Source organism: Dama dama, chromosome 4 (genome assembly GCF_033118175.1).
Source record: "Dama dama isolate Ldn47 chromosome 4, ASM3311817v1, whole genome shotgun sequence".
In the NCBI taxonomy this organism is placed as follows: Eukaryota; Metazoa; Chordata; class Mammalia; order Artiodactyla; family Cervidae; genus Dama; species Dama dama.
This window is the reverse complement of record NC_083684.1, coordinates 58826735-58945562: the sequence shown is the minus strand read 5'-3', so window position 1 is coordinate 58945562 and position 118828 is coordinate 58826735. Positions and strand designations below refer to the sequence as shown.

General features: G+C 53.0%; 8 protein-coding genes and 1 non-coding gene across 27 annotated transcripts; 6 read left to right on the top strand and 3 right to left on the bottom strand.

The window, feature by feature from the left end:
• The first annotated feature begins 712 nt into the window (after positions 1-712).
• DMPK (DM1 protein kinase) lies at positions 713-10536 on the top strand. 9 transcript variants are annotated; one of them, XM_061139633.1, is made up of 15 exons: positions 716-1045; positions 3154-3245; positions 3492-3575; positions 3666-3761; positions 4049-4197; positions 4326-4419; positions 4720-4926; positions 5008-5256; positions 6001-6086; positions 7401-7497; positions 8294-8451; positions 8546-8643; positions 8803-8849; positions 9168-9253; positions 9591-10533. In XM_061139633.1, the coding sequence occupies exons 1-15, from the start codon at positions 886-888 to the stop codon at positions 9748-9750; spliced, it is 1863 nt and encodes a 620-aa protein (XP_060995616.1). In that variant the 5' UTR covers positions 716-885; the 3' UTR covers positions 9751-10533. The 9 variants fall into 9 exon arrangements, with proteins under 9 accessions (XP_060995622.1, XP_060995616.1, XP_060995618.1 ...); XM_061139635.1 differs by having other exon boundaries at positions 9164-9253; XM_061139632.1 differs by having other exon boundaries at positions 718-1045; positions 5008-5271; positions 9591-10516.
• Positions 10537-11314: 778 nt separating this feature from the next.
• SIX5 (SIX homeobox 5) lies at positions 11315-15449 on the top strand. Its single transcript, XM_061139629.1, has 3 exons — positions 11315-12199; positions 13149-13945; positions 14203-15449. The coding sequence occupies exons 1-3, from the start codon at positions 11385-11387 to the stop codon at positions 14820-14822; spliced, it is 2232 nt and encodes a 743-aa protein (XP_060995612.1). The 5' UTR covers positions 11315-11384; the 3' UTR covers positions 14823-15449.
• Positions 15450-16069: 620 nt separating this feature from the next.
• MEIOSIN (meiosis initiator) lies at positions 16070-34839 on the bottom strand. Its single transcript, XM_061140574.1, has 13 exons — positions 34720-34839; positions 29582-29672; positions 25520-25631; positions 24128-24262; positions 22836-23081; positions 21583-21691; positions 20628-20728; positions 19753-19908; positions 19264-19334; positions 18168-18332; positions 17835-18076; positions 16843-16932; positions 16070-16238 (listed from the first exon to the last, which is right to left on the bottom strand). The coding sequence occupies exons 1-13, from the start codon at positions 34788-34790 to the stop codon at positions 16070-16072; spliced, it is 1758 nt and encodes a 585-aa protein (XP_060996557.1). The 5' UTR covers positions 34791-34839.
• A 3221-nt stretch (positions 34840-38060) lies between these two features.
• FBXO46 (F-box protein 46) lies at positions 38061-52789 on the top strand. 6 transcript variants are annotated; one of them, XM_061139625.1, is made up of 4 exons: positions 38073-38132; positions 38794-38965; positions 40612-40810; positions 50247-52789. In XM_061139625.1, exon 4 carries the CDS (start codon positions 50324-50326, stop codon positions 52139-52141), a length of 1818 nt encoding a protein of 605 aa, XP_060995608.1. In that variant the 5' UTR covers positions 38073-38132; positions 38794-38965; positions 40612-40810; positions 50247-50323; the 3' UTR covers positions 52142-52789. The 6 variants fall into 6 exon arrangements, with proteins under 6 accessions (XP_060995603.1, XP_060995606.1, XP_060995608.1 ...); XM_061139621.1 differs by having other exon boundaries at positions 39607-40810; XM_061139622.1 differs by having other exon boundaries at positions 38091-38132; positions 38797-38965; positions 39607-40810.
• A 543-nt stretch (positions 52790-53332) lies between these two features.
• QPCTL (glutaminyl-peptide cyclotransferase like) lies at positions 53333-62502 on the bottom strand. 2 transcript variants are annotated; one of them, XM_061139627.1, is made up of 7 exons: positions 62229-62502; positions 61589-61732; positions 60554-60835; positions 58793-58945; positions 58593-58692; positions 57948-58064; positions 53333-55041 (listed from the first exon to the last, which is right to left on the bottom strand). In XM_061139627.1, exons 1-7 carry the CDS (start codon positions 62436-62438, stop codon positions 55037-55039), a joined length of 1011 nt encoding a protein of 336 aa, XP_060995610.1. In that variant the 5' UTR covers positions 62439-62502; the 3' UTR covers positions 53333-55036. The 2 variants fall into 2 exon arrangements, with proteins under 2 accessions (XP_060995610.1, XP_060995609.1); XM_061139626.1 differs by lacking the exon at positions 53333-55041 and adding an exon at positions 56736-57502 and having other exon boundaries at positions 62229-62501.
• A 602-nt stretch (positions 62503-63104) lies between these two features.
• On the top strand, positions 63105-67608 carry SNRPD2 (small nuclear ribonucleoprotein D2 polypeptide). Its single transcript, XM_061139628.1, has 3 exons — positions 63105-63257; positions 64637-64816; positions 67344-67608. Coding segments are annotated over exons 1-3 (357 nt in total). The 5' UTR covers positions 63105-63255; the 3' UTR covers positions 67519-67608.
• A 3664-nt stretch (positions 67609-71272) lies between these two features.
• Positions 71273-79632, bottom strand: GIPR (gastric inhibitory polypeptide receptor). The gene is made up of 13 exons (XM_061140573.1): positions 79561-79632; positions 79037-79136; positions 78453-78560; positions 77682-77785; positions 76714-76817; positions 76384-76528; positions 74674-74833; positions 74402-74462; positions 74000-74069; positions 73787-73875; positions 73570-73708; positions 71572-71613; positions 71273-71479 (listed from the first exon to the last, which is right to left on the bottom strand). Exons 1-13 carry the CDS (start codon positions 79630-79632, stop codon positions 71273-71275), a joined length of 1401 nt encoding a protein of 466 aa, XP_060996556.1.
• On the top strand, positions 72339-72410 carry TRNAC-GCA (transfer RNA cysteine (anticodon GCA)). Its single transcript has one exon. It is a non-coding gene; the product is annotated as a tRNA-Cys (tRNA).
• A 9920-nt stretch (positions 79633-89552) lies between the features above and the next one.
• On the top strand, positions 89553-114125 carry EML2 (EMAP like 2). 5 transcript variants are annotated; one of them, XM_061139615.1, is made up of 22 exons: positions 89553-89724; positions 92354-92572; positions 92665-92788; positions 92973-93077; positions 95137-95165; positions 95367-95496; positions 99513-99662; positions 100412-100481; positions 100595-100705; positions 101977-102072; positions 102984-103118; positions 103900-103999; positions 104739-104893; positions 105217-105342; positions 107508-107639; positions 110275-110342; positions 110614-110702; positions 110940-111037; positions 111576-111663; positions 112102-112197; positions 113276-113406; positions 113710-114125. In XM_061139615.1, the coding sequence occupies exons 1-22, from the start codon at positions 89553-89555 to the stop codon at positions 113833-113835; spliced, it is 2550 nt and encodes an 849-aa protein (XP_060995598.1). In that variant the 3' UTR covers positions 113836-114125. The 5 variants fall into 5 exon arrangements, 4 of the variants coding, with proteins under 4 accessions (XP_060995598.1, XP_060995597.1, XP_060995599.1 ...); XM_061139614.1 differs by having other exon boundaries at positions 92970-93077; XR_009692476.1 differs by lacking the exon at positions 113710-114125 and adding an exon at positions 109188-109294 and having other exon boundaries at positions 89626-89724; positions 92970-93077; positions 95364-95496.
• The last annotated feature ends 4703 nt before the right edge of the window (positions 114126-118828 follow it).

Sequence of the window (118828 nt, the reverse complement as noted above, 5' to 3'; positions counted from 1 at the left end):
GTTTCCTCTGAGAGGCCTGTCCACCCTGGAAAGAGCAACAAAAATCCCTCCTGGCGGCTCTCTGGAGCTACAGGGAGTGGTGTCTTCGCGCTCCGCCCTCCACCCCCCGAAATGTTTCTGTTTCTAATCCGAGCCTGGGCAGGAATGTGGCTGTGCAGCCAGGCTCCAGGGAGCTATTCTGGGGCTCCTCTGGCTCCCCCCGGCTTTGGCCAGTGGGTCACCCCTGGTCCTGGCTGCTGAGGGCCTCCGTTCCCGATTCTCTCACCACCCCTTCCCCACCTCCTGCCAAAAAAAAAAAAAAAAAAAAGTCAGTGTAAAACAGAGGGCCTGAGGGCTAAATTTAAACCGTCCCAAAGTCTGAATCCTTGGCTGAGTCACCCGTAAAGCTGCCCTGGCCTCCTGCCTCCCCTTCCCAGGCCTCACCCCTTTTTCTCCCCTCCCAGCTCCAGAGCTTGGGAGGAGTGTTACCAGATCACTCTGAACCTCAATTGGTCCCCTCCGGGGAATGGGAGGGCTCATCTCTGGCATGGGTCACACCTGTGCTGGGCCTTTTTGGTGGGGGGCGGGGAGAGTTGGAGGGTTGAGATTCTCCACCGCCTACCACCTCACGTTGGAGCTTTCCAAGGGGCCCGGGGAGGCGGGAGTAGGGGGGGCCCTGGTTTGTGAGGGGTTAAGGCCGGGAGGCTGGAGGGGGCCGGCCCGAGGGGTGGGGAGAAAGGGAGGAGGCCCTCGCAGCTAGCGGAGAGAAGTGGCCAGAGAGGCCCAGGGGACAGCCAGGGACAGGCAGACATGCGGCCGGGGCCTCCACAGGGCCCTTCGGGCCCCACGACGGGAGGACCCTGAGCCCCGGGCCCGGGGAGGGGGCCATGGTGCTGCCTGCCCGACATGTCAGCCGAGGTGCGGCTGAGGCGGCTCCAGCAGCTGGTGCTGGACCCCGGCTTCCTGGGGCTGGAGCCCCTGCTCGACCTTCTCCTGGGCGTCCACCAGGAGCTGGGCGCCTCCGACCTGGCCCAGGACAAGTATGTGGCCGACTTCTTGGAGTGGGGTGAGTGCCCACCTGCCTGCAGGAGCTTCTCCCACCCCCACCCCTACCCATGTTTGGGGAATGGGGGTAGGGCAGAGGGAGGAGGTGGGTCTGGGCTGGTTGCTGGGGGCAGGATGGACATGGGGCGAGCCTTCCATTCAGGAGCCCAGAATTTGGGATGATGTGCGCCTCCCCCTGTGCCCCACTGGGCAAGGCAGAGGGGTCAGCAGAGCCCAGGGTAGCCATGACTCAGAACCAAGACTTGGGAGCCATGGTCAGCTGGGCTGGGTGCTGCCTCTTGTGGTCCCCCTGCACACCCTCCCCGAGTCTAGGCCAAGAGACTTGTTGGGGAGCCCTGTCTCCTAGGAAACTACCCCCCACACCACCAAAATGGGCTCTGTGGCCCTCCACCCTGCCGGAGTGCAGGGGGGAGCGGGAGGGACAGAACAGGGCAGCTGCCAGGGGCGCGGCCGATGGGCAGGTGTTCGGCGCCAGCCTCTCCAGCTGTCCCAACAGGTGCCCAGGCCCTAGGAGGGCGCAGTGACTCAGGCCCCAGGGAGAACCAACTTTGCAGACAGGCATCGCCCAGCACCCCCTGGTTGGAGAAGGAACAACCAGGGTTCTTCTGGGAGGGCCCACTTTCTCTGCAGGTTCCATGCTGCATGCCCCCCCCCCCACCCCAAAGTCCCTTCTGGCTGAGTGTTCCCCTGGAGACAGGTCCGCAGGGAGGATGGTTCAGCCTCAGCCTCCTGCTTTGTCTGCCCTCGGCCCTTCCTGGCCTGGGCTCTGGTGCACTCAGGTTTCTGTCTCTCTAACATCTGCCATTCTGGCCCTCAGTAGCCTGCTCCTGGGGCCCTGTGTGTCCCTGTCCCCATCCCTGTGTCCTCTCTGCCTTCTGCTCCCTCTTGTGTCCATCTCTTTCTGACCCAGGCCTTGCTTCTCTCCTTCCCATTTTGCAGATGGGAGGGTGGAGGCCAAGTGCTTGACCACTTGACCTCTGGGAGAACCTTCTCCCCACATCCCCCCAGCCCTTAGTAACTCTCTCAGCCCCCTTCTTGCTGCAGGATAAACTGAGACCTGAGGCGGGACAGAAATCAGCACTCCTGTAAGGAGCGCTCCTTTTGTGGCCCGGGCAGCATCCTGCGGCCCCTCCCCTGCCAGGCCGCTGGGGCGGGGGAGGGGGCCTGGGTTCCCGCTGCCTTAAAAGGGCTCAATGTCTTGGCTGTCTCCTCCCTCCCCCGTCCTGGGCCCTGGCTGCTGCTTCCCGGCCAGCCCACTCTCCCCGAACCCCAAACCCTCTCCATAACCCACAGTATCTTCCTTCATCCTTACCCATTGCCCTCTCCCTCCTGCCTAGGAGGCTCCCAGCTTCTTCCAAGCCTCCCTCTCCCCCTGCCCCTGAGTCTTCTGCCTCCACCCTTTGCCCTCTCCCTCCCAGACTGCCCTCTGCACATTGCTGGCTCTAGGACCTTGGGCAGAGGACTTCACTGGTCTTGAATCTTGGTTCCCCATCTGTAGATAAAGAGAGATAGTAAAACCTCCTTCTGGAGTTGAGAACACAGGACGCACTTGACCACGTCTGCAGCACTGGTGCCCAGGCTGCAGGTCCACGGCTTCGTCTCCCTCTCCTGTTCCTTCTCCTGGCCCCAAGCCTGAACTCGGGATTTCCCAAAGTGTGGGCCACAAGCCACCTGCATCTGAGCCTAAGGTGCTGGATTAAATTGCAGGCTCTGGGCCATAACGCAAGATGGACTGAAGGAGAGAGTGCCCTGGGGGTGGGCCAGGTCACCAGGAGTAGGGACCGTTGCCCCAGGAGCTCTATGAACTGGGCCTGTTTCTTCTCCCTCTGTTCATCACAGCGTCCTTTCAGCAAACTTGTTACCTCAACCCGTTCATCCTGCATCCTGGAGAGCCCTCTGGCCTAATGTTCTGTCCCAGAAAGGGGTTCGCAGACATCATACCTCTCTCCATAGGAGGGTAGTTTAGGGCCCCCCCAAACCTCACAAAACGTTTATGTGAAGACGGAGGCAGACAGCCCTAAGGGGAGAGGCAAGGACAGGGGACCGAGGGTGGGACTGCCTCGTCTCCAACGTCAGTCCCTGTGATTCTGGTTCCCTCCACGCCTCCAGTGGAGCCCATCGCGGCGAGGCTTAAGGAGGTCCGACTGCAAAGGGAGGACTTCGAGATTTTGAAGGTGATCGGACGCGGGGCGTTCAGCGAGGTGAGCCTGGGGGGCAGCCGGGGCTGGGACCTGCCGTTTCCTACAGTGGGCGGGGGACCTAGGAATTCAGAGACAGGCCTGAGAAAGTGATGAATGACTGAGTTTAGAGCCTAAGGCGGGGCTTGAGGCTAATGGGCGTGGCTTGTGGGCGGGGCCACGTCTGGGCAGGGTTACGGGCGGAGGCCTATCCCGGCGAGCCCGGGTGTCTCCAGTTCACCTCCGCCCGGTTACCCTGTTTGGACTCAGGTGGCGGTGGTGAAGATGAAGCAGACGGGCCAGGTGTACGCTATGAAGATCATGAATAAGTGGGACATGCTGAAGAGAGGCGAGGTGAGGGCCGGGCTGGGTGGGCAGGGTACTGAGAATCCCCCCTTGCGTCCCCCGCCTCCCCCGCCCGCTTCAGCTCCGGGTGTCCCGTAGGTGTCGTGCTTCCGCGAAGAGAGGGACGTGTTGGTGAACGGGGACCAGCGTTGGATCACGCAGCTGCACTTCGCCTTCCAGGACGAGAATTACCTGGTGAGCCCCTGACCGGGCGACTGTGGGCTCCATACTCTGGACATCGGAGAAGGTCTTTGGGTTTTTCTCCCTGACACTCTTGGTGGGGAGTGAATTTCTATCTAGTGACAACCTAGGGGAACGAGGATTGAGGGTAGGGGTGTCTATTTTGGCCTGGGAGATGTCTTGTGGCCGCGACTGCGGGGTCTCTGCCCAGGGATGGGGCGTCTCTGGGAGTCTTTGTCCCGGGATGTCAGAGATCGGTGCCCAGGCGGGGTACCGACTCCCCATAACACGCCCCCTCCCAGTACCTTGTCATGGAGTACTACGTGGGCGGGGACCTGCTAACGCTGCTGAGCAAGTTTGGGGAGCGGATCCCGGCCGAGATGGCGCGCTTCTACCTGGCCGAGATTGTCATGGCCATAGACTCGGTGCACCGGCTGGGCTACGTGCACAGGTGGGCGCTGCCGGGGCCGAGGGGCGCGGGAATTGGAGAGCCTTGATCCTTAAGAGGGTGGGGCCTGGTGAGACGACGGGAGAGAGGCTCATGTATCCCCCTTCCCTTTCCTTCTTCCCTCCGTGCAGGGACATCAAACCGGACAACATCCTGCTGGACCGCTGCGGCCATATCCGCCTGGCCGACTTCGGCTCCTGCCTCAAGTTGCGGTCGGATGGAACGGTGAGCCGTGCGCCTGTCCTGGGGTAGCTCCGGCGACCAATAACGGGTGGGGTCGGGGTAGAGGGAGGAACCGGAGGTGCAGGGTGTGGGGGCGGGCCTGAGGCGTGCAGGCCGAGCCAGCGTGAGGGCAGGACCAGATCTGGAGGGGAGAGAGGAGACCCAGGCCTAAGCCTGCCTGTGGGAGCTCAGTGTTAAAACAGGCAGAAGGGGGGGGCTAAGCTGCAGGGTCGAGGTCAGGAGGAGGTGGAGTCAGAGGTAGGAGGGGCGGGGCCAAGCTCAGCTGTGGTCCTGTTGGCTCAGGTGCGGTCGCTGGTGGCTGTGGGCACTCCGGACTACTTGTCTCCCGAGATCCTGCAGGCGGTGGGCGGCGGGCCGGGGACTGGCAGCTACGGGCCCGAGTGTGACTGGTGGGCGCTGGGCGTGTTCGCCTATGAAATGTTCTACGGGCAGACGCCCTTCTACGCCGACTCAACGGCCGAGACCTACGGCAAGATCGTGCACTACAGGGTGAGCGCCGCCCGGAGAGCCCGTGACCTCTCCGCGAAGGCGCCCGGGTAACAGCCCCTCTTCCCTGCCCCTTCTGAGCAGGAGCACCTCTGTCTCCCGCTGGCCGACACAGGAGTCCCCGAGGAGGCTCGCGACCTCATCCAGCAGCTGCTGTGTCCCCCGGAGGTGCGCCTGGGCCGGAACGGAGCAGGGGATTTCCGGAAGCATCCTTTCTTCTTTGGCCTTGAATGGGACAGCCTCCGAGACAGCGTTCCCCCTTTCACGCCAGATTTCGAGGGTGCCACGGACACGTGCAACTTCGATATGGTGGAGGACGGGCTCACTGCCATGGTGAGCGGGGGCGGGGTAGGTACCTGCGATCCCAGCTCTGCAGAAGGTACCCCGCACCTCCGCCATAACACTGAGGTTAGGAGAGTACCCTCCTCCTGGGGTCCTGAAATCACTGCTTCCCCAGAGCCCCTGCTCTTCGGGGGCCGAGTACTGGGAAGCCAGCAGTGACCTAGACTCACAGTCCAGTGGGAGACACAGACTTGTCCCTGACAGTGACGCCCCAGAGAGATCAGGGCTGAGACGGGCGGGGAGGTGTAGGGGGCTCGCCTCCTAATGCAGCATGAAAGGTCCTGGAGGGCTTCCTCCAGGAGGAAGGGGAGTCCCCTCCCTTTCCTGGAGGAGGGGGCTATGTGACCTGAGACCTGGAAGGATGAGAGGTAAGAAAGCACCATAGAGGAACCTCCCTCCCTCCCTTCCTCAGGGCTTCTCTCCCTTAGCTGTTGGTACACGCTCCCCCAGGCTTGCTCTGTCTGACTGCCCTTGTGCTGGGCACTGCTGGGGACACTCATGGACCAAATCAGCCCTGGTCCCTGCCCTCTACTCACAGTCTAGAGAAGATATACCTTTACTGTGGCAAGTGCCCTGAAGGAAGCAGCAGGATGTAATAAAATGATGTAGAGTCCACTTTAGATAGACCCGGGCTAGGGTGTGGGGGTGGTGGGCACTTAAGCCAACACTGGGAATGGGTGAGGGGCCAGCCCTGACAGCTGCTGCTTACCTCACATCTGTGTTTCTCTTGCCTAGGAGACGCTGTCGGACATGCAGGAAGGCATGCCGCTGGGTGTCCACCTACCTTTCGTGGGCTACTCCTACTCCTGCATGGCCCTCAGGTAAGCGCGGCTCCTGTGCAGCCTGAGAGGAGTGGATGGGGGAGGAGGGAAGGCCCTTCCCCCCCAGAGGCCCCGGGGGGCTGCTCCAGGTTATCACATTCTGCCCTGATGGCACCCAGGAGACTTGTAGGGTCAATCTTGGAACCTTACTGTCTTGGGAAGTAAGGACTTTTAGGAGCCCACAGTTGCAAGACCTTAAATTCTCAGACCACGAGAACTTTGAAATTTAGATTCAGTTGTTAAACCTCAGAGTCACAGGCTTGGTCTTGCAGAATCTTCTCACTTTCCACTTTTCAATGTCTAGTGTACAGTCATAGGACCTCACAGTCTTAGAAAATAAGGAGTTTAGAATTGTTAAGTCAGTCTTAAAAGAACACAGACTCACTGAATTACATAACCACAAAGCCTTTTTAAAACATTGATTCTGCAAATAATACATTTGCCTATCACAAGTATATCAGAAAATACAAAGCCCGCCAGCAGCAGCGGTCCCTGGCTCACACACACACACCTCCTTAACAACTGTGGGAACATGCTGTATTCTAACCCGTTCTGTTATTGGACAACGTACTGCAAATGCCATTTCTTATCACGAACAAACTACCACACAATCCTGACCTGCTGGGGAGTGCTCTCCCCACTGGACCGGCAGGACTTAGTCAACCAGCCTTTCTGTCCTGACCCAAGCTGGATGAACAGCCACGAATTGGTCTCGGCACAAGGTCTTTATCCTTGTCCAGGGTCATTGGGTCCTTGAGGCACAGTTCCGTAAGAGGGACTGCTGGGTTGGAGGGAACATCACTTTTATTGCAATTTCATATTCCTTGGGAGGACCTTCCTCCCAGCACCTGGGTTTGAGGGGGTGGGCTGCTGTCTACTGTCAGTCTTGGGATCCCACACCCAGTCTGAAGACCACCTCTTTGGAGGTTGCCAGAGCTGGGCAGTGTGCCCCTCACTTCCTTGGTCCCTAAGGAGAGGGGCCTGAGAAGGGCACACGGAGTGGAAGGGCAGATCCTAGAACACGGCTGTCTTGACCCCAGGTTCCCAAAGAAGGGAAACTCAACTTCCAGGGGCCTAAGGCCATGCCAGGGGCTGGCCTTTTCCTAACAACAGGAGGACCTGTACCCCCCACCCCCAGCCTGGCAATTTGCCCCCTTTACTCTGCTTCTCCCCCTTCTCAAACCACGGAGACTTCGGGTCTGGCTGCCCCAGGGCACAGGCTAGGGTGTCCTGGCTCTAAACCCAGGGGATCAGCAGCCTCTGGGGTGAGGCCTTGGCTCACCCTCCCACCCCTCGGCGTCCTCCTCTCCCCAGGGACGATGAGACCCCGGGCTCCACACCCATGGAACTGGAGGCCGAGCCATTGCCTGAGCCCAGCCTGGAACCCACAGTGCCCCCACCAGAGGGAGCGGTGAGTCCCTGGAGGAGAGTCAGTGAGGGGTGAGAAGGGGAGGCCTTCAGGGATACAGTGTGCCGTGGAGTGCTGGGCCTCCTGGGAACTTCCTCGATAGAAAGAGACGGAAGACAAAGTAGAGACAAGGCTACTTCAGTCAGACGTGACCCTCACAAAGAAATTAGAACAGAAAAAAAAAAAAAAAAGAAATTAGAACAGGTCACTGAGTTCTAATTTCTAATGCATAGAGGGGGACTCTCAAGGGAGGGGAAGCCCTGGAGAAGGAGAAGGACCACCCATGGGAGGAAAAGCAAAGAGAACCTTAAGAGTGAGGGCTCTGAGGTGGGAACCAGCTGATTGCTCTTAAATGTAAAAGGAGGGTAGTAAGGCGTTACTGGTCCAGGAGAAAGGATGGTGAAGAATGAGTAGTGGGGTGGCTGAGGCCAGCGGAGGCACACCAGACAGGGCCTTTCAGTGTGGTGTGCCTCCTCCTGAGGGCTCTGAGGGGCTGGAGAAAATCTGTGCAGAGGAGGGACCTGGTCAAGTTGGGCAGTGTTGTAGGAACAGCCCTTTGGTTTTGGTGTGGATGGTGGATGGGAGGAGACCAGATTAAAGGCTGGAGATGAATAGGACTGGGCTGCTATTAGCCCTCCAAAGGAGCGAGTCTGGATCACTGTGGAGCCGTGGAGATTCCAGAAAGATCTAGGGGGTGCAGGAATAGAGGTCAAGGGAGGATCCCAGTCCTGCAATCTATGCTCAAGTCTTGAATGCTCCCGAGGCCTCTGGTCGCCCTAAGCCCCGTTTCCATACCCAGGTTGAAGCGGCAGTTCCGGAGACCATTCCGGAGGCGGTGGCAGAGCCGGAGGTGACGCTGCGGGAGCTCCAGGAGGCCCTGGAGGAGGAGGTGCTGACCCGGCAGAGCCTGAGCCAGGAGCTAGCGGCCATCCATAAGGCCAACCAGAACTTCGCCAGGTCGGGGTCGGGGTCGGGGCCCGGGGGAAGTCACCAACTTTAGCAGCCTCTCTCACCAGAGCCTCAAGGGCTCACGGTCCATACCTCTCCGCAGTCAACTCCGTGAGGCCCAGGCTCGGAACCGCGACCTGGAGGCGCACGTCCGGCAGCTGCAGGAGCGGATGGAATTGCTTCAGGCAGGGGGAGCCGCAGGCGAGTCCCTCACCCGCCCCCTTCCCTGAGGCGCCCGGGGAGGTGGGCCCGCGGCAGGTGTACACACCTGGGGGAGGGCGAGGGGCCAGGCTGGGGCACGCCGCGCCACCGCCCTCCTCGTCCCTCCACGCGCCCTACGCCTCTCTCTTCTCCTTCCAGCTGTCACGGGGGTCCCCAGTCCCCGGGCTACGGATCCACCTTCCCATGTAAGACCCCTCTTTTTCCCCTGCGTCAAGCCTGCTGCCCCTCTTTGCTGCCCCTGTCTCTGTCACCATGTACCCCCGTCCAGATTTAGGGCTTCCCTCTCTGTGGTTGCAGTCAGATAGCCTCCATCCACCCCACATCGACCAGATCTCCCTCGGTTTAGGCCTCTCACCATATCCCCATTTGGGATATACAATTCGGGGTCTCCCTAGATAACCCCTCCGACCTCGACTCCCCTCGCTGTCTCTCGCCCCACGCCGAGGGCGGCCGGGCTGAGCTGGGCTCAGATCGGGTCACCTGTCCCTTCTCTCTCCAGCTAGATGGCCCCCCGGCCGTGGCTCTGGGCCAATGCCCGCTGGTGGGGCCAGGCCCCATGCACCGCCGCCACCTGCTGCTCCCTGCCAGGGTACGTCCGGCTGCTCACGCCCGCCCGCCGCGCGCCCCCGCCCAGCTCCACGTACCCCAAGTCGCCTCTGCTTAGCAACGCCTCTGCGGGGCTGGGCCAGCGGTGGGGAGGGGAGGATTCTCGGGCAGTCAATCAACACAGGTCTCTAGGAAGCAGCCAATAATGAGTTCGGACAAGACTTCGGTTTGCGAGCCGGCCAACCAGAGCTACCCGCGCTGTGAGGGGGGCGGGGCGGCTGCCGGGGGGTTGTGGACCTCCCAGGCGTAGGCGGGGCAAGTCCCGGGAGCTAATCAGAGGCTCGTGTCGCTGGGTGCTGACCCTCGCCCTCTCCTTGCAGGTCCCTAGGCCTGACCTATCGGAGGCGCGTTCCTTGCTCCTGTTCGCCGCTGCTCTGGCTGTTGCCGCCGCCCTGGGCTGCATTGGGTTGGTGGCCTGCGCCGGCCATCTCGCCGCAATCTGACCCCGCCCGGGAGCCGCCTTCTCCTCCTGAACCCTAGAACCCGAGCCTATCCTACACTCGGGCTCTGCTGGAGGGTTGGGTTACCGAGGCAGGGCCCAGAAGCCCCTCCCATCGCTTCCCAGTTCACAACACTCCGAGCGTGGGTCTCCGCCCCAGCTTCAGCCCCGTGATCCGGGCCCGCCCCCTGGCGGCCGGGGAGGGAGGAGCCGGGGCTGCGGCTCCAGGGAGGCTTGTAGCGGGGAGTGCTGCTGCTGCTGCTGCTGCTGGGGGGTCAGGATCGCAGACCTCTTCCGCCTGCCTAGCTGAGGCCCCCGACGTGGATGGGCAAGCTGCGACCTAGAGAAGGCAGCAGGGCCAGGGCTCATCTGTTTCTCACCCTCCAGGCACCCCCACCCACTCTGGCTCGCAAACCACAAATCCTCCTTGTGCATGAGGCCCCGCCCCCTCAGGAAGGCTCTCTTTCCGCAGCGAAAGTCTAGCGCGAGCTCCGCCTGCTTTCTTGGGAATCTTTTTGTTTTTGACAGCCCCGCTTTTTCGGGGATTCTCGCGCCCTCCTCACGTGCGCTGCTCTCGGAGTCCAGCCGGCTCCGTCCGCCTCGGCAGTTTGGGTATTTATTGACCTTTTCTCTGACCCGCTGACAGGCTCCAGGACCCCAGCACCCTAATCCACGTTTTGGATGCACTGAGACCCCGACATTCCTCGATATTTATTGTCTTTCCCCACCTAGGACCCCCACCCCCGATCCTCGCGAATAAAAGGTCCTCCCGTCTGCCCAAAATTCTGAAATTCCTTGGGGTCCGCAGCTTGGGTCGAGGGCAAGAGGCTGCTCAGCAGGCCAATCGGAAGGCGAGCGGAGGCGGCCAATGGCCTGGCAGGAAGCTAGCGGGAGGCGAAACGGACGAATCGGGTGGGGGTAGGGCTGGGGGGCGTGGCCCAGGCACCCGGCCAATAGGAGAAGACGAGCAGGCCCCTCGGAGGCACCGCCCATTGTCCAGCTGTGGCCCAGCTGTGCCATTCGACCGCGTGGAAGAGGCGGGCTGGACTGGCAGCTAGCGCAGCCATCCTCCTACCATTGCGCCTGCGCGGGACACGCGCATCCGTTCCAGAGACTTAGGCTCGAGAAAAGTTGCTGCAAACTTTCCAGCCCGTTTCCCCCGCCCCTTCTGCCAACCAGACCCGCCCCCCTGCGGAGCCGGGAATTCCGAGGGGCGGAGCGTGGGCCGAGATGGGGAGTGAGGGGGGCCTTCGGAGGACCCTGGAGACGGAGGTGTGCAGAAGCTTAGTCTCGGGGCAGAGGTGGCTTCGCGCCCTTAACCCTCCCGGACGGCCCGTTACCTTCTCCGTTGTCCCGATGGGGAAACTGAGGCCCTGAGCCAGAGGCACACGCGGGGGGACGCAAAAAGCGCGGCCTGAGGCGGAGGGAAAACAAAGGGAGAATCACGGACAAGACGGGGAGGGGGACGGGCACACACACAGACACTGGGACAGAGACCCTAGTAGAGAGCTGGGCCTGGCATCGGTGTTGAGGAGGGGAGACGCGGGTCGGCGGGAGAAGATCGGGAAGCACGAAGTGGGGGGTGGGGTGGGGAGGGGAGACGGGCGGGGGAGGGGGCTGGGGAAAGCCCGAGGGAGGAGGAGAAGGAGGGAGGAACTTCCCAAAGTTGCAAAACATGGCTACCTTGCCTGCGGATCCGAGCGCGGGGCCGGCGGCCGGGGGGGAGGCAGTGGTAGCGGCGGCGGCGGCGACCGAAGAGGAGGAGGAGGAAGCGCGCCAGCTCCTGCAGACTTTGCAGGCTGCCGAGGGTGAGGCGGCGGCGGCGGCCGGGGCCGGGGCGGGCGAAACGGCGGTGAAAGTGGAGGGCCCTGGATCCCCAGGCGTTCCCGGGTCGCCCCCCGAGGCCGCTGCCGAGCCGCCCACGGGGCTCCGCTTCTCGCCGGAGCAGGTGGCGTGCGTGTGCGAGGCGCTGCTACAGGCAGGCCACGCCGGCCGCTTGAGCCGCTTCCTGGGCGCACTGCCCCCGGCCGAGCGCCTACGTGGCAGCGATCCTGTGCTGCGCGCTCGGGCCCTGGTGGCTTTCCAGCGAGGCGAGTACGCCGAGCTCTACCGGCTGCTCGAGAGCCGCCCCTTCCCCGCCGCCCACCACGCCTTCCTTCAGGACCTCTACCTGCGCGCGCGCTACCACGAGGCCGAGCGGGCCCGCGGCCGCGCGCTGGGCGCGGTGGACAAGTACCGTCTGCGCAAGAAATTCCCGCTGCCCAAGACCATCTGGGACGGCGAGGAGACCGTCTATTGCTTCAAGGAGCGCTCCCGCGCCGCGCTGAAGGCCTGCTATCGCGGCAACCGCTACCCCACGCCGGACGAGAAGCGCCGCCTGGCCACGCTCACCGGCCTCTCGCTCACGCAAGTCAGCAACTGGTTCAAGAACCGACGACAGCGCGACCGGACCGGGGGCGGCGGCGGCGGCGGCGGCGCGCCCTGCAAGAGGTGAGGGGCCCGGGGCGGCGCCAGTCTGGCTTTCCCTGGGACGTACCCACCTCTCCCAGACCCGTTGTCCTCGGACACCCCCCGCTCACACCCTCAGGCGCCCGCCGAGCGCGAGGAATCCTCGTGGATTAACTAGGCACTCGCCCGGCCCTCCACCCTGACACCGCTGCTCCTCTCGCAGAGGCTGGGGAGACCGCCTCCCTCTACTCCACAAGCTCCGTCCCGGATCCCATCCGCGCCCGCGGCTAGTCTTGGGGGCGGCAGTGAGAAAAAGGGGCTGCGAGAAAGGAGAGGCCTTTGTCCTCGCTCCCGGGCGTAGGGGCTTCTTTAGGCCCCTTCGCGGCCAGTCCCTCCCTGACCGCGGCTGTCTCATCGTCTCTCCCGCCCCCCCAGGGCCCAAACAGCGTGGTCCGTCGTCTGTCTTTGTTGTGAAACGTGAACCTTCCCCAGCTCCGGTTTCCCTGTAACCCAAGCCCTTCCCCTCCCACCCTGCGCGCCGGCCTCTCGCTCCTTCTCCGACGCCCGGGGGGAGGGGAAGGGGGGGTTGGGCACCGGGAACTAAGCTGGCGACTCCCTCCTTAACGTCTCCAGAGCCCCTCGGCTGTTTTCAGGCCGACTCTGGAGACTTCGGGCAGCCCGGTTACTCAGCCTCCCGGACCCTAAAGCTGAGGAGTTGGGAGAGGAGGGCCCCTCTAACCCTCAGCGTTCAGCTTGAACCTTTGGGCAGTGGTGTCAGGACCGGGCTTGCAGAGGCTCCTCCCTGGGGTCTCAGAGAGGAGGTTTCATTAACTCCCTGAAATTGCCCACAAAATTTTGGGCTGGGGAACATGGGAAGGCAATGGGCGGCTTGTGCTTCCTCTGAGCACTTTGCCTCCAGCTCTCAGCAGGAATGGGGCTGGCCTGCGGGGAAACACATGAGTCCACCACTCAAAATCCTCTCTCTGGCCAGCGAGTCTGATGGAAACCCCACGACGGAGGATGAGTCCAGCCGCAGTCCTGAGGACCTGGAGAGAGGGGCGGCTCCGGCGGCTGCCGAGGGCCCAGCGCCAGGCTCCATATTCCTGGCCGGGGCCGCCCCTCCCGCACCGTGCCCTGCCTCCTCCTCCATCCTGGTGAACGGGAGCTTCCTGGCTGCCGGCAGCTCTCCAGCAGTGCTCCTCAACGGGAGCCCCGTCATCATCAACAGCCTCGCACTGGGCGAGGCCTCTGGCCTGGGCCCCCTGCTGCTCACCGGGGGTGCCCCTGCTCCGCAGCCCAGCCCCCAAGGGGCCAACGAGGGCAAGACCTCCCTGGTCCTGGACCCTCAGACTGGGGAGGTTCGTCTGGAGGAGGCTCAGCCTGAAGCCCTGGAGACCAAGGGGGCTCAGGTGACTGCTTCAGGGCCGCCTGGAGAGGAGGTCCCGGCACCTCTGCCCCAAGTGGTGCCTGGCCCCCCTCCAGCAGCCACCTTTCCGCTGCCCCCAGGACCAGTGACTTCCATGGCTGCTCCCCAAGTGGTGCCACTTTCCCCGCCCCCTGGCTACCCTGCTGGCCTGGGCCCCACCTCCCCACTGCTGAACCTGCCCCAGGTGGTGCCCACCTCACAGGTGGTGACGCTGCCCCAGGCTGTAGGGCCGCTGCAGCTGTTGGCAGCTGGGCCAGGCAGCCCAGTGAAGGTGGCCGGTGCCTCAGGCCCTGCCAACGTGCACCTGATAAACTCCGGCGTGGGCGTGACTGCGCTGCAGCTGCCTTCGGCCACTACCCCAGGTAACCCCTTCTGGTGGCTGGGTGGGGGGTGCACTTATTTGGGGGAGGGGGTTGCTGCTGGTGGGCTTCCTGGGGCCGCAGTGGGGGGAGGGGAGCTCTTCCCTGGCGGGTCCCAGACCCTCCTGAGGCTCAGGCCAGGAAGACTTAGCCTTACTCTGACCCTGAAGGGGCTCCTTTTGCCTCTGGTTAATCTCCCTGCCTGCCCTCCAGCAGCTTCATTCTCACCTGGGCGCCTTTCCTCCCTCCTCTCCCTACAGGAAACTTCCTGCTGGCCAACCCCGTGTCCGGCAGCCCCATTGTAACAGGTGTGGCCGTGCAGCAGGGCAAGATCATCCTCACCGCCACTTTCCCCACCAGCATGCTGGTCTCCCAGGTCCTGCCGCCCGCCCCCAGCCTGGCCCTGCCCCTGAAGCCGGACACAGCCATCTCAGTGCCTGAAGGAGCCCTCCCAGTGGCCACCAGCCCCGCTCTTCCGGAGGCCCACGCCTTAGGCGCACTTCCTGCGCAGCAGCCACCCCAGCTGCCCCCCGCCGCTGCCGCCCCCGCCGCCCCCAGCCTACCCTTCTCCCCAGACTCCTCTGGCCTCCTACCCGGCTTCCCGGCGCCCCCGCCCGAGGGGCTGCTGCTGTCGCCCGCGGCCGTGCCCATCTGGCCAGCCGGGCTGGAACTGAGCACTGGCACTGAGGGGCTGCTGGAGGAAGAGAAAGGGCTGGGGACACAGGCCCCCCATACCGTGCTGAGGCTGCCAGACCCTGACCCCGAGGGGCTGCTCCTGGGGGCCACCGCGGGGGGCGAGGTGGACGAGGGGCTGGAAGCTGAGACCAAGGTCCTGACGCAGCTACAGTCAGTGCCTGTGGAAGAGCCCTTAGAACTGTGACCCGCCGGCCCCCAGGCCTCCCCTGACAATGGTGCTCGAAATCCAGGCCGGGAGGAGGGACCCTCTCATAACACAGCGGCTGCCGTCTACCTACACACACTACACCCTCCCCGGCTGCTCAACCTCTCCGTGCCCTGGAGGGTCCACTCCTCGGGCAGGATGCTGCCTCTGTTACAGCCCTCTCCTTGGTCTATATGGGGAGATTTGGGGGTCCTGACTCAGGGGCTCTGCCCCCCCTCGACCTGGTACTAGCCGTGAGCTGAAAGCCCTGCCGAACGACTGAATTTCCCCCGCCCCCCACCCCCAGCCCTCTCCCTATCACTCCCTGAAACACTATTAATAGCTCCACTGACGGCCAGCGTTCTCAGAACTGCTTGGAATTCAAGGGTGGAGGACAGGCAGTCCTGTGCCGAGACTCCTGGACCCTCCCAGCTGGGCCCTGCCTGCCCACAGGTGTGGGGGGCGTGGGCCAGGGTCCTCGGTTAGCACCTCCTGGACTAGAGCCCCAGGTACCTTGTCCAGCCCCAGACCAAAGATCCCTGTGTCTAGTTTGTATCCTAAATCTTTATTTTTCTAGGACGTGTTATGCCTTCATTTCCATTAAAATAAACAGACAACTAGAACCTCCGGGGGTGTGGGTTACCTTCCAACAACTTGCCCAAGGAAAAGCTAAAGGACAGACAGCGCGCCTTGAGTTTCTGGCTTTGTGATCCATGCTCCCTGAGAGGGGACAGGCCTGGAGGTCACACTGGAGGAGCTGTTTGGGAATGTGTCTGCGGAGAACAGAGCTGAAGAAGAGGGCCCAGGGCAGGTGGCCTTGTCTCTTGCTGGTAACAGTTTTATTTCATTGAAAATAATAAATAATCTATAAATAGAATAGGGTAGGAGGAGGAAAGTGAGGTGAGATTGAACAGGGTGGAAAGCATTAGATTCTGGGCTGGGCAGTGGACAGGCAGAGGGAAACTTCACCTCCCTGCATTTCATTCGGGTGGGAGGGGGGCTCCTTTCACCCTCTCTCTGGCTTCTCTGATTCGCTCGTCCAGGGTAGAAGGGGGCTGTGAGAGGCTTGCCAACCTCGGGGCAGAAGTTCAGACTGCCCCATACAAGGCAAACACAAAGCATCGGGATCAATAAAGAACGCCACCTGCCAACCTGGGGAGACCTGCACTAGCGGGGGCGAGGCCCAGGAAACCATCACAGGCTCCTGGTTTCAACAGCAGCAGGGCCCAAGGGAGGGCGCGGCACCCTCACTCTTGCTGAGGAGACTCCGGAGAGACTGGGTCTGGGGAGCCTCGGGCCTTCTCAGCCAACAGCTGGTAGAAGGGTTTGGGGGTCTCCCAGTCCTCGTCCTCGCTGCTGGAGCTGTCCTGCTTCACGATCCGGTTGTGCTGGCGGCTGAACCTGCGCGCCTTGGTGCTGGGGGAGAGGTGGCAGGATGGGTGGGTTTCCTCCGTCTCACCTCCGTCCCACCCCCAGTGCTCTGGGCTCAGTAGTGACCAGGGTCTGGGCTGGGGACGGCCAGGGCTTTATTCGGCTCCACCAGCAAAGTGCTGGCTCTTTGGAGACCTGTTAAGATCTGTGCATGCGCTTGTTTTTCCAGAGAGGGGCAACTGAGGACTGGACAGGTGGCAGGAATTTGAAGTTGGTGGAGAATAGGGGTTTCAGGAGGGAGGGGGCGTTGAGATGGGGAGAGGAGAAGGCGGCCAAGCTACAGGGAGTTAAGACGCAGTTTCCTGCTCTGAGAAACTCTGAAGCAGAAAGTGCAAAGTAAGTTTAGGGCCAAGGGGATCCAAATTAAGAATTCAGCTATTTCCCCTTCTAAGTTCCAGGTAGGGGTAGAGCACCCTTCTGCTTCTGTCCCCCAACTCTTCCATAAAATTTGGTGACACCCAGATCTCCCGCCCGAGGAAACTCCCACCCTGCTTCCAACATCACAAAGCTCAAGGCTCTGATGATTTTCAGAGGAGCAGGGAGGGCCCTAGTGTCCACCACCCACACCTTCTGGGCAGGGGCTTCTCACCAGTATGGTTTTCGCTCCTGCAGGGTCATCACCCGCCAGAGTTGAGCCAGCTCCTTGGTGGCGGCCGTGGATGCGGTCCCAGGGCAGGCTCTGTGGCAGGAGTGGGGAGGAGGTGAGGAGGTGCCTGCAGCCCTGCCTGGCTTGGGCAAAGGCCAACCACACGAGGGGCCCTGGCCTTCCCATAGCCTCATCTTTCCCATCTGAGAACTCAGATCTTCCCGTGTTGCCCAGAAAGGCTTCCCTTTCATGCCCCCTGGAACAGAGGTGACAGAGGAGGGATCTCGACTAAAGGGTGGCTGGAGAGGGGCACCCCCCCCTCGACTAAAGGGTGGCTGGAGAGGGGCACCCCCCCCCACCCCCCCGTGTCCCGGGATCTGCATCTGCCGCTCTGATAGGAGCACCAGCTCTTCTCCCCTGAGGCTTGAGGGACCTCCCCCACCCCCGCCCCCAGCTGCAGGCTGGCGATGATTGTTCAGGTTTGGGCGCTTGACAGATCCCATCAAGTTCAGCCCCAAGGACTTCTGCTTGAAATCTTAGAAATGAGGCACTGTCTTCCCACAGGGTTGCTGGGGTGGGAGACAGGACATGAGCCTGAAGCTCCTAGGTAGGGGTGAGCCTGCTCCCAACCTGGCCCAGCAGGGATGGAGCTCAAAGCCGAGAGGAATACGGAGTCCAGAAAGGGGTGAAGATCCAAGAGCATCACGGGAGTCCCAGGACCAGCCACGGCTGAAGGTGGAGCCTCTTTTTCAGATTATAGTAATTAATTAATTATATTAATTAGTTATGTCAATTATATAAGTTAATATTTGCCAATTAATTTCCTTTTTTTCATAAGTCTGAGGCGAGTTTCACTGCTTCCGATGCACGGGGCCAGGGGAGGCGGGGGCGAGTGTGGCGGGCGAGCGTGTCAGCAGCAGCGGGTGGTCTAGCCCTGGGAGTGGGTGGACAGTGAAGCAGGGCCCCTGTCAGGGCAGAAGAGGACGCCCACCCACCGAATGTACTGCTTCCGGTTCATCCTGCAGAACATGATGAAGCCGTTGACACACTTCTTCTTCATCTGGGGAGTGCCAGGGGCTTTCTTGCTCCCCTTGGACTTGGAGGGACGCCGGCTGGCCCGGCCCTTCCTGGCCTTCCTCCCGGCCGTGGGCAGGGGTGAGACCCGCCGGGTAGGGGTCCACGTGTAGTCCCCATCGTCGCTGGAGGACTGCAGGCCCTCAAGGTCACCCTGAGTGTCCTGCAGGGGGCATAGAGAGGTGAGGGGGGCATAGGTGAGGGCGGGCAGGAGACCTGGACTGACCCAGCCGATGGCTCTCCGTCTCCCTCACCTGCTGCTGCCTCCACACCGAGTCTGTGTCCGTGTCCTCCGAGCCGGCGCTGGATGGCACCTTGCTGTTTTCACTCAGTGAGAGGTAGCAGTGGTCCAGCGAGACCGAGGACTGGCACAGGTCTTGGGAGTTGGAGGGGTCTTTGGGGACCTCAGGGGGCGTGTCCTGGGACATGAAGGAGAAAGATAGGAAGAGATGGACAGAGGGGGGCAGTGGTGTCCCTTCACGGCCCCCACTCGCGGCTCTCCTGGGATGTCACACAAGCATCGGAAACAGCTCAGGTTCAAAACAGCCTCGTCCAGACACCGCCTCAGAAGTTCAAGCAAAGGTTCCCCAGTTCCCACAGTGGATCAGGGAAGAGGTGGACTGGGGGCTTCTGTCTCCTATTCTGGGGCTCTCCCTCACAATTCCCCTGTGAGGGAGCTGGCACACCCTAGGCAAGTTTTAACTCCTCTGAGTGTGTTTCATCCACGATGGTGTCACCACACATCCCCTGCCAGGCCAGGCCAGTGTTTATAAAAGCTCTGCTAACGGTGTCTCTCTTTGTTTCTGCGGTGAAATCAGCTACTTGTTGAGGCAGGGGCCACCTTCCCACACATGGAGGGAGAACCATCTGGGGACCAGAGCCAGGCTGCTCCTCTTGTCAGCCAGAGGTTGAGCTGCTGGAGCAGACGGTGCTCCGGAGGTCAATTCTGGGGCCTGGGAGGGGAGGCTCTTTCGCACCGAGGATCCCAGAGGTCACCTGCTGTTTTCAGTTTCCTCATTGGTTAAATGGTGTCACAAGAGAGCCTGCCCCATAGAGCAGTCATAAGATTATGTGGGGTCTTTTCTGGGCACCTGGCAGCTTTTAGATTTATTCTTTACAGGGGGTTCATTCCAAGGGCCCAGCACAGAGCAGGGCGCCTGGTGGCCAGCAGGTAGGTTAGGGCACAGATGGGTGGGTGAGTCTCTGGAAGGACCAGGAGAAGCATGATGGACAGACAGCTGAGTTGAGGGGTCGGGGGTGACTGAAAGGTCAAGAGGACGGATGAGTGAATCAAACTGGTGGGAAGAAGGATGGACGGGTGTGTGGACAGGTGTGCTGGCAGACACCTACCTTCTGAGGTTCCTCAAAGATGCAGGCAGAAGGTGAAGATGCAGGATCTAACAGTATTTCCTCAAAGAGAGCTGTCAGGGACAGAGAGGGAGACCAGAAAGGTGGCTGGGACAGAAGCGCCTCTCTCGGGACACCAGGCCGCTGTCCTGCCGTCCCCATAGCTGGAGGGCCTTTCTCTGGCTGTGACCTTTGGGCTCTTCTGCCCAAGTCCAAGTCCAGCTCCTGTGGGGGACCTCCAGCCTGGGCAGAGTGAGTAGGTCCCTACTGTAGGGTCCCGGAGCCTCCCCTGCACCAGGCTGGCCTGGAGCAACTCCTCACCAGGCTGTGGGCTCCAGGGATGGGATGGGATTTGTCCTGGGAGGATTCACCCCCGGGTATCCAGTGCTGCCCAGCAAGTGCCCATCAAGTGGGCTACACACTTGGTGGGCATCACTGCGGGTTTTTTCTTTCTCAGTGAACCAAACCTCAGGTCCAGCCCTGGGTGCTCACCTTGGGTCAGGTACTCACTGCCGTCCTCCAGGATCTGTTCGGGTAGCAGTTTCCCTGGGGAGCTGAAGAGGGAGGGGCTGAGCCCTAGGATCTCCTTCAGGGGGTCTGTCTCGATCTCATTGGTAATCTGGGGAGGCCCCAGGGCCAGTGGGCTCTCTGAAAAGGAAATGTCAGGCTTGAGGGTGTGTCAGGTGTTGTCATCTCCTGGAACAGAGCAGCTGGCTTTGAGGAGATGGTGCCCCACACTGGGGAAAGGTGACTCTGTCAGTTCTTCATTGTGAGTGCTTAGAAGAGGAAATTAAGAGGCGCAGTGCCTGGATTCATGTTGTTGGTGGTGGTGGTGGTTTAGTCGCTAAGTCGTGTCCGACTCTTTGTGACCCCATGGACTGTAGCCTGCCAGGCTCCTCTGTCCATGGGATTTTCCAGGCAAGAATACTGGAACAGGTTGCCCATTCCCTTCTCAAGGGGAATCTTCCCAACCCAGGGATCAAACCCGCCTCTCCTGCTTGGCAGGCCATGTTCTTTCCCACTGAGTCACCAGGGAAGCCCGGAATTATGTTAGAGATGGCATATATAAATATAAATATATACATATATATATATGTATATGATGTGCCAGATCCAACAGACTGATATGAGCTAGCTGGAGCTCTGTATTAAGATTCTGAAGTAGTTTCTGGGATCAAGAGAAAAAGTTAGGATTGATTAGCAACATCTGCCATGGCAACCGATGGCTGGGGACAGCGAGTGCCCTGTGTCCGTGCTTAGCGCATCCATCCCTCTCCCACTGCCCCCTTCCCCGGACATCCTCAGAAAGAAGGTACCAAGAAGGCCCCACACCCACCTACAAGGGGGAGAGACAGAGCTTCAGTCACCTTGGGGGCTGCCCTCTGCAGTCCAGGCAGGAAGCCAAGGGTCGGCATTTGGAGACTGCTTGCCCACCTCCTCGCCAGAATCATAGGACACCAGCTTCTCCCTGCAAAAGGTGGAATTCAAGAGGCAGACCTGGGGCCCTGGCTGGAAATACTGTGGCACACAGAGCAAGCCCTTGCCCTCCGGGTGTCTCAGTGTTGCCCACTGGGGTAAGACGGGGATGGCTCTGTGCCCGCCACTGGGGAGCGCCGGGGGCAGAGACCTTGGTCAGCTGAGGTGCCCGCCCTTAGGGAGCTTCAGGGCTTGTGACGAGAGGCCAGCTGTCATCAGAGCTGATGACACAGGGGGCAGAGCTGGGAGAGGGGTTTGAGGAGGAAGAGAGAAGGTGGGCAGGGCAGGACAGAGAAACATGCTGAGCTAGAAGGATAGGTAGAAGGATGGGTAGTTCCTTCCAGGTGGACGAGGGGAACAGGCTTCCTGGAAGAGGGAACCAAGGATGAGAAGCCCAGGGGGACACGGGTGGGCCTCCTTCCAAAGTGGTGAATAATTAGTGGTAAGGATAAGATTCACAGGGGAGGGGCTGGCAAGGTGAGCTGGGGCAAGAGAGGATCTCAAATGCAAATTAAGATATCTGTGCTCTACCCAATAAGACGGAGCAGCCTAAAGCCAAAACCCAACATGACCAAAGACTCTGCGTTAAAAAAGCCACGCGGGTGACTGGTGTTGACAGGCTAGAAGGGTAGGACAGGAGGCCAGGGAGGGGCTGCGGCCCTTATCAGCACACAAGAAGCAGGGCTTTCCTTTGGACTCCCAATGCCTGGTGCAAAGCTAGGCCCTCAGAGGTGGTCACCCCGGATACAAGCAGAGGGTGGAAATTGACCCTATTTCTCCCCAGGCCTTAGCCATTCCCCTGGAACATGTCAGCTCCCCAACTCATATCCCCTGAGCTTCCCTTACCTGGGACCAGGCGGGGTCTTGTTGAGAAAATGGATCGTCTCGACCCCTTGCTGGGCCTCAAAAGCAGGATAAGACCCCAAATCCCGAGTATCATCTTTTACACAGCAGCCTACGGGGGCAAGTTGGGATGGTCACTCCTGTGACAGGGCCTGATGCCAGGGCTCACAGGGACACAGATGGAGAGGTGCCGGGGTCTCCCACAGCCTCTGCCTCCCCCCACTCCAGCCAAAACCTCAGGCTGGGGGCGGGGACTCTGAGTGAGGTTTGAAAGTGAAGGTGTTAGTTGCTCAGTTGTGTCCGACTCTTTGTGACCCCACGGACTGTAGCCTGCAAGGCTCCTCTGTCTATGGGATTCTCCAGGCAGGAATACTGGAGTGGGTTGCCATTCCCTCCTCCAGAGGATCTTCCCAATCCAGGGATCAAACTTGGGTCTCCTGCATTGCAGGCAGATTCTTTACCATCTGAGCCACAGGGTACCCTGAATCACCCCCAGGTTTCTGGAATCCTACATCTCTATTAGAAGCTCTAAGGAAGATAAAATATTTAAGTTCAGTAATGATGATGAAGATGATGGTAGCAAACAAGTGTATAGTACTTACCATGGCAGCATAGTTTTAATCACTTTACATACTACTCAGCACCCCTTTGCCAAAGGATATGGTTATTATAATACCCAGTTACAGTTCAGTAAACGAAGGCACTGAGCTCTAAAGAAACTTGCCCAAGGTCACAAGATTAGCAGATGATCTGGGACACCCACCACTCATGGGTGACCCCAGGAAGTGAGCGTATGGGATCACCGGGCGGTCACTAGCACCATGCCCGTGGCCTGGCCCAGAGGATAGGCTCTGGGAGGAAGGGCTGAATGAATGGGCAGAGGAAGAGGATGACCCGAGGCCTCGCCTTCCAGTCGTGCCCGTGTCTGCTGGGGGTGTCACACCTTTGCAAGCTGGCTCGCAGGAGCATTTGTCTGGCTGCTTCAAGGGAAAGGAGGCTCAGGAGGAGGCCCGACTCTTGCCCCCAGTTCTGTGAACTGCAGCCCTCACATGAGGGCTGCACTGATCCTGCCCCCCGCCTTACACCCACAGCCGAGCCTGAAGGGAAAAGGAAACTGGGAAAGAGGCCAAGAGACAGCACCTCTCTTGTCCACGGTCCAATCCCCGGCTTCTAGGACTTTTTCCAGGACGCCAGGGGGTGCCTGATCAGTGGTGTGTAAACGACTGGCTAAGTTAGTGGAGAGGAAAGAGACCAACTTGAGATGTCACAGTGGACGCTGTTCTCAGCCACATCCAGCCATGTCAGCTGGTGTCTTCCTCCCTTCCTGTCACCTTGAGATGAGGATGCCTCAGCCCTGGGGAGACTGCAGGAGTCCAAGCATCTTGGAGGGGTGGTGGTCCCCACCACGTTTCCTCCTTTCTGGTCTGGAGATGGGGTCTCCAGCTTCTCAGGCTTCTCCAGGGCCAGACAGCGACGAGGGTTCTGGGCCCGGGTCTGGCGTTCTGGGAGAGGAGAGAGATGGCATCAGACAGGGCTGGTGGGGGCAGGGGGACTGTCTCCAGAAGGTGGTTGGGGTTGGGGTGGAGACACTCTGCTCTGGCCCCAACGACCTGCTTCAAAGCTTTGCCTGGCTGGGTCACTCAGTCCTTCTCAGGTAAGCCCAGATCCTCAAATAAAGACCATCTAGTCCGATACCCCCTTCCTCTGCCCAGATGTTAGAATCACTTTGAGAATTCTGAAAAATACTGATGCCCAGGTTCCACCCAGATCACTGAAGCCCAGCGTTCAGGTGGGAGGCACAGGCAGGGGCATTTTTTAAAGCATCCCAGTGATTCAGATGTGCAGCCAGGGCTGGAAATCATTGATTAGGTCCGACTCCTCCCACCCTTTTTTTAAAGCTAGGTCATGTGGCATGCAGGATCTTAGTTCCTCAACCAGGGATTGAACCAGTGCCCCCTGAATTGAAAGTGTGGAATCTTAACCTCTAGAACACCAGGGAAGTCCCCCAACTCCCTTTTTAAAGACATGGAAAATGGGGCTCAAAAAGGGGAAGAGACAGGTAGTGAGTTAGTAGCAAGGCTGAGGTGGGACTTGGGACCCTCACCTCCCACACAGGGTCCTTCCATCACCCATGCACCCTGCTGCCCTGGCCCAGGGATGGATGATAGGACAGAGGGATGATAAATGCTGACAGCAGATTCCATTTGCTGGGCACTGGCTACATGCCCCGCCACTTAAGCACTCGAGTGGTGTGCACATGGGCTCCTCATCCTGAAGACCACCCTGTGGCAGGCACTCCAATATCCAGACCAGGAAACAGAGGCTCAGAGGATGAGTGACCCGCCCCCCCCCCTCCCCCGCCGCCGCCAGCCCAGGCCTCAGAGCTAGGAAGAGGAGGGCACGAGGAGTTGAACCGAGTCATGTCTGAATCTAGAGCCTGGTCCAGGCTCAGGATTGCTGACTGGGCCTCCCTGGAGTGGTGACGGCCCTGGAGAAGGAGCCCCGTTCCTGTGGGACTCCTGTTTCCTATTCCACTGCAGGCTTGTACCTGACACTCGGGTTGGCTTTTTCTTCCGAGGTTTCCGGCATGCTCCCCAAAGACGGGACTTCTGAGAATGCGGGGAGCTGGACGGGGTGGAGAGTCTCTGCTTTGCGGAGCCTGCAGCAGGGTTCCAACCCAGCCCTGCAGAGGATGGAGAAGGAGGCAGGTCAGATGGCCTCACCCTTGTCCAGCCTGAGTCCTGCCTCTGGACAATGCTTCCCACTGGACAGGGGGAGGGAGGCTGCTGCAGTCCCCAGATGGACTTTGTAAAAGTGGAAACTGAGGTCCTGGGAGGAGATGGGACTTGTCTGAGGTTTCACAGCCAGGTGGCAGAAGTATAGGTGAAAACTCAAGTGTCTGCAGGTCCATTCCGGGCCTCAGCCCAGACAGAAGACTGACTCAATGCTTCCCAAATGCTTACCCATCTTCCCCTCCCAAACCAGTTCCTCTCCCTACCTCCTCAAGATGGTGGGGGCTCCAGCATCCACCCCAGGTGGCCCGCGGCCTCTGCTCCAGGCCTCTCAATTCTTCCTTGTGAACATCTCCCAAAGTGACCCTCTTCAGCCCACACTCTCAGCCATGGTGCTACATTTGCTTGTGGTCTCCTGCCTAGGTCCCTCCCAGAAGTGTCTCCACTGGTCTCCCTGACTCCAGTTTCTTACTTAATGACCAGTCCCCCACACTAGATGTCAGGGACCTCTTCCTAAACAGCCACTCTGATGGTGGTTTCCTCTGGCTTAAAGTTCTTCAGTCATTTTCATCCTATCTCCCTCCCGAGCCAGGCTCTCGAGGCCCTTCAGAATCTCATCTCTGCCTCATTTCCTACCCTTCTTGCCAGGGTATTTCTCACACCAGTAACAACAACACCCAGCATATACAATGTAGAACGACTGGCATGTTCCAGGCACTGTGTGACAACACTCCTTGCGTGTATTAACTCATTTAATTCTCACAACAAACAGAAAGGAAGTACTCTTACTGGTCCATTTTGCAGATGAGGGAACTGAGGCTCAGAGCAGTCTAGGTCATGAGACACATGTGTCTGAGTCTGGACCTGGCTCCGGAGTCTGTGCACGTCATCTGGGTGCTGCACGGCCCCTCCAGTCACACCTGAAGGCTTGCCTGTTCCCAGACCTTCCATTTGTGTCTTCTTGTGCCTGTGGGCTCCTGCTCACATTGTTTCTTGTTTGCCTGGCATGGTGCCCCCCTGTCCTTGAAGGCCCGCTCCAAGGGCCCTCCCCCCACAGGCTTCCCAAGACGCCCTCCTCTGGGGTCACAGCACCTTGGACACACGCCAGGCTGTGAGATCCGGGGAGGATGGGAACCATCTAGGTCACTTCAGCATCCCCGACAGCCTGGACATAGCAGGCACGGGGAACGTCGGCTGCGCTTACTTACCCCCGAGGCCGCCTTGCCCATGGGTGGTGTGGAGTTGGAGCGAGGCCTTGGCCACATTGATGCAGCTCTGTAGGTAATGAATGTACTGCAGGACGTGCAAGAGAACCTCCTTCTGCTCCCAAAAGAAAGACGGGATTGAGTGGGCTCGAGAACACGTGAGGCTGCTGGGGACCAGGGACAGTCAGGCTCCAGGACCCCTGGGGCCCCACCCCAGCAATCCACCCGCCATGGGCAGAGACGTTCCTATTGTGCTCTTCAGTCCTCACCGTGGCCCAGGGAGCCAACGGTTACAGCTATGAAGACAAGCCCAGGGCGCTGAAGGGATCACTGGGTTACAGAGAGGGCGTGGCCAAACTGGGGTGTGAAGCCAGGCCTGCCTGCCTCCTGGTGAGGTTTTGGGGGCACAGGCTGCTGTGCCCCTTCTCCTCCCTGGCTTCTCTTTCGTTGAGCCTCGGCACAGCGTTCCCTGCCTTCCAGAAGCTTTCCTGACCTTCTGACCCCACATCTAGACTGTTCAGATGTCCCTCCTCAGCACTCCTGTGACACCCTGGGCCTGTTTCCACCAAGGCACTTGCCACACTGTTTTATAATTATCTGTTGATGTGTCATTCTCTCCCATTGACCTTGAACCCGTTGAGAGTAAGAGCATGTAGCTGATGGATTTCTGGATTCTGAGCACACAGAACGGAGAGGTGATGGAGCCAGTTATCACTGAAGGAATGACTCTTCCCCCATAGCAGCAGCGGGCATCCCCCATCCAGCCACTAAGTCGAGGCTGAGTTGACATGAGAGATACTAAGCTAAAAAAGATACCAGCCACTAAGCCACAAGGAGGGTGAACTACACAAACTTTTTTTGCCTTCACAGAACTTACAATACAGGGAGGGCCTCAGACCTTAATAAACTCATAATTCATATAAAATTATTGACTGTGTGATAAACATTAGGAATTAAAGAGCATGATACAATTAGACTTGGGTGTCCAAAAAGGCCTCTCTGAAGTGGCAGCATTGAAACTGAATAGTGGGGACTTCCCTGGCGGTCCAGTTGTTAAACCTCTGTGCTTCCAGTGCAGGGGGCTTGAGTTCAATCCCTGGTTGGGGAACTAAGACCCTATATGCCATGTGGTGTGGCCAAAAAATTAAAAACATTGAAATTTTAAAAAATAAACCGAAGGGTGTAAGGAGTTAGCCTGGTAAGGAGGTGAGGAAAGAATACCTATAACTATTTTTTTTGGATTGAAATAGATCCCTAGAATAACAACAAAACTGTCAACAGGAATGTTCCAAACCCCAAATCAGGAAACATGGTCTCGGGAGTGGGGGATAAATTGAGAGACTGGGATTGACATATACACACTACTATATATAAAATAGATAACTAACAAGGGAGCTTAGCACAAGGAACTCTGCTTAATACTCTGTAATGACCTATATGGGAAAAGAATGTAAAAAAGAGTGGATACATGTATATGTATATGTATGACTGATTCACTTTGCTGTAAGCAGAAACCAACACAACATTGTAAATCAACTATACTCCAATAAAAATTAATTTAAAAAGAGGAAGCATGGTCTCAAGAGGGACATGCATGAAACTTTTCCATAAAACATAATATAGATAGTCACTAAACATATTTAATCTGATCCATAAAATAATAGTCGTTCAGTAGTGTCTGACTCTTTTCAAGTCCATGGATTGTAGCCCGCCAGGCTCCTTTGCCCATGGAATTCTCCAGGCAAGAATATTGGAGTGGGTAGCCATTTCCTTCTCTAGGGCATCTTCCTGACCAAGGGATTGAACACAGGTCTCTTGCACTGCAGGTGGATTCTTTACCGTCTGAGCCACCAGGGAACCTGATACGCAGAGGGAGTTATAATTTACTTAAGGATTAATGGCTACTGATGCTTGGCTTCCCAGGTGGCTCAGTGGTAAAGAATCCACCTGCCAATTCAGGTTCAATCCCTGGATCAGGAAAATTCCCTGGAGAAGGAAATGGCAACCCACTCCAGTATTCTTGCCTGAGGGAAATCTCAGGAACAGAGGAGCTTGGCAGGCTATAGTCCACGGGATCGAAAAGAGTCAGACACTACTTAGCAACCGAGCACACATACCACACAATGTGACACAGTCCAAAGACTATTAGCTTAGGTCCTGGCTCCAACCTACCACTCACTGGCTGTGCACTGGGAGCAGGTCATTTTACCTCCTTAGAGCCTCAGTTTTCTCATCTGTGCAATGGGCACAAGGATATTCATTCAGGCTCAGAAGAGTATCATTAGGACGAAATAAACTTGAATGTGTGAAATTGCCCAGCATAGAGCCTGATACATTCGTTGACTAACAAATGCTTAGTTGATGACTGAGACTGAGGACTGACTGGGATGAAGGTCATATGTACAGTAGGAGGCCCAGGACTTAATTTAAGGGAGGATAAAAATGGGAAAGGAGTGGGATCCTTAAGACAGCTGAGAGAATTCCCTGGTGGTCCAGTGGTTAGGACTTTGTGCTTTCACTGCTGAGGACCCAGGTTCAGTCCCTGGATAGGGAACTAAGATCTGGAAAACTGCACAGTGCAGCCACGAAAAGAGGGGGGACAGTGGGCTGAGACCTGGGGAGGATTCTACCAAGGGGATGTGGTCCTCTGGTCGTGATGGAATGCTGCTGCCTGTGCCCTGACTTGACTGTCATTCCTCCAGCGCAGGGACTGTGTCTCAGCCATCTCCATCCTCCCTGCCAAGAACTTATTATAGAGCCCATGCACACCAAATTCTCCAGTGGGCAAGAGGGCAAAATTTCTCAGCTATTTTTGAGCACTGTGGTGGTCTGTATAATGCTTCCCCCAAAGGTGTCCATGGCCTGGTCCCCGGAACCTGTGCATGTGTTGCCTTATATGACAAAGGGGCCTTTGCAGATGTGATTAAGGATCTTGAGATAGGGAGATGATTCTTGATTTTGGCTTATCTGAGTGTGCCCAGTGCAATCACAAGCATCCTTATAAGCAGGAGGCAGGAGGGCCAAAGGCAGAGAGGGCAAACTGCTGACCAAAGCAGAGATAGAGGAGAGACCAGAAGCTGTTATGCTGCTGGCTTTGAAAAGGACATGAACCAAGGACCATAAGTGGCCTCTAGAAACTGGCAAGGCTTCCCCAGTGGCTCAGGGGTAAAGAACTTGCCTGCAACACAAGAGAGTCAGGAGACTTGGGTTTGATCCCTGGGTAGGAAAGATCCCTTGGAGGAGGGCATGGCAACCCACTCCAATATTCTTGCCTGGAGAATCCCATGGACAGAGGAACCTGGAGGGTTACAGTCCATGAGGTTGTAAAGAGTCGGATACGACTGAAGTGACTGAGCTTGCACAAGTGCAGAAATTGGCAAAAGGGGAGGAAACAGATGCTCTCCTGGAACCTCTGAGAAGAATCGAACTCAGAAATCATCCCAATGAAGTCACAAAAGAAGGCTTTCAGAAAGGGAACCAACATTTATTCAGGCCCTGTAATGGCTGTCGGGTAGTTTTGGTCTCACAATATCTCTGAGTAGGAGTAGTTATTTTTCCTTGATTTATAGCTAAATCTGAGGCTTGAAAGGCTGATAATCTGAGTAAGCTGCCCAGAGTTCTGCAGGTGTGGAGCTGGAGGGCTCAGATCCAGACTGTCTGACTCCCAGGGAGATGACCTTGACCTGATGCCTTGCCTATTTTTTTCCTCTCTCCTGCCTCCCCCCCCCCTTTTTTTTTTTGTCGCCATGCCACTTGGCATGTGGGATCTTCCCTAACCAGGGATCAAACCCATGCCCCCTGCATTGGGAACTCAGAGTCTCAACCACTGGACCACCAGGGAGGTCCCTCCCCCTGCCTCCTTTGCAGGAAAGAATTCCTCAGACTTCTGGTCATGAGATCACAGACTCCCGGAAATGCCCACTCAGAGCAGGACCCTTGCCATCTCAGTGCTGTCACTGGGTTTGTGTGTCTGTCTAGGTTTCCCAGGACAAGGGAGGTCAGCCCGATTGCTGATATGTTCAAATCTGCCTCCCAAATCCACCTCCTCTCCTTCAGCCCCTTTACCTTGGTGAGCTTCTTGGTACCAGTCTTCAGGGTCACGGGCAGCAGCAATGCCAGCTCTTGCAGTTTGCTGGTGTGGTTTTTCCTCTGCTTCCTGTTTTGGGACAAGAACAGGTTTTGGTTAGGACATCCAAAATGGAATTTGGTATCTGACACCAGTCCCCAATCCACCTGTCTCAGTATTCCCCATCTCAGAGAAGCTTAGTTCCCCGACCAGGGACTGAACTCATGCCTCTTGCAGTGGAAGCATACAGTTTTAGCCAGTGGACCCCCAGGGAACTCCCAGTCACCAAATTTTGCCCATTTCTCCTCCAATCCCTTCTCTCCATCCCCTCACCCCTACCCTAGTCTGTGTGTTGACATCCTCATAGTTCTCCCAGCCTCCCATCTGGCCTCCTCCAATCCATACTCTCTATGAGAGTCAGGGGGATCATTCTTTCTTCTTCTTTTTAATATTTATTTTGCAGCACCGGGTCTTAGTGGCAGCACGTGGGATATTCAATCTCTCATTGAGGCACTTGGGATCTAGTTCCCTGACCAAGGATGGAACCTGGGCCCCTGGCATTGGGAGCACAGAATTTTAGCTACTGGACCACCAGGGAAGTCCCTGGAGTGATCTTTCTGAAACACAAATATGTCTGTGGTTTTCCCATCTGTGCAAAAGGAATGAGGATATTCTTTCAGGTGCAGAGGGTTATCCGTAAGACTGAATACCTTAGTTACCTAAGAAGTACTTCAAACCTCTCAATGCCATCCCATTATTAAAATCAAGTCTAAACCCTTGACATGGCTTATAATGCCAGCCCTGCCCCCCACAGGTTGGCCCACCTGACCATTCTGGTCTCATCTCTTACTTCCTTTCGTTCTCTCCCATCAACAGCCCCCAACTCCACAGGACAGGTGAGGTACCTCTGCTAAGGGCCCCCTGACCCTGAGCTCATGCATTTCTCTGATCCCTGCACTAGACTGAGAGCTGACTCAGGGGCACCTAGAACAGGGTCTGGAACATTGCGGGAACTCAGTGCCTATTTGCTAAATGAACAGATAAATAAGGGCGTGAAAGAAGTTAACTCCTGAGCAGATGCAGAACTTTCAGGATCTAATCCCTGAATCCATAATTCATAATATATCCATGTACACACACCTGTACCTCTTTCTCCTGACATATGGAGACACAAAGATGTTGGCGTCTCTCTCCCAAATTATACACTTCTGGCACTACTTCTGCTACTTGTTTGGGAAAGCCCGAACACCTCGTCTCCACCAATCCTTATCTCATTTTCCTTCAGGGCCTGATTCAATTGCCACCCACCCTAGGAAGCCTCCCCTGTCTTTCTCCCTGACTGAAAGCAGGATCAAGCCAAACATACTCCATTGATTACACATGTATCTCTGATTCCTACTCAGACCCATAAACTGATACCCGCTCTTTTATTTTTGGTCATGCTGTGTGGCATGCAGGATCTTAGTTCCCTGACCAGGGATCAAACCCATGCCCCTGCATTGGGAGTGAAGTGTCTTAACCACTGGACTGCCAGAGAAGTCCCTCGATACATACTCTTTGCCAGGTCCTGTGCTGGACACTGTGGAAAGGGAGAGAAATTGATTCACTGTCCTCGAGGACATGAGGGACCAGTGTGGGAGACACTCTTTATCTCCCCAACCAAACTCTGAAGTTGAAAGAATCATTCTCACTCATTCATTCAGCAATTGCTTATTGAGCCCTTAACTGTGTGCCAGGAAGTGTGGTTGGTGACAGGGATAAAAGTCTAGAAAACAACAACTCTTTCTAGAGCCCACAGTACAGTCAGGGATCCATTCATCAAATTGTTCCACAAACAACATAAAATAGCAACTAGGAGCAGAACCAGCTATATAATTTGCTGAGGATAAGAAGGGTTTCCTCGTGGTCCAGTAGCTAAGACTCCAAGCTTGCAATGCAGGGGGCCCCATTTCCATCCCTTGTCAGGGAACCGAGATCCCACATGCCCCAATTAAAAAGATCCTGGGTGCTGCAACTAAGACTCAACACAGCCAAATTATATATATATATATATATATATATATAAAATACATATAAATGTGTATATTTATGTATATATATATAATACATATAAATATAATTTTTTTTATTTGGAGGGAGAAAAAGGGTAACTAGGAATTGCAAAATATAGGTCTCTCCTGGGCAGTAGTCCTGAATAGGTGTGACCCTGGGCTGTGCTCACAGGGGCCTCTGGGAATCAGGCAATCCCTCCCAAGGGGGCTTCTTTCCTTGCTGGATGGTTCTGGTTTCAGACAAGTCTTCCTCACAGTCTCTATGATTTTCACTCACTAATCCCAGCTCTGCCCTCTGATTCTGTGGGGAACAGGTCAGCTCCAGCCACACAGGTCTTTTTCTATTTCTCTCAACTGCCAAGTTTATTTCTGCCTGCAGGGCCTTTCCCATCCCCACCACCTGGAATGTTCCTTTGCCCTGATTTTTCACATGGCTGATTTCTTGCCATTCAGCCTTTAGCTTAAATGTAACAACCTCAGAGAGGCCTTTCCTGACTACCTGATCTAAACAGGCACATTCTTTGTCACATCCCCACATCATTTATCGGCATCCAAAATCTTTCTTTCTTTTTTCCTTTCTTCTTTTCTTTTCTTCTTTCTTCCTTATAAATATAAACACAAGAGCGGGCATTTTTGTCCCTTTTATTTATTGCTATATCCTGGACTGACTGATCCATTAGGCACAGGTAAGCACAGTGCTTGAGGCTGGTGATAATTTTAGGGGCTCATGAAGTGTTTTCTTTTGAAGTCAGAAGAGAAAAAAATTAATATAATTCAACTTGGATTACATTCATCTTTATACCAATGCTGTCATAGAGGACAATTTTTAATGTGTTTTTAATGAAGGAATGAGCCCAAGAAAGCAAAATTGCCTATGGCCCACAAAAGCCATATATGGCCTTGGTTATATTCCTAGCTCCTGGAATAATACCTGGCTCTTAGTAGGTGCTCAACAAAAAAACTGTTGAATTAAAGAATGCTATCCTGTCTTATGATTGCCTTTCAGTCTTTGAAGTGGCAAATGACTCTAATTCTTGAGTTTCCTTCTCCCTGAGCTAATCAGCCTAAACACTCACTGTTCCTTTATTTTATAGGAGCTGGAAGGAGCTTTAATCAAGAGCCAGTCCAGGGGACTTCCCTGCTGGTAAAGACTTTGCCTTCCAGTGCAGGAGATGCAGGTTCAATCCCTGGTCAGGGAGCTAAGATCCCACATGTCTTGTGGCCAAAAAACCAAACATAAAACAGAAATAGTATTGTAACAAATTCAATAAAGACTTTAAAAGTGATCCACATCAAAAAAATCTTAAAAAAAAAAAGCCAGTTCAAATTTCTCATATCAGCTGTGTGAAAACCAAGGCCGAGACCCTAATTTGCTTAACATGTGCAAGAATTTAAGAGCCACTCCAAAATGAGGGAAAGCAAGGGGCAGTCCCAAGAAGTAGTATAACAGTTGGTTATAAACTTCAGCTTTTGAAGCAAACAGATCTGGTTGAAATCCCAGCTCTGCCACTTGCTGTGTGATTTCGAACAAGTGCTTTCATCTCTCCAAACCTGTTTATAATTCATTTATAAAATGGAGCTGGCTGGAAAGTGTGATCTGTCCAGGCATTTAGCACCAAGGGCGTGCTCATGAAAGGTTTGTTCAAGATAGAAGGTAGACAGTCATTTGTTGGAACGATTTAGGTATAAGGGATGTTGGAGAATGGGGTGGAGGTATTGTATTGGATGACTATGGTTGATAAAACTGTCATTTTTGGTTGACCAACATCCAATCCCCCTGTTTTCTGGTAATAATTTCCTTTGGGGAATGATCCCTCCCCAACTCTCAGTCCATGTGGTTCACAGAATCTGAACCCAACCTCCCCTTCCACTCTTGGCTCTGATGTTGTCTGGGTTGGCTCACCATTTGTGAGGGCAAGAGACCTTTCAGTCACTCCAGGTCCACATCCTGCCAACCTGACAAGTCTGGCATAGATTATCTTTCCAGGATCCACTGATTCTGATTAGCTAAGTCTGGGTTACTACCCAAATCCTGAACCAATTACTTGACTTCTCCGTTCCATTAGGGAGCACTGAAGCAAGGTCTAATCAAGAAGTCAAGGGATTGGTTGAGGATTTGGGTAGTAACCCAGGCTTGACCAATCAGAGTCAATGGATCCTGGGGAGAAAATCTCTGCCAGGCTTGTCAGGTTGGCAGAACGTGGACCTGGAAGGGCTTAGGAGCCATCTTGCCCTCACAAATGGAGAGCCAACCCAGACAACAGCAGAGCCAAGACAGGCAGATTTCCGGGCATATCATTTAACCCCTCACTTGGAACCAGCCTAGCCTGATGCCCCAGAATTTTTTGTTTAAAGGATCCAATAAATCCCCATTTATGCCTTAGCCAGTTTTAGCTAAGTTTCTGTTAATTGCAATTGAGTCTTTATTAATACAATGACTCCACATCTAAAAAGGGAGGAAAGGGAGGAAAGAGAATGCACTGTTGGTGACCTCTGGAATTCCAGGAGGAATAGGCAAGCAGGAGAGAAATTCTTCATTGTCTTCATGTACTCCTTCTGAGCACAGTTCCTAAGCAGATAACCTAAACAAAGCGGATGCTGATTTTTGGAGTTAATAAATGAAGAGATAGGTAGATGAAAAGTCATTAGGGAAGAAAGTAAGGGATAAGATGAACTTTGGCTCTCTTCTTTATCCAGATGTTGGAGGAAGGGAGAAATCTGATCCAACCCTCATCTGCTGGGAAAACCTCTCTATAAGATTCCTGACACTTGGTAGGGGCTTGACGGCAAAATAAATACGTGAATAAAAGAAAGGAAGGAAGGGCATTTTAAAAAATCAGAATGTCAAAACCTGCAAGGATTAGAGATGATCTTTGCCAACTACTTCAGAGTTCTCTCATCTTGAAATGGCAATAATATTTGCACCTACTTCCTCCTAGAGTTGTTGTCAGGATTAACAGGTATACAAACAAAAAGCTTAGCAAAAAGTCTGGCAAACTAGTAAATGCTCAGTAAACACTATGGTTATTATCACTCTACCAGAGTGGCCAGAGCTGCAAGGGAGGTGGGCCAGGGGGAGCCCTTACCTCTCACTGGGACTCAGGGAGTTGGTTCTGGGCTGTTCAGGAGAACACACGTGTTTGCTGGAATCCCACATCTGCAAAGAGGGGAAAAGAAAGAATTATTAGTGACCTCTGGGATTCCAAGAGGAATGCACAGCATGATAGGCCACCTCATTTCCCGCCATGGTGCTCCTTTGAGCACTCAAGAGATCCCCAAAAAAGTCCTGAGTCCCCATAAACACAGGCCAATAGAACAAATGAAAATGTCCAAAGTCTAAACTGAAGTCCATGAATCTCAAATTGCAAATTTGGGCTTGTAAATCATGATCCAGACCTAAAATTAAAAGCAGATTTCCAAACTTTGACTTCAGAGCTTTAGTCTTAATAATGAGATGTCAGACTCTGCAGTGGAGAGCAGACCTGAAAACTGTGACTTAAGATATTTAAACTATGATATTAAGACAGCAACCGTATGACTTTAAACGCCCAAAATGAGGACCTAGAGCCTAAAAAGGAAACTTTCCTAAATCTAAAAGCCTTAAACTCTAATACTGAGGTATTCTAGACCCCTAAACTATCAACTTCTGATCTCCAAATATGAGCCCAATACTAGTATTAAGAACACAGACCAGAAACCTTAATATTGGGAACCCAAACTCTAAATAAAGTAAGAAACCTGAGCTCCCCAAAGCAAACCTCAACCCCCCAAATTTACCTCAGATCTGAAAAGGAAGACCTCTAGACCCTCAAACTGTCTCTTCAGACCCTCAAACTGTGCCCCCAAGCCTAAACTGAGATCTCACATGTGAGTTCTATCTAAAACCCAAACTCTAAAACTGCAGCCCCATACTCAATCTGGGGGACTCCAGGCCTTAACAGTTCTCAAAGTTCCAAACTGGGACTCCAGACCCTAAATCTCACACCTCATACTCTATATTAAGATTCTAGACCCTAAATCTATACTGAGACTTCAGTTCTCCAAAATTAGACCTCAGGCCCCTAAATTATACTCTAGGCTTCTAGATTCCCACATTAGTATCTCTGATTCCAACAGGAAAGTTTCGTCACAAAACCCAAGATTTTTGTTTTTCCCAAAAATTGTTCTATCCAGACACAAATCCCAAGACTACAGGTCCTAATCGGTGACCCCCAAGTCCCCAGTACTATTCAGAGACTTCATATGTCAAACTCGAGCCTGGATCCCCAAACCTGGGCCCTGCCTCAAATCCAAACTCTGGCTCTGCTGCCCAGGTCCCGCCTCGAATACAGCCTGGGCACCCAAGGCACACCCGCTCCCCCGCCCCCCGAAACTCCCAGAGGGTTGCCACAGCCAGGAAGTGCCATTCCTGAGTGAAGCCCAGGCTCCAGTCTGACCGGCAAGCCCCCGAACTATTCCCCATGACCTCCGGGATCCGCCTCGAGAGACCCCCCTTCTGGTTTTGCGCCAGCCCCAAACTTGTAAGCTCGATCGGACAGTGTCTCGCGCTGGTCCCCGGAGGCTGGTCGCGTGCTGGAGCCTCACGCCGGCCTCGGCCGCCACGTTCCGAGCCCAGGCGTGAGGTGGGCGGAATCCCCTTTGGCGTGAGGTTCCTGCTTGAAGCCTGAGAAGAAAAGCAAAAGTGAGCGTTTGAGGCCAGGCTACGCCCCCACCAGTTCCTGTCAAGGTGTGCTGGGTGCCAGACTGGAGAGGAAACGGCAGGGTACAAGGGCCGTGCGCACGCGCGCCTGGGGAAGGTCCCAGTCTTCCAGCACAGCGCGAGCCTGGCTTCGCGCCTCCTGTCAGTCTTTGCTCGTGCGCGCCAAAACGCCGACCAATCAGGGCTCGCCCAGTCCCCGCCTTTTCGGCAGGCCACGCCCCTCACGGCCACGCCCCTCGTCCACCTCAGAGGTCCGAGGCCAAAGGAGCCAAGCGAGGAGGCGGGGTCTCCCCAACTGCCAACTATCAGGAAGCAAGGGAAATCTGACTAATCTTCCTTCCCCCGTCTGGTGTCCGGTTTCCAACTTTTCCCTTTAGCACAGGGTTAATGTGGACCTACTGTGTGCCAAGCCCCATGCTAGAAGTTGAGGATTTAGCCAGTCTCCCTAGTGCAGTCGGGAAGGCTCACAAACTGTGAGAATCTAGTGAGGTAGAGGCTGCGTTAAAGGGTGATAAATTGAGAAAAGATTCAAAGAAGAGGGCCACTGGAATCAGGCCTTAATAGCAGTTCCTCTCATGGAGTTATGTTTCTTAATATAGCAAACCCTGCATTTTAGAAAGTTCAGTCTCACAACCTATGAGAAGGATGGACAGGAAAATACTGCTTAAGGGGAGGCGATCTAGCAACCTAAAGGAGCGTAGAGGCCCTGGTGTCCAGCACATTTCAGTTTAAATCACTTTATGGCTGTGTTGCCATGGAGAAAATTCTCAATCTATTTCTGCCTTAGCTTTTATAAATTTGGGATAATGCTTGGGTTCTCTGCAGAGTGTCTGGCACATATTTGCGCTTAGTTGCTCAGTTGTCTCCGACTCTTTGCAATCCCAAGGACTGTAGCCTGCCAGGCTCCTCGGTCCATGGGGATTCTCCAGGCAAGAATACTGGAATGGGTTGCCATGCCCTTCTCCAGGGGATCTTCCCAACCCAGGGATGACCCAGGTCTCCTGCATTGCAGGCAGATTCCTTACTGTCTGAGCCGCCAGGGAAGCCCAAGAATACTGGAGTGGGTAGACTATCCCTTCTCCGGGGGATCTTCCTGACCCAGGAATCGAATCGGGATCTCCTGCATTGCAGGCAAATTCAATAGGCATATAATTAGCATGCAATAAATAGCTACTCAACACTTATTTACATTGTTCTGGGTGCTTGAACAAGATACACAAAGGTGCCTGTCTTTGTGAATCCTCTATTATAACTATAATTTGTACAAATTTCTAGTATATGGATCTTTCCTCCCTCCTAAGGTTTAAGGCTAACTTCCTTATTTGTAAATTAGTTGTAAGAAAACGAGGGGTAAAAATAGATGGGAAAGTGTTTTAAAAAATACAAGGCACTGTTAATTATCATGTTAATCAGTTTAAGGAAATCGGTAAACTTGCTCTTTCCACCCCTCACAAACGCCCCTTTACAATTTTCTCAGTTTCTTTCCCAAGGGCCCCGGGCCAAAATGGAGGAGGCTGGACTGCATCTCCCAGCGCGCCTGGCAGGGGCGCTCTAGGCGCCTGCGCTGTCAGGCTCCCTCTCTGCCTCCTGGGAGTTGGAGTCATTCTTTTCCTCAGCCCGCCCAGTTTGCTACCTTCCCCACCTCCGCGCCTAACCGTGCTGCCTTCTGGGAGATGTAGTCCGGGGCCGCTCGGACTCCAATTCCCAGCGGGCTTCGGGGCGGGAACCCGGAAGGGGAGGCTGGAGAGGAGCGAGTGGGGGAAACCCGCGTAGCCGAGGGAGCTGCAGCGCGGGGTGATGGTGAGAACCTCGAGCCGGGGCCGGGGGCGCTTGAGAACCCGTGCGGGAATTCGGGACCCGGTAGCGAGAGGGAAGAGGCAGGGGCTGAAGAAGGGGCTGGAAGAGAGGAGATCGCTTGGGGGAGGGGATTGGGAAACGGGAGCCGGAGGGAATTGTAGAATGGGGGCTGGGGATGGGTCTTGAAGGTGGGGAGAGACTCGAGCTTTGGGATTGATTGTAAGGAAGCTCAGAGTTGGGGAAAGGAGTCCCGAGTTAGAGAAGGGAGTTGGCGTCCAGGCAGAGGCCCAGAAGGGGGCAATTTCGAGGGGTTTAGCCGGGAGGATGTGGAAAGTCATGGGAGTCAGTGCTAGATGAATGAGAGGGTCTGGAGGCTCCGAGGGAGAGGCCAGTTCTGAAAGCGGTGGGTTGGAGCCTCTGGATCGGATTGGGGGCAGGAGGGCAAGCTGAGATGGTGGAAGAGAGAAATCAGTGGTAGAGTGGTGTGTAGGTTAGGATCCAGGACTGTGGGTAGGGTCGGGAGCAAGAGATTAGGGATCTGCCTGTAGCGATAGTTTGCTTAGTCCAGCCAGAAACTCCCGATAAACTGGACAGCCACACAACTATAGGGTTATATGGCCAGAAAAGGCCATAGAGACGACTTCTGCACTCTTTATTTCTCCAGTAGGATTTGGAAAAGTTGGTGGTTTATGTGTATGGGCAGCATTCAGATCTTTTCTTCACTCCTTTATGATCTGGGCAAGTGTCCTCTCTCTGAAACTCAGTGCCCTTATCTATTGTGGGAACAACATGCCACTAAGAGAGGAGTCTTCATAAGATCGTCCTTCTGGCTCAGAGTAAGTCCTTAGTCTCAGAGCAGTTGGTGGGAAGTTCCCCACCCCAGGAATGTGACTTGGTCACAGGTGCTAATGGATTCCCTCCTTTTCAGTGCATCCCCAGGGGCGTTTTCTCAAAACCTGGCACTGATCTGGGCACACCCCAGGTCAGAAACATGCGGGGGCAGGGAGAGGGTTTCCCCACAGCCATTCCAATTCCAGCTAACACTTATTGTTTAGGAAGTGCCTGGCCTTGTACTTAGCTATTTGTATGTGCTAACTCCTTTAATTCTGACAACACCCCTAAGTTGTAGGTGCTGTTATATTAGCTCTGTTCTACAGAAAGGAACCAGAGGCACAGAGAGGTTCAGCAACTTTCCCAAGGTCATCCAGCATTAAATGGTAGACTCAGGATTCCAACCTAGGCCTCCTGACTTAGAATATGTGCTCCTGTACTGAGGTACAATGTCATGAGTAGGGCAGAGTGAGAACTGAAGGCATCTTCAGGTTTTTTTTTTTTTTAAAGATTTGTTTATTTGTTTACTTCTGACTGTGCTGGGTCTTCATTGCTGCCCACGGGCTTTCTCTAGTTTCGGTGAGCAGAGGCTACTTTCTAGTTATGGTGCCTGGGCTTCTCATCACAGTGGCTTCTCTTGTTGCAGAGCATGGGCTATGAGGTGCACCACCTTCAGTAGTTGTGGCGCACAGGCTTAGTTGCTCCACCACATGTGGGATCTTCCTGGAGCAGGGATCGAACCCGTGCCCTTGCATCAGAAGACCAGAGTCTTAACAACTGGACCACAAGGGAAGTCCGAAGCAGTCTTCAGTTCAAATTTTAATTCTGCCGCTTACCTTCTCCGTGACCTTGGGCAAGTCTTTTGGTCTCTCCTCAATTATAAAATGGGGTCAGTAACCCTAGGAAGGTTAGAGAGTTCAGGGAGGTCAGCATATAAAGTGCTTGGATCAGTGCTTGATGCCTGTGTGTTGTCATTTTTTTGAACGGGAAACGCAGACCTGAGAAAGCGCAGTAGAGAAAGACCCGTGAGGGAGATGCCAGCCAACTTGCCTTTCCTTTCTCTCCTAGGTTGCTCCTGTGTCCTGACTCTTCTAGTTCCCCACCCTCTGTCCCTAGGCGCCTAAGCCCAGGCCTGACTCCCTGAGGGGGTGCTCAGAAACTCAATCTGTCCCCATTCCCATTCCTAGCCCCAGCCAAATATAAATAATTCACTCACCAATGCCCAGCCTGGCCCAATTCCAGGTATTTCAGTGAATAGGAGATATTTCTAATAACTGGTTTTTTTTCCCTCCCAACCTTTTGGTCACTGGGACCTCGCAACTTTGTATGTAAGTCATTTTAAAACAGTTTGGTTCATTTGTTGTAGGCTTCCGGAGTGTATCCCCTAAATTGTCTGGCTTTAATAGGAAAGCTTATGGTTAAAAGCATCAGCGTCTGGTAGGCCCACATTCCCATCCCCACCTCTGCTGCTGTGTGTCCTTGGCCAAGTTGTTTGCCTACTCTGGGCCTTTGTTTTCTCATATGTAAAATGGGCCACATTCCAACCATGACACTCTTGTCAGCAGTTTATGAGATCTCGTGTATAATATGCCTAGTGCATATTAAGTTCTTCGTAAGTGTGACATATTTTGATTAATTTTATTCTTTCCAGAACAATTTATTGAGCATGTGCTCCAGAACCATAACACCAAGATTTGACTCCTGGCTCCATTACCCACCAGCTCTGTGACTTTGGGCAAGGCACTTAACCCCCCAGGACCTGAGTTTCCTGTTCTGGAAAATGGAGGTTCATCCCTTGAATCATCCACCATGTTGATAGAGCACCTACTATTTGGCGGCACCTGTCCCAGGTACAGACTGCCACCCTGCCCTTGGGGCGCTTGCGGCTGTCACAACACTGGGGCAGTTTTGCATCTCTGGTGGCATCTGTGCTCCTTTTTCTGGTGTGGGTTACTCTACTCCTGATTCATTTTCAGCCCCTCATGCCAGTTTTGCCTGTTTGTCATTCAGTTCAGTTCAGTTCAGTCACTGCTCATTGGTGTCCGACTCTGTGCAACCCCATGGACTGCAGCACACCAGGCTTCCCTGTCCATCACCAACTCCCGGAGCTTGCTCAAACTCATGTGCATCAAGTCGGTGATGCCGTCCAACCATCTCATCCTCTGTCGTCCCCTTCTCCTCCTGCCTTCAATCTTTCCCAGCTTGCTTGGATTTTTAACGTTTTGTTTCCAGGTCGCAGTGAATGATCTGGAACCCCATTGATTTAGGGAAAAGTTGCCAGCCTCTCCTCCTTGTACCCATTTGTCACATCTGGGCGCCCCCTGGTGATGCAGTGCTTCCCCCTGCCTCCTTCCTTTATTTGTTGGCCTTCGAAAATGTGTCTGCTTTCCGAGTTACTTTGCCTTTTCCTCAAATCTTAAATGTGTTTCCAACCTGGGTTTATCTGAAGCTTTGTTGTTGTTCAGTCGCTTAGTCATGTTGGACTCTTTGTTACTGCATGAACTGCTTACTCATGCAGAATGATATATATATATATATATATATATATATATTTTTTTCTTTACTATTGATAGTGGTATATTGCTAGCAACTCTGGTAAAGCTGCATTATTCCTAAAAGCACAAGTTTTCTTTTCTTTTTTAAAATATTTATTTATTTATTTGGTGGTGTCAGGCCCCAGTGGTGGCACATGGGCTCCAGAGCACACGGGGTCAGTATCTGAGGCACTCGGGCTTAGTTGCCCTGTGACTTGTAGGATCTTAGTTCCCCGACCAAAGATCGAACCTGAGTCCCCCTGCATAAGAAGGGGGATTTTTAACCACGGGACTACCAGGGAAGTCCCCAGGTTTTCTAAAAGATTTGGCTTGTCACCTGCTCCTGACCCCTCAGTTAAGATTATAACCCCACCTTACACTCTTGAGCCCTTTCACTTACTGTATTTGTTTTCCTGTAGCACTGTGAAATTTACCCTGTCTCCAATCCATGAGGACAAGGATTTCTGTCTCCTGTGTCTTGCATGTCCCCGATGCCCAGAACAGTGTCTGACACATAGTAACTGCTCTGTAAATGCTGTTTAATTACTAGGGGAAACCCAGTACCAGACAGTAACAAAGTAATGGCCATGTTTTGATTATTGTGGGGGGATAAGACCGGTTTAATTTCAGAATGTAAAATAAACAGGGAAGAAGTCTTTGACTCCATCAAGTGGTTGTCAGACTCTTGAGTGGTCCCCACCCCCCTTTTTTTTTTTTCCATGTTGATGAGATCTTAGTTCCCCAACCAGGGATCAAACCCCTGCCTTCTGCAGTGGAAGCTCAGAATCTTAACCACTGGACCGCCAGGGAATTCCCTGTCTTACCTTTTCTTGCTTTCCTTTTATTTTTTTAAAACCTTGTTTTTATGTGAACTGTTTTTTAAGACTTTATTGATTTTATTACTATATTGTTTCTGCTTTATGTTTTGATTTTTTGGCCCCCAGGCACATGGAATCTTAGCTCCTCAATCAGGCATATAATCCTCACCCCCTGCATTGTAAGAAGTCGTTAACTACTGGCTGCCGGGGAAGTCCATGTCTCACCTTTTCTTAATAATCCTGGTCCCTTCATATTGAACCTCTCCTTGGTGCCTCGCTGGCACTGAGCGCTCTACTGAGTTGATCTCAATGAATCAGCAGCCAACCCATGGGTGGGTACTGTTACTGTCTGTATTTTACGGTGGGGGAAACTGAGGCACAGAGGGATAAGGACCCTGCCTGTAGTCACAGCCTAAAAGTGAGAAAGCTGGGGTACTCCGAGGCCCTGCCTGGATTCTGTCGGCGGCCTGGATCTCAAGATGCTGAGGATTTGTATGATTCTGACCAGCTATTAGAAAGGAAAACTTGAGGAGGAGAGAGACCAGCAGACCCTGAGTCCAAAAAAACCAATAAAAGGGCATGGATGGATCAGGATTGTGGACACAGTTGTAGGGGGTGACAGGGTGGAGAGAGAGGAGGATTAAAGGAATAGACCAGGAGCAGTGCCGTGAGGGTCCTGCCACTGATGCCTGTTGTAGTAATGGGCAAGTGCACTCCCTGGGCACTGCTCTGCGCCCAGCCCTGTCCTGGCATGACCCTGACCTCTCCAACTTGCAAGATTGTAGTTCCCTGACCAGAGACTGAACCCAAGTCCTTGGCAGTGAAAGCACAGAGTTGTAACCACTGGACTGCCAGGGAATTCCTGTTTGCAGCTTCTTAAGTCCAAGGCTTAGCTTATTAATTAGCAGCCTTTTTCCTTTCTCTGTGCATTTATGGAAGCCGATTCTCCCTTAACCTGCTACACAGCTATCCTCGGAGCCCCCTTTATCGTCATCTGGGGAGTCCTTCCTTTTGTCTTTCTTCTGAACTAGATCTTATCTCCTTGATCTGATAGCTTCCTTTTTCTTGGTTTACTCCTTTACTTCTGTGAAGCAAATCCTTTAGCAGCTTCCCGGGAAAGGGTTTCTGTGCCTGTTCTGTTTGTTCATTGGTTTTGTTTTGCCAACTTGTACCTCTCATGGAAGGATTTTAAACAGGGGACTTCTGTGGTCTGATTGGTGTTTAGGAAGATCTGTCTGGCTACCATGAAAAGGATGGAGCCAGAAGAACTAAACCAGGCCAGGGAGCCAAGTGCGGAGGCTGGAGCATCTGTGCCTTTGGGGAGAGATTCCAGCTTTCCAGAAACCCAGAGGATGGAGGGGAGGGAGAGAGGCCCTGACCCAGGTCATTGTCACTCAGCCGGGACAGATGACAGGTGCGGCCAGAGGAGGCCTCAGGAGGAAGAGACTCTGTGTGGCTTAGGAGGGCACCAACATGGCTCTTGGAGGAGGTGGCCTCCTGCCTTGGTCCTGGGAGCAGGATTTCCACTGCTGGACTTGGCTGGACCAGCTCATTTTTCACAAGAGGTCCCCAGTAGCATCTGTGCAGAAGGCAGACAGTAAGGCAGTGTTAGGAGTTTGTTCTGACCAATAAGTGCTGCTCACCTGCGATGTGCCTGGGTGGAGATTCTCCGTACGATCCCCCAGAGATCTTGTTGATGTGTACTTTCTGATTTAGCAGGTGTAGGGGAGAGCCCAAGATTACATTTCTAATACACTTCCAGCTGCAGCTTCTGCTCTGAGGACCACACTCCTAATAGCCAACCACTTGGTTCTATTCTGAAAGCTGGGGATGCAGAGGTGGGGAAGAAAAAACTAGACAAAAAATACCAGTCTGGGGGAGTTTTCATTTTAGTGAGGGGAGCTGACAATAAAATTTATATAAAGTTTATAGTATAGTAGATAGTAATGTGTGCTAAGGAGAAAAATAAATCAGGGAGAGTGTGTATAAATCAGGGAGAGTCTGTGGCGGGGACTGCAGTTTTCAATCAAGATGTTCTCAGGAACAACAAGATCCTACTGTATAGCACAGGGAACTGTATTCAATGTCCTACCGTAAACCATTATGGAAAAGAATGTGTATCTATGTATAACTGGATCACCTTGCTGTATAGTAGAAACTAACATGACATTGTAAATCAACTATACGTGCTAAGTCACTTCAGTCGTGTCCTACTCTTGGTGACCCTATGGACTGTACCCTGCCAGGCTCCTCTGTCCATGAGATTCTCCAGGCAAGAATACTGGAGTGGGATGCCATGCCCTCCTCCAGGGGATCTTCCCGAACCAGGGATTGAACTGGAGTCTCCTGAATCTCCTGCGTCTCCTGCATTGGCAGGCGGGTCCTTTACCACTAGCACCACCTGGGAAGCCCCAATCGACACTACTTCAGTAAAATAAATTTAAAAAGAAAGGTCTCATGAAGGTGATCTGAGGAGTGGGGTGAGCCCTCTGGATACCTGGGGAAGAATATTCCAGGCAGAGGGAACAGAGAGTGCAAAGGCTTTGCAGACAGAACAAGATGATCCAGGAAAATTGCTCCGTATACTCCATGAAGGAGCTGCTTGCGCTCTGGAGTCAGCCAGACTCTGATTCAAAGCTTGGCCACAAAGCTGTGTCCAACAGCAATTACTTAGCCATTCTATGCCCCCACTTTCTAGCATCTGAAATGAGATTAAAAAGTAAAATGATGTGAGAATTAAATGAGTTAATATTTATAAAGCACTCAGAACAAAGCCTGGCTCACGGTGAGAGCTCCAGTGTTAACTGCTGTTGTGATCATCATTTCCTCTGTAATATATTCATCTTGGCCTTGACTGTTTCTTTGGATGCCTGCCCCCTTTCCCATGAGCTCTTTCTGGTGATGTCAGTGTCATCTCTGTATCTCCAGCACCCAACCCAGGGCCAGCACACAGGAGGACCTCAGAATGTCAGATGAGGGACATAAAGCTAGATTCTCTCATTGGGGGCATTCCAGCAAGAGTGGTGATTGTGTGGTTCAGGTCCTTACTGATTTTTGTCTTTTCAACTACTCTCTTACGGAGAGATACATTTTCCCACTACACTGGTGGACTTGCCAAGCGGTCATTCTGTTGCTTTTTGCCTTGTCTGTTTTGAGGCCGTAGTATTAGGAGCATGTATGTTGAGAACTTTTGTATATAATGGGTCAGTTTGTTTTGTCACATTCTTTGTCCCTAATCATCCCTTTTTGCTTTTTTCAGTTGTTAACTGTTTTTCTTAATCAGCACTGTCACTTCTCTACTTGACTTTTTTAAAAAAATTTATTTATTTATTTATTTTTGGCTGTGCTGGGTCTTTGTTGCTCCATGGGCTTTTCTCTAATTTCAGCATGCGGGAGCTACTCTCTAGCTGTGGTGCACGTGCTTCTCATTGCAGTGGCTTCTCTTGTTGCAGAGCGCAGCCCTGTAAGGCACATGGGCTTCAGTAGTTGCAGCACATGGGCTCAGTAGTGATGGCTTCCGGGCTCTAGAGCACAGGCTCTATAGTTGTGGCACACGTGGGCTTAGTTGTTCCACAGCATGTGGGGTCTTCCCAGATCAGGGATCGAACCCATGTCTTCTGAATTGGCAGGCAGATTCTTTACCACTGAGCCATCGGGGAAGCCTCTCTATTTGATTCTTGGTTCTTATTTGCCTGGTCAGTCTTTTTCCATCTTTTGATTTTCAGTCTTTCTGGCTCCAGATGTTTTTCAATAAGTGGATCTTCACGGAGCATTGCCTTAGGGTATGGCCTTGTATGGAGCTCGGTGTTTGGGAAGTTAGAGAATTCTGCCCTAGTAACCTCTGACACAGATAGAATATTTGGGTGTGAAACAGAGTTTACACTGCCAGGCCTCCAGGAGTTTGAGACATGGAGCCTTAGGGCAGGAAACTTTGATCCATTCTGTCCCGTGCTGGGCAGTGTTGCTGGGGTCACCATGATGACCATGATAACTCTGACCTTTCCTCCCACGGGTTCACTATTCAGTGGAGCAGACAGATCCATCCCTCGATAGTGACAGTGGACAGGGCTATGTTTGGGGAACCCAGAGGACCATTCTGGGCAGGTGGAAGGTTTCCAGGAAGGGAGCTCAGGGAAGGCCTCCCGGTTAAAGATACAGGCCCATGAAAGTTACATTTGAGCTAAGACACAAATGATAGAAGGGATAGAGCCATGTGGAGACCTGGGGGGGAAGCATGCCAATCAGAGGGAACATAGAAGGAAAGGGCTTGGTGACTCTGAGGAATATCCAGCAAGGAGCCCAGTGTGGGACCCCAGGGGTGGAGCCTGACCCAGCCTTACGGGGTTAGCTTCCTGGAGGAGAGGATGGCTGAGCTGAAACCCCAGAGAATATATAATTAAATAATAGAGCACAGCAATCTAAAATCAAATTCCCTGGGTTCCCATCCCTGCTCTAAGTCCCACCAGTTATGTGTGACCTTGAGCTAGTTAGGCAGCCTGACCTGTCTCAGTTTCTTCATCTATACCGTGGAGATAACCACTCCTCCTGAGGATCAGAGAAGGCCTCAGAATTCTAACTATTCTGTAGGCCAGAGTAGGTGCTTACCTGGGTCCACTGGGGGTGTGGGAAAGTGGGGAAGGATGAGGCTGGAGTTGTAGAGTATCTGGGCTTTTCCCCAAGGGCACTGGGGAGTCATGGTAGGTTCTGAGCAGGGTAGGGACAAGGTCAGGTTTATATTTTGAGAATATCCTTCTGGCTCTAATGTGCAGGATGGCTGGTAGCAGACAGGGTGGTGGGAATGTACAGATGCCTGCAGTGGAGTGTCTCTTGAGCCGGCCTGGCACTGAAAGGATCTAGGCCAGTGCTGTTCAATAGAAACAAAGTGAATCTTACATGTAATTTAAAATCTTCTAGTAGCCACATTTAAAAAGTCAAAAGAAAGAGATGAAGTCAATTTTTAAACGTCTCAACTCATTTATATCCTAAATAGTCTCATTTTAACAGGTAGTCAATATTAACAAAATTATTAAGGTATTTCATATTATTTTCTTGTACTGTTTTTGGCGCCTGGTTGGAAGGGCTGGCCTGAGAGGTCCTTTTGGCCACACGGCCTGAGCCTTGAATGCCAGGCCCAGAGGCTTAGACTTAGTGCCGACGGAGCCACCATCGCAGGATTCTGCCCATTTGTTTTTCAGGGTGAGGTGATCCTGCTGCTGCTCCGTTTCCCCCGCGGGAAATCTCTCCCTCCAGGTTTCCCTACCAGAGCTAGGCACTATCAGTCTTTCTGGCCCCTTCCCTTCCTCCTGACCTGAAGTCTCAATCACTGAGCTGCATGGCCCTTTAGATCTCAGCTGTCAATCAGGGCTCCTGTTTAGAGGAAACGTCGTAATAAACCTTTCCTTGATTGTCATGGCCTGGGTCCTGGCCTTGTTCTTCCGTTTAGCAGGAAGTTAGGAATTGTTCTACACTCTCTTGCACTTGACTGTTTCCACACCCCGTTCGTCACCTCTCGCCTACTCCACCCTCTTTCGAAGTTGGGCCCCTTCGCCAAGGCCTGCCTTATATGGGCATGGCTCCGAATGGCCGCCGCTCATTGGCTGGGGGCATCACGCGCACGTCTGTCAACAAAGGGGCGGTGGGAAACCAGGTTGGTGCCGGGCTGGCGCGACAGCTGGAGGGAAGGAGCGAGGGGGCGGGCCCTCTTCTCTTGCGCACGCGTGGGTGCCTCCTCCTCCCTGCAGGGGGCGGGGCGCTGGGGGGGGCGTGTCTAGATTGCGAGAGTAGCCTTTAGCGGTTGGCGAATTCCAGGGAAGCTATAATGGGAAGGAGTGGGGGCATTTTTCGTGAATATGGGGATACTTTGGGGTTCCCTTGAGTTTAGGTGGCGCCTTGGGATTTGAGTTTGGGTTCTGATGTAGGGTGGAAGGTTCGAATGTATTGTAGGGAATCGCCCATGTGGTTTGGGGTGTTTGGTGGGTATAGGATTTGGGGAGCCACGGAGAGACTTAGAAGCAGAGAGTCCCATGTCTGGACCCAGAATGCATGCACTTTCGGCTCTCCCGACTTGCTCCCTGTCTGGCTCCGGACAGGGATTTAACCTTTCTGCCCCTTATCTGGACTCAGGGACGAATAACACCCCCCGCTTCCTAGGGAGGAGGGAGGATTAGCAAGAATTGTTAAAACAGTACCCAGTAAGCTGCCAGCGAGCGTGCCATAAGCCCATGTCTGCGTATTAACATTTTGTGAGGTTTCTTTGGGAGTATTTTGGAGGTTCTTTTGACTTTGAGAAATAAATGGTTTGGTATTAGTTTTATGTGTGTTTTAGTTAGTTTTGTGGTCGGTGGGCCTTCTGTGGGATTAGGTAATGCATGTGGAGGTTTAGAGAGAGTTTGAAATATAGTATTTCAGAAAACTGGTCTTTTGGGTCATCTGTGAGGTTGGGAAATTACTGTGTGTTGGAGTTCTTGGTAGGCTTAGGATATGTGTGGGTCTACATTGAGATTGAGGCTTTCTGAGCTGGAGGGGATATTTTTAGGTTTGGAAGTTTAAAGTAAGATTTTGAGAGGGTCTGGATATTTTGGGTCAGGATATATTTGCATCTATAGAGAATGAGTGGCTTTTGCTGTGGTAGTTTCTATTCCTGGACATTTTATTTATTTATAATTTTGTTTATTTACTTTTGGCTGTGCTGGGTCATCGTCACTGCGCAGGCCCTTCTCCAGTTGCAGCAAGCAGGGGCCACTCTTGCTGCAGTGCGCAGGCTTCTCATTGTGGTGGCCTCTCTTGTTGCACAGCACAGGTAGATTCTAGATTCTTTGCCATCGAGCACCAAGGAAACCCTGTTCTGGATATTTTAGATGTGTTGGTTGTTGGTAAACTTAGCCATCTATAGGTTTTAGGGGCTGTGTGGTTTTGTTTTTTTTTTTTTAAAGCAAGAAACAGATTTCAGCCGGGGCTGTGTTAGGAGTAGTAGGTGGGATTGGGAATTATGGGGGGCAAGGATTCTTAGGATTAAGACTCTGGTGTCTGTGAGTGCTTGGAGGTGCTTGCAAGCTGTCTAGATCTTAAAGCTATAGGGCCATGAAATAAATGGTGATTTAGTGGTGTCTGTGGTATTGCCTGAATTTAGAGGAACCATATATACTGCAGAGGTCAGCAAACTTTTTCCATAAAGGGCCAGATAATGAGTATTTTAGGCTTTGCAAGCCATATGTTCTCTGTCACCTCTACTCAACTCTGCCGTGGTAGCATAAAAGTATTCGTGAACAAAGGAACATGTTTCAATAAAATTTTATTTGCAGAGACAGGCAATGGGCTGGATTTGGCCCATGGCTCAAAATAGTACAACCAGGAGTCAGCAAACTACTTTCACTGGTCTGTAAGCATGTGGAAGTTTCGACATTTGAAGGGTGTCTTGATTTCAAGATATCTGGAGGGAGATGGCCCAGGGAAAGACTGAGGATTTGAGACTGTTAGTTCTGCAGTAGAACATAGTTGGGTCAGGCTCATTAGCAAGACTGCCTCCAGTTTAGGTCATGCACACAAAGTCATTGCAAAATAAAACGGTCACTATTACAAGCTCTAAATTGAGAAATCGGGAAACCAAGTTTGAGGGCCTGGTTTTGCAATATATAAACCTTCCCCACTCTGAGCCTCAAACTCAGCAAGTTGGGAGCAACTTGAAGAAACTAGACTAGAAAGACCTCATGCCAGGGGTCTATGTTTCTGCTTAAAGGAATTACCTGCACAGGCTTGGTGCAAGTGTATGCATTTTTCTGGGTGAGGATCCGCAGCTGTAATAGATCCCCAAAGAGAACAGGATCTGAGTGGTCTAGCCCGGCCTGTCTCCTCAGGTCTGGAGAGGTTGAGGTCAGAGAGGAACTAACAGGGCGAGCTGTTCCCCAGCTCCCCCACCCTCTCTTCCGTGTCTCCAGGTGACCTGTGGAGCCCCCCACCGCCATCCAGGCCCTGCGATGTGGTAAACCCCCGCCTGTCTGCCACGATTCCCAGAATGGACCGAGGTGGCCTCCTGCCCTTCCAGCTCTGGTGCCCCCGGCCCTTTGGCACCTACTCCCAGAACCAGCCACGCCCACCTTCTGCAGCCCTCAAGCCCTCAGCCTGCTCTGAGCCCGGCGCTGGGGCGGAGCCAGAACATGGCCCTGCCCACTCTGAGAACACGCCCCCCGTCTTGGCCTCCGAGGCTCCTGCCTCCCAGCCTGCCCCACTCCTTTCCGCAGCCGCCGCTGGCGACGAGGGTCGAGTCCTGCTGGACACGTGGTATGTGATCAAGCCGGGGAATACAAAGGAGAAGGTGGCCTTCTTTGTGGCCCACCAGTGTGGTGGGGGCAGTCGGGCCAGCTCCATGAAGGTCAAGGGGCACTGGGGCAGTGACAGCTCCAAGGCCAAGAGGAGGAGGCGCTGTCTTGAGTCTACGAAGGCTCCGCCCGACCCAGGGGGACAGGACGGGCCCCCTGCCGCGGAGGGGGCCCCAACCTCTACCGGCGAGGATGTGGACCTGCTCTCTGTGGCCGAGATGGTGGCCCTGGTGGAACAGCGGGCCGCCCTGGCCCTGCAGAGCTACCCGCGCCCCAGCACCCCAGCGCCTGTGGTCTTCGTGTCGGCTGAGCAGGGTGGGCCTGGCAAAGGGCTGGGATCCGAACGAAGGTCTGGCGGCGGGGACTGCAGCCGTGTAGCCGAGGCGGTGGCCCACTTTGAGGCCCAGCGGGACAACCCTCCGGCCAAGGGCCTCCGCAAGGAGGAGCGGCCTGGACCAGGTCCCGGGGAGGTGCGCATCGCCTTCCGGATCTCCAACGGCCGAGAGTCCCGAGCACCAGATGGCAGCTTACCCAACGGGAGTGGGGGCCGGCCGGGTTGCGCCTACCCTGGCAGCCCGGGTCCCGGAGCCCGGGCCAAGGACAAGATCACCTGCGACCTGTACCAGCTTATCAGCCCGTCTCGGGACGCCCTCCCCAGCAACGTGGAGTTCCTGCTGGCTAGGGCAGACGAAGCCAGTGAGGGTGAGACCCCCGCCCCCGCCAGGCCCGAGGACACTCCCCCGGCGCCCCCGCCACCCCCTGCCCGGGACTGCGGAGCGTCAGGCTTCCACGTGGATGTGGTGGTTACTGGGGTGGTGGACGAGTGCATCTTCTTTGGCAAGGACAGCACCAAAAACGTGAAAGAGGAGACAGTGTGCCTGACTGTCAGTCCCGAGGAACCACCCCCGCCCGGCCAGCTCTTTTTCCTCCAGTCCCGGGGGCCAGACGGGCCCCCCGAGCCTCCGCCAGCCGACTCACCGGCCACGGCGCCAGGCCCGGACGATGCCGAGGGGACGCCTGACACCTCCCTGTGCCGCCTGTACCGGCATGTGTCCCACGACTTCCTGGAGATCCGTTTCAAGATCCAGCGGTTGTTGGAGCCGCGGCAGTACATGCTGGTGCTCCCAGAGCACGTGCTGGTCAAGATCTTCAGCTTCCTGCCCACGCGGGCCCTGGCGGCTCTCAAGTGCACCTGCCACCACTTTAAGGGCATCATTGAGGCATTCGGCGTGCGGGCCACAGACTCGCGCTGGAGCCGCGACCCACTCTACCGCGATGACCCTTGTAAGCAGTGCCGCAAGAGATACGAGAAGGGCGATGTGTCGCTCTGCCGCTGGCACCCCAAGCCCTACCACCACGACCTGCCTTACGGACGTTCCTACTGGATGTGCTGCCGCCGAGCCGATCGCGAGACGCCCGGCTGCCGCCTGGGTCTGCATGATAACAACTGGGTGCTGCCCTGCAATGGGCCAGGCACTGGTGGGGGCCGGGCCGGCCGCGAGGAGGGGAGGTGAAGCCGGGGGAGGGGGTGGGGAAGAGCCCACCACGCCCACCCCCACCCCCTCCCCCTGGGAGCCGAGGGTCAGGACTGGGTCACCAGCCCCTACCCCCAGCCCAGGCAGCATGGATCCCCCTCGAGAACTAAGATGGGGTTCACGGGGGTGACCAAGAAAGCTCTCTGATTGACCCCACCTGGTTTTCTACTCTTCAGACCCTCAAGTTGGGTGTTTTTTTTTAATCAGCATCTCAATTTCCTCTCCATTCAGCCCCAATGCCCTCCCTGCCACTCTCCATACCCCAGGGACCCACTAGCAGGGAGCAGACGGCAGCTAATTTTGGTACTACTTAAGGGTTCCCCCATTCTGGCCCCCTTGCATTCCCTCCCCCAGTTCTTTCTTTCTGAAGTTGTTCTTTTCCCTCCAAGAGGCTGCAGCACCTAGCGTTGGTACCCTTCCTAACCTACTACACCAGGGTTCACCTCCTCTTTAGGAATTGGGGGCCATCAGATCACATTTTGGCACTTTTCATGGCCACCTGCCATTTCTAGACATTTTCCCCATTAAAACAATAAAAATCAGTTTTCTCCGTAGCCTCAAGCTATCAGTCTATCTAGGTCCCCAAGAGGAAAACAAAAGTTGAAGTATAAAAATTCTCTTCCAATATTTAAGCTATTGCCATGACTCCATCCCACCTCCACCCCCACAAAAAAAGCTGTGAAACCCTTTGCCTCGCTCTGGACAGCGTGGGGGGTGGGGGCTGGTGGGCAGGGACTAAGGGTTTCAACTTCTGTTTTTTTTCCTTCCACTCTGGGTACTCGTTTGGGTGTTAGAGGTCTCTCCATCCCCCAGCCTCATATTTTTTTAAAGAATCCTTTAGTGAACCAAGACCTTGACTTTCAGGCAGTTTGATCTGGAGTACTTTTTTTGTTCTGTTTGGGTTTTTGTTGTTGTTGTTTTTTAATTTGGTTTTGTTTTTTCATCCTTGTGGTTCTGGAAAGCTTCTAACGTGTGGCATCTGACCAATTTTGAATTGGTCCTTTCTATAAAATCAATATTTATAAGGCTGGGCCCAGACTGGTTTGTGTGTTGTTAAGGGAAGCTGTTTGGAAGAGAAGGAAGTCATGGGCCAGTTCGTGGTGAGATGGAAAAAACTGAAAGAATCCTTAGCCATTTCCCTTGGACTGAGATGATTTTTGACTCTTCATCTGTGTCCATTTGAATTAAAAAATCTCAAAATAGTATCAATAGAAACTCAAACAGGGTAGCTTTTATTTCTTTAGAAACGCAGTGTTGGGCAGGTATGGTGGCCCTGAAGTCATTGGTGGCCCAGACTCCTCCTAGCCCACTATTCCATTATTCTTTGCCTCTGGCCCTTAGCCTCATGGTCCAACATGGCTGCTACAACTCCAGCCATTACCATTTTGTGGGGAAGGGAGTCTCCTTCCTCTCAAATACTACACCATGCTTCTATGCACAGCTCACTGATCAGAACTTTAGCCACATGGAAGGACTGCAGGGGAGACTGGGAAATGCAGACGCTTAGCCAGATGCATTATGCCCAACCAGAAACTCATAAAGATCCCTGTAATAAAAGTTTTAAGATATTCAGATAATTATTAACTAACAGAAGAGGGGGAAATGGATATTGAGCAGTGGCTAACAGTCTCTGACATTCTTATCAAGGAATCAATTTCCAGAGATGAGGATATGTCAGAATGGTTATTTAATATTTTAGAATCAAAGAGACCTGGATTTATAACTTGGCTTGGTTTTGTGGAATTTTGGATTCCTATAAAGAGAAGGCCGGGTTATTTGGACTCTCCTGCTGAAAACAGGAAGTAAAATCTGAAAAGCCTCAAATAATCAATAAAACACAATTATGGATATACTAAGCCAAAAATTTAAGGAAAATGTCCATAGGGGTCCTAAAACCACTTTTGCTCTGAGGGCATTTGCCGTTGTAAACAACCCTGGGTTTCCAATTTGTAGCCTTATTGGGACAGGTGAGCAGAAGTCAAAGCCTGCCTGAGGTGAAGAATGTAATAGGAGCTGGGATCCCACCAAACTACAAGCTCAGGTAAGGCTGACACAGAACACTGCAGAGAAGGTGTTTTAAATGCTGAAGAAAACACAAAATTAAAGGAAGGGGCGGGGGGGATTGAGCCCTGAGGATCTGTGGCCACAGGCTGGCCCTTGGCTTGGGTTTGCAGCCTGTTTTTCATCACCTGTTGTGATCCAGGGTACTGAGATGTCTAGCAGAAACAAACAAAAAAAATCCTCTGGTGGGAGGAGCTGACACCTACAATCCCCACCAACAGTTTTTTAGACAATGAGCAGTAAGAGTCAAATAACCAAACACACATGGAAATAAAGAAGCAGAAACAAGAAGCAACAGTGGCCACAGAGCAAAAACAGACCCACAAAGGCTGCAGGTGGTGGAACCATCAGTCACAGATTAGAAGAAAAAAAAGAGCTTGGAAATACATGCAGGGAACCCAGACCTGAATAATGGCCTAGCCAGAATGAAAGGAAAAAACCCACAAAGGTATACAGTAACCAAAAGTAAAAAGTCAATGACTAGGCTAAACAAATTAGACACAATGAAAAAGTTATTCAGCTAGAGCAAGGTCTGAAAAAGTGGCACAGGGACCAAAAAGAAAAAAAATGTAAAGTTATAGAGGATAGAGGAAGTCTAGCACATTTAACTGGCATCCTAGAATCAGAAGAGAAAATGAAATGGTGCAATGATAGTATGTAAAAACAATGATTGCAAATTCCAGACTGATAAAAAGATGGGTACACACAGTGAATCATAGGCAGGATAAATAAATAGAAACAAATACCTAGACACATGCAATGAACATGTCCAGCTGTGATCTTCAGCAACTGATTTCTCTGAAACTCAGATTCTTAATCTGAAAAAGGAGAATGTTGGACAGCTCCTCAGAAGGCTGATACACTGGAGTGCTCACCGGTTGTGCCCATCAGAGACCCCTCTTGGGACCTTCATAGTGTGAAGCTGGGGGAGGCTGCCTTTCAGGGATGGATGGGAGCTGGGGAAAGCATTATCTTGTCAAGCATCAGCAGCCTCATCCTGTAAAAGGGGCTCATGATCCTGACCCCAGATTCAAGTGGAAAGCCCCGCCCAGTGTGTGGGTGTAGTGCACTCAGCAAGATGACTTACAGGGAGGCCTGGAGACCGAGGATGGAACTGAACACACTGCTTACTCTTAACACTGAGGGGATCTTTCACCTACCTCTGAGATGGCTGTGATGATAAGGAGACATGTTGCAGTTTTAAGTGCTTGGCATCATGAAATGAACAAACAGGAACTCTCTGATTTGAGACCCTCTTACTACCCTAGTTGCTGATATCTGTCAATTTCCTTTTTTGACTTCTGTCAATTCCACTTCTAAGGGGCTGTTAGTCCCTGCCCTTCTGAATCTCACTGTAACTTGCAGCCAGATAAAAGCCTCAGGAGGAGCTACTTTTTTGGTCAACCATCTGTTGGACCACACAAGTGATTTTTAGAAAGAGGTAGGACACGGGCTTAGGAGCACAGCTGTGGGTGAGACTGAACTCTGTAAACAACAGTTTGTAATTCTCAGCCCCAGCCACCTCATTTGCAAAATGAGAACCAAAATTGTCCCTCAACCCACAGGTCCTCTTGAGTCAGCCTTGAGTTGTCTTGGAAAGCCAATGTTCACCTTCACTCTTTTAAGGTTTTTTTGATGTGAACCATTTTTAAAGTCTTTATTGAATTTCTCACAATACTATTTCTGTTTTGGTTTGTTGGTCATGAGGCATGTGGGATCTTCAACTAGGGACTGAAACTGTGCCTCCTGCATTGGAAGCTGAAGTCCCAACCACTGGACCACCAGGGAGGTCCCCACCTTCACTCTCTAACCCTCTACCCTGGCCTGGCCTCCCTGCAGCCTACCAAGTCTCCATCAAAGTCACAAAATCAGCAGGCACAGGGCTGAGCATCAGACTCCCTGCCTAAGTGCTCACCTAGGTTTTCTTTGGAGCAGGTTTGCTAAGCAGCTAGAATGCACCAAACTTATAGCCTTAAGAACAGCATGCCCCAAAGTGCTCATCGTGAAGATTCCCCAGGTGCTTTTAGAGTCCCAGCCTCTGAATCCACTTTTTTTTTTTTTTTTTGGCTGTTGGCTTCGCTGCACAGCTTATGGGATCTTAGTTCCCTGACCAGGGGTCAAACCCAGGCCCCAGCAGTGACAGCACCAAGGCCTAACCGCTGGACTGCCACGGAATTCCCCGCATTTTTCAAAAAGCACCCCAGTTGCATCTGAAAATTAGATAGGGCTAGGAAATAATTCCTTGGGCCAGAGTTTGCAGTTACACATGACATCTCTCATTCCTGTACTCACAGCCAAAAGGGAAAGGATGGTTTGGTGTAACTGTTTTATAGAGAGTTTTAGATCTGACCCATTTCTACCATAAGCACTTTCAAACAATCAAAACCCAATGTTTCCCAATGTATCTGCTGAGGTACCCAGATTCTGTGAGGTGCTTCCCAATAAAGGGGTTCCATGGTGAAATACTTGGGGGAAACAGTGCATTCTTACTCTGGATGAAAACTGCACACCATGAAATGAAGAAATTCATTTAATACTGTCTCACCCTGCTTTGGTCCCCTTTTTCATGCAACACCTATGTATACTAGTTGTGCAGAATATGTTTTGCAGAAACACTGGTTTATCGCCCACTGGAGGTGGCAGAATCTGGAGTTCCCAAGGATTGGCTTCTACCTCCTCTGTCCCTGCTTATGGGCAGATCCTCAGTGGGCCCCACATGCCACGTCCCTGTGGGAGTTAGGTTTGGCCTGGTGCAGTAGCAAGGCTGCCATTCTGGAGAATGAACTGCCACGAAAACAAGCCACAGAGAATTCATTTGGTCGAAGGTATTGCTGGTCCGGATGCCAGTCCATGGTCTGCTGATTAAAACTGAGAACGGCACTCAGTCCCTGTAGATGTACAGCCCGAGTGTTTCCTCAGGGCAGGGGCCGGGCTCATTCCTTTGGCTCTCACCCCACGGTGATCTCTCTCGCTTCCACGTCTTTGAAGAGTGGCAGCTTGAGATCAAGAAAGAGCGTCTTCCAGTCAGAGCACAAACAGAGCCAAAGGGGTTAAAAAGGACAAGCCAGCACACCCCAGGAGGGCCTTGGCATGTCTCCTGCTGGGCGTTTCTCAGGGAGTCCTCCTGGGCAGGCTAGAGCCCCAGGTATTCAGCCAGGAACACGGCCAGGATGCGGCTCAGGTTGTGTACCGTGGGTGGGTGCAGGTTGGCCTCAGAGTCATTAGACGTGTGCCAGACAGAGGGGAAGGGCGTGGCGATGAGGTGGAGCACGGGAACTCCTGCAGGGCAAAGAGGAGGCACAGGCCCGTGTCTGGCCCCTGGCTGACCCAGGAGCCCAGGCCCACGCCTGGGCAAGTCTGCCTTCTCTGCCCCCACCCCCCAATTGTGCCACTTGAAGAACTCTGAACAATTCTGAGGGTATGTGTTCATTAAAAAAAAACACATCCAATATATTCATAACACAAATCAGAAAAACTCAAAACTTCATAGCTTATGAAAAGACTAGAAGATCTGAACACTCACTAGTGCCAGGCACTGGTCCAAGTTCTTTACATTCAATCCCCTCAGCAACTCTTGAGATGGGGGGCTGTTAATTATCTCCATTTTACAGATGAGGGAATTGAGACACAAAGAGGTTAAGCAATTTGCCACCAATCCCCAAATCTAGGAAAGGGGCCAGGTCCTATCTGTGGCCCCCTGCCCCCCAATTCCCACAGCAGGTACCTCGGCGGAGGAAGGGGATGTGGTCATCTTCCACAGAGACAGGGGGCTCCCCGGTCTGGAAGTACATCACTTCCCAAGGATGAGACTGCAGTAGGTTCAGTCGGTGCAGGCGCTTCTCTGGATGTGGTAGGGATTGGAAAGCAGAAGGTCAGCCCCTCAAGGGTCAAAGATTCCCCTGCTCACAGATCAGAGGAGGGTGGGAGGCCTGGGGGTAAAGCACTGATCATGCCAGTAAGGATGAATGTTAGTTCATCATTCTGGGGTAATGTTAGTTACCCCAGACTACAGGCTATGTTCCCGGTCTCATTTAATCCCTTCAAGTCTAAGGAGACAGACACCCCCATTATTAGCATCATGCCCATTTGATAGATGGGAAACTGAGGCTCAGAGAGAGGAGGTCACTTTCCCAAGCTCACACAGCTGGTAAGAAGGAAAGCCAGAATCTGAACCCAGGGCTCTCTGACCCTAGAATCTCTGTCTGTAATCACTTCATTTGACTGCTGTGGGATCTTTTGTGTTTCTGCCCCAGAGCTTTAGGGAGAGGCTAGGGAGGTGGAGGGGAGGCTGGATGGCCCCTCAGAGGCCAGGTGCCTGGTTCTCTCTCCAGCATCCCAGACAGGTGTCTGCCTATACCTTCACCCTTACCAATGCTCCTGAGCCGATGGAACCAGCGGGCCGTGCGAGGGAAGTGACTGTAGAAGGTCGGGTTGGGGGCTCCCAGGAGATCAAGAAGCATAAAGAGGTCCTAGGGAGAGAAGCCAGGACTGAGCAGCCTGGCGGGATGCTGCCAACCTCATGCCCCCCTCCTCCCACCTCACCAGCACCCAGGAGGGCCCTAGTCTTACAATAGCCTGGATCCTGGTGGAGCCCGGGCCGTGGGGTGTAGACTCCATGAGCTGGGCCAGGTGCCGGGAGCCATAAAGTGAGTCCTTGGGTCCCCACTCCTTCAGTGCCTCTTCGCCATCCAGGAAGAGCAGCTGCAAGGTCACTGGGGCTGCCTGTGGGGGCCAGTGGTCAGGGCCAGCTCAGTGCCAGCCCCCCACCTCAACTCACCCACATTTCCTGCCTGTTTGTACAGCTGACTAGGGCAAACAGTCTCCTCACTTGTAGAACCTGCTAGCCAAGAGTACAGTCTGCCTGGATTTAAATCCTGGCTGGGTTGCTCAGTAGCCAAGCAGTAGTGGGTCAGTTACTAAGTTCTCAAAGCATCGACTTCCTTAGGTAGAAATGGGGTGAGTACCACTTCTCATAGTGTAGGATTTGAACCCGGTCCTAAGACAGCGCAGGTTTCCCTGGTGGCTCAGTGCTAAAGAATCCACTTGCTAATGCAGGAGATGTGGGAAATGTTTGATCCCTGGGCTGGGAAGATCCCCTGGAGAAGGAAATGACAACTCACTCCAGTATTCTTGCCTGAAAAACCCCATGGACAAGGAAGCCTGGCTGGCTACAGTCCATGGGGTTGGGAGGAGTAGGACACAACTTAGCCGCTGAACAACAATAAAACAGGCTAGGGCAGTGCCTGATGCATAGTAACTAAATAAGGATTAACTCTGTAAGAGCTATTCCTCAAGTTCATTTGGCAAAAGAGACAGACTCACAAATAAATAATTGTATAAACAATGAAGTTGGGCAAATGCTTCTAAGAATAACAGGGTCCTGAAAGGTCCTCCAAGGGGGTGGGGGATAATCTGGCCTGGGGAACATGTTTGGTCTGCTAGGCAGGGATGTTTGCACTGAGGCTGAGGAGGACCTGGCCTGGCAAAATGGAGCAGAGGGAAGGGTGTTCCCTGGTGAGGAAGCAGCATGGACCAGGACTGGGGACAGAGAAAGGGCCAGAGAGGTTTGAGAAAAGGCCCTAGGACCCAGCAAGGGCCAGGGAGCTTGGACTCTGTTACAAGAGCACTGGGGTTTCAGCCATGGAAGGGATCTGAGCAGGATAGAGGCATGAGGTGTTTCCATTCATTCCATACATTCTTATTGACATCCTACTTTACGCCAGGCAGTATTCTGGGCAGTATTCAGGAAATACAACAGGAAATAAACACAGCCAAGGGCCCACCTATCTGAAGCTCATTCAAGCTTGGGAGACAGACAAACAAATCAACCTAAAGTCCCATGAGGCACGGGAGAGGGACAAGGAGCTATTTTATGGTGGCTGGGAAGGTCTCTTTGAGGAGGTGACATCAGAGTGGACCCCTGAATGAAGGGTGGGAGCCAGTCAGGAAGGTATCTGAGAAAAGGACATCGTAGGCAGAGCAAACAGCAAGTGCAAATGCCCTGAGGTTGAGAGTGAGGTCCACAGAGGAGGTGGGAGGCTAGCATGGAGTGAGTGAGGTATGAGGGGTGGGAGAGGAGACCAGAGAGATGAGAGGTCACACCTCATGGGCTAAGAGAAGCACTCTGGCCTATTCATGGAATGACGTGGGAGCCATGGGAGGGTTTTAGGTAGAGAAGGGACAGAATCTGACATTCAGGAAATGGAAAGACCCTCTGGACTCTGGTGTGGAGTGGAGGAAGATAAGACCAGGTAAGGGAGAGTGGCGGTACAGACCAAGGAAGAGACATCCCTCATTCACCCACCCCCACCCTACCCCTGTTCTTCTTACCCTCTCCTTGGCTTTGCCCAGCTCTTGGTCGAGGGCCTGGGCCAGCTCCAGTAGCAGGGAGCAAGGCACTGCCGAATCCGTGGCCCCCACAAAGGGGGCTGAGCCAGATGGGAAGAGCTTGGAGTCGTAATGGCAGGCAAGGGTAAGGTGGCGGGCAGCCCCTGGGTCCAGCGTGGCCACCACATTGCCGAAGTCCAATGGCCCCAGGGGTGTGGAGGCAGTGAAGGGGTCTAGTTCTATATGCCAGCCTGCTGAAAGTGTCCGCAACGTAGCCTCCAGGAACTAGTGGCAATAGAGAAGAGGGAGGGTGGGTGGGGACTGGGGAGAAGGTCAGAAGAAGGGCCATGTGACCTGAACCATGCTGAGCAGTCAGGTTGGCCCACCAATACCACTTTGGTTGAATCATTCCCTTGAGACACTTCTGAGTACCTACTAAGTGCCAAGCATGGAGTGCCCCCATCTCTTGAAGCCCAAACTAATCACAGCTCACCCTTCCATAGCACTCACTCTGTGCCCAGTCCTTGTTCTAGGAACCCCTATGGAGTGGGGACTGACAATGGTTCCATTTTGCAGATGAGGAAACTGAGGCACAGAGAAGATGAAATTAGTTCAAGGTCATACCAAGTGGCTGAGGTGGATGTGAAGTCAGGCAGTGTTCAAATGACTCTCAATGCCTTCTGGGGAGCAATGTAGAGGTCTGGAGCCAACCCATTTGGGTTGAAACCCTAAGCATACCATTTATTATCTGTGGGATTTGGGCAAAATGCCTAACTATTCTGGGTGTCAGTTTCCTCATCTACACAATGAAGATCAGATTGGTACCCACCTCATTAGGCTCATAGGGCTGTTGCTGATGTGTATAATTAGATTGGGGGGGGGGGGGGGCACAGTATAGAGGGCAGTGGTCTGGTGGTTAGCAGAATAGAGCTCCTATTAGCTTCAGTCAGACCCCCAGCTCTGCCACTTGGGCAGGATATCTATTTCCTATTCATTGATGGGCTGTGGGGTCAGGGGTTAGAGGTGGGGTCCTTTTACCTTTCTGACTTGGAGATTGCCAGGGCTGCCCGGAGTCCGCACAACCAGCAGAGGGCGCAGGAAAGTGTTCCAGAGACGCTGAGGGTCCAGTTGCCCCACTACCCTCCGCACCCGAGCTTCGGGGAGGCTTCCGATCAAAGGGCCCTGAGGAAGCAGGTAGGGAAGAGAAGAGCAGAGCATGAAAACGACCCTCATTCCAACCATTTCCTGGAGGCTGCCCTCCTCTTCCTAGTCGCAGCCTCCAGCGTCAGAGGTTTCTAGGAGAAATCCTAGACTCGGTTAAAGTCCTTCCAAACCCATCCTGCCCAGCCCGCGGCAATCCTGATGGAGGAAATCTAGGCCCAGCGAGAGGAAGGGATTCTTCCCAACAGTGAGTTTAGGATTAGAACCCAGAACTCCCAGTCTTACTACTCCAGACTCTCTCACCGGGTAACCGCTATTACAAAACAAGTCCGAAGCCTCATTGCGTTGGAAAGGGGTATGCGCTCTAAGAACGGAGACGGAGGCACCTGCAGCTAGGGCCATATGGTGAAGACAAAGCCACGTCAACCCAACCTAGGGTCTCCCCCAAGAGACCCTGGGGAAGGGGAGGCAAGGAGTAAGGGCTTCCGCAGCGCCCGTGTCCCCCGCCCGTCCTCACCCGCAGCTCCCGGCCCAGCGGCAGCTCTTCAGTCTGGCTATGCCAGCTGCTCCAAATGGTATAGAACACCGAGGCTACCGTCAGAGCCAGCAGCAGTAGGGGCAATAGCTGTGCCCGCGGTAGCAGGCGGCGCTTGGGCGGTGAGGGTCGCTCCAAAAGGCCGCGTTCCCCGACCCGGAGCCGGGGCCGCCCGCGGCCCCCGGAACGCATGGCAGCTTCGCCCTGAAACCGGTCGGAGACGGCGGATAGAGTTAAGGCCCAGCCAAGTCCCGCCCCATGAAATAAGCCGGACCAATGAGCAACAAGAGCGGCTGCACCATCCGCCCTCCCGTGAGCAGTAAAGCCAATGGGACCCTCGTCCTGAGGTCGCGGCTCCTTGCCTCCCAGGGAGCTTTGGGGGTTGGTACCCCCGGGTTGCACAACCCAAAAGGGAGAGCGTAAGAAGTAGGCGCCGCCTCAGCGCAGGAGGGGAAGCCAACGAGAAGCGTTTGATCACCGAAAACATTAGCCTTACTGGGCGCAAATCCACGCCACTACCGGATGGACCCTCTCCTGGGTCCGGAAAAATCAATATACACGTAAATCAACAGTCCCTGAAGGAAAAGGGGAGGTGCCCATCCCTGAAGCAAGGAGCGGATTGGCTTCGCGGAGGCCGCGCCCCCAAAGGCAGAGCGGGCGGGTATTTGGAAAAGGCTAGTATTTCCCTCCTTCAACCTATGCGGTTCTACAACAAAATGGTTTGAATCAGTCCCGCCTTCTTTTCCTCTGCGAGGTCGTGAATATCTGCCCAGTACTGTCTAGAACGGTGGCCTGGAGCTACTTACTAAATAAGGGTTCTACTCTACAGACTCTGCCGAGGGCGGAGATCGCTATAGCAACAGGCCACACCCCACTCGCTGGTTGGGTTTGCGCAGGCGCTCACGGAAGTGGGCCGCAGGAAGAGGAAGTCCCGCCTCTGGCTCTCTGTTCGGAAGGCACACCGCGTAGGAGACGGTAGTGTCTTGAAAACGCGGTCACCATCATCATCATGTGAGGCCGGGCTGGGTTTGGGTGGCGGGAGTGGGATTGAGGGTGTAAATTTGGCCGCTTACCGGTTGAAGGGGGTAGGCAGAAATGGGGGCGGAAGCAAACATTTGGGGGTAAAGTGGCGTATCTTTCTACTGATGAGTTGCGAAGGGACGTGGGGCCTTTGACGGACCCTGACTTCGGGAGAGGGGACAGCTTTATCAGATAACAGGCTGGGCTTTCCCAAATAAGCAATCTTACTGAAGTGAATTTTAAGAGGAAGCGTTTTTACGAATAAAAACCTGGGAGATGGGGAGTACGGACTTGTAGGAAAAGCGGTCTTAAGGTAAGAGGTTTAGCTGGAGAAGACTGGCTTTTCGATCACATCCGCCATTTGTATGGATAGCGAGTTATGGGGGTGATTTTACTTATGTATTCATTCAACAGTTATTTATTGAGTGCTTGTGTGTCAGGCTGCTTTAGACACATAGTTTATACCAGTGAATTACTCCGCTCTTCCCAAGGAAAAAAATTCTCTTCTACATCTTACGGGATGGGAAGAGGCAGGCAGGAAACGTGCTGGTAATAGATACGTAAATTCTAGAATGTGTTAGGGGATAGGGTTATGAATAAAGAAATAACAGAGCAGGGTAAAACAGTGTGGAATGTCACTTTTGAGAGACAGAACACATAAAGGAGGCAACACTTGAGCAAGAACCTGAAGAAAGTGAGAAAGCAAACCACAAAGATACCTGGGGAGGTACCTAGGCAGAGGGAAAAGTGAATAGAGGGGCCCAAGAAGGTTTGCCTAATATCTTCAAGAACCACTGAAGAGGCCATTGTGCCTGGAACAGAATGAGGGTCAAAGCTGGGTTTTACTTTTTACACTGAGAGAGGAGTCATGAGAGGTACTGAAGAGTGAGATGATTCTTGACACCACCCCTGAGACTGCTTTCTGGAGGGCAAACTGTTGGGGAGCATGGGTGGAGGCAAGGAGACCTCTAGGAAAGAGATGATGGAAGTTTAAGCCAAGGTAAGAAATTCAGATTCTGACAGGTTTTAGCGGCAGATGACAGGATTTGCTGACAGATTGAATGTAGGATGTGAGAGAAGAAAGAGTCAATTTGACAGTAGGGCTTTTGCTCAAAGAACCAGAGGGATGGAGTCGCCATTGACAGAGATGAGGAAGGCTGTGGATAGTATAAGTTGGGGTTATGAGGGGTCTGGAGTTCAGTCTAGGACGTGCAAGGATTGGAAATATCCATTAGGCATCCACATGGTGATACCAAGAGAGAGGACTGCGTAGGAGAAGAGGGATATGTGTTAGGGAGACACTGAGGGAGAGGCCATGAGCACCCAGGCCATGGGCCTTCTCACTGTGGGTTCCATACTTGTCTTCTCAGGAGTCTCCTCAACAAGCCCAAGAGTGAGATGACCCCAGAGGAGCTGCAGAAGCGGGAGGAGGAGGAGTTTAACACGGGGCCACTCTCCGTGCTCACGCAGTCAGTCAAAAACAACACTCAAGTGCTCATCAACTGCCGTAACAACAAGAAGCTCCTGGGCCGCGTGAAGGCCTTCGACAGGTGAGCATCAGGGTCTGGGGAGGTATGCTGTCCGGGCCTCAGTTTCCTCACCTGTGAAATATGTATCATCATAATATCCCTCAGAACAGTCATGAGGCTTCAGTAATACTATGTATGAAAAGCACTTGGCTCAGTACCTAACACATGATAAATGCTCAGTAAACATATGCAGCCTTTAGTTAGCATTTGGGAAGTGCTTTCCTCACAGTAGATTACTATATAGCAAGATACAGAGCTTTCCCAATTTTCTTCTTTTCTTTCTTTCACTCAGTCATAGTTCCCTATATCCTCCTATCCCTTAAGGAGTAATGGGGGAGTAATAGGGAATTTTAAAAGAAAATAAAAGAGAAAAAATAGAAAAGAAAAAAAAATTTTTTTTAATTAAAAAAAAAGGTAAAAATATATCTAGGAATTTCTCTGGAGCTGTTGCAGTCAGTGTGGGTTCGGTTCAGTTTCAGATAGCTCCTCGTTCCAGCTTACACTTCTCGATATCTATAGGCCCCTTCCAGTGTAGTGGTGTTACCTACAGGGATTTTAATCTGTTGCACCGGTCCCTTCTGAAGCAGTTTCCTTTTGTTTATTTGGCTTCTGTTTGCCGGTCTCTTCAGTGTCTAATTTCCGCCCTGACACAGGCGGGCGGAGGTGGTCTCTTGTTCTGGTTCGCTAGTTCAGTCCTTCTGCTGGGAAGGAGGGGCGCTGCAGGCAGATATCGCTGTGTGTGGGGAGCACTCACAGTGTTCGGGCCACACTGGGTTTGCCCCCACTCACGGGTGTGTGTGCTTTCCGCGTCTACACTGCTCAGGCTCCCGGCTGCTCTATATGGAGCGGGCCCTGCGTTGCGTGCGGTTCTGGTTTTCGGGTATTCCACAAAAGCGGGGACTCAGTTGCTCCTGCGTTTTGTGCCTTCCCCTGCCCGAGCAGCTCAGGCAGCCAGGAGCTTGACGGGCGCACTCTCCCGGGGTGCGGTGCGCCTTCCCTCCGCGGTCCCAGCCTCAGTTTCCGCGCGCGCCAGTTGGGTGCGTGTGCCTTGTGTTTAGCCACGACCTTCCCGGTGGATGTCGACCATCCAGAATCTCAGGAAGTCTTTGGTTAGAAACTGGAGGCCTGTTTGCAGTGTGGTAGGGGATGCCGTCTCTGGGGCCGAGTTTGCCACTTCTCTGGAGCCGAGTTTGCCCCTTTCCCCTCCCCCCTGCCTCCTGTCTCCAGCGGGGATGGGCTGGTCCGCAACCGGCTAGCTCCTCTGGACTTGCTCAGTCCCTATGTTCTGCGAACAGCTGGCAGTGTGTTCGGGCCGGTTAATTTTCTCTCTCTCTTTTGCTATCCCACAGTTTAAGTTGCTGTCTCACAAAAGCTCCCTCCGATTGCCCTCAGGGCACTCAGGCCCAGTCCTTACCCTAAGCAATGCCGCCTGCTCCTCTCCGTTCCGCCCCCACTTGCTGGTGGCGGATGCGGGCGTCTGGGGTACTTTTCTGCTGGGAGTTGCTTTTACGCACTTAATCTGTGGGTTTTGTTTATTTTTCCTCCCAGTTAGGTTGCCCTCCGAGATTCAAAAACTTACCCCAGACCCGCCAGTGTGTGGGTTTCCTGGTGTTTGGAAACTTCCTCTATTAAGACTCCCTTCCCGGGACGGGTCCCTAGCTCTTTTGTCTCTCTTTTTATCTTTTATATTTTGTCCTACCTCCTTTCAAAGACAATGGGCTGCTTTTCTGGGCGCCTGATATCCTCAGCTAACGCTCAGAAGTTGTTTTGTGAAGTTTGCTCAGCGTTCAATTGTTCTTTCGATGAATTTGTAGGGGAGAAAGTAGTCTCCCCGTCCTATTCCTCCGCTATCTTGGCTCCTCCCTATCCTCCTATCCCTTTGGGTGCATGCGTGAGGGCTCGGTCGCTTTAGTTGTGTCTAAATCTGTGCAACCGTATGGACTGTGGCCCACCAGGCTTCTCTGTCCATGGGATTCTCCAGACAAGAATACTGGAATGGGTTGCCATGCCCTCCTCCAGGAGATCCTCCCGACCCAGGGATCGAACTTGCATCTCATGTCTCCTGCATTAGCAGGCAAGTCCTTTACTGCTAGAGCCACCTGGGAAGCCCCCATCCCTTTACCTGCTTTAATTTTTCTTCCTAGCACTTACTACCACCTGACAATATATTTCAGGTGTCTTTGTTTACCTGCTTCGTGGTGTTCTCCCTTCACTAGCCTGCAGACCCTATGAAGACAAGGCTCTTATCTTTTTTTTTTTCTTTGCTCTAATCATCACAAACGTTTGTTGACTGAGCCATTCCACACTGTCATCACACATGCCCATAACAAGGATACTGTGTTGCTTCATTTAATTTTCACAACAGCCCTAGGAGGCAGGCACCATGAATGTCTCCATTTTAGAGAAGAGGAAACTGAGGCACAGAGGGTGAAGCCCTTTGCCTGAGCCTTGGAGCCCTGGCTCTTCCCCTTTCCGGAGGCAGTGCCGCCCAGAGGAAGGGTCAGGACGCACCCCTCACTCACTTCTGCTGCCTGCCCGTCCCCACCAGGCACTGCAACATGGTGCTGGAGAACGTGAAAGAAATGTGGACAGAGGTCCCCAAGAGCGGCAAAGGCAAGAAGAAGTCCAAGCCAGTCAACAAGGACCGCTACATCTCCAAGATGTTCCTGCGCGGGGACTCTGTCATCGTGGTCCTGAGGAACCCGCTCATCGCTGGCAAGTAGGGGTCTCCTCCCTGCTGTCACAACTTGCCCCCTGGTTTTGCAAAGACCTGCCCTCTGTAGTTGAAATAATAAAACCGTGCGTTTTTTCTAGTGGCCTCTGCCTTTTCCCAGGGCCTAGAGAGCAGAACAGACCCCAGAGAGGGGTGGCAGGGTGTGGGGCCAAGCATGGGCTCAGGCCTCTCTCAACAGGTGAAGAGGCCCAGTCTCTGCCCCTTCCAGGCCTTAATTTTCCCGTCTTGGGCAGAGGGAGCTCTTGCAGTCTTTTGTGTTTTAATTTTTTTCTACCTTCTCATCACTTTCTCCTCCTCCTCCCCACCTCTCAGTAAGTCACTCTCACTCAAAATTTCTTTCACTCTTCCCCCCCCCACCATTTGTTCACATAGTCTGTGCCCAGCCTTGTGTTGCCATGCTGGGGACACAGCAGGGCCCAGAAAAGCCCCCAGCCTGCCCTCACTGAGCAGAGGTTAGCGCAGTTAGTACTCAGTACTGACAGCATCTGTAGCTGACACCTGCTGAGCTGTGAGAGCGCCAGGCCCTAGGCTCTGTGCTGTTCCTACATCTACACCTCTGAGCAGGCACTGTGATCCATCACCTCCAATTCCAGGGGCAGGGGCTGAGGCAAAGCGTGGTGATGGTGCCTCCCCAGGGGAATCCAGCCCGAAAGTGTTGATGTCGTGATTCAAAGCCCTGCTGCTCTGAGCCATGGCTTAACCTCTGAACTCTGCTGCCCTCAGATCATAGCTTCATGACCCCTGAGAGAAAGTCTCTGACAAATGTAGAGAGGTGGAGATGGGAAAGGAGGTTTGGCTTATTGTGGGTGGATTAAGGGAAATCCCTGTCTTTCTCTAAAGCATATCCATTATGCTCCTCCCACCGGCGTCTCTCTCCGTGTTCTCCAGATAGGGCCAAGTGCCAGGCTGGTGCAGTTCCCAGGCGTGAGGTCAGGATCCAAGGAGATGTCTGACGCGCTGAGCTATGGCAGACAAAGCCTGAATTATCCCAAGAGCCCATCAGCAACAGAGCTGAGGACCCTGCATTAGAAGGCCTGACACATGCAGGGCGATGGCTGTGGGGTTATATAAGGTTACACGCTCACTGAGTGGTTCACGTCTAATTGGAACACCCATCTGAGTGGTAGATAGCAGAGCCATCCCACTTTACCAATGAGACAGCTGAGGCCCAGAGAGGGTCAGCCACTTGCCCAGGATCAGTCAGGAAACGATGGAGCCGAATTCAAACCCAGCGAGCCAGGCCCTGTGACTGGGAGAGGGGCGGGATGGAGCCATGATATCCTAATCTGTAAAGCAGGGGGAGAACGGTGCTGCTGCAGAAACCTTCCCCCTGGATTTGGTGATTGTTCGGAGCCTGGAATAGCACAGGCCCTGGGGTCCCAGTCGTGGGTTTGAGTCCTGGTCCTACGTCCCTCCTGTCTTCCCCAGGAAGTAGCAGGTCCTTCTGCTGCTTTGCTAGGCTGACAGCAAAGATTCTAGCCTAGGCCTAGAACTGATGACCCTGCCTGTCGTCATCTCTTTATCCAACCACCTGCCCAAATAGTTTCTAATCCCCTCTTCAGTTCAAGTGAATGAAAGTGAAAACAGGTTGCAGGAAAAGTACTAGGCAAACTGGCCAAGTGTGTTCCGTGCACAAGTGAGATACTCTTAGGAACTTCAGGCCATCCTAGGATGTCAGTGTGATCATTTCTATTTCCCCGAAGTGAACCTGAGGCACAGAGAGGTTAGGAACTTTCCCCAAGTCACACAGCTAAATTGTAGCCAACCTAAGATTTGAACCAGGCTGGTTCCTGCAGCATTAGTATTCCTCCACCATCTTTCTAGAGAAGCAGCTTTCAGAAAATGTTTGGTCTGTGGACCTCCCTGATGGGTCCAGTGGTTAAGAGTCTGCCTGCCAATGCAGGGGACACTTGCATTGTGTCCAAACCTAACATGGGTTCGATCCCTGCTCTGGGAAGATTCTGAAACTACTGAAGCCCACCGCTGCTGAGAAGCCTGTGTGCCTAGAGCCCAAGCTTTGCAACAAGCGAAACCACTGCAGTGAGGAGCCCCCAGTTGCCGCAACTAAAGAAAGCCCGCATGCAGCAACGAAGACCCAGCACAGTCACAAATTACTAATTAATTTTTTTTAAAAAAGAACATGATCATCACACACACAATTTTAATCGTACACACTGCAAATAGTTTAAATAGCAGGAGATCACATGAACATTCCCAGTTGGGGCTTCTCTTAGGCATGGAGAATGGTGGCAGCTGGTGTCCATGATCTCTTGGTGACTCTTGAATCTCTTGGAAGTTAGGCAGCACTGCTCTCCAGAGGGTGCAAGGCCACCACCGGCGCCTGGCCACACAGCCTGCCCTCCCTGCTGTCATCTCCCTTATGGCCTGGCCAAGATTTCCCTACACCGGAGACAACTGTTTTCTCATGCTTTATTTACAAGGACCCAGCCCTCAGGCCCCCACCTTTCCAGAACCCACAAGAGGGGCCCATGAGGGCCGCCTGCTTCAAAGCACATTGAATTCAGCGGCTGTGAGCCATATCTGTCCAGAGGGCAGGGAATCCCAAGGAAGCGAATCAACAACACCCAGGTGCTAACTGAATCTAAGTGTGTGTCTGGTGGGGAGCGATTTAGGAGTGAGAGTCGTGTGTGTGTATATATATATGTGGCCCAGCCACATTGAGGCTGCTGGCTTCCCCCCTAAATCTCATAGTTCCCAGGGGCCACTGAAAAGGGTGGGTATCTCTTCAGGTGGCAGTGGGCCTGGCCTCTCGATGGAGATTTCAGCTCTGATGCCTGCCCTGAAACTGCATGTTTCTACCTACACACAGAATCCTCTCTGGTCCCCAGTACCCACTCACATTTCTATCCCCAGCCTCTCCTGTGAGCTCCAGCCCCTTACTCCCAGCTTAACAAGTCCAGAGAGCACTCCTGGTACTCCCCACCTCAAACCCCATCTCCCTCCCTCTTTCCTCTCTCCATCCTAAACTGAGAAGTCATCCCTGGTGTCTCTCCTTCTTCAGCAAATCCTCTCAGTTTTACCTTTAAACTAGCTCTGGAATCCAACCATTTCACATCTTACATGGCTACCACCCTGGTCCTGCTAACATCACCTCCCACCATTATCAGACTTCTGACATGGCTCCCAGCTGCCCCATAGCCCCTAATAATCCATCCCCACAGGGCAGATAACACCTTAGCCCATTCCATTAGGAGACGCCCCAAAGAATCTTCCATGAACCTGGAGCAAAATGCCCACTCTTCTGTTCCCACCTACTTCTCTCTCCCCCTCTGTGGGCTCTGACTCATCCCGCTCCAGCCTGGCAGGTCACCTCTCTCTTCCTCAGACACAGCCAAGCTCCTTCTTGCCCTAAGGGCCTTCACGGGTGTTCTTCCTTCTGCCTTAAACCTTGCCTGCCAATTCTTTGCAAAGCTGTCTCCTTCACCTCTTTTGGGCATGACTTCAAAGTCGCTTCATCAGAGATGCCCTGAACCACACTAGGTCCCCTCCTAACTTTTCTTCCTAAGCCATCGCACAGTGTATATAGTATAATTTGGTCTGTCCTCACCGCCTATTTCCCCCACTCAGTTGTGATCTCTAGGAGAACAGGGGCTTTTCTGTTTCCTTCCCCGCCCCCCGCCCCAAACCCCCGCCATTTCTCCAGCACCCTCCAAGCCAAGCCTGGTACTCAGCAGGCGCTCAATAAATACATGCTAACTGAATAGACCCAAGAATCCCGCTGCCTAGCAGTAACTTTCTAAGACGTGGTTGGCCTCACCCCCAGGACCTGGGAGGGTCCTCGAGCACAGAGTGCGGCCAGCGGCGACCTGGCCCGGGCCGGAGCCGGAGGGCAGGGTCCGGAAGGCGGGCTCGCGTTGCTGGCGCGGCTCCTCGCCGAGGCTGTGGCGCAGGCGGCAGCGGTGCCAGCCCCGGCGGATCTCCGACTGCACCTGAAACCGGACGGCGCTCAGAGGCGGCGGCGCGCGCGCCATCCCTGCGCGGCCGGCAGAGGGCGCGGGCGACGGGCCGCGGCTCTCCCTACCTCCTTGTTGATGAAGCAGTAGAGGACGCTGACCAGGAAGCCCTGCCATGAGGGGAGCACGAGTTAAACTGGGTGCAGGGGCAGGGTTATAAACACCCCTCAATGAGCTCTGACCCTTTACAGGCGCCAACCACCTCGCCTGTCGCCACATCGGTCCTAGATTATTGCAGTCACCCTCTCCCTGGCTCCTGACTTCCCCCGGCCCCTTGCTCTCGCCAATTTGCAGAGCCATCAGGGCTGGAGATTAAGAACATGTAACCCCAGAGGCTGAAAGCTTGGATGTGATCACGGCTCTCCACTTTCTTTCCCACTTAGGCAAGCTGCTTAACCCCTCTGTGCCTCAGTTTCTTCATCTGGAAAAGGGAACAATAATACAGTGGTGGTGCTGAGATTTAAGGTATTATTAATATGCAAGAAGGTCCAGTGCATGAAACATAGTTTAGCCTTTTTCTAAATCTTATCATAACTTACTACATGACATATTGGATTTATCTATTTGGCCGTGCTGCAGGGCTTGCGGGATCTTAGTTCTTGGTTCCCAGACCAGGGATCGAACCTGGGCCCTCGACAGTGAAACTGCTGAGTCTTAACCACTGTACTGCCAAGAAACTCCCTAATAATAACCTTTAATAGGCACATCAAAAAATTAATTTTGAAATTATTTTTAAAAATTAGTTTTATATTTATAACAATTTAGAAATGTAAATATATATAAAATGTATTTATAATCAATAAAGTAATTGATATATTAATGCAAGACAAGGGCTTCCCTAGTGGCTCAGATGGTAAAGAATCTGCCTGCAATGCAGAAGACCCAGGTTCAATCCCTGGGTAGGGAAGATTCCCCTGGAGAAGGGAATGGCAACCCACTCCAGTATTCTTGCCTGGAGAATTCCAAGGACAGAGGAGCCTGGCAAAGTTGAACATGACTGACTAAGCATGCAGCAAGATATTACTTATCTTATTATCACTTTCCACTATCCCATTAAAATCCAACTCTGATCACGTTCCTTTGCTCCCATGGCTCCCAACTTACTCAGAGGAAAAGCCAAAGGTCCTCACTAGGCCCATGAATCTACCCAGGTACTTCACCTCTGTCTTATCCTACTACCCCCTTCTTAAGGCATGCTGGCCATGAGAGTGCCATCATGATCGGTACCCTCTCCCACCTCAGAGATCTTGCACTTGGCATTTCTCTTCCTGGAACATTTCCCCCCAAATATCTTCCTGGCTCATTCCCTCATCTTCTTTGGGTGTCTGCTCTAGTGTCTTTTCAGCAAGGCCTTCCCTGACCCCTGTCCACAATCCTATTCTTTGTCATCTCTATTTTCTTGCCTTCCCATCCCTCCCTCCTTTAGGCACATCTCACCATCTGACATTCTGTGTATTTTACTTATATAGCATATTTAGCATCTGTCTCTCCCACTAAAGCATAGGGACCATTGGGTTGGCCATATCCCCACAGTAAGCCTGGAAAAGTGCTTGGTATATAGTAAGTGTTCAATAAATTTTTGCTGAATTGATAAATGAACAGTCTTATAAAGTGAAACTAGTATTGTCCCCACTTTAGAGATGGGAAAACTGAGGCCCAACAAGGTAAAGCAGGATAGAGACTAGGGTAGGACAAGCACGGGCAGGGTTGACCTTAAATATCAGTGGACATCTCCTTCCATTTGGCATGTTGGCACTTCATACGCTTCACCTTTTCCCTGGCCCTGAGGTGAAGGTCACCGAGCTGGGAAGTGAGGACCCAGATTTGGCCCCAGCCCTGGCTGATCTCAAAACCCTCGATCTTAACCAGGAGGCAGTACTGCTGGGGCTGCCGGGTCTCCTGCCTTCTCCCTGCTTCCCCAGTCAGGACGGAAGGGTAGAATTAACAAAATCCCATCTTCGCAGCCTATTCTGCGGCTGCACCAGAGGATGACTCTAATTCTCCTGCCTCTCTGAGTAGGAGGACCCGAACTCAAAGGGTGTAGCTCCTGCACCCCGCTTAGGCACCTGGAAAGAACTGAGGAAGATCTCAAAGCCGAGCTTGGCCAAGCGCAGGGCACCCCGGGCCTGTTCTTCAGTCACGGGAGCAAACACCACCTCGTGGACGCCCAGCAGAGGCACCAGCGTCAGCGTGGAGCGAGCCAGCCTGCGAGTAGAGGGTGGCAGTGATGCCGGGGTCCTGAGTCCCCCATCTTGCCCCAGTCACCCTCCCCTCCGTCCCCACCTCAGTCGGTAGTCCGGGCAGCGCATCTGTCGCGTCCTCAGCTTTGATACGAGGATGCCAAGGATGCGGATAAAGATGAGAAAATTAATCTGCGGGGGTTGGGGGCGGGGGGGGGTAGGGGAGAGAGAGAGACTGAGCCAGTTCCCCGCCACCTTGGCTTCCCAGGATGGGATATTCTTGAGACCAGCCTGGAGGAGATGGGACCGGCCGTACCAAGATTGTTAGGAGAATAGGGGTTCGTATGATCCACCAAATGGCTTTGATATCGTTCCGCTCCCAGCACCTGGAGGAGAGGACGTAGAGCTGAGATAGACTAGAAAACCCCAGACTCACAGAATTAAGCACTTAACCTCCCCACCTTCCTTAAGGCCACCCCCACATCTCCCTAAAGCCCCTGCTACTATTTAGGCCCAGCCCTCATCCCGCCCCTTGCAGTAGTCCTGGAACCCGTCTTCCTAAGCGACTGGTTCCTTTATATACCCTCCCAGGCTCTTAGAGGCAATTAGAACCTCCCACACGATTCCGTCTCACCCCGCCCACGTCCCTCCAAGGACCGCCCACGTCCCCCCAAGCCCCGCCCACCTCCCCAGACCCGCCCCAGACCCCGCGACTCACTGCGTGTTCTCGAACAGGTACCTGACGATCACCCAAGGAATGACGAAAAGCGTGGGGGCCCCTGTGCAGACCCCAACCCCCGCCCCCCACCCCGCCGCAGCTGTCAGAGCGCGCACAGGCCCTTCCAGGCCCAAGACCCGCGGAATTCCCCCGCCGGGAAGGGGAGGCGGAGAATCCTAGAGAAGGGAGGAGACCCCCTCAGGCAGACCAGCTGGGTAGTTTATGGGAGGGGAAGCGCGCTGGGCAGGGCAGGGGACAGGGTCGGGGCTCACCCCAGCCGAGGAGCATGTAGCAGCGGAAGTGGCCCTCCTCGGAGCCTCCCACAAGCACGAGGAGACTGTGCAGGTAGATGCCTTCCACCAGCAGCCACGTGTAGTTGGCACCCACGCAGTACTGGGTCACGATCTGGGCCGTGCGACAGGCAGCTAGGGCCTAGGGGGTGGCCAGACAGGGGGAGGGGGCAGTCAGGGTCCCCTCCAAGCCCATCTCTTGTCATCAAATATTCTCTTCCCATTCTGTATCACCAAAGGATGATATAGCTATCCTCTCTTCGCTCACTCTGTTCTTCCCTACATGAACTCTCCCACTCTAACCTCTCTAACGATTGGTATCTTCCCTGGAAGCTCAGCTGGTAAGGAATCCTCCTGCAATGCAGAAGGCCCTGGTTCAATTTCTGAGTCGGGAAGATCCGCTGGAGAAGGGATCGGTTACCCACTCCAGTATTCCGGCCTGGAGAATTTCATGAGTTCCCCCCAGATTCCCCTGAATATGGACTCTCCCACCCCATCTCTTAAGAATTCAACTACTCCACCTCTCAAAAGGTTTCTCTCATCACCCACTAGCACATAGACTCTCCCACCCCCTTCGCTTTCAATAATTGGTATGGCCCAACTTGCTGCCAGACAGGTTCTCTCCCCATTCGCCCCTAGTCTCTAGTCTCTCCCATCTTGTCTCCCTGGAACAAATTGGTATCTACCAAATCCCCCCATCGGTTATTTTCTCCCATCCTGCCAACTTCGGTCTCGCCTCTAGCAGGGGACTCTCTTATTGGTGCAAAACTCCAACGGGTGAGATACTGAGAGAAAGGGAATAACGGGATGAGAGAGTTCAATGATGGGGGAGGCTGTGTAGGGAGGGTCCCTCTCTAGTTGTGTCAGAAGGGTCTAGAGAGATTAACAGTGGATAACATTATTGTTCTTTTTGTTGTTTCCTTGCTAACTCGTGTCTGAGTCTTTTGTGACCCCATGGACTGTAGCCCACCAGGCTTTTCTGTCTGGGATTTCCCAGGGAAGAACAGTGCAGTGGGTTGCCATTTCCTTCTCCAGGGGATATTCCCGACCCAGGGACCGAACCCATGTCTCCTGCATTGGTAGACAGGTTCTTCACCACTGAACCACCAGGGAAGCCCGGTTGATAGGGTGAAAATTGCTCAGTCATGTCTGACTCTTTGTGGCCCCGTAGACTATACAGTCCTTGGAATTCTCCAGGCCAGAATACTGGAATAGGTGGCCTTTCCCTTCTCCAGGGGATCTTCCCAATCCAGGGATCGAACCCAGGTCTCCTGCACTGCAGGCATTCTTTACGTTCTGAGCCACCAGGGAAGCCCACTGATAGGCTGCTGCTGCTAAGTCACGTCAGTCGTGTCCGACTCTGTGTGACCCCATAGATGGCAGCCCACCAGGCTCCCCCATCCCTGGGATTCCCCAGGCAAGAATACCGGAGTGAGCTGCCATTTCCTTCTCCAGTGCATGAAAGTGAAAAGTGAAAGTGAAGTCGCTCAGTCGTGTCCGACTCTTCGAGACCCCATGGACTGCAGCCTACCAGGCTCCTCCGTCCATGGGATTTTCCAGGCAAGAGTACTGGAGTGGGGTGCCATTGCCTTCTCCGACTGATAGGCTAGGAGGTAGTAAATGGAATGGGAACTCTCTGGCCGTACCAGAGGAGGCAGAATCTCAATTTGAGAAAGAGAAGGATGCGCTCACCTGGTTCCACAAGGTGAGGACCTGATCCCCAGGGTAGGGGCCAGGCGGAGGAAGCAAACGGTCCCGGGTAAGGATGGCAGCCGCCCGCAGCATGAAAGACGTGAACAGGTTGATGTGGATGTAGTTGCGAGTGCAGCGCAGCCGCCTGGGGGGTTTGGGAGGCAGTCTGAGGGCCTCCTTGGCCACAGAGTCCCTTAAACTATGTCCCAGCCCTCCCCACAGAACCACCACTGGATACTTGTTGCCAGTGGAGCCTGACTACCCCCATCTTTCTGGGAAAACCGAAGCCCAGTCTCTGCTGCTTCTGTTCAGGGTTGTGGGGGGTCCCACCTGAAGGTACTCAAGATGAGCAAGGCGAACATCAGTGTGGCAAGGGACAGGGAGTAGCCCACGGTGTACACAACCTGCAGTCTTTCCAAGGTCAACCTTTGGTCCTGGGGGTGGAGGTGGGGGAAGAGGACACAGGAATAGAGCTCAGCTCCCGCAAGCCACAACTGCTGAGCCCGGACCGAAAAGCCTGCATGCCGCAACTAAGACTAGACCCCGCTCACTGCAACTAGAGAAAGCCTGCACAAAGCAATGAAGACCTAGTACAGCCAAAAATTAATGAATAAATTTTAAAAAGAAATAGAGCTCAACTCCTGCCCTCAGGCCATAAAGGAGCTGCTCTTTGTTCCTCCTCGGACCCCAATTTTCTTTTGGGGAATCTATCAACCTTTGTTTGAGTGGGGCATTCCACCCCTCAAGTCCAGGACTGGGCATGTGACCAGCGAATCAAAGCATTCTATCTAACACTACACTACACACACACACGCACATACACATGCACGCACACACACACAGAGTGATTACTCAGAGGCAGGTATGCTACCCAAATCAGGCCAATGATGGTCAGTCCTGGGACATTAAGTTGGAGCTATTGAGAAGAAAGCTCAGTCTGCCGATAGCATTGCTCGGTAGGTAAGAATGTGAGCCTGGTACCAGTGGGGGCCACCTTTTCCACCCCACAAAAAAAAAGAGGACATCATCATAGAGAAAAACAGAAGTACAATATGGTGAGAGAGATTCCCAACTACATCATTTTAGCACTTAGATCCAGCTGTACCTGAAGCTGTAGCCTTATAATTTTCAATCACAAAAGCCAATATCTTTCTCTTTCTCCTTCAAGCAAGGAGTTGAATTTCTATCACTTGGAACCCAGGATCCTGAATGGTACAAGGGGCTTCAGGCTCTGTCTGAGGCTGCTGCTTTTCTGCTGCTGCCTAGAAATCATACCCTGAAATGTCTCCTTTTCTTACCTGAAAAACCCCATTTTTCTCTGGGTTTTCACACTGAGAATGGTCTCTCCAAGGTCCCCATTGGCCATCACTGCCACATTGGCGGAGGACAAAGCCTTTAGCCACTGAGGGGAAGCAAGGGAGGGAATCAGAGGCACACAGAGAGATATGGAGACAGAAAGACGAACTGAGACAAAGGCAGAGAGAGATATCCAGTGATGATGATGATAAACCATAATATAGCATTTTACATGTACTAATTTAATATTCTTAACAAACCTATGAACTTGGTACTGTCATAAACATCAATTCACAAATGAGGAACTGAGGCATAAAGAAATTTCATTGGAAAAGACTGATGCTGGGAAAGATTGAAGGCAGGAAGAGAAGGGGACGACAGAGGTTGAGATGATTGGATGGCATCACTGATTCAATGGACATGAGTGTGAGCAAACTCTGGGAGACAGTGAAGGACAGGGGAGCCTGGCGTGCGGCAGTCCATGGGATGACAAAGAGTCGGACACAATTGAGCAGTTGAACCCCAGGTCACACTGCTAGTTAGGCAAGGAAGACCAAGATGTACAGAGACAGACTCATAAAAAGGAGAGAAAATAACCTGGTGGTCGTCAGAGAAATACAGAGACAGAGGAGGGATGTTATGTGGAGGGACACACAGATGGAGACATCCAGCCCAAGAGGACCAGGGAGCTGCGGGGGAGTGGCGTCTGGGACCAGGCTTAGGAGAGAGGTCTTTGTGTCAGAGGTGGGCCTGGGGTCCGCCCGGCAGCTCACCGTGGCCGTGCCAGGGCAGATACCAAGGGCAGGACGCACGGGCAGTGGCGTTGGGTGCAGTGTAGTCCCAGCAGACGTACATATCGAAGGACCCGTTACAGGAGAGACCTGGGGTGGGCGTGGGGGCCGGAGTTCGGACAGAGCCCAAGGCATCTCGGCCCTGCACTCACAAGCCCCGCCCGAGCCGCGCCCACCCGGAGTGGTCGCGTCCCTGCTCCTTCGTAGCTCCTCCCACTAGGCCCCGAGGCCCCGCCCATCTTTCGAGCCTGATTCTGTGCTCCTCCCACCAAGAAAGGTCCCGCCGCAGATGCTTCCCAGTCTGCAGGGCACTTCCTAGACTCCACCCCAAACCCCTCCCGCTTCGCCGTCCCCTTTAGGTCCCACCTACCGAGTGTAAGCCCGGCCCAAGACCCCTCCGCTTTCAAGCTTCATCTCTGGCGTCCCCCCCCCGTGGCCCACTTTTACCCCAGACCCTCAGACTTCTCTTTCGGGCCTCGGCGGCGTGTCAGCCCCAAGCCGGCCTCAAGCCCATCCCTCTCAGCCGCAGCCCTTCCCTTGCCCCCAGTCCTCCACCCCTGTCACACCTGCTGGGCGCTCCGAGGCCTCCAGCTTCTCCTGGCACTCCCTGCGGTACCGCTCCCAGCGCTGGTACAGCTCTCCCGCCGTCTGCCCCTCAGAGCCTGCCTACAAAAAGAGAGAAGGGAGGACCACCCCTCCCACCGCGGCCCGCGCCCCGACCCCAGCTCCCAGGCAGCAAGATCCCTGAGGGCCAGAGACACCCTAGAGGGTCTTGGAGCGGCTGTCCTGTTTTGGTCAGGTGTCTTGGGTGGCTTAGAAACCTCTTTTAAGTCTTGAGGGGTGCCTAGAAACCACCAGGGGAGTTGCTGTGGGGAACTAAAAACCTTCAGGAAAATTAGGAGATGGAGGTGGCTGGAAATTATCAGGAGATTTGCGGAGAGTTGGGGAAGAAGAAGGACTAGAAACAACCATCAAAACTTGAATCTGGGCAGGTGGGGAGCCTTGAAACAGTCTTCCCAGTGGGATACGACTTAAAACCGGCCCCAACATCCCTCCAAGCCTTGAGCCCCTTGGCTCCTCTGGTTCTCACCTCCGCGCTCCGGAGCAGCGGCTCCCACAGCGAGAGCAGAAGCAGCGGCCACCAGGGTGGACAGGTGGGCATCGTGTGGGCAGCAGGGCATGGAGAACGAAGGGTCCGGTCACGCAAGGGCAGCCGGGTCTGGGGGTCCGAGGCAGAATCAGGAGCCTCTGCCTCCTCTCCTAGCCCCAGCGCCCTCCGCTCAGGGAGTCACATACCCCGGAGACAGCGCCCCCCACAACTAGGAGTGATGATTTGGGGCCAGGTGGGGGGGGGGGGTGAGTCTTGAGGAGTGGGCGGAGACCGATCTCCAACACCTGATTCCCCGGCCCGCCCCCGGCTGTTGCTGGGGCAGCGGTGATGGAAGGGGGGTGTTTGCAGAGGGTGCGGTTGCCTTAGAGTTGCGCTGGACGGGAAGCTCCAGAGTCACCCGCAGTCTAGACCTAGAGACTCGGGGGAACCTGGGGACCACCTTGGAGAGGAGGACATGTAGCTCGAAGTGACTCTTGGACTTCCCACTCTCCCAGTTCAAAGGGTTTTCAAATCACGGATAGGAACCCGACCTTATCAAACTTTCCTGGCTGCGGATAAAACCCAGAGTTAATGGGTCAATAGCTCTCCTTAGGGACTAGAAAGGTGAGGGGCCCAGATGCTTGGAAATCAGTCTACCCCACAACACCCCACATCTGGCACCATGCAGGGAAAGGAGGAAACAGGAGGATGTTGGTTGGAGCCCCAGAAACACACGAGTCAGAAATGCTTGAGACAAACATAGAAACTGAGAGACACAGAGACAGACAGAATGAGACATGACAAGAGACCAGACATCAAAAGGGAGAGGAAGACAGAGACGAAAATGTGGACTAGGAGACAGAGGAGGTAGAGACATGAAGAGACACAGAGAATGGGGCAAACAGACGGAGATATAGAACTAGCGGCTAAACAGGGATTTGCGACGTGGAGACAGAGATACTGAGAGATAGATAGAAGGACATAGACCGCGGGCACAGAGAAGCTGAGACAAAGGCACAGAGCAAGAGGGGTCTGGAGATGTGAGGGGACAGAGGGGCGGGGGCATGGCTAAGATGGGGGAGCCCTCACCTGTTCCCAGCTCGCCTCTCAATCACTTGCTTCTGACGCTGTCGCCTCCACGGCCTCGCCTGGGCTCCGCAGGAGGTGACAGCCTGGGGTAGGGGTAGGGGGCGGGGCCAGGGCGGGCCAAGGAACAGGAGCGGGGAGCTGGGGCAGAGACCTGGCGCAGGGGGCCAGTCATCTGTGAATATCACAGCCACTCAGGGTCACGTGGGGGAGCGCAGTCACAGAGTCAGCATCCTGAGGACCCCCCTCCCAGGGCGCACAGCCCCTCATGTTGTCCCACCTGTCCCATCCAGCCACCACGCGCGGGGCCACACACACAATGTCACACATGACCCCATACGCTGAGCTGCAGAGAGGCACGGCACAGCATCTCACATACTGTGCCTCACTGAACGTGTTCTTCATATTCATTCATAGTCCCACAATCCAGCGTCACACCCCGTGAGCCAAAGGTTCTCCCCCACAGGTTGACAGTCATCCACAGTGACACACAGCCACACACTCTGGGCATGGACTCCTCCACTCACACAGAAACACAATCACAGCTTCCTACAGTTCCCATGATACTGTGTCCATCCTGCATATGTTCACGCCATCATTAAATCACATCACAAATACTGTCTGTCTTCCCCCACTCAGGCGAGTGCCCCATGAGGACAGGGCCAGGGCACCTGTCACCACTGGGTCCCCAGCATCACTCAGCACAAGTTGGGGCATAGAGCAGAGGCTGTTGACATAAAGGCAAACAGTTATATGTGATTGTCATACAATCCTTTAATCACAGTCTGAAAGTCATAGATACAATGTTACACAACTCCACTCCTTAACGTGCTCACACACTTCACATAATTACCGACAGAGTCCACAGTCACATTCCAACAGCACATGTTCCCCAAGTGTCACTAAGACACACACTCCCAGGAGCTCCGGATGTTACACTGTCATCCTCAGTGACGCCCAGTGCTAAGACATACAACTCTCCATCTCAGCCTCACTTGCGCTCACAAGTCATATACAGCCACCCGCAGTCACATAGTTGTGCACAGGATTGCACACCATCCTCCTACACCATGCATGAATCCACAGCCTCACGTGGTCTCCCGGTCACAGTCACCACTGATCACACACCTCCTCACAGTCTCCACTTCCAGTCTCTTCCTTTGCCCTAAAATATGAAAAATATTTGGCTTAGAAACTGAATCCCGGCTCTCAGCACTCACTTCCCCCTTGAATGCAAACCAATTCCTGCACATTAATCATACTAGTAACATTCATGAGCACACATTCCCCAGGGAGCTGGAAGATAAATGGGACAGAGGTGAGTCTACCCATTTTGCAGAGGAGAAACTGAGGCCCAGAGGCTCCGGGAGGGGCAGAGAGTAAGGAGTGGCGTGAGATCCAGCACTAGAGGCTGGAAGGAAACCAGTCTCGGGGAGGGAGAGTGACTTGGGGGCTCCTGGCTTCCTGACCTCCAGCTGGCCTCCCAGCTCTCTGCCCTACATTCCTGGCGCCCTCTGGGTCCTGGGAAAGGCTCGGTTCATGGAGTGGAGAGGAGAGGAGTCTCAGAATGCCCAGCACCTCAGGGAAGAGGCTGGGGTTGGGAGGGAGCCTCTCCTTGGTCCCAAGAGGGTCTGGGGTCACTTGCTGGGGATGGGAAGGGGTGGGGAGGCTGGAAAGTGGGAGGAAAGAGACTGGGGGTGGGAGGGGGAAGCAGGGGAGAGGAACTGAGGTGGTGAGAAAGACAGGAAAAGAAATCAAGGACCAAGAAAGAGCAGAGACAAACAGAGACAGGAAGAAGCAGAGATGAGGGAGACCAGGAGAAAGAGACAGAGAGAAAGAAACAAGAGAGACAGAGAAGTAGAGAGAAATATACAAAAAGAGAGGGACAGAAAGAGAGAAAAAATCAGGGAAGAGAAAGTGGACCAAGGAAGGGAGAAAGAAGAGATACAAACTGAGAGATGGAGACATTGAGAGATGGAGATGGAGTGGGTGGGGGGAGGGAGAGCCTGAGAGATGGGCCCTGAGGAGAGACAAGCAGGACAGGAGCCTGGGGATGGCAGGCTGGCCCCTCCCTCATCAGTCCCTCTGGGCAGAATAGAGCACTGGGTCCGGCGTGGGCGTGGAGGATGGAAGGAGGGATGTCTGGGTCCCTGACTGGCCCCCTGCTCTTCTCAGCCCTCCTGGGGGCTTTTACAGTCTCCCAGGGCCTGGGGAGGAGGCAGCAGGGCCACAGGGGTAGCCACACCGGCCCTCTCCAGTCCCCACGCTCAGGGCTTTGGAAACTGCAGGCAGAGACGCGGCCATGCCCTCTCCCCTTGCCCTTCTTCTCTCTCCATGCCCCTCTTCAGTCCCCTTGATCTGAGAATCTCTTCTTTCTCCTTTCCTCCAAGCCCGTCCATCTTCCTCCCTTGTTGGCTGGGCTGTCTTTTCTCTTCTCTTCCCTCCGGATTTCCTTCTGCCCCCTCCTCATTTCTCTTGCTCGCTCCATCCTCCAGCTCAGTCCCTTCTTGCCTGTCTTGAAGCTTTCTCCTTTCTTATCCCTCTTTTCCCATCGCCTCTCAGGGTGTCTGTCTATCTGTTTCCCTTTCTCCATGTCCCCTGGTCCCGGGTCTCCAGGCTGTTGTTCCCTCCACCCTAGCCATGACCAGGCAGTGTCCCCCTCCCCACCTCAGGATGCCATGGTCGGGCAGAATCTGGGGGGGCCTGTGCCTCCCCCCATGGGGCTGCCCAGCTAAGAAGAGCCTGCAGGGAGCAGGCGGGGGCCTGGAGTGCCGGCAGATGGTGCAGGAGAAATGAGGCAGAGAGAGATGGGGAGAGGGGGGGCCCCATAGGGACTGAGGCCAGAAATGGGAGGCTGAGATGGCCCCCTGAGATTCAGTACTGCGGAGAGACAAGGCCTCAAAGACAGAAACCCAGAGAGAGACACACACATGCACAAACACACACACACACGCACAAACAGAAAGAGATTCAGAATGTCAGAGACAGAGACTGACACAGAGAATGTCAGAGAAAGACACAGCTGAAAATATAGAGATCCTTAGAGAGAAGGAGGGATGGAGATTCAGAGAGAGACCTAGGAGTGACACAGGACCCATGAGACACAAGCAGACAGCGCTCCAGAGATGGGGGTACACGGAGAGAGAAAGATTGACAGAGGACCCAGAGGAAGGTAGGAACCCAGAGACCGAGATCCAGAGATGGGGGCCTCAAGAGACCAACACAAAAAGCATGGGACCCAAGAGAGAGACAAAGACCCAAAGAGAGACGGAGACATAGAGACAGAATAAATACCTAGAGAGACACAGAGACGTGGAGAGATACAGAGATGGAGACCCAAAGAGAGAAAGCAAAAGGACAGAGAGAGAGACTCAGAGAGATGAGAGCATCGGTATCCAGAGAGATAATCAGAGACAGAGACAAGAGCCGGTCCAGAGAGAGCGTGGAGGCTGGGCGAGAAAGAATTGGAACGCAGATAAGCGGGGATGCGATAAACTCCCCAAGACTCAATCAGGTAGAGGGGAGGCAGAGATGACGCCTGGCTCCGCTCACCCTCTTCAAGGAGGGAGGGTGCTCCCCCTGACCCTGCCTCTCCTCCCCCCCCCCCCCGCCCCGCCTTGCCCTCCGCCCCTCAGCACGTCCCCAGTCTCCATAGCAACCTTCCCAGATCCTGAGGGCAAATATTGTCCTGGACAGAATCAGCCGGACTGTGTTGACATAATCTCTTGCTGGTGGGGTAGGGGCTCCAGGGAACCAAGAGGCCAAGATCGGTGTGTGTGTTGTGGGGTGGAGCAGGAAAGCAGAGGGGCTCTCAGCTGGGGCCCGGAAGACAACTTCAACCTCTCCACACCTCGGTGTCAAGGTGCAGTTTTCCCCACCCTGTGGGAGAAGCCGCTGGGAGATTCAAACCTGAAGTCCCGGCTGCCCTCTCATGGTGGTGCGTGAGCCGTCAAGCCCATTTTCTGACATCACGGAAAGCAGGCTGACCGAGGCACTTTCCTCCTGGTTATTTATTTTTTAATTTTATTCTGGCCATGCGGGGCTTCTGGGATCTTATTTTTCCGACCAGGGATTGAACCTGGGCTCTCGGCAGTGAAAGTGCGGAGGGAATTTCCCATCCTGGTTTTTAGAATCTGGCTCCTCCTCCCTCTCCCCTCAGCCCCTACTCAGATCCAGTTTCCTCCTGGCCCCCTCGTTCTGCTGCCCCAGTCTTGTCCTTCTTCCTTCCATCCATCACCCCCGCCTCGACCTCCCCAGGGTAGCCAGGTTGTAAGAGTGGTCCTGCTAAAGCACAAACCTGCCGTGGTCCCTCCCCTGCTCAGAACCTGCCATGGCTCCCCAGTGCCCTCAAGAGAAGAAAGCTCAAGTTCCTCTCCACAGCCTTCCAGGCCTTTGCTGAGCTCTCCAGCCCTCTCTCCATCACCTCCCAACTCTTCAGACTCTTTCCCACCCCCTCTAACCTCGTTTCCAGCAGTTTTCTCTGCCTCAAATACCTCCACCCAATTTCAGTCAAATCTTCCAAGCTCACCTCAAAATTAGCTTATTCATTCAACAAATAATGATTTCCTCTCCTGGATCATGAGCTCCGAGAAGGCAGGGCTGTGGCTGTCTCAGTCACTGCTGGGTCCCCAGCATCTCCCAACACTGGTTTGGCACAGAGCAAGATTCGGTTTACTTTATTGGATACTTGTTTTTTCTTTTTCTTTTTTTGGCCATGCTGTGAAGCATGTGGGATCTTTGTTCCCTGATCAGGGGTCGAACCTGAAGCTCAGAGTCTTAACCACTTTACCAGCAAAGAGAGGTTCCTTCATTGGGTACTTGTTATATATCAGGCCCTGGGCTTGACAATGCTGGGGACCCAGATGGCCAAGATATCTCTTGCCCTGCCCTCAAGGAGTTCCCAGCCCAGGCATAGACCTAAACAGACTAACAGAAGGAAAGGTGGAAAGAGAAACAGGAAGAAAGAAAGAGTCAGAAAGACAGAAAAAAAAAAAAAAAAAAAAAGACAGAGAGAGGAAAAAAAACACAGTCCAAAGTCAGAAGTAGTAGTACTGCTACTACTATTGTTGTTGTTGAGTTGCTCAGTCATGTCACACTCTTTGCAACCCCGTGGACTGCCGCACGCCAGGCTTCCCTGTCCTCCACTGTAACCCAGAGTTTGCTCAGATGCATGTTCATTCAGTTAGTAATGCCAACCAGCCATCTCATCCTGTCTCCCCCTTCTCCTGCCCTCAATCTTTCCCAGCATCAGAGTCTTTTCCAATGAATCAGATCTTCCCATCAGGTAGCCAAAGTATTGGAGTTTCAGCTTCAGCATCAGTCCTTCCAATGAATATTCAGGGTTGATTTCCTTTAAATATTGACTGGTTTGATCTCTTTGCTGTCCAAGGGACTCTCAAGAGTCTTCTCCAGCACCACAGAACTACTACTACTAATTAATAAATAATAATAATAGGTACCATATTTATTAATAAGTACCATATTCGGCATTTTACATGCCTGTATCTCATTTGGTCCTCATAACAGGCCTTCAGCAGAGGCTTTTTTCCCCCCACCAAACTGCAAGGCATATGTGATCTCAGTTCCCTGACCAGGGATCAAACTCATGTGCCCTGCAGTGGAAATTCAGAGTCTTAACCATTGGACCACCAGGGAAATCCCAAGACATATTCATCTCTGTTTTCCAGATGAAGAAACTGAGGCTCAGAGAGGGGAAGTAACTTGCTCCAGGTGACGTGGCTCATAAGTGATGCCTCAGGGACCCAATTTCCAGATGAGACATAGGGACAAAGACAGAGATGAGAGAAAAGCAGCAGGAAACCCACAAGAGAGAGAAGGAAACCTAGAGGCAGAGAGAAGGGACAAAGCATGACCTGTGAGCCCTGCCGTTGCCACCCCCCCACCCCACTGGCAAAGCTGACCCCCTCCCCTCTCCTGTTATCTGGGCCTTTAACACCTCCCTGCGAGGCGCTTGTAGTAAAACTAGCTCCATTAGCTGCACTCAGAAGCCAGGGTGCCGAACAGCACTGGACAAGCTTGAGCTCACTGAACCTTCTCTTCTCCCTGCACCCCCTCCCCGGGAAGTGGGTCGGGGGCTGAAAAGCCAAGTTATTGGGCCAAGGTCACTGTGTGAGCATACAGCAAGGATTGACTCACCTTGGTGTGTCATCCTCACTGCCCCACTCCACCCCCCACCGCCCAGCAGCCTAAACGCCTCTGCCCGAGTTTCCTTCATTCACACCCTGGCTCCCCTCCCCTTCCCCAACTCATGGAGCCTGCAGGATCTGAAGTCCCTTGGGCTCCCACCATCCTCCGGGCACACTCCAGTAACGGCCCTTAGCACATTGCACATTTCAGCCCGCTCCATATCGTTCCGTATGTAGGAGTCTGATTTCCCCTTTCCTAGAATCTGAGCTCAGGGAGGTGGAGGGTGGGAGAAATGGGAGTTGGGAAGGCAAGAAATCTGAGTTCCTGCTTTGTTTCTTCAGTAAGAAAATTAGCTGTGATCATAGAATGATAATGGCCCACGTCTATTTTGGTCATCACTTGGAACTTATTATTGATATTTTAAAATTTATTTATTTGGCTGTGTCGGGTCTTAATTGCAGCATGTGGGACCCAGTCCCCTGACCAGGGATCGAACCCAGGCCCTCTGCATTTGGAGCCTGGAGTCTTAGGGAACTAAGTCCCTATTGACCTTACATAGTAGTTGTTCACTGGGACATGAATAGGGGTTGCTGCCCTTTATGCGTGCTTACTGTGTGCTGGGCACTGTCCTCATGTGTGATTTACAAATGTGGCCTCACTGGGGCTCATGGAGGATACAGTGACAAACCGCCAACATCTGCCCACAGCCTTCAAGGTCCTACACGATTTGGTGCTCCCATTATCTCCTGATGCCATCTACCTCTGGCTCACCTCTTCACAAGGAAGCTCTCCACAGTTCCATCATCAACAGCCTTCTTGTTGCCAAACTCATGCCTACCTCGGGACCTTTGTACTTCGTGTTCCCGCTGCCTGGAAAGTCACCCCCCTTCCCCCTGTGTGATTGTTTCCTGCTTATCATTCACATCTCAGCTCAAATGTCACTTTCTCAGAAAAACTTTCCCTGGCCACATTCTCTCTAAATTAGCCTCAGCCTCCCGTCCTTGATAATATCACTCTGTCTTATCTCTCTAATGCCAGGAGCTGAAATGATCTTACAAGCTCTGTGCCTGTTTCTTCATCTATCAAATGGTGATGAAAATAGGACTTGTGGTGAAGATAACTGAGTGCTTGGCACATAGGAAGTGCTCAGTAAATGTTAGTTATTATTAATACTGTTTATTCATTTTGTGTATTATGGTTTACCTCCTCCACAAACTGCAGGGTCCATGAGGGCAAATTCTGGGGCTGACTTGCTTATCACGGAAACTCTGGCACTTAGAATAGAGCTTGGCACAAAATAGGCACTCTGTGAACATTTTTAAATGACTAAAAAAAGTAGGCTCGATATATGACACCCCCCCCCCACTCCCCGGTTCCAGATGTGGAAACTGAGGCTCGGGGTCACAATCAGACAGTGGTGGAGTCAGGATTCAAACCCAGGTCAATTTGGTTCCAAAGCTCTGAGCTTCAAGGCCTGCCTGTGTCCTGAAGCAAATCTTTTCTGCTTTAGGGTTGCTTTCCAGGTGAGGTGGTTGGTAAAGAATCGGACTGCCAATGCAGAAGGCACAAGAGACCCTGGTTCGATCCCTGGATGAGGAAGATCTCTTGGAGAAGGAAATGGCAACCCACTCCAGTATTCCTGACTGGAATATTCCATGGACAGAGGAAACTGGTGGGGACTACAGTCCATGGGGTCGCAGAGACTCTGACACGACTGAGCACGCACTGGCTGGCTGGCATACATATGTCTCTATATATCTGGCCCCCAAGTATAAAGCATGGTCTGGGTCATTGCTAGGGGCTGACTCTCAGTGGGGATCTGGAGAAGGTGGTCCAGTATTCTTTAAATCCATTGTCAGGTTTTCTTCCCTTTTTTCTCCCCACAACTTCGGAGCCAGCTCCGACTGACACCGCCAGCCGTCCAAGTATCACAGCTGGGCCTTTGTCAAAACCCGGACTGGATAATAACGTGGGAGAGGAAGCCGGTGGAGGGAGGAGCTAAGGGCCTGGAATGGCCAATAGGAAAGTGGAAGGAAAGGTGAGGGCGGGACTAACAGACTTAGAGTAAGGGGCTCTAAACTTAAAGGGCGGAGCCAATCCTATCTGTTGGCCGGGTCTTGGGCACTGGCCCTGAGACGCTCAGAGGGCGGTGCCAAAAGCTCTGGGGTCGGGAATAGAACTTTAGCTCCCCCAACGGGGTTCTGGGGGTGGAGCTAAGAGCCCTGAGGGCTGGTCTAGATAGAATAAACAAGAGCTCTAAGACATGAGCTAGAATAAGAGTTCCAGGGCGGAGCTTGTGGGTATCTGGGTGGATTTGAGGCTCCAGGGTCAGGCTTTGGTCTTACAAGGGGTCTTCTCGAAAATCCAGGGAAAGATTAGGAAGGTCTGGGGGGTGTGGGAGTGTCTTCTTCCACCCTACCTTTCTCTAAGAGCCGGGGGCTATGCTTCGGGCTAAAAAGCAAAAAAGGCCCTGCCCCTTCCAACCCTTTTGCATTCCTATTGGTGGAGGGGGCCTGCGCGACAGGCTCTCATTGGTCCTGAACAGGCGAGGAGGGGGTCTAGAGAGAATACGCGCCTGTTGTGGGCGGTACAGACAGTACCGAGAGGGATCTCGGCTCAACCAATCCCGGCCCGAGGATTGTGTTGGGGGGCCTGGCAGGGGGTGTCCCGACCCCCTCCCCTTTTCTGGGCATCCTGGGGAATGACCCCGGTGCCAGGCCCGGCGTCGGCCTCCTGATGCCGGGCGGGCCGGGCTGGGGATGCTGGAACGAAGGGCGTTGCTATGGCAACGGGAGGCAGGGCCTGGGGGGGGAGACCGGGCCCGAGCTGGGACCGGGGGGGCCGGCGGTGGATGTGGCGGGGCGATGGCGGAGCGCGGCCCAGCCTTCTGCGGCCTCTACGACACGTCCTCGCTGCTTCAATATTGCAACGGTGAGACCCCTCTTCAGTTCCGACCCTGGCCCCGCCCAGGGCTGGACCTATCTTCTTCTACCCCAGCCTCCTCCTTCCAAGTCCCCATCCTCGCTCCTAGCTGAAGATTCTCCTTTCTCCCCTAGCAGGACCCTGACCCCATAACAAGGTGCCTGATCCCCAAAGCCCTGATCCCAGTCCCCCACCTTCTTCGACCCTCCCCTTTTTCTCCAGGTGGCTGAACCGAGAGAAGGGAGCAGAGCCTTTAGGAGCTTGGGGTTGCAGGAGGGAAGGCCTGGAGGTCTGGAACTCTGCTCTCTCCAACCCCTCTCAATCCTCTGGGACCCTCTCCCTTCTCCTCAGCAGAGGGACCGATTGAGGGAGAGTGGAATTGGGTGTTGGCTTGTGGGCTGGGTGTGGGACCAGGCAGGATGACCAGAGGACTTTGCCTCCACTCTACCCCCCAAGTCCTCAGGCCCCACCCCTCCTGCTCATTAGGACTCATCCCTTCTCTCTAGACAAATCGATATGAAAAAGAAGGGCCACTGTGGGTGTCGGCCCGAGCGAGGGGAGCTGGAGGCAGAGGGGAGAAGTGGGAAGTGGGAGCTGGTTTCTGGGCAAAAAAGCTGAAGGTGGGGGAATGAACCGGCAGGAGGGAGCAGAGGACTTGAGTCATGGTGGGTGAGGGGTGGGTGGGTCAAGGCCTCAGAATAAGCTGGCTCTCTGGATGGGGGTTACAGGATCAAGGTAACAGTTCCTCCACTTCACTCTGGGGGCCTGAGAAGGAACTCCCATTTGGAGGCTCACCTCTGGGCATACACCCCCAGGGTCAGGGACCAGAATGTTCATTTTTGTCCTCCTCAGCTCCTCTGAGAGTCAAGCTGACAGGGTGCCTAAGTCTGGGTCAAATACCTGTTCCAGGACTCAAATTTTGTGTTTCCATGTATGAATAACTTCGTTTCCCTGGGTTTCAGTCCCCATCTATCTCCTCGCCTCCTAAAATGGGTATAATACTACAGCTACTAGAGTTGCTGGGACATTGGGTACCATGTGCTCAGTCGCGTCCAACTCTTTGCAACCCCGTGGACGGTAGTCCACCCGGCTCCTCCGTCCATGGGATTTTCCTGGCAAGAATACTGGAGTGGGTTGCCATGCCCTCTTCCAGTGTGGGTACCATAATAACATTTAATTATATTCCGGATTTACTGAGCACATACCAGAGTCTGGTGAGATGCTAAGTGTTTTGCACGTGTCAGCTCTCTATGACAAATTTCATTTTTTGGGGGGTAGTATAGTATTATTAGTGGTAAGTAAGAGGGGTCTTGGCACAAGGAGGTGATCAGGCCATCCTGCACCTCCCCTATTGGCTGTTTGACCTTCGGTGATCTCTGCACTCTCCCCCATCCTCCCTCTTTAGTTTCCTCTTTTGCAAAACGCAATGCCAACAGGACCCTGAGATTCCTTCTCTTATGAGTTCTGAGTCCTGACAGCTCTCTCCCTCAGACCTAACCCACACCTTCCAATGCAGGTCCAGGCACCAGACCAGAGTGGCGCTGGGTGGGGGGCAGGGCAGGCGAGGCCAGGCAAGCGATTGGGCCGCAGGGGGTGGAGGAGGGAGGGGAGGGACCGATGGCTGCACTGCGGAGCCCAGCGGACGGGCGGGGCGTCCTATGGACGGGGGATAGCAGGTGCTACTTCCAAGCCCCGTTCCTGTTAAGGCTACCACCTTTACTTCCACCGGACTGGGAGCCAGGGCTTCCTTGGTTCTTACCAGCAATGAGTTTGGGTATGAGTGGTCTGGGAGGAAAGGGGGAGGGGGGACCACTTTGGTACTCTGCCCCTCCCACTTCGGGAAAATGAGGGCCGCGGGAGATGGAGGAGGAGTTATTTGGCTGCATCTAGAGAGGAGAGGGAGAGCCGAGTCGGGGGCGTGGGAGTACAGAAGCTACATTTAAAAAGAGGATCAGAGGAGAGAAGCTTGGGTCGGGGAAGTTAGTTTGGGTGTCAGATCCCCTTGCGCGAATCTCGGGTCTTCGAGGAGCTGCCTGCAACTCCCAAATTTGCCGCCAGGGGCCGCAGAAACTCTGTCCTTGCAGCAAGTTCTGGGGTCGAACCGCTCGGTGAGGAGAGAAAGCGGAGAGGGACCAGGCACAGACCTTTTTGGCTCGGAAAGTCTTAGAAACAGAGAGGGAATGTTAGTACCCGCGATAAAAAAATCTCGATATTCCTCAGAGGATATTGGGGATCAATTCTAGAATGTTGGTGTCATTCGGGAAAAGTTGATGTCATCCTTAAGATGTTGATATCACTAATAGGTATTTAGCATCTTAGTCATAGAATCTTAAAACCAGAGTCGAGAGGCTCTTGATTTGTAGACTCTTTCTTAGAAGGTTAGCGAGGAAGGGACTTCCCTAAGGTCACGCCTCCAGGGCGCTGCGGCAGAGAGGAGTGTGCGGGCAAGGGTTGAGAGCCGTGGGGATTTCCTTCCCCTCTTCTTGGCCCACATCCAGGCGGTCCAGCCCCAGGTCGCGGGAGATGAAGGGGGCGTGGCTGGCCCCGGACTTAGCCCCGGGCAGGTGGGAGGGACACTTCCCCCTGGGCGTTGGAGCTCCTGGGTGGCCCTCGCAGCCAGCGATCTCTTGCTTTCTAGATGACAATTTGTCGGGCACGAGCGGGATGGAGGTGGACGACCGCGTGTCGGCGCTGGAGCAGCGGCTGCAGCTGCAGGAAGATGAGCTGGCGGTCTTAAAGGCGGCACTGGCTGACGCGCTGCGTCGCCTGCGGGCATGCGAAGAGCAAGGCGCAGCGCTGCGCGCGCGGGGCACCCCCAAGGGCCGGGCTCCTCCTCGCCTAGGCACCACTGCCTCCGGTATCTTCACTAGACTAGAGGGGTGAGGTGGTAGGGGCTGGGGCCTGGACTTCAAACTCATCCTCTTCTGTCCTCTAACTCCATCCCTCTAGTGTGTCAGCTCCTGAAAGGTCTTCCCACCAGGACGCCCCTCAATGGCTCGGGACCCCCGCGGCGCGTGGGCGGCTATGCCACGTCCCCATCCTCCCCCAAAAAGGAGGCGACCTCTGGGCGCAGGTAAGCCGTGGAAGTCGGGATCCCCCGCCTCTTCCAAGACCTCGGAGGCTGTTTTTATGAAAAGGGATGGACTCAGGTGTCTGAACATCAGCAGGGGAAGGTCCTGAAAAGTTCTCGCCCGCCTCTGGCACTCGCCTGCTGACTTCGCCGGTTCTGCCCCTAACTGTCTGCTCTCTATTAGCAGTGCCCGGCGCTACTTGTCACCAGAGCGCCTCGCCTCCGTGCGCCGCGAGGACCCCCGCAGCCGCACCACATCCTCTAGCAGCAACTGCAGCGCCAAAAAGGAAGGGTGAGTGTCCAAAGCGGGGTCGTACCGCAAAGGGTGGGACCAAAACCTCAGTGAGGCTTGGAAAACGATGGGGAGACTAGGGTGATGCCCCAGGCCACGAGGTAATAACCTAAAGCATGGTCATCTAGTTCAGAAAGCGGAAACGGTGAAGGAGGATCGGAGGGACCAATCCTGAGACGGCGTGGTAGTAGTGAAAGGCACGGGAAGGCGGAGCCACCATTGAGGGGCGTGGTCAAAACTTTAGAGGCTGAACTAGAGCATAGGAGGCGTGAACGGTCAAGTCTCCCGGGAAAGTCCGAGTAGAAGTTAGGGAGGAGCCAGGATTGTGGGCGTGGTTATTAAGGTAAAGAGAGACTCCCGCACGGAGTCTCCGGGAGGCAGTCAGGTCAGGGCTCTAAGAGGAGTTTCTGCAGGAAATAGGGTAATCAGAAGAACGGGCGTGAAAGGAATTTGAGGGCGTGGCCAGAGGGTAAACTGGGCAGAATCAGAATCTGGGGTGAGGGTAACGGGCTGAGATCACGTGCAATAGTGTCCGGTGCAAGAAACTGGGAGGAGGGAAGCCTGGGCGTTGCCAAGGTGGAAATGAAAATTGAGTGTGGTCATAGGAGGAGAAGGGGACGACAGAAGAATGAGATGGTTAGATGGCATCACCGACTCGATGGACATAAGTTTGAGCAAGCTCCGGGAATTGTGATGGACAGGGAAGCCTGGCGTGCTGCAGCCCACGGGGTCGCAAAGAGTCGGACACGACTGCGCGACTGAATTGAACTGTGGTCATAGGTGGACGTGGACAGACCTCGTAGGTCTGCAGGGACTCAGAGTGAAGTCTTGGTCTGCTTGCTTGACCAGACCTGAAGACGATAGGAGTTTCCATGAGGAGCTGTCGATTCAGGGGTAGGGTCAAAAGGAGAGGTGGGACTATGATCAGAATGTTGGGCGAGGTCAAGTTCCCAGAGGCCGGGCCTGATTGAATGTCTGGGCGGTGTAAAAACCAGAGTGTGGAGTCCCGAGGCGGTGGGCGAGGTCAAGGCTGGAGGGTGGGGCGGACTAAGGCTGGACCGGAGTCAAAAAGCCACACATTTCACCCCACTGAAATAATAGCAAACACGTACACAGAGCTATGTGCCAGGTACTACACAAGGCACTTTACATGAATTAACCAACTGAAGCTTCACAATCGCCCAGGAGGTTTATTATCCCCAAGTGAAAAGTGAAGAAACCAAGGTAGAGGTTTGGCAACTTGTTCACAACGCTGGGAATTGGCGGAGCTTGGGTTTGAACTCAGGCAGACATGTCCTCTAGTCCGTGTTCTCAAAAAACAGTCTCTCTCCCCCCACAAAAGTGCCTGGTGTCAGGACCCCACAGCCCCGGAACGTGAACCTCCGGCTGCGGGGTCTGCGGCGGAGGGCGGGGCAGGGCGCGGCGGCGCGGGCGCCTCCCAGGGCCGGAAGCGGCGGAGCTGGTCCCGGCTCCACCCCCGGCTCCGAAGTGCCGCCTGCCGCCGCCATGAGTAGCTTTGGACCTGGGTGAGACCCTCTCGCACACACCCCCTCCTCCTTGCACTAGCAGGACCCAGGTCTCCGCTTTCTCCGGGGACCCAGACCCGCGGGCATCACCTCTTTCCGTCAGCAAAAAGGAGTGTAGAGACACGCCCCTTCCCTTAAACCCTCACCTCTTCCCTTTCTGTTAGAAGTTTGGGGCGCTGTGGGACTGCGGGTGGACAGCATTGGGAGAACCGTGCTGACTTAGGAGGGAGGGGTACCTTGTGACTCCCCGCTTCCAGGATCGCGTCCCTGTCACTTCATGCTGTGTGATCTTTGGCGATCACTGCCTCTCTGGGCCTGTGTCTTAGACTCTGCAAGGTTAACCGAGCAAAGCACACGGCCTGCAGAGAGGCAGCGCTCCGCTCCTTACTCGCCCCCCCACCCCCATTACTCATCAAAGACCTCGGGAGAGCCGTGGGGTGGGGGAAGTGGTTTCTTCCAGCTTCTGAGTTGCCTGCTAATTAGGGCTTTCTTTTCTTTCTTTTTTTCCCCCCTTCTTTATCCTTTCCTGACAGCAAAACCAAAGAAGTTATCTTCAGCATGGGTAAGTAGGGAGAATGGGAGGGCCTCGCTGGGGTGAGAGGCCAGAGCTGGAGGTCAGGAAACCTCTTTGACCTCATCTCCACCCCCCACCACTTCCCTCTTTTACTTAAAAAACATTTAAAAAGTGAATTCAGAAGGGGAGAGGATACGGGGGTGTGGACTGGTATCAGCATCTGACCTCTGGGGGTATGCATCCTAGCAGAGGAGGGCTCGGTGAAAATGTTCCTGAGGGGCCGCCCTGTGCCCATGCTGATACCGGAGGAGCTGGTCCCCACCTACAGCCTGGACACACGCTCTGAGCTGCCATCACGCCGATTCAAGTTGGACTGGGTGTATCCTTTTACTTTAATCTCTTCCTCCCGCTCCTCCCACCCCCACCCCCCACCCCCACAATCCGGAAGGGACAGAAGCCCTTCCGTGGGACAGCAGCTAGAGGGAGGGTCTTTGTACCGAAGGTGGGACTTCCCGGGCATCTACGACGTGAGGGATCAGGAAGAGCCTGGAGTCTGCAGAGAGCAGAGGGAGGCAGATTAGCTCACGTGACTTTTATGATTCATTAGAGCAGCAAACATTTGCTGAGTGCCCTCCATCTATCAGATTCTCTTCTACACACAGGCTAGGTTCCCTGAGCTCTCCTTCTAAAGTGGGGGAGACTGAGGCCGGTGAGTCAACAGATAAGATAATTTCAGCTAAGTAATAAATGCTGGTCATACAGTAAGCTCAAGTGAGAGGAGTAACTGGGTTTCTCTGAGGAGGGGGCATTTGAGCTAAGAATTGAACACTTAGGGGCCAGGGCTTCTCTGGTGGCTGAGATGGTAAAGAATCTGCCTGCAATACAGGAGATCTGAGTTCGATCCCTGGGTCGGGAAGATTCCCGGGAGTGGTTACCCATTCAGGTATTCTTGCCTGGAGAATTCCATGGACAGAGGAGCCTGATGGGCTATAGTCCATGGGGTCGCAAAGAGTCAGACACAACTGAGTGACTAACAGCTTCACCTCACTTTCATAGGAAGAACAGAAGGCACGGCAGGTCCAAGGGCTCTGTGGTCAGAGTGAGTTTGGTGAATGTGAGAAATGAAAGAAGTTGGTGCTGGTTAAGAACCCTGTCTTTGGAGCCTGGCAGAAATAGGTTGAAATGCCAGCCCAGCCTCTGGCTGGCTTTGTGACCCTGGACGAATCACCTTGCCATTCTGTGCCTGATTTGCCTCCTCTGAAAAGTGGATGACATGATTTCAGATTCATAAGACTGTGAAACAATGTGCTCATAATATGTGCCCTATAAACAGAGATTGATTAAAATAATAACTAATCAGTATTGAGCACGTACTGACCATGCCACATGGCATGTGGGATCTTCGCTCCCTGACCGGGGATTGAACCCATTGGAAGTGTGGAGTCTTAACCATTTGACTGCCAGGGAAGTCCCTATTGAGCGCTTTTTGTATGCCAGGCACTGTTCAAGGTTCTTTTAATATAAATACATCGAATAATATAATCCTTCTCTTTTGTAGGGTTCAGAATATGTTTTTACAGCCAGTGTTCTCCAAGAGCCCTCTGAGGCCTGCAGGTTAGGAATGATTCCCCTTACTTTCCAAGTGAGAAAACTGAGGCCACGAGAGGGGTCCCAGCCCTGTCCTAGGGAATCAGAGCAGAACTGAGGCCAGAACTCTGACTCTGAGCCCTAAGCTTTTTCTGAAACACAGACTGGGGTTTGGGATTTGCATCCTGGGGACCCACTTCCTGTCCTCCTCTCTTGGCCTTGGTTTTTTCCCTGGAGCAGGCAGGAATAGTTGGAGCCCGGAACCTCTTCAAGGCAGCTGGAAATATTCACAGGAATTGAAGAATACCATGCTGTCATGCCAGGCTTGGCTTGATAAGTGAGCATCAGGAGAAAAGCAGCTGAGACAGCAATAGTCCATATGGGCCTCATTCCCCAGTCCTAAAATGGCTGCAGGGTGAAGCAGTTTCTATGGGGATAGGCATATTGACATCCATTCAAATGTTTCGCGAACATTCTGGGACTAAGGGGCTGGGGTCCAACAGTCCCCAAATTAGTATCAACCTGCCCTCCTGGGCTCATAGTCCAGTGTGTGGACAGAATCCATGACAATGACAACTTAGAGTGGGCAAGGCTGGGATGGGGGAACCCAGAGAGGGCAGCTGACCCATCCTGGGCATCAGGGAAGGCTTCCTGGAGGAGGAGTTACAGAAGAGAACAAAACAGCTCAGTTTTGGCTGCTGTTCAATTGACAGTCTCATCAAGGACTGGGTGCAGTTACCACATTAATCAGATAAGTAGGATGAGTCCAGCAGATGAAGTGAGACTGAGGCCTGCTCTGAGAATGTGATAGCTGAGAAAGGTGGCAGGTAGCGTGTAGTAGGCAAAGGGAAAGGTTAGTGCCAAGACCTGGGTGATGGTCATGATCTTGGTGTTTTGGGGAAATCTAGCATCAGAGGGCAGGAGAAGGCAATGGCACCCTACTGCAGTACTCTTGCCTGGAAAATCCCATGGACAGAGGAGCCTGGTAGGCTGCAGTCCATGGGGTCGCTAAGAGTCAGACACGACTGAGTGACTTCACTTTCACTTTTTACTTTCATGCATTGGAGAAGGAAATGGCAACCCACTCCAGTGTTCTTGCCTGGAGAATCCCAGGGACTGGGGAGCCTGGTGTGCTGCCGTCTGTGGGGTCACACAGAGTTGGACACGACTGAAGCAACTTAGCAGCAGCAGCAGCATCAGAGGGCAGAAGCTAAGACCAGGGAAGGGCATACGAGGCCAGCAAGTGGAGCTTGGGCTTTCTCTTAGGGGAACTGGGGAGCTACAGAAAGTTCTGAACAGAAGAGGGGTCACATTCCTTCAACAAATATTGAACTAATTTGTCCGCTGTATACCAGGACCTCATCTAGGCACAAGGGGTACATCAGTAAACAGAATGGACAGAGGTCCCTGCCCTCCCGGAGCAGGGGGAGACACAGAATAAGTTAAATAGATGGACTTCCCTGGTGGTCCACTGGTTAAGACACTGTACTTCCAATGCAAGGGGCGCAAGTTAGATCCCTGGTTGGGGAATTGCCATGGGGTGTGGCAAAAACAAAAACGGAACATGTGGGATGCTGGTGAATGTACTGCAGGAAAATTAAGAGGGAGGGGGGATGGGGGCATTGAGGGTGTATGGGTTTTCTTTATTTTTTAAGGTTTTTTTTCTTTTGACATGGACTTTTTTTTTAAAGTCTTTATTGAATATGTTACAATATTGCTTTTGTTTTATATTTTGGTTTTTTGGACCCAGGCATGTGAGATCTTAGCTCCCTGACCAGGGATCAAACCTGAACCCCCTGCATTGGAAGGGGAAGTCTTAACCACTGACTTGCCAAGAAGTCTCGAGTTTGCAGGGTTTTTTTGGTCATGCTGCGAGACTTGTAGGATCTTAGTTCCCCAAACAAGGATTGAACCTGGGCCACGGAAGTAAAAGTGCTAACTCCTAACCACTAACCCGTCAGGGAATTCCGGTTTGCAGTTTTAAATATCTCAGAACTGTTAAGGAGAGGCTGAGAAGGCCTCTCTAAGGAGCTGACAGTTGAGAAGAAAGCCTGAGCAGGCGACACGTGTAAACTGACTTAATGATAATAGGTTTTAACAGGATCCCTCTGGGGAAGAAGGGTAGACAGATTAGTTTCCTGTGGCTGCTCTTAACAAATGCCCACAAACTTGGTGGCTTAAAACAACAGAAAAATCTCACAGTTCTGGGGCCAGAAATCCCCAATCAAGGTGTCAGCAGGGCCACGGTCCCTCTGGAGGTTCTGGGGGAATTTTTCCCTGGCCCCTTGCTTTTGGTGGCTGCTGACAAGCCTTTCGGTTCTTCCCTCACTCCAGTCTCATGCTGCCTTGTCCCACCCAGTGTCAGGGTCTTTTTGTCCCCTGGCTCTTACAAGGACATTTGTCACTGGACTGAGACGGCCCAGCCAGATAATCCAGGATGATCTCATCTCGAGATCCTTAATTACATCTGCAAAGAATCCTTTTCCAAGTAAGGTCACATTCTCAGTTTCCAGGTGGTAATATTTTGGTGGACACTTTTTTTTTCTTCATTATTTGGCTGGGTGGCATGTGGGACGTTAGTTCCCTCACCGGGGATTGAACCCTGCATCCCCTGCATTGGAAGCTCAGAGTCCACTGGACTTCCAAGGAAGTCCCACAGTAGACATATTTTAGGTGGGGGGGTTATTCAACCTCCTACAGGGCTAAGAGTGGAAACGGGAAAACCTAGCTCCTCTGACCTTCATCTGGGAGTCTGCTAACAGCTGCAATGCAAAATATGCTCCTTAACCAGCCCTTGGGCATCTCTAGCTATGGTTACCGTGGCCGAGACTGCCGAGCCAACCTCTACCTGCTGCCCACGGGGGAGATAGTGTACTTCGTGGCCTCTGTGGCCGTTCTGTACAGCGTGGAGGAGCAGAGGCAGCGGCACTACCTGGGACACAATGATGACATCAAGTGGTGAGGCCAGGGAGGAGGATGCCAAATATCTCCCACACAGGGCATCACAGGGGAGGTGGGTGGGGCCAGGTCTTCATTTGGCCTGAATTCAGGCAGAACTCGGGGGGAAAACATCATGGATTAATTATCATTACTTCAGATGTCGGTGAATTCACTCCGATACCTGGATTTTTCAGTTCTCTTGAAAACTTCAAGCAGGCACACCAGACAGCCCCGCAGTGTGTTGGAATCCTGTGGTGGCAGCCACCCTGTCGATGGGTGTGTTCTCCTGGTCATTTTGGTTCAGGCTTGAGCCCTGTGGGCCCCTGAGTTAGAGACCAGAGGCCTGAGTCTTGCTTCTGAGCCAGGGTACCCAGAGAGTGTCCCCTTATTGCTGTTGAAGAACTAAATCATTGTTCATTGACTAACTCAGGGGTCCCCAACCTCCGGGATCTATCTAATGCCTGATGATCTGAGATGGAGCTGATGTAATAATAATAGAAATAAAACGCACAATACATGTAGTGCGCTTGAATTATCCCCAAACCATCTCCCTCTCTCCCATCTGAAGAATAGTTTTCTTCCACGAAACCGGTCCCTGGGGCCAAAAACGCTGGGGACCGCTGGATTAAAAATAACTCATTCAGCCAACCTGTGGAATGAATAATCAGGCATCATGACTGGGGCTGCAGCTGGAGGGGTCCTGGGCTGCTGTCAGCCCTGCCCCCCCTCACCCACTGAGTCCCCTCCACCTGCTCTTCTCGCCTCAGCCTGGCTGTCCACCCTGATATGGTCACCATCGCTACTGGACAGGTGGCGGGCACCACTAAGGAGGGGAAGGTAACAGTGGAGGGAGCAGGACCCGGAGGCTGGGATGGAGTTGTGGGTGCCGAGTGTGGGGGAGAGTCAGGGAGCCAGACCCCCCAGGTAACTGGCCTCTCTCCTTCCTGCAGCCGCTGCCGCCCCACGTGCGCATCTGGGACTCGGTCTCCCTCTCCACCTTACACGTGCTGGGCCTGGGGGTGTTTGACAGAGCTGTGTGCTGTGTGGGCTTTTCCAAATCTGTAAGTCCTGCGCACGCCCGGCCCTGGGCCCTCGCCTGCCGCCAGTTCCCCTTTGGGTTGGAGGCCACGCCTTCATCGTGACGTCACGGGTGCTGGCCACGCCCCCGGCCCGAGTCCCGGCCCCCCTGCCCGTCAGGCTGTGCGCCCACAGTTGCAGCCTCACCCGCCTGCTCTGGTGGCTCAGCCATAAAGAATTATCTGGCCTGTGTGGGTAGACGTGGGTTTGATCCCTGAGTCGGGAAGGTCCCCTGGAGGAGGAAATGGTCAACCTGCCCCATATTCTTGCCTGCAAAAGCCCATGGACAGAGGGGCGTGCAGGCCACAGTCTATGGGGTCGCAAGAGTCAGACGCGGCTTAGCGACTAAACAACAGTAAAACAACATGTCTGCCCCCAGACAGACTCCGCAACGATCCTTTGTAGATCAGGTAATGCTTTTTGCATTGTTTTTCACACCACCTTTCATTCTGGAAGGATCCTTAATTGTAGGCATTTTAAGCCCTGTGTCTAGCGCAGCCCTGCTCCTAGTACCATCCGGAACATGGGTGTTGGCAGATATGGGGGAGGTAAGCACAGAAATCAAGAGTAAGGGTTTAGGAATTTGTAGAGCAATTTGACATTCCCACAACATCCAGGTGTGTGATTGGTGGTTGTTTCCTAAAATCATATTTTACATTTTTATTGCATTTCACCAAAGTAGTGGCTGCAGCGAATCAGGAAATAAAAAACAACTGGTCCTCCCACTGACCATTTAAAAGCCTCACAGGTTTTCTGAGACCTTTGGAGAAATAAAGCTATTTTGTTGCCAGCAGCTCGGGCGGGGGGGGGGGGGGGACGACTCTGCAAAGCCAAAACTAACCTGTGCTTAACTAAAGATAAAAAACAGCGACATTGTCCCAACTTTATTAGTTGTTTAACTTCATAGTCTTACAAGCCATTACAGAATAAAGAGGCAGGTTAGATGCTCTTAGTAAGAATTCCTGAGGGTGTGCTTGTTGCAGAGAAATTGTAGCTGAGGGGAAATTAGATGAATTTCTTAGGGACTAGTCATTTCAAAAGGAAAACTATAAACAGCCTTTAAAATGTGTGTGGCCCTGGATGGGGAGTGTATTTTAATGTGTTCCATATGCCTTGGGCCAGGGCCTTTGAAAATCTTAAAACAGGCCTGAGTGGCTAATGCCCCAGTGGGCAAGGTATTGGTGTTGGGGGGTGGGGAGAGGGGGGTAGATCCAGAGCTGTCTGCCCCTCCCCCCATCCTCTTTCCTCTTCCTAGAATGGGGGCAACCTGCTATGTGCAGTAGATGAATCCAACGATCACGTACTCTCTGTGTGGGACTGGGCCAAGGAGACCAAGGTGGTGGATGTCAAGGTGAAGTAACCCCCTTGTAACCCCCCATTTTTTTTCCAATCCTCATTCCCTGGGGTCCGTCTGTGGTGGCCAGATCTCAGTGTTCATGAGTCCAGAGTCAGATTCACCTCGAAGTCCTGGCTTTTCCATTTGCTAGCAGAGTGATTTCAGGCAACTGGCTTGCTGTCTCGGTGCCTCAGTTGCCTCATCTATAAAATGGGAGTTATGGCAGCATCTCCCCTGTAGGGAAAATTTGGCTTTGATGTTGGGATATGGGGTGGGCAGACCAGGCCAAACAGGAGGATCAGTACAAGGTGGCTGCTGTTTCAATTGCCCTGCGATGTCTAAGATAGACCTTGACTCGCATCTCTGGCTGGTGGCCTGTTTTACAGATGAGGAACCCGAGGCATGGTAGAGGGGAGAGCTACTTGCCCAAGGTCATATGCTCATTCTGGGCTGGGGGCAAGAGACCTAGGATGGGCGGCCCATGGTTTGGGGAAGGAGAAGTAGTTGAGAGGCTGGGCTCCCAGTGGCTTAATTCCAGACGGAGTCTGGCTGTGTGTCCTTAGGCAAGTGACTTCCCCTCTCTGAGCTTCACTTTGTCATCTGTAAAGGACGGCACTAATGAGCTTTACCTCACAGGGTGCTGTGGGGTTAAATGAGTTGATGGATGTAAAGGGCTTGGCATGGAGCTTGGTGCAAAGTAAGGGCTTTCCACGTGTCTGCCATGAGATTGGTGAAGAAGGCAGTAAAGCTTCACTGGCTGGCCCTGCTTCCTGTGCTTTAGCTCGCCTGTGTAGGGGAGACACAGGCAAGTCAGTTGTGTAGTACACAGCCCACACAGCTGTATTTAGGGCAGTCCTTCCTGGGACGGGTGTGGTGGTCCTGGTGGCTTTGAGGTCCTCATTCTGAATCTCCTCCACCCCTTAAAGTGCTCCAACGAGGCCGTGCTGGTGGCCACCTTCCACCCCACAGACCCCACCGTGCTCATCACCTGTGGGAAATCCCACATTTACTTTTGGAACCTGGAGGGGGGCAGCCTGAGCAAGCGGCAGGGCCTCTTTGAGGTGAGTGCCAGGGGTCCCGGGACTGGCTGACCCTGAGGGAGGCTGGCAGGGACCCTGCAGACAGCTGGAGACACCACAGAGGCTGGAATTTGTAGGGATGCTGAGATACTGCCTGCTGGGGCCTCAGTTCCCTTATTCATACCAGGGGATGGTCCTCCCCAACTCTTTCAAGTTGTGAGGATTCAATGGGATGAAGAGCTCCTAGCAGATAGTGGATGCTGGGTAAATGGGTTGCTGTGGTTGTCAATACTCTGGATAAATACAGAGGTCGGAGCCTGGTGACTGGGAGAGAGAGAAAAACAGCAGGAAGTAGAGGCCCGCCTTTGGTGAGAGTTGGGTCTTCCACCCCAACAGAGGAGGCCCTGAGAATACCAGGCTCAGATGCAGGTGAAACGGAGATATTGAGAAGAGGGTGGGGCAGGGCAGGGGGAGGGATCTAGAGGCAGATGGGTAGGGGGAGGGAAGGAGAGGAGAGGGGTGGGGCAGAGAAGGGGAGACAGCAGGGAAGACTGAGGACAGAGACTGGGACAGAAGTCAAGATGAGAGAGAGGAGGGAGGAAGGGGATCTTGGGTGGGGCCTTCCCTTGAGACAGTGGGGTCAGAAACTAGGTGATGTGACACCATGGGTGTACACTGGAGACAAGGATGCTCCTCACAGGGCCGCACCTAGAAGCAGGGAAGACCTGGTCCTGCAAGACCATGGTCCTGGCTGGTGGGTGAGCTCGGGGAGACCACCCAGCTTCAGTGACCCTCTGACACATCCCCCTCTCCCCCACCTTAGAAATACGAGAAACCGAAGTACGTGCTGTGTGTGACCTTTTTGGAGGGTGGCGATGTGGTCACCGGGGACTCTGGGGGGAACCTCTATGTCTGGGGCAAAGGTCAGTGTCACCCCACCATTTGGTCCCCAACCCAGTCCTCCCTGACTCCTTTTGAATGTATGATGTGCGTGCGTGCGTGCATGCTAAGTCACTTCAGTTGTGTCCAACTCTGTGCAACCCTATGGGCTTCAGGCTCCTCTGTCCATGGGATTCTCCAGGCAAGAATACTGGAGTGGGTTGCTATGCCCTCCTCCAGGGGATCTTCCCGACCCAGAGATCCAACCCACTTATCCTACATCTCCTGCACTGGCAGGCAGGTTCTTTACCACTAGCACCACCTGGGAAGCCCTGGGTATGATACAACAGGTTAAATCCTTGCTTGACCAATTCTAATGCCTCCATCAAGGTTCAGCTCTATCCCCACCTGCATGAAATCTTCACGTATTCCCTTCCCTTGTCCTCTGCAAACCCCATGGTAGTGATCAAGTTTGAAAATGAATGGGTTAACCCAGGTTTGATGGATGGAAGGATGGTTTGTTCCAGACAAAGGAATGAATGAATAAGGCAGTGAATGAATGTACGAGTTGTCCTACTCAGTGAATAGAAGAATGAGTAAATGAATACGCTATCTTTCCAGATGGCTTATTAGATGGATGGTAGGGTGGTTGGGTAGATGGGAGGGTAGGTAGAAGAAAAGGTGAGTGAATGGCTGGATGTGGGACTGAGAGTTTGAGGTGTTTTCTGGGGTCAGTGTGGGGGCAGCTTCCACATGCTGACCCCTGCCCCCGGCCACCCGCAGGTGGGAACCGAATCACACAGGCAGTGCTGGGTGCCCACGATGGCGGTGTATTTGGGCTCTGCGCCCTGCGGGACGGGACGCTGGTGTCCGGCGGGGGCCGCGATCGGCGGGTGGTCCTCTGGGGTTCCGACTACAGCAAGCTGCAGGAGGTGGAGGTGAGGAGGGGGAGAGACTCATACAAAGGTGAGGAGATCTCCCACCACCCCACCAGGGCTCCTAACACTAGACCCTGCTCTCCCAGCCTGTCTCCCCCATCCCCACCCTGCCCTCACCTCTGTTGTTGCTGTTCAGTCACTAAGTTGCATCCAACTCTTTGCAACCCCATGGACTGCAGCACGCCAGGCCTCCCTGTCCCGTCACTATCTCCTAGCGTTTGCCCAAGTTCATGTCCGTTGAATCATTGGTGCTATCCAGCCATCTCACCCCCCACCTCTACATGTGTCCTAAACTCATCTGCCTGCCCCCTCCACACACCCAGGTCCCCGAGGACTTCGGCCCCGTGCGCACCGTGGCGGAGGGCCGGGGAGACACGCTGTACGTGGGGACCACCCGCAACTCCATCCTGCAGGGCTCTGTCCACACCGGCTTCTCGCTGCTGGTCCAGGTGAGCATCTCTTCTGCGCATGCCCTGCTCCGTCCCCACCTGCCTGTCTCCTCTCTGTACCATTCACTGCTCTCTTACCACTCCCGTTTCTCCTCACCTCCCTGCCCCATTCCTTATCCTCTGGCCTGGTTAACACCTCTTAGCTTCCTTCTACCTGCTTTTGACTTATAACCATGCCCCTGCCCTAGGACTCCTGCCGCAGAACACCCCCTGGTCCCGCAGTGGGTTAACTGGTAGCACAGCAGGGTGTTCCCAGGACCCTGATGGAGCTATGCTGCCCACTATTGATCAGGGCAGTGTCCTGTTTCTGTAAGTGCCCTGGCAGGTTGTCCCACAGGCCTCGGGCCACACACCTTGCAGGTCTCCAGCTCCAGGGCTCTAGGAAGGCCCTCTGAGGTCTGCTCAGATGCCCATGCCTCCCTCCTGGTGGACCAGAACTCTATCCCACATCCAGGTTAAAAAGCCCACCTACAAAAAAAAAAAAGCCCACCTACCAAGTGGTGGTTTAGAAGGATGGCTTAGAATATGAATTCTGGGGAGTGACTGCCTGGGAGTGAAGACAACCCTGTCGCTCACTCGCTGTGTGATATGAGGCAAATGAGTAACCTCTCTGTGCCTTTATGCAACGAGAGAGTAACACAACTGACCTCACAGGGTTTTATAAGGATTCCGTGAGTTAATTCATATACAGCATTTAGAATGGTGCCTAGCATAGAGTAAGTGCTCATCGAATCTTGGCTGCTCCTTGCTGGAACTTCCCTAGTGGTCCAGTGGTTAAGACTCTTACCTTCCATTGTAGAGGGCATGGACAAATTCAATCCCTGGTCTGGGAACTAAGATCCCACATGCTGCATGGCATGGCCAAAAAGAGAGAAAAAAAATTGTTTCTTGTTCAGTGGTTTTCCCCTTCCTTCACTCCCAACATGCATTTTCCCTCTTACAGGGTGGCTGAGATCCATGCAACTGGGTTTAGATTCTCCCTTCTGGCTCTTAGGGGCTTTCCAGGTGGCTCAGTAGTAAAGAATCTGCCTGCATCTCAGGAGACATGGGTTCAGTTCCTGGTTCAGGAAGATAGATCCTCTGGAGAAGGAAATGGCAACCCACTCCAGTATTCTTGCCTGGGAAATCCCATGGACAGAGGAGCCTGGCAGGCTAGAGTCCACAGGGTCACAAAGAGCTGTACATGACTAAGTGACTGAACACACACACATACTATGGTTCTTATTTCCATTGAAGAAGATGAGGAAAAACAAGGACTAGAGGGATTTCCTAGGTGTCCCAAGGCCAGAATGGACTTTAAAGACCCCTGATAATAGCATCAATGTTCTACAGTATTAGTTATACATATTTTTTAAATTTTTTCATTCTTTTGGCCACACTGTGTGGCTTGTGGGATCTTAGTTCCCCAACCGGGGATTGAACCTGTGCCCTCCAGCAGTGAAAGCAGAGCCCTAACCACTGGACCACTAGGGAATTCCCAAGTTATATATTAATGTATTACTAGAATTCTATTACTTAGCATTAATCATTATGCTACTATCAATAATTATAGTTCTGTTGATTATCATAGTTAATTATTTTAATAATATATTAATAGGGTATGTTATTATTACCAAATGTTTCATTTGGTGAGCACTTTGTATCAGCCTCATACACCTTCCATGTATTTGCACTTTCAGTCCACAATTTGAGTAAGCAGAATGCCATGAGACACATACAGTGATTGGACCCATTTTACAGAAGATGAAACCGAGGGTTCAAGGAGAAGTCACCTGCCCAGGTGACTGCCATAGTTAATAAATGAGATATGGTCAGACTCACCAGGCTGAGTACCCTCCATGGTTTCCCACAGCCTTCTGGGCACTGTCAGACACCTAAGATCAAGCTCCTACTCACCACGTCTCTTGCTTCTCATTGTGCAAACTGGAAAGCAGAGGTCTTGAGGGGAGGGGACACATTTGCCTGGAGCCCCCCCGCTGGGGCAGGGGTCTGCCCAATCATTGCCTCCTTCAGATACCCTGGGCAAAGCGTCGTCTCTGGGTCACCTGTGGGGAGAGTGTATTGCTGAGGCTAGTCCAGCACTTCTTTCTGGCATCAGAGGTGGGGGATGCGGAGGAAAGATCTGGATTGGTGGTCTATGTGCTGTAAACTCTCCTTCCTGCTAGGGCCACATGGAAGAGCTGTGGGGCCTGGCCACACACCCCAGCCGGGCACAGTTTGTGACATGCGGGCAGGATAAGCTGGTGCACCTGTGGAGTGTGGAGTCCCACCAGCCCCTGTGGAGTAGGACCATCGAGGTAAGGGGCTGGGGGACTTGATACACCCTTCTAACAGGACCACCTGTCTCAATGTGTCAGGGTTCAGTACATCAAACAGAAACCACACCCAGTGTCTTTTAGCAGAATGAGATTTAATGCAGGGAACAGGGTGCTTACAAACCCGCTTGGGAGGGCTGGGGGAGTGGGTTCTCGACTGGAAGGAAGCCTAGAACAATACCCCAGACCTGACCTGCCTGAGGAGCTGCTGCCTTTTTCATAGGAAGGTGGGGAGTCAGGAACCACTGGCTTCAAGAAAATTCTGTCCTCATAACTGTGATCCAGGAATCAGGATGCTATGGTCACTCAAGTGTTGGCTCTAGAGCTATACTGTCTAGTACATGTGGCTCTTCAAACTTAACTTTAACTGTAAGAATGAAAGGTTCAGTTTCTTCTTTGCACTAACTACATTCCAAACATGTGACTGCATGTGTGTGTACATGCTCAGTTGCTCAGTCGTGTCCAACTCCCCTGTCCATGGAATTCTTCAGCCAAGAATACTGGAATGGGTTGCCATTTCCTTCTCCAGGGGATCTTCCCAACCTAGGGATCGAACCTGCATCTCCTGTGACTCCTGCATTGCAGGCAGATTTTTTACCTGCTGAGCCAGAACGTGTGGCTAGTTGCTACCAAATTGGCAAGTGCAGATACAGAACATCTCCATCATTGTAGAAAGTTCTGTTGCACTGTCTTGCTAAATCTAGAGTGACTCAATGCTGGCTGTATTTGCAGTGACTAAAACCAGATCCTCTGAGCCCTTGCCTTTCAAGGCTAGTGGCTGCTCACCTGCACAGCAAATGTTTTCACAACCTAACTGGTCAGCGGAAGTGGCAGAGTGGGGCCTCTACTTTGCGTCTTCCAGAGCCCACAGTAGTGTAACTGATTGTTGGACACCAATCACAGCTGACCCTAGCCGCATGGGCTTCTGGGCAATGTAGTTTTTAAGCTCCCTTGCCTGTGCAGTATGGTAAAGTAGAAAGTCCTTTGTCATAGTCTTCACACCACCTTTTGAGGTTTTGCTCTAGGAATCCAGGGTTACCTGTGATCCTGGAACACTTGATGGCCTTTCAACTTCTAGGAGTCAGGGATGGTGTGTCCTAGAGATTACTGGGGCCATATGTAATAATCCTCACCTTGGCTGCTAACTGAACACTTACTATATGTTCCATGTTCCATGTTCAGCACAGCAGTTCTCTAGCCAGGGCATCAGAACCACCTGAGATGTCAGAAACACAGAATCGAAATCATGAGCTCTAAGCACAGGAAGTCTGATTCAAGAAGTCTGAATTTGGTCCCAGATTCTGCAGTTTGTAACAAGCTCCCTTAGGTTATTCTGTTTCAGGCAGTCTCCCTACCATGCTTGAAACTGCGTTAGCACTTTACCCACATCATCTTTTTTTTTTTTTCCTAACTTAAAATTTTTAACTTTGTACTGGGGTATAGCCAATTAACAATGTTGTAGTAGATTCAGGTGAATAGCGAAGGGACTCAGCCATACGTATCCATGTATCCAATCTCCCCCAAACCTAGCTCCCATCCAGGCTGGCAGATAACATCATCTTTTTAACTGCTTCCACCCCCAACCTCCACAAGGCAGTAGGAATGATGGATCCTCACTTGGAAACAGGCCCAGAAAGGTAAAATCACTTGCCCATCAACAAGTGTAATTACGATCCTGCTGCCGCCGCTGCTGCTAAATCACTTCAGTCGTGTCCGACTCTGTGCGACCCCATAGATGGCAGCCCGTCAGGCTCCCCCGTCCCTGGGATTCTTCAGGCAAGAACACTGGAGTGGGTTGCCATTTCCTTCTCCAGTGCATGAAAGTGAAAAGTGAAAGTGAAGTCACTCAGTCATGTCAGACTGTTAGTGACCCCATGGACTGCAGCTTACCAGGCTCCTCCATCCGTGGGATTTTCCAGGCAAGAGTACTGGAGTGGGTCGCCAGTGCCTTCTCTGAATTACAATCCTAGTTGACTTTTGAGTGCTTCCTGTGGGCCATCTTACTTACCAGCTTACCATTCTCGGGGCTTTACACCTTGCTTATAATAGTCCTGGGAAGTGTGTGTGTTGATGTTCTCCATCTGAGACAACCAAGGCCAGGATGGAGAAGCTTATTTGATGTCACATCACTAGGAAGTGTCAGAGCCACTGTTTGAAGCCAGGTCTGATTCCATGGTGCTCTGTTGCCCCACACCCCAATTAAATATTTTTTTTGCTGGAGATTAGATAAAGATGTGGGGAAACAGGCACTCTGACACACCTGGTGCTAAGCTGATATAATTTTATGGCAAGCAGATTGACATGATGTATCAAAAGACTTAGAAATATGGACAGTCTTGATCCCAACAGCCTCACTTCTAGAAACATCCCTAGGGAGATCATCGTGGGTGAATAAAGCTGTGGGAATTTAAAACAGGAGTGAAAAAGGATTCAGAGTCCACAGTAACAGGAGGAATGTTTTCCGTTCGAGCCAACATGTTAAAGGGAAGGAGAGTGTTTTCTGAGTGTCTGTGGCAGGGGGATACCGGAGGGGAGCAGAGGGAAGTGAGAACCCTTAGGCAGGCTCTGAGGCTGGGAAGAAACAGCTTCCAGCCCTGTTTCTTCTCTCCCTCCTCAGGATCCTGCCCGCTCTGCCGGCTTCCACCCGAGTGGCTCTGTCCTGGCCATCGGCACAGTCACTGGCAGGTAACACTGACGGGCATTTGAGGTGGGCTTCTGTGCTCCCCCCAGGGACTATCCCTTGATTCCCCCCTCCTTCCCTACTGCCCCAAAGCCTACAGAGAACAATAATTAGGTCCCAACTTGTTGCCAGGACTTGATCTCCCATCATTCCTCTTTGGGAGTCCACTTTCTCCCACGTCTTTCTGGGGTCCCTCCCTCAAGGCCCCACAGATTGCCACCCCTCTCTACCAGATCAGCTCACCCCTCCTCCCCCCACCGCGTCTTCTCCTTAAAGATGGCTGCTGCTGGACACGGAGACCCATGACCTGGTGGCCATCCATACAGATGGGAATGAACAGATCTCAGTGGTCAGCTTCTCTCCGGGTAAGGAATGCGACGGAGGACGCTGGAGAGGCAGGGCCTGGGAGCAGAAAAGCTGGTTTACACGCAGGAGGAAGGGTTGGAGCCTGTGTGGCCCCGGCCTAGGGGTGGGGCCAGGACTATGGTAGGGATGGAGCTCGGGAGTACTGAGTTGTCTGGGATAGTGGGGGGGGGGCTGAATCTGAGAGAGGAGGGGGTAGAACCTGGGTGCTTCCTCATAGCCCCCTCCCCCTCCCCCAGACGGGGCGTACCTGGCCGTGGGCTCCCACGACAACTTGGTGTACGTGTACACGGTGGACCAAGGCGGCCGCAAGGTCAGCCGCCTGGGCAAGTGCTCGGTGAGTGGGCCGTGGCCCCCAGCCCGCGCCGCCACGCCTTCCAGGGGGTGCAGGATTAACCAGTTTTCTACCTCAAGGGAGCACAGCTTCAACACTCAACTGACTGCCCTGATTACTACGTCTAGGAGTCTTAGCTGGGCACACGACACGTTTACCCTCTCCTGTGTTTTAAGCCCGCCCTTCGTGTAGCCCCGCCCCTCACAGTCTAAGCCCGCCCCTTCGTGTAGCCCCGCCCCTCACATTCTGAACACACCCTCTGTGTTATAGCCCAGCCCCTTGCATTCAAAGCCCGCCCCCTCTGTGTCTAGCTCGGCCCACTTGTTCTAAACTCCCCTTGTGTTCGAAGCCCTCTTTGTCTGGCCCTGCCCATCACGGTCTGCCCCTGCCCATGGGAGTCTGGCCCCACACTCCAAAGGCTTGTGTATCCTTCCTCTAGACCCCTTGTGTTTTCACCCTACTTCTGTATTTTGCCTTCCCCCCCATCCTGGTTGGATCCTGCCCTCTCCAGCTCTAACCCCTCCCCTCCCCTCCCCTGCAGGGCCATTCCAGTTTTATCACCCACCTGGATTGGGCCCAGGACAGCAGCTGCTTTGTCACCAACTCTGGGGACTACGAGATTCTGTACTGTGAGTTCTCTGAAACCCAAAGGCACGCCTCCTTCAGCCTCTCTACTGCGCATGTGCGATTTGCATAGCCTTCCCTGGGTTCTGGCAGATAGCGCAGGGCATTCAAGTCCCTCTCCTCTGGCTGGTGTATTCAGGGGCTGATCTGTTGGGCTGGTCTCCTGACTTCTGGTTTCCTCCCTGGTGGACCCAACTTTTAACCAATTCCTCCCCTCTCTGGTTGTATGGGTTGGGTACAGGTTTCTAAGCAGATACCCTTGCTCTGGCCTTGGGGTGTTATCACCACCAAGGATTTAGCCCCCTCAGCCAGTCTGAAGAGGTAGAATAAGCCACGGGACCTCAACCTCCTGTCTTGGACCTCAGTGTCTACTGTCTGTGAAATGGGTGTGTTGTCAGTAGTTCTTTGTGCTCTGAACATCTCACCTCTGTTTTCTGCCCCAGGGGATTCATCTACCTGTAAGCAGATCACTACTGCTGAAACTGTGAGGAACGTGGAATGGGCCACGGCTACTTGTGTCTTAGGGTTTGGGGTGTTTGGTAAGTTGTGGAATGGACAGAGTCTTGCTGAGGACAGGAGTTCTGAGAAATATCCCTGACTGATGGTTTTTACAGCCTCTTATTACGAGGCTTGGAAACTCATTCCTTTACCCATGTGAGCAGCAGTGTTTGTGTCAGAGGAAAGAGGAGGGTGAGATGACTGCTCAGGTCCCTTGGAGCTGTAATGACATGAGAACAAATGGGGTTGGTGCCTGGCCCAGAGAATTTTGCGCGGCCTGTGTCCCAGTCGTGAGTTCATTCAGGCGTTAGTGTGCTCAACACATACTCCCTGAGCACCTCTCTGCACAGCTGGGCCGTGCCGAGACCCAGTGGCGACCACCACAGCCCTGGCCCTGCCATCATGGTCTCACAATCCAGTGGACAAGATAGACCTGTTCCCAGACAACCCAGAATAGATCAGGCTGAGGCAAGGAACTCCAGAGAGGACATCTGGCTCCAGTCTAGCAGGGAGTCAGGGAGGACTTCCTGGAGGAAGGGACATCCAAACTGGGCCCTGCAGGATGAGGAGTTACATTCCAGTATGGTGAAGAAGGAAAGCAGTCTTTAGGCAAAGGGAATAATAGCCATGTATAAAAGCTCAGAGGTGACAGAGCTTGCTATTTGGAGAAATGCAAGAAGGCAGGATGGCTAAGTCATTGCCGAGTTCAAGGGAAGCACTGGTGAGGACAAGGCTGGACCAGTGTGAGGGGCCTGACAGAGCATGGGGGTCATGGTGAGAAGCCTGGACCGTGGAAGGGTTTTTGTTTTGTTTTGGCCACATTGTGTGGCTTATGGGATCTTTGTTCCACAACCAGGGCTTGAACTCAGGCCCTTGGCAGTGACAGCATGGAGTCCTAAACACTGGATCACCATGGAATTCCCCATGAGAAGGTTTCGAATGATGGAAGATAGGGTCAGATACATATTTCTGAAAGATTATTCCAACTCTCCTCCCTGGCTAGAGACAGGCTAGATGAGAGGAAGGCAGGGAGGCTGCAGCTGGGGTCTGCTCACCTTGGGGGTTCCTGGCCCCAACTGATATCTTATCATCACCGCCCACCCCTAATCTTGTCCGCAGGGATCTGGTCCGAGGGAGCAGATGGTACTGACATCAATGCTGTGGCCCGCTCCCATGATGGGAAGTTGCTGGCTTCAGCTGATGACTTTGGTAAAGTCCACCTGTTCAGCTACCCTTGCTGTCAGCCTCGAGTGAGTCCCTGTGGGAGCTGGCAGGGTGGAGGTACCAAGCAACCCTTTCCGGATCCCAGTTTTCCCATCTATACAAAGAGGGCAGTGACTTTATCCCAAGGGCCTTTCTTACCTTGAAACTTGATAAATTTCTGAGTCTGTAGTGCTAAAGCTCTGAGCACCTGCATTATGAAATCTTTGGTTCTTTTATCTTATTAAGTCAAGATATACTTACTGAGTACCTACTATCCACCTGGGCACAGGGAATACAGCAGTGAACAAGACCGGTGACCTCCTTTTTGCTTCCTTCTTTCCCTCTCACAGGCCCTCAGCCACAAATACGGTGGACACAGTAGCCATGTGACAAATGTGGCCTTCTTGTGGGATGACAGTGTGGCCCTGACCACGGGGGGCAAGGACACCAGCGTGCTGCAGTGGCGGGTGGTCTAAACTGCGGAGGGTGGGGTTCCCAGGAACATGGGGCCCAGGTAGAGTCAGGTGGTGAGGCTGCAATTCTATTTTCGGGAGATGTCTATTGCCGAGTAGAGTAATATATACCCAGAGTATGTCTATAGCAAAGGGGGTTATGGGGGTGGGCGGGTGGACTGACAGAAGTCTCTATTTATCGGGGTGGGAAGAGGGGTCACATTGATTTGGGGGAGCCATTAGAGTGTTTGGTTCAGAGTGTTTTTTTAAGTTTATTATTTTATATCATCCAGAAATAAAAACATGTGCACTGAGGTGGAGTGTCAGGGTCTGTGTATGGGAGTATCTATAGATTGAGTGTGTCTATAAGTATATGTGTGTGTGTGTGTGTGTATTACAGTGTTTGTGATGAGAGACCATTATTAGGTCTTAATTGGTCTTTAAGCTTGATAGAAACCAAGCTAGCTCTAACTTAGGCCAAAGGAGTACTCAGTTGGGCGACATACCCAAACAAGGAAAGGCAGTTGTCCCCTCTGAATTTCAGGGCCCATGAACCAAGGGTTTGAGACCAATCAAGGTATTCCATACCTTCTCTGATCTTCTGCAAGTCAGCTTTTTTCTCTGGGAACAGCATTCTCCATGCAACAGAAGGATGGCATCCGGCAGTTTGAACCCCAAGCCCAAAAATCCCAAAGAAGGGCTATGAATGGCCCATCTGCAAATCAATCAACTTGGACTGTTGGTTGGTCTACTGTGATTGGTTAGTTCCACTTATGTGCTGCCCAGTCCTGGACCGATGATTGTGGCCAGGAAGATGGAATCATTAAAAACATGGAAGCCTCACTTGAACCATAGGGTTGAAATAGGGCAAGGAAAGTTTTCAGAAAAGAGGACTGATGACACTATAGAGATCTAGCGGATGAGGTATGAGCGTTCTGCATTACAAGAGACAGAAACCTAATTTCATCCAGCAGAAACAATAAGAAGCAATTGCCAGGTCGTGGAACTGAGTAGTCCAGGAGGGTTCTAGCTGGATTGTGGTGATTGGGTTTCTCCCTTTGGGGATTTCTCAATTTTTTATCTGTAATCTTGAGCAAATTTTGAACTTTAACCTTTTATTGATGTGTTGATACGTTACATTCAGAAAAGTACACTCATCATAAATGTACAAAAACAAATGGATCCAATCCATGCAGCCATCTCCCAGGTGATAACATAGAACATCCCCAGCCCCCAGAAAGCCCCCTTGAGTCCCTTCCTAGTCATTGCTCCCCTCTCCCCTCAATAATCGCTACCCTACTTCTCACACCATAGAACAGTTTTACCCATTTTTGAACTTCAAATCGGAGGTCAGCAAACTTTCCAGAAAGGGCCAGTTAGTAAATATTTTAGACTTTAGAAGCCACTCAGTCTCTGTCCCAAGTAACTCTGACCTTGTCCGTGTGAAAGCGACCACAGACAACGCGTGCATAAATGAGCTTGGCAGTGTTCAAATAAAGCTATTTATGGATACCGAAACTTGAGTTTCACAATGTTTTTGCTGTGTCATGAGATACTATTGTTTTAGTCTCATTGTATTTAGAAGTGTGAAAACCATCTTAGCTCACGGGCCATACAAAGATGGGCAGTAGATATGATTTGGTCCACAGTGGTACTGATAGTTTGCCCACTTTTGCTTTAAATCATGGAGTATGAACTCTTTTTGGACCTGGCTTCTCCCCTGGAGCCGGGTTCTTAACCTCGCAAGGCCTCAGTCTCCTGGTGTATAAAATAGAAGTTAATAATAGCACCTTCCCCCTAGGGGTGCTGTGAAAATGACTTAAATACCCACGGAAAGTTTAGGACAGGGCCTGACACATAAAAAGCCTTCTAGAAATGTTCGCTGATTATTTTTACACTTGAGAACACAGACACCGTGGCTGCAGGCATTCTGCCAGGCCACATGACAACAAAGCCAGAGGAAGTCTTTCTCTCATGGTGTTCCTGTCTCCAGAGGAATCAGATTGGCTCAGCTTGGATCCTGTGCCCAGTCTCTATGGCCCAGGGCAGCAGTCCCTAACCTTTTTGGCACTAGGAGACTGATTTTGTGGAAGACAACTTTTCCATGGGCCAGGGTAGGGGGATGGTTTGGGGATGATTCAAGTGCATTACATTTACTGTGCATTTTATTATTACATCAGCCCCACCTCAGATCATCAGGCATTAGATCCCGGAGGTTGGGGACCCCTGGCCTAGGGGCTAGGGTCATGTGATTGGCCAGGCCTGGGTCACTGGCTCATCTCTTTGCTTAGGAAGGGGTTAATGTATGATACCTAGGACTGATAGCCCCACCTACACCTCATGGAATGGTGGGGGAGTTCTCTCGGAAGGGAGGAAGGGAGATGAAGTTACCAGCCACCTCAGCCTATTTATGTCAAGGTGAGTGGTACACTGGAGGGCAGGGTCAGCAATGTTTCTGAGAGTTTGAAGACCCCTGTTCCCAGTATCTATTGTTTCAGAACAAAGCTTTTCAAAATTTAATGGTTTAGCAGGACTTCCCTGGTGGTCTAGTAGCTAGGACTTTGTGTTTCCAATGGTGGGGGCCTGGGTTCGATACCTGGTCAGGGAATTAGATACTACATGCTGCAACTAGATCCAGTGTGGCCAAGTAATTAAAAATAAAATACTTTCTTTAAAAAAAAAGTTCAAAGGAGAGTTAAAAAACTCAATTGCTTAAAACAACAACCATTTTGCTATGACTTATAGTTTGGTGTTAGCCGTTCACACATGATGAAAGTTTGGGTTCCATCTTCTGCTGTTGTGAATAATGCTGTGATAAATATTCATACATATGCATGCATGCTAAGTTGCTTCGGTTACGTTTGACTTTTTGTGACCCTATGAACTGTAGCCCACACAGCTCCTTTGTCCATGGGATTCTCCAGGCAAGAATATTGGAGTTGTTATGCCCTCCTCCAAGGGATTTTCTTGACTCAGGGATTGAACCCATGTCTCGTATTACATCTCCTGTGTTGGCAGGCGGACTCCTTACTGCTAGCGCCACCTGGGGAGCCCAAACATTCATATACAAGATGTTATTTGGACATATGTTTTCATTTCTCTTGGGTATATACCTAGGAGTAGAATTACTGGGCCATATGGTAATTCTGTTTAACTTTTTGAGAAACCTCTGTGTGTATGCGGTTAACAATTCTGAAATAACTATAGACTCAGAGGAAGTTGCCAACAGAGAATAGAGAGGTCCTCTATACCCTTCATCGAGTTTACCCCGGTGGTAACATCCTATGCAACTATACTACACTAGCAAACTTGGAAACTGGCCCTGGTGAGTCTACAGACCTTATTCAGATTTAACCTGTTTTACATGTCCTCTTGTGTCTATGTGTGTGTATGCAGTTTTATCACATGTATAGATTTTTTTCAGGAGGATTCCGGAAAAGGTTATAAATTCCCTTTTGTTTCTACAGTATTTCCAAATTATACCTGCTGTTTATATACAAGTATGTTTGCTCTCTGGTCTTTGGCTAGTTAACAAGCCCTAATAAGCACAATGAGTTCTGTCATCTGGGCTGAACGTACTTCAGGTATGCGATGATATTCTAAAGAAGTCTTTAAATTAGTGATAGGATATCCTGCTTGATAACATCTAGTTTCAGTTTTGAAGTAGTGTATTAGTCAGAGAAAACCCCAGACAAACAGAGCCAGTGGGGTTTATATATTATAAGGAATTGGTTCCCTCAATTGTGGAAACTGATAAGTCCCAAGATCTGCTGGGTCAATCAGCAAGCTGGAGAACTAGAAGAGGCAGAGATGCAGTTTCCAGTCTGAGTTATTCACATGAAGTGCTTAGAATGGTACTTTGACTGTAGTAAGTGGTCATTGTTAGCTGCCCTTATTTTTCCCTCATTTCTTCCTTTTCAGGCCAACATCTTCTCCTGTCCCCATCTCTTATCTCCAGCCACTTGAATCGCGGTACTTGCCCTTCCCTGTGACATTTCATGCCTCTGAGCTTCAGCACATGCTGTTCCTTCCCTGCTGGTATACCCTTTTGAATTTGTCCACCCAGACAACTCCCATTCGATAGGCAGAGTCCAGCAATCATATCCCGACTCCAGACCCCTACGTTTTCGATCAAACTCTCCTTTCCTGGGATCAAAGTCTGCTTTCCTGTCCTCCAGCTTTTTGACCCTTCCCTACTGTCCAAGTTCTGGGGAAGTAAGTGGTCCAGCTCCATCAAAGCATCCCTTTCCCTGGGTCTTGGAGCTCTGTCGCCCCCTTGTGCCCAGCCTCAGACCTGCGTGGAAAAATATGCATAGAAAGTTCTGGGAGAATAGTGCAGGTGCTGGGAAAGATTGAAGGCCGAAGGAGAAGGGGACGACAGAGGATGAGATGGTTGGATGGCATCACCGACTCACTGGACATGAGTTTGGGTAAGCTCCGGGAGTTGGTGATGGACAGGGAGGCCTGGCATGCTGCAGCCCATGGGGTCGCAAAGAGTCGGACACGTCTGAGTGAATGAACTGAACTGAACTGAGTGCAGGTGATTCTCCACAGTGCACCTAAGGGTCACTCTCAGCCTTTCTCCTCCAGCTCTGGGTACTGTGAGAGTGCCCTGTGTGGACTTCATGCATGAGAGTCCATTGGTTGGGTTCTTCCCGTTACAAGCACTGACAGGAAATCTGAAGGTCAGTAGTGGGGGAAGAGGTTGGAGTATTTATTTCCCAGGCCTCTCTCTGCATCCCTGCAGTTTTGCCAGTGGATGTTCTCTATCTAGAGCTACAGCTCCTCTTGTGGCTCAGACGGTAAAGAACCTGCCTGCAGTGTGGGAGATCTGGATTCGGCCCCTGAATCAGGAAGATCCCCTGGAGAAGAGAATGGCAATCCCTTGGACAGAGGAGTCTGGCAGGTTACAGTCCATAGGGTCGCAAAGAGTAGGCACTACTGAAGCGATTCAGCACATGAGCTCTTTGAATGGCTACCTGTTTCCTGCCAGAATCCTAATTGAATCACGTTATAA

What these genes read in the sequence shown, in the direction of transcription:
- DMPK (XM_061139632.1), top strand. Translation starts at nt 886, where the DNA reads ATGTCAGCCGAGGTGCGGCTGAGGCGGCTCCAGCAGCTGGTGCTGGAC. An exon ending in ACATGCTGAAGAGAGGCGAG is followed by an intron (nt 3,576 to 3,665) that starts GTGAGGGCCGGG and finishes GGTGTCCCGTAG; the next exon opens with GTGTCGTGCTTCCGCGAAGA. An exon ending in CCATGGTGAGCGGGGGCGGG is followed by an intron (nt 5,272 to 6,000) that starts GTAGGTACCTGC and finishes TCTCTTGCCTAG; the next exon opens with GAGACGCTGTCGGACATGCA.
- SIX5 (XM_061139629.1), top strand. Translation starts at nt 11,385, where the DNA reads ATGGCTACCTTGCCTGCGGATCCGAGCGCGGGGCCGGCGGCCGGGGGG. An exon ending in GGCGGCGCGCCCTGCAAGAG is followed by an intron (nt 12,200 to 13,148) that starts GTGAGGGGCCCG and finishes CTCTCTGGCCAG; the next exon opens with CGAGTCTGATGGAAACCCCA. An exon ending in GCCTTCGGCCACTACCCCAG is followed by an intron (nt 13,946 to 14,202) that starts GTAACCCCTTCT and finishes CTCTCCCTACAG; the next exon opens with GAAACTTCCTGCTGGCCAAC.
- MEIOSIN (XM_061140574.1), bottom strand. Translation starts at nt 34,790, where the DNA reads ATGTGGGATTCCAGCAAACACGTGTGTTCTCCTGAACAGCCCAGAACC. An exon ending in AAAGCCAACCCGAGTGTCAG is followed by an intron (nt 23,082 to 24,127) that starts GTACAAGCCTGC and finishes CTCCTCTCCCAG; the next exon opens with AACGCCAGACCCGGGCCCAG. An exon ending in AACCGGAAGCAGTACATTCG is followed by an intron (nt 16,933 to 17,834) that starts GTGGGTGGGCGT and finishes CTCCTGCCACAG; the next exon opens with AGCCTGCCCTGGGACCGCAT.
- FBXO46 (XM_061139620.1), top strand. Translation starts at nt 50,324, where the DNA reads ATGGACCGAGGTGGCCTCCTGCCCTTCCAGCTCTGGTGCCCCCGGCCC.
- QPCTL (XM_061139626.1), bottom strand. Translation starts at nt 62,438, where the DNA reads ATGCGTTCCGGGGGCCGCGGGCGGCCCCGGCTCCGGGTCGGGGAACGC. An exon ending in GCAATCTCCAAGTCAGAAAG is followed by an intron (nt 60,836 to 61,588) that starts GTAAAAGGACCC and finishes TATTGCCACTAG; the next exon opens with TTCCTGGAGGCTACGTTGCG. An exon ending in CCACCAGGATCCAGGCTATT is followed by an intron (nt 58,693 to 58,792) that starts GTAAGACTAGGG and finishes TTCTCTCCCTAG; the next exon opens with GACCTCTTTATGCTTCTTGA.
- SNRPD2 (XM_061139628.1), top strand. An exon ending in CGCGTGAAGGCCTTCGACAG is followed by an intron (nt 64,817 to 67,343) that starts GTGAGCATCAGG and finishes CGTCCCCACCAG; the next exon opens with GCACTGCAACATGGTGCTGG.
- GIPR (XM_061140573.1), bottom strand. Translation starts at nt 79,632, where the DNA reads ATGCCCACCTGTCCACCCTGGTGGCCGCTGCTTCTGCTCTCGCTGTGG. An exon ending in CTACATGCTCCTCGGCTGGG is followed by an intron (nt 74,463 to 74,673) that starts GTGAGCCCCGAC and finishes GGGTCTGCACAG; the next exon opens with GGGCCCCCACGCTTTTCGTC. An exon ending in CTATTCTCCTAACAATCTTG is followed by an intron (nt 73,876 to 73,999) that starts GTACGGCCGGTC and finishes CAACCCCCGCAG; the next exon opens with ATTAATTTTCTCATCTTTAT.
- EML2 (XM_061139614.1), top strand. Translation starts at nt 89,553, where the DNA reads ATGCTGGAACGAAGGGCGTTGCTATGGCAACGGGAGGCAGGGCCTGGG. An exon ending in AGCGGCAGGGCCTCTTTGAG is followed by an intron (nt 103,119 to 103,899) that starts GTGAGTGCCAGG and finishes CCCCCACCTTAG; the next exon opens with AAATACGAGAAACCGAAGTA. An exon ending in ATCGGCACAGTCACTGGCAG is followed by an intron (nt 110,343 to 110,613) that starts GTAACACTGACG and finishes TTCTCCTTAAAG; the next exon opens with ATGGCTGCTGCTGGACACGG.